This window comes from Agelaius tricolor, unplaced genomic scaffold, assembly GCF_023055355.1.
Source record: "Agelaius tricolor isolate 1412-34295 unplaced genomic scaffold, bAgeTri1.0.p SCAF_90, whole genome shotgun sequence".
Classification (NCBI taxonomy): Eukaryota; Metazoa; Chordata; class Aves; order Passeriformes; family Icteridae; genus Agelaius; species Agelaius tricolor.
In genome coordinates, this window is record NW_027269350.1 from 357,829 (window position 1) to 475,675 (window position 117,847).

At 61.5% G+C, this 117,847-nt stretch overlaps 5 protein-coding genes across 7 annotated transcripts in view; 3 read left to right on the forward strand and 2 right to left on the reverse strand.

Moving 5' to 3' along the window:
- AKT2 (AKT serine/threonine kinase 2) overlaps positions 1 to 12,950 on the reverse strand; it is a 16,151-nt gene extending 3,201 nt beyond the window's left edge. For all 3 annotated transcript variants that reach the window (XR_011677319.1, XM_071418751.1, XM_071418750.1), the window contains exons 1-11: positions 12,799 to 12,950; positions 11,903 to 11,950; positions 10,895 to 11,003; positions 10,010 to 10,138; positions 9,798 to 9,909; positions 8,507 to 8,645; positions 6,962 to 7,093; positions 5,557 to 5,622; positions 4,420 to 4,488; positions 2,762 to 2,884; positions 1,169 to 1,297 (exon numbers count right to left, since the gene is read on the reverse strand). Coding sequence is in view for 2 of the 3 variants with exons in the window: in XM_071418751.1 (XP_071274852.1) it covers positions 1,169 to 1,297; positions 2,762 to 2,884; positions 4,420 to 4,488; positions 5,557 to 5,622; positions 6,962 to 7,093; positions 8,507 to 8,645; positions 9,798 to 9,909; positions 10,010 to 10,138; positions 10,895 to 10,940 (945 nt within the window). In the remaining variant the exon portion in view is untranslated. The remainder of the gene's footprint in view (positions 1 to 1,168; positions 1,298 to 2,761; positions 2,885 to 4,419; positions 4,489 to 5,556; positions 5,623 to 6,961; positions 7,094 to 8,506; positions 8,646 to 9,797; positions 9,910 to 10,009; positions 10,139 to 10,894; positions 11,004 to 11,902; positions 11,951 to 12,798) is intronic.
- Positions 12,951 to 13,116: 166 nt separating this feature from the next.
- Positions 13,117 to 20,317, reverse strand: CUNH19orf47 (chromosome unknown C19orf47 homolog). Its single transcript, XM_071418763.1, has 8 exons — positions 20,245 to 20,317; positions 19,711 to 19,758; positions 18,780 to 18,867; positions 17,845 to 17,959; positions 17,480 to 17,741; positions 16,597 to 16,737; positions 15,772 to 15,842; positions 13,117 to 14,866 (listed from the first exon to the last, which is right to left on the reverse strand). Exons 2-8 carry the CDS (start codon positions 19,712 to 19,714, stop codon positions 14,597 to 14,599), a joined length of 951 nt encoding a protein of 316 aa, XP_071274864.1. The 5' UTR covers positions 19,715 to 19,758; positions 20,245 to 20,317; the 3' UTR covers positions 13,117 to 14,596.
- On the forward strand, positions 20,311 to 28,427 carry PLD3 (phospholipase D family member 3). The gene is made up of 11 exons (XM_071418753.1): positions 20,311 to 20,373; positions 21,307 to 21,345; positions 21,718 to 21,756; positions 21,858 to 21,982; positions 22,286 to 22,463; positions 23,543 to 23,663; positions 23,761 to 23,888; positions 24,717 to 24,917; positions 25,770 to 26,075; positions 27,347 to 27,446; positions 28,198 to 28,427. Exons 2-11 carry the CDS (start codon positions 21,319 to 21,321, stop codon positions 28,386 to 28,388), a joined length of 1,416 nt encoding a protein of 471 aa, XP_071274854.1. The 5' UTR covers positions 20,311 to 20,373; positions 21,307 to 21,318; the 3' UTR covers positions 28,389 to 28,427.
- An 8,195-nt stretch (positions 28,428 to 36,622) lies between these two features.
- On the forward strand, positions 36,623 to 112,433 carry LOC139585803 (ryanodine receptor 1-like). The gene is given in 106 exon segments (XM_071418766.1): positions 36,623 to 36,649; positions 37,132 to 37,251; positions 38,031 to 38,135; positions 40,728 to 40,802; positions 40,906 to 40,984; positions 41,323 to 41,435; positions 41,702 to 41,795; positions 41,900 to 41,993; positions 42,089 to 42,163; positions 42,714 to 42,870; positions 43,228 to 43,269; positions 43,271 to 43,393; positions 43,823 to 43,944; positions 44,226 to 44,412; positions 44,959 to 45,094; positions 45,597 to 45,692; positions 46,136 to 46,254; positions 46,833 to 46,966; positions 47,970 to 48,211; positions 48,872 to 49,064; positions 50,227 to 50,446; positions 51,347 to 51,451; positions 52,366 to 52,469; positions 53,020 to 53,103; positions 53,858 to 54,017; positions 54,617 to 54,764; positions 55,474 to 55,685; positions 56,507 to 56,681; positions 57,325 to 57,533; positions 58,206 to 58,594; positions 59,263 to 59,389; positions 60,285 to 60,445; positions 60,890 to 61,055; positions 61,150 to 61,236; positions 61,697 to 61,923; positions 62,688 to 63,513; positions 63,625 to 63,696; positions 64,119 to 64,319; positions 64,905 to 65,016; positions 65,244 to 65,387; positions 66,384 to 66,657; positions 67,109 to 67,223; positions 67,297 to 67,429; positions 67,798 to 67,892; positions 67,984 to 68,119; positions 68,652 to 68,832; positions 69,387 to 69,498; positions 69,590 to 69,710; positions 70,114 to 70,283; positions 70,931 to 71,151; positions 72,049 to 72,139; positions 72,236 to 72,376; positions 73,229 to 73,392; positions 74,235 to 74,313; positions 74,609 to 74,698; positions 74,955 to 75,095; positions 75,306 to 75,383; positions 76,102 to 76,177; positions 76,661 to 76,784; positions 77,594 to 77,709; positions 78,494 to 78,561; positions 79,474 to 79,595; positions 80,235 to 80,284; positions 80,800 to 80,860; positions 81,569 to 81,807; positions 82,342 to 82,423; positions 82,678 to 82,808; positions 83,566 to 83,880; positions 84,264 to 84,504; positions 85,625 to 85,712; positions 85,809 to 85,901; positions 86,741 to 86,755; positions 87,684 to 87,854; positions 88,386 to 88,445; positions 89,443 to 89,577; positions 89,656 to 89,768; positions 90,335 to 90,431; positions 90,952 to 91,058; positions 91,648 to 91,699; positions 92,262 to 92,345; positions 92,436 to 92,535; positions 92,624 to 92,703; positions 93,230 to 93,306; positions 93,938 to 94,011; positions 95,271 to 95,288; positions 96,451 to 96,531; positions 96,615 to 96,703; positions 97,227 to 97,355; positions 97,842 to 97,946; positions 98,057 to 98,138; positions 98,756 to 100,080; positions 100,890 to 100,960; positions 101,415 to 101,580; positions 101,891 to 101,977; positions 102,549 to 102,782; positions 103,972 to 104,102; positions 104,725 to 104,767; positions 104,868 to 104,998; positions 106,132 to 106,192; positions 106,279 to 106,425; positions 108,896 to 109,030; positions 109,260 to 109,416; positions 110,274 to 110,338; positions 110,445 to 110,545; positions 111,354 to 111,405; positions 112,096 to 112,433. Coding segments are annotated over 106 exon segments (15,081 nt in total). The 3' UTR covers positions 112,192 to 112,433.
- Positions 112,434 to 115,359: 2,926 nt separating this feature from the next.
- LOC139585812 (potassium channel subfamily K member 6-like) lies at positions 115,360 to 117,480 on the forward strand. The gene is made up of 3 exons (XM_071418775.1): positions 115,360 to 115,540; positions 116,232 to 116,627; positions 117,290 to 117,480. Exons 1-3 carry the CDS (start codon positions 115,360 to 115,362, stop codon positions 117,478 to 117,480), a joined length of 768 nt encoding a protein of 255 aa, XP_071274876.1.
- The last annotated feature ends 367 nt before the right edge of the window (positions 117,481 to 117,847 follow it).

Consider the following 117,847-nt stretch of genomic DNA (forward strand, 5'->3'; position numbering starts at 1 on the left):
GGACCTGAGGGGGTAAAGGTGAGGGGGTCACCTGCCAGGACCTAAAGGGACAAAGTCATGGGGTGTCATCTTCCAGGACCTGTGGGGACAGGGGGAATGGGGTCACCTGCAGGACCTGAGGGGGTAAAGGTGAGGGGGTCACCTGCAGGACCTGAGGGGAGAGGGAACGGGGTCACCTGCCAGGGACAGGGGACAGTCATGGGTGTGAGCTGCCAGGACCTGTGAGGAGAGGGAACGGGGTCACCTGCAGGACCTGAGGGGGTAAAGGTGAGGGGGTCACCTGCCAGGACCTGTGGGGAGAGCGAACGGGGTCACCTGCCAGGACCTGAGGGGAGAGGGAACAGGGTCACCTGCCAGGGACAGGGGACAAAGTCATGGGTGTGAGCTGCCAGGACCTGAGGGGAGAGGGAATGGGGTCACCTGCCAGGACCTGAGGGGGTAAAGGTGACGGGTGTGACCTGCCAGGACCTGTGGGGAGAGGGAACGGGGTCACCTGCAGGACCTAAAGGGGTAAAGGTGTGGGGGTCACCTGCAGGACCTGAGGGGAGAGGGGGAATGGGGTCACCTGCAGGACCTGAGGGGAGAGGGGGAATGGGGTCACCTGCAGGACCTAAAGGGGTAAAGGTGACGGGTGTGACCTGCCAGGGACAGGGGACAAAGTCATGGGTGTGACCTGCCAGGACCTAAAGGGGATAGAGGTCACCTGTAAGGACCTGTGGCAGTAAAGGTGAGGGCTGGGACCTGCCAGGACCTGCAGGGACAAAGTCATGGGTGTCACCTTCCAGGACCTAAAGCGGGGACAAGTAATGAGGAAGCCCCTCAGGATTTGGGGGGAATTCTCTGGGAATTTGGGGGGAATTTTCGGGAATTTTGGGATTTTTTGGGGGGAAATTTGAGATTTTTTCTGGAATTTTGCGATCTTTTTCAGGAATTTTGGGATTTTTTTGGGAATTTTTGGGAATTCCCAGCCTCACCTCGGGCGCCAGGTACTCGGGGGTGCCACAGAAGGTCCTTGCAGGATTTGGGGGGAATTCTCTGGGGATTTTGGGGGAATTTTCAGGGATTTTTTTATTTTTTTCTGGGATTTTGGGATTTTTTCTGGAATTTTGTGATTTTTTCTGGAATTTTGGGGATTTTTTGGGGGAATTTAGGGAATTCCCAGCCTCACCTCGGGCGCCAGGTACTCGGGGGTGCCACAGAAGGTTCTCATGGTGGTGCCGTCCGTCACCCCCTCCTTACAGAGCCCGAAATCCGTGATCTTGATGTGCCCGTCCTTGTCCAGCATCAGATTCTCCAGCTGGGAATTCAGGAATTTGCACCAAAATCCCACAAAATCAGCCCCAAAATCCCACAAAATCAGCCCCAAAATCAGCCCCAAAACCTCACAAAATCAGCCCCAAAATGCGGGAAATTCAGCCCAAAATCCCATGAAATCAGCCCCAAAATCCCCAGAATGGTCCCCAAAATACCAAGAATCAGCCCCAAATCCCACAAAATCAGCCCCAAAATCCCTGGTAATGGTCCCCAAAATCCCAGGAATTCAACCCCAAAATCAGCCTCAAAATCTCACAAAACCAGCCCCAAAACCTCACAAAATCAGCCCCAAAATGCTGGAAATTCAGCCCAAACCCCCACAAAATCCACCCCAAATCCCACAAAATGAGCCCCAAAATGCCTGAAATTCAGCCCAAAACCCCAGGAACCGGCTCCAAACCCCGGGAATTCAGCCCCAAAATCCCAGAAATTCAGCCCAAAACCCCAGGAACCGGCTCCAAACCCCAGGAATTCAGCCCCAAAATGCTGGAAATTCAGCCCAAACCCCCACAAAATCAGCCCCAAATCCCACAAAATCAGCCCCAAACCCCCACAAAATCCACCCCAAACCCCAGGAATTCAGCCCCAAAATGCTGGAAATTCAGCCCAAAATCCCACAAAATCCACCCCAAATCCCACAAAATCAGCCCCAAAATCCCAGAAATTCAGCCCAAACCCCCACAAAATCAGCCCCAAAATCCCGGGAATTCAGCCCAAAACCCCAGGAACCGGCTCCAAACCCCAGGAATTCAGCCCCAAAATCCCGGAAATTCAGCCCAAAACCCCAGGAATTGGCTCCAAACCCCGGGAATTCAGCCCCAAAATCCCAGGAATTCAGCCCCCAAATGCCGGAAATTCAGCCCCAAAATCCCAGAAATTCAGCCCAAAACCCCAGGAACTGGCTCCAAACCCCAGGAATTTGGCCCCAAAATCCCGGAAATTCAGCCCAAACCCCCACAAAATCAGCCCCCAAATGCCAGAAATTCAGCCCAAAACTCCAGGAACCGGCTCCAAACCCCAGGAATTCAGCCCAAAACCCCAGGAATTGGCTCCAAACCCCAGGAATTCAGCCCCAAAATCCCAGGAATTCAGCCCAAAACCCCAGGAACCAGCTCCAAACCCTGGGAATTCCGCCCCAAAATCCCAGAAATTCAGCCCAAAACCCCACAAAATCCACCCCAAACCCCAGAAATTCAGCCCAAAACCCCAGGAACTGGCTCCAAACCCCAGGAATTCAGCCCCAAAATCCCAGAAATTCAGCCCAAACCCCCACAAAATCCACCCCAAACCCCAGGAATTCAGCCCCAAAATCCCAGAAATTCAGCCCAAACCCCCACAAAATCCACCCCAAACCCCGGGCATTCAGCCCCAGCCCCCCCGGGACGCCCCCAAACCCCCAGAATTTCCCCAAACCCGCAGGAATCGGGCCCAGATCCCGGATCAGGACCTTGATGTCGCGATAGACGACGTCCCGCGAGTGCAGGTACTCCAGGGCCGAGACGATCTCGGCGCCGTAGAAGCGAGCGCGGGGCTCGGGGAACACCCGCTCCCGGGACAGGTGGAAAAACAGCTGGAGATTTGGGGGGAAAAGCACAGAAATTGGGAAAAATCGGGGGGAAGAGAAGGGAAATTCAGGGGGGAAATAAAAGGGAAATTAAGGGGGGAAATCGGGAAAAATCAGGGGGAATAAAAGGGAAATTCAGGGGGGAAATTGGGGAAATAAAAGGGAAATTGAGGGGGGAAATGGGGGAAAATATTGGGGGGAAAAACCAGGGAAATTGGGAAAAATCGGGGGGAAGAGAAGGGAAATTCAGGGGGGAAATGGGGGAAATAAAAGGGAAATTGAGGGGGGAAATGGGGGAAAATATTGGGGGGAAATGGGGGGGAAAAGCAGGGAAATCGGGGAAAATCGGGGGGAATAAAAGGGAAATTCGAGGGGGAAATTGGGGGAAAAGAGGGGAAATTGGGAAAAATCGGGGGGAAGAGAAGGGAAATTCAGGGGGGAAATTGGGGAAATAAAAGGGAGATTGAGGGGGGAAATTGGGAAAAATGGGGGGGAATAGAAGGGAAATTCAGGGGGGAAATGGGGGAAATAAAAGGGAAATTAAGGGGGGAAATCGGGAAAAATCGGGGGGAATAGAACGGAAATGGAGGGGGGAAATTGGGGAAAATATTGGGGGAAAATAAAATGGAAATTCAGGGGGGAAATTGGGGGAAATAAAAGGGAAATGGAGGGGGAAAATTGGGGGGAATAAAAGGGAAATGGAGGGGGAAAATTGGGGAAAATATTGGGGGGAAATTGGGGGGGAAATGGGGGAAATAAAACGGAAATTAAGGGGGGAAATCGGGAAAAATCGGGGGGAAGAGAAGGGAAATTCAGGGGGGAAATTGGGGAAAATATTGGGGGGAAATTGGGGGGGAAATAAAAGGGAAATGGAGGGGGAAAATTGGGGGGAAATGGGGGGGAAAACGGGGAATTGGGAAAAAATCAAGGGGAATAAAATGGAAATTGGGGGAGGAAATTGGGGGGAAATAAAATGAAAATTGGGTGGGGAAATTGGGTGGGGAAATTGGGGAAAATTGGGGGGGAAATTGGGGGAAAAACGGGGAAATTGGGAAAATATCGGTGGGGAAATTGGAGGGAAAATTGGGGAGAAATCGGGGGAAATTGGGGAGAAATCTGGGGAAACTTGGAAAATATTGGGGAAAAATGGGGAAGCATTGGGGGGAAAATTGGGGAAAAATGGAAGAAAAATGGGGAAATTGGGGAAAAATTGGGGGGGGAATGGGGGGGATGGAGAAAAAAGAGGAAAAAATGGGGGGAAATTGGGGAAATTTGGGGGGAATTGGGGAAAAATTGATGGAAAATACCTGGGAAAATGGGTAGGGGGAAATTTGGGGAGAGAATTTGGGGCCAAGGGGGGGAAAATTGGGGAAAAAAGTGAGGGGAAAATGGGGGGAAATTGGGGGAAAACGGGAGAAAAACGGGAAAAAATTGGGGAAAAACTCGGGGAAAATGGGGGTAGGATGGATAAACCCCCCCAGCCCCACGGAAAACTCAAATTTTGGGGTAAAAAAGGCCGAGTTTGGGGGCAGAGCCGGCACCTCGCCGCCGTTGGCGTATTCCATGACGAAGCACAGGCGGTCGCTGGTCTGGAAGGCGTATTTGAGAGCCTGGGGAAAAACAACGGGAATTTGGGAAAAATCCCAAAATTCGGGGGTTTGGGAGGAATTCTGGAAATTGGGGGATTGGGGGAGGGAATTGCTGGAAATTCGGGATTGAATTCCTGGAAATTCGGGGATTTTGGGGGAGGGAATTGCTGGAAATTCGGGATTTAGTTACTGGAAATTGGGGATTTAATTCCCAGAAATTTGGGATTTAATTCCCAGAATTTCAGGATTTTGGCCCGGAATTCCCAGAATTTGGGGATTTTGGCCCGGAATTCCCAGAATTTGGTTATTTTGGGCAAGAATTCCCAGAATTCCGGGATTTTGGCCAGTAACTCCCAGAATTTCAGGATTTTGGCCCAGAATTGCCAGAATTTGGTTATTTTGGGCAGGAATTCCCGGAATTTTAGTATTTCGGCCCAGAATTTCAGGATTTTGGCCAGGAATTCCCAGAATTTCAGGATTTTGGGGAGGAATTCCCGGAATTTCAGGATTTTGTCCCAGAATTTCAGGATTTTGGGGAGGAATTCCCGGAATTTCAGGATTTTGTCCCAGAATTTCAGGATTTTGGTCAGGAACTCCCAGAATTTCAGGATTTTGGGCAGGGATTCCCAGAATTTCAGGATTTTGTCCCAGAATTTCAGGATTTTGGCCCGGAATTCCCGGAATTTCAGGATTTTGGCCCGGATTTCCCAGAATTTCAGGATTTTGGGCAGGAACTCCCAGAATTTCAGTATTTTGGCCCAGAATTTCAGGATTTTGGGCAGGGATTCCCGTAATTCCTGGATTTTGGCCCGGGGTTCCCAGAATTTCAGGATTTTGTCCCAGGATTTCAGGATTTTTGGCCTGGAATTCCCGGACTTTCGGGATTTTGGGCAGGAATTCCCGGAATTTGGGGATTTTGGGCAGGAATTTCAGGATTTTGGGCAGGAACTCCCAGAATTTCAGGATTTTGTCCCAGAATTTCAGGATTTTGGTCAGGAACTCCCAGAATTTCAGGATTTTGTCCCAGGATTTCAGGATTTTGTCCCAGAATTCCCGTTATTTTGGCCCGGGTTCCCGGGCCCCACGCACGGTCAGGAAGGGGTGGCGGCTGCTCTGCAGGACGCGGCTCTCGGTCACCGTGTGAGCCACCTCGTCCTGTGGAGGGGGCAAACGCTCAGGTGCCGCCCAAACTCACCCAAAAATGCCATTTCTCACCCCAGAATATCCCAAAACCCCCACTTTTCGTTCCAAAGCGTCCCAAAAATGCTGGGTTTCGCCCCAGAATATCCCAAAAACGTCGTTTTTTTCACCTCTGAACGTCCCACAAAATCCCGTTTTTCATCCCAAAGCGCCCCAGAAATGCCCTTCTCCCCTCCTCCCCAAACTGCCCCAAATCACACCCCAAAATCCCCTTTTTCTTACCCAAAATCCCCTTCTTCTTCCCCAAAATCCCCTTTTTCTTCCCCAAAATCCCCTTTTTTTCCTCCAAACCCCCATTTTTTGCCCTGAATTTCACCTTGGCAACCTCCCCAAAACCCCCATTTTTCCCCCCAAAACCCCCAATTTTTTCCCCCAAAATCCCCATTTTTACCTCCTCAAAACCCCCATTTTTCCCCCAAACCCCCCATTTTTCCCCCAAACCCCCCATTTTTACCTCACAAACCCCAATCTTTTTGCCTCAAACCTCGACCACGATGACCTCCCCCAAACCCCCATTTTTACCTCCCCCAAACCCCCATTTTTCCCCCAAACCCCCCATTTTTTCCCCAAAACCCCCATTTTTACCTCCCCCAAACCCCCATTTTTCACCCTCCCAAAATCCCCCATTTTTCACCCCAAACCCCCATTTTTTCCCCCAAACCCCAATTTTTCCCCCCAAACCCCGACCACGATGACCTCCCCAAAACCCCCATTTTTACCTCCATTTTTCCCCCACTTTTTTCCCCCAAACCCCATTTCTACCTCCCAACCCCCATTTTTTCCCCCAAAACCCCCATTTTTTCCCCCAAAATCCCCATTTTCCCCCCAAACCCCGACCACGATGACCTCCCCAAAACCCCCATTTTTACCTCCATTTTTCCCCCACTTTTTTCCCCCAAACCCCATTTCTACCTCCCAACCCCCATTTTTTCCCCCAAAACCCCCATTTTTTCCCCCAAAATCCCCATTTTTCCCCCAAACCCCAATTTTCCCCCCCAAACCCCAATTTTTCCCCCAAAATCCCCATTTTTACCTCCCAAAATCCCCATTTTTCCCCCAAACCCCCATTTTTTTCCCCAAAACCCCCATTTTTACCCCCCAAACCCCAATTTTTCCCCCCAAACCCCGACCACCATGACCTCCCCAAAACCGCCCTTTATTTCCCCATAAATTCCCCTTTCCCACCCCCCAAACGCTGATTTTTGGCCCCAAAGCGCCCGGATCCGACTCCAATAATCCCCATTTTGCCCCCAGGCCCCGTTTTTGCCCGAAATCCCCGTTTTTCAGCCCAGACCTTGGCGATGATGACCTCCTTGCGCAGGATCTTCATGGCGTAGTAGCGCCCCGAGGCCTTTTCGCGCACCAGGATCACCTTCCCAAAGGTGCCCTTGCCCAGCAGCTTCAGGTAATCAAAGTCTGCCATGCTCTGCTGGGGCAAAAATAACAGATTTTGGGGGTTTTGGGAGTGGGGATTTTTGGGGGATTTTATGGGAATTTTATGGAAATTTTTGGGGATTTTTTTAGGGTTTATTTGGGATTTTTTGAGGTTTTTTTGTGATTTTTTGTGATTTTTTGGGATTTTTTGGGGATTTTATGGGAATTTTTTTGTGATTTTTTTAAGATTTATTGAGATTTTTGGGTGATTTTTTGGGGATTTTTTGGGAATTTTTTGGGAATTTTTTTGTGATTTTTAGAGGGTTTTTTGGGGATTTTTTCAGGTTTTTTGGGGATTTTTTGTGATTTTTTTGTGGATTTTTGGGGGATTTTTTGTGGATTTTTTGGGGATTTTTTAGGGTTTATTTGGGATTTTTTCAGATTTTTTTTGTGATTTTTTGGGATTTTTTTGGCGACTTTTTGGGGGATTTTTTGGGGGGATTTGTGGATTTTTTGGGAGGGATTTGGGAATTTTTTGGTAATTTTTTGGGATTTTTTGGGATTTCTTTTTTTTTTTTTTAATTTTTCAGGGGGTTCTTAGGGGGGATTTTTGGGGATCTTTTGGGGTTTTTTTTGGGGTGATTTTGGGGGGATTTGTTGAGGCACGTTTTCAGGTAATGAAAGTCTGCCATGCTCTGATGGGGCAAAAATAACAGATTTTGGGGGTTTTGGGAGTGGGGATTTTTGGGGGATTTTATGGGAATTTTATAGAAATTTTTGGGGATTTTTTTAGGGTTTATTTGGGATTTTTTGAGGTTTTTTTGTGATTTTTTGGGGTGGTTTTGGGGGGACATTTCAGGGATATTTTGGGTGGGTTTTGGGGGATATTTCAGAGATATTTTGGGTGGGTTTTGGGGGATATTTTGGGGATGTTTTGGGCGTTTTTGGTGGGATTTTTTGGGGTTATCTCAGGGCTATTTTGGGTCTATTTAGGGTGGTTTTGGGGGGATATTTCAGGGATATTTTGGGTTGGTTTTGGGGGATATTTCAGGGACATTTTAGGTGGGTTCTGGGGGATATTTTGGGTTGGTTTTGGGGATATTTTGGGTGGTTTTGGGGGGATATTTCAGGGATATTTTGGGTTGGTTTTGGGGGATATTTCAGGGACATTTTAGGTGGGTTCTGGGGGATATTTTGGGGATATTTCAGGGATATTTTGGGTGGTTTTGGGGGGATATTTCAGGGAAATTATGGGTGGTCTTTGGAGGATATTTCAGGGATATTTTGGGGATATTTTGGGGCTATTTAGGGTGGGTTTTGGGGGATATTTCAGGGATATTTCAAGGATATTTCGGGGATATTTTGGGTGTTTTTGGTGGGATTTTTTGGCATATTTTGGGGCTATTTTGGGTGTTTTTGGTGGGATTTTTTGGCATGTTTTGGGGCTATTTTGGGGCACACTCACGGCCTTGCTGCGGGCTTTCCCGGCGGCCTCTCCGTCCTCTCCATCCCCGGGGGCTCCCCCGAGCTCGGGCGGCTCCGGGGCCGGCGCGCGGCTCTTGAGCCCCGAGGCCACGGCCTGGATGGCCCTGAGCCACTGCTCCCTGTGAAAGGGATCCAGTGGGTCACAAACAGGGATCCCAAACAGGGATCCCCTGCCTGGATGGCCCTGAGCCACTGCTCCCTGTGAAATGGGATCCAGTGGATCACAAACAAACAGGGGTCACAAACAGGGATCCACTGCCCTGAGCCACTGCTCCCTGTGAAAGGGATCCAGTGGATCACAAACAGGGACAAAAACCAGGGATCACAAACGGGGATCCACGGCCTGGGTGGCCCTGAGCCACTGCTCCCTGTGGAAAGGGATCCAGTGGATCACAAACAGGGATCACAAACAGGGATCCACGGCCCTGAGCCACTGCTCCCTGTGAAAGGGATCCAGTGGATCCCAAACAGGGATCCACGGCCTGGATGGCCCTGAGCCACTGCTCCCTGTGAAATTGGATCCAGTGGATCACAAACAGGGATCCCAAACAGGGATCCACGGCCTGGATGGCCCTGAGCCACTGCTCCCTGTGAAATTGGATCCAGTGGATCACAAACAAACAGGGGTCACAAACAGGGATCACAAGCAGGGATCCACTCATCACTGTGGCAAAGGGATCGAATGGATCACAAACAGGGAGCCCAAATGGGGATCCCAAACTGGGATCCACCCCCAAACTGGGACCTCTCTCCCAAGGGCTTTGGGGTCTCTCTCCCAGAGAGATTTAGGATCCCTCCCATGGGATTTGGGGTGTCTCCCTTTGTGGTTTCTCCCAGCAGGATTTGGGGCCTCTCCCAGAGAGATTTAGGATCCCCCCCAGCAGGATTTGGGCTCTGTCCCAAGGGATTTAGGATCCCCCCAGCAGGATTTGAGGTCTCTCCCAGCAGGATTTGAGGTCCATCCCAAGGGATTTGGGATCCCCCCAGCAGGATCGGGGTCTCTCCCAGCAGGATTTGGGGTCTGTCCCAAGGGATGTGGGGGGGGTCCATCCCAAGGGATTTAGGATCCCCAGCAGGATCGGGGTCCATCCCAGCGGGATTTAGGATCCCCCCAGCATGATCGGGGTCTCTCCCAGAGGAATTTGGGGTCCATCCCAAGGGATTTAGGATCCCCCCAGCAGGATCGGGGTCTCTCCCAGAGGAATTTGGGGTCCATCCCAGCAGGATTTAGGATCCCCCCAGCAGGATTTGGGGTCCCCAGCCGCGCCCACCGCTCCTCGGCCGTGTCCACGTGGAAAGTCCTCTCGATGACCGTTGTCCACTGCAGGCAGCGGATGACGAAGGTGTTGGGGCGCGGCCGCTCCGTCCTCATCAGCTGGCACTCTGAGAAACGGGGCGAGAAACGGCGAAATCGGGCAAAACCCGGGCAAAGGGAGGGTGGGAGGGTTTGGGGTACGACCCCCGGCCCGCTCTGAGCCCCTACCGGCCACGGAGAAGTTGTTGAGGGGGGGGAGGCCGTGCTCGGGGCTCTCGGGCCGCTCCTTGTAGCCGATGAAGGAACCGTCGCTCTTGAGCAGGAAATAACGGGGCCGCCACGTCTTGATGTACTCGCCTGGCGCGGCGGGGAAAGGGTTAACGGGGCTGGGGTGAGGGGCGGAAAGGGTTAACGGGGGGAACTGGGGGGAAAGGGTTAACGGGGGAACTGGGGGGGAAAGGGTTAACGGGAGTGGGGGGGATGGGGGTGAAAGGGTTAATGGGGGTGAGGGGGGATCAGGGGTGAAAGGGTTAATGGGGACTGGGGGGGATGGGGGGAAGGGTTAATGGGGAGTGGGGGAATTAGGGGGTGAAAGGGTTAATGGGGGGAATTAGGGGTGAAAGGGTTAATGGGGGAAATAGGGGTGAAAGGGTTAATGGGGAGTGGGGGGGGGGATCAGGGGTGAAAGGGTTAATGGGGAGTGGGTGGGGGAGAATGGAAATGGGGCAAATCTCCCATGCTACACCCACGATCCCAAATCCCCAAAATCCCAAACCCTGACCCCAATCCCAAATTCCCCAAATCTCCCGTCCCAATGCCCAATCCTAAATCCCCAATCCCAAATCCCTCAAATCCCCCAAATCTCCCATCCCAAATCCCAAATCCCAAATCCCAAATCCCCAAGCCCCAATCCCAAATCCCTCAAATCCCCCAAATCTCCCATCCCCATCCCAATCCCAAATCCCCCATCCCAAATCCCCATTCTAATCTCAAATCCCCCAACCCAAATCCCCCAAGTCCTGCCCCCAAAGCCAAGTCCTGCCCCCAGAGCCCAAGCCCCGCCCCCAGGGCCCAAGCCCCGCCCCCAGAGCCCAGGCCCCGCCCCCGGCTCACCCCTCTTGTGCAGCCAGCCCTCCTTGACCACCAGCGCCTCACTCATGGTGGCCCCGCCCCCCCCGGGGACCCCCGGGGCCCCCCCGGGACCCTGAGGGGCCGGGAGCACCTGTGGGATCAATAACGGATCAATAACGGGATCGATAACGGATCAATAATGGATCAATAATGGGATCGATAATGGGATCGATAATGGATCAATGGGATCGATAATGTATCAATAATGGATCAATAATGGATCAATAATGGGATTGATAATGGGATCGATAACGGGGTCAATGGCATTAATAATGGGATCGATAACGGATCAATGGGGTCAATAATGGGATTGATAATGGGAACGATGAAATCAATAATGGGATTAATACCAGGACTGATAACGGGATCAGAGATGGGATCAGTGATGGGATCAATGGGATCAATAGTGGGATCAATAATGGGATCAATAATGGATCATTGGGATCAACAGTGGGATCGATAACGGGTTTGGGATGGATCTGTGGGATTTTGGGATCTGTGAGGGTTTGGGACCAATCCATGGGATTTCAAGACCAATCCATGGGATTTGAGGACCAGTCCATGGAATTTTGGGATTTTGGGACCAATCCATGGGATTTTTGACATGAATCCATGGGATTTTGGGCCCAGTCCATGGGATTTTGGGATTTTGGGCCCAATCTATGGGATTTTGGGCCCAGTCCATGGGATTTTGGGATTTTGGGCCCAATCTATGGGATTTGTGACATGAATCCATGGGATTTTGGGCCCAGTCCATGGAATTTTGGAATTTTGGGACCAATCTATGGGATTTTGGGCCCAATCTATGGGATTTTTGACATGAATCCATGGGATTTTGGGCCCAGTCCATGGTATTTTTGACATGAATCCATGGGATTTTGGGCCCAGTCCATGGGATTTTGGGACAGGACAAGGACAGGGGAGATGCGGGGCTCATTCCCCCCTCGTTAGCGACCCCAATTAAACGGGGACCCAGCCCCTGCCCCGTACCCGAGCGCCGGATCCGGATCCGAGGGCAGCTCCCGGCGCCGGCTCCTCCTGGGGCCAAAAAATGGGGAGAAAACGGCCAAAATTGGGATTGGGGGAAAGGAAAAGGGAAATTTGGGAATGAACAGCGGCTCTGTGGGGAAAATTGGGGGGAGAAAATGGGGAGGGGAAATTGGGGGGAGAAAATGGGGAGGGGAAATTGGGGGGGAAAATTGGGATTTTTTGGAGGAGGGAAAATTGGGGAGGGGAAATTGGGGGAGGGAAATTTGGGGCATTTTTTGGGCAGGGAAAATTGGGGGGATTTTATGGGGGACGGAAAACCGGGGGAATTTTTTTGGGGGGAGGGAAATGAGGGAAGGAATTTGGGGAAGGGAATTTTAGGAGGAATTTTGGGGAGGGGGGAAAATTGGGGAGCAAATATTAGGTGGGGGGGTCCCACGCCACTGCTGCTCCTCCCCGAGGAGGAAATTTGGGATTTTGGGGAGGAATTTCGTCCGGAATTTGGGGAGGGGTCCCATCCTGAGGGGGACACACAGTGAACGCCCCCAGTCCCCCCCCATTTCCCGAGTGGTTCGCTCCCCACAGAAGCGAACGGAACCGCAGCGGGCGCAACCACAGCGCGGTCCCGGGGGGGAAGGAGCTCCCGTTGTCCCCCCCGTGTCCCCCCCGTGTCCCCGCGTGTCCTCCCCCTCCCCCCACGCGTGGTGCGGCCCCCCCGACCCCCCCCTCAGGAACGGGACGAGCCCATTCTCTCCGCTAAAGGGGGGAAACGCAGCGCCCCCCTCCGGCAGCGCGCGGGTGGCGCGGCCCTCGCTGCCCCTCAGGGGAGCCGGGCGAGTCCATTGCGCGGGGCGGGGTGGGGAGGGGGGGGGAAGAACGGAACCATCCCAAGGTCTCACCTGTCATGGACGCCGCAGGCCCGGCCGGTTCCGGCCGCTCATCCCGGGACTCGCGGTTTTTTTTTTTTTTTATTTCCTCCCGGTTCCGGAAAGAGGAAAAATAAAAATAAAATTTAATTTAAAAAGCGGCGACGGAAGGAAACGGGAGCGAAAACAGCGCGGGGGGGGGGGGCGGGGGGGCCGTGAGGGGGAGACCCCGCGCGCGCGCCGGCCCCGGGGGCGTGGTTATGACGTCATAGAGGGCGACGTTACGCAGAGGGGGCGGGCGGAAGGGGCGGGGCTTCCCCTCCAGCGTTAATTAAAGCTCATTTACATAAATCTGCATAAATTAGCGTTTATTAACACTTTTTCCACTCGTTTATTGCCAAAAAAAGCTCCCGCGAGAAGCGGAAAAACCGCGAGAATTCACCCGAAGCGCAGTGAAAATCCTGGCCCTGGAATTTGGGGGGGAAAAAAATCCCAAATTCGGGGGAAAAACACAAAGTGAAGAGAGAAAAAATCCCAAATTTGGGGAAAAACCAAAAAGTGCAGGGGAAAAAATCCCAGATTTGGGGAAAAAGCCAAAAAGTGCAGGGGAAAAAGTCCCAAATTTCATTTTTTTCTTGATTAAAAACCTCGCCCACCTCGGAATTCTCTGCCCCGAACCCATTTTGGGGGAAAAAAGCAAATTTTGGGGGGTTTCTGGCCAGAAAGAGGAAGGAATTTGGGGGAAATGAGGAATTTTGGGAGTTCCGGGAAGCCCTGGGGGTGCTGGAGGCAAAATCCACAATTTAAGGCAATTTTGGGATGTTTTGAGCACCTGTTGTGGGGTTTGGGAAGGATTTGGGGATTTCTGGGAAGAATTTGGGTTTTTTTGGGAAAAATTTGGGGTTTTTTTGGGAAGTTGCTCCCAAAATTCCCCCCAGGGATCATTTTTGGAGTAAAATGTTTTTTGGGGGTAAAAAACTGGGAAAATGGGAATAAAATCCCAGGAAAATAGGAATAAAAATCCAGGAAAATGGGAATAAAAATTGAGGACAAACAGGAATAAAATCCAGGAAAAATGGGAATAAAAATCCACCTCTGGATGGAATTTTATCTGAACCCCCAAATCCCCAAAAAAAGATCTGGGAAAGGGAAAATTGGGGGGAAAAAAGGAGATTTTGGTGCTGGTTTGGCCTCGGGATCTGCAGCCGGGATTCCCACGGGATCCACCCTTTGCCAAGGGATCGGGGAGGGATTCCTGGGGGATCCCCTCTCAATTCCTGGGGGATCCCCCCATTTTCCAGCAGGATTCCCAAGGGATCGACCAGGGATTCCCGGCAGGATCTCCCCTTGATTCCCAAGGGATCCCTCAGGATCGATCCCAGCAGGATTCTCACTCCTGGGATCCCTGGGATCCCCATTCCTGCAGGATCCCCACTCCCAGGATCCTCGTTCCTGCTGTCAGTCCCAGCAGATTCCTGTGGATTCCCAGGGGGATCCCAGTGGATCCAGCGGGATCCCCACTCCTGGGATCCCCAAGATCAGACCCAGCAGGATCCCAGTTCTCGCTGTCAGTCCCAGCAGGATTCCCAGGATCCCCGTTCTCATTGACAGTCCCAGCAGATCCCAGGGCAGGATCCCAGTGGATCCAGCAGGATCAGTCCCAGCAGGATCAGTCCCAGCAGGATCCCCATTCCCAGGATCCCCGTTCTCGCTGTCAGTCCCAGCCGACTCCCACCAATCCTGGGGTTGGATGCCGGGGTTGGATCCCAGCAGATCCCGTGGGCGGATCCCCGGGGGCAGATCCCTCGGTCGGATCCCTCGGTCGGATCCCTCAGTCGGGTTTGCGGCCCAGCCTGCGGAAGACGCTGCGGGGGCCGCAGGAGGAGCTGCTGACCTGGCCGCAGCCCCAGGCGCCCCCCGAGCTGGACACGGCCCCGTCCTGCGCCGCCGTCGCCGCCGTTCCGGAACATTCCCGGCGCTTCTTCAGCACGCCGGCGTAGGGCAGCGCCTCGGGATCCGCCGGATCCCCCGCGCCGCCATCGGCCGCGGCCGGGTCGGGGCCCTCCGGGGCGGCGCCCAGGCGGCTGAACACCCCCGAGGGCTGAGGGAGAGACAAATGGCAGATCCCAGCGGATCCCGGGTCCTGTGCCACCACTGGATCCCCTGGATCCTCCCCCCATGGATCCCCAGGATCCCCTGGATCCTCCCCCCATGGATCCCGCCTGCTTTGGATCCTGCAGCACCCCTGGATCCCCTGGATCCTCCCCCCATGGATCCCATCTGCCTCAGATCCTTCTCTTCTCTCTGGATCCCATCCTACTCTGGATCCCCTGGATCCTTCCCCCCCCAGCTCACGCTTCCCCCAGACCCCACCTCCCCTGGGCCGTGCCCCTCTGGATCCTTCCCCCATGGATCCCACCTCCTCTGGATCCTGATCCTTAGACTCCAGATCCTTCTCCCCCTGGATCTCACCTCCCCTGGACCCCAACCCTCTGGATCCTGGATCCTTCCCTCCCTGGATTCTGGATCCTTCTCCCCCTGGATCCCGATCCCTGGATTTTGGATCCTTTTTCCCCTCGATCTTGTCCCCTCTGGATCCTGGATCCTTCCCTCCCTGGATCTTTCTCCTCTCTGGATCCCACCTCCCCTGGATCCTGGTGCTCTGGATTCTGGATCCTTCCCTCCCTTGGATCCTCCCCTCCCTGGATCCTTCCCTTCCCTGGATCCCAGATCCTTCCCTCCCTGGATCCCTTCCCTGCTGGCTCCTTTTCTCCCTGGATCCTGGATCCTTCCTTTCCCTGGATCCTTTTCCCCTCTGGATCCTTTCCCCACTGGATCCTCCCCCCCCCCCAGGATCCCAGCCCCCTCTCCTGCTCTCCCGTATTTCACCATCAGATCCCAGCTGGACCCAGCCCCTCCCCCACACCAGATCCCACCCCCCTGCTCCCCACCCCCACCCTGGATCCCCCCCAGATCCCTCAGGATCCCCTGGGATCCCCCCCTCACCTTGGCTCCGGCGGCTGCGGCCGCTTTGGCCTCGGCCCCGAGGCGCTCGAACACCGAGGGCCGGCCCAGACCTGCAGGGTTTGGGGGGAAATTCAGGGATTTTGGGAAAATTGGGGATTCTGGGGGGAAAAATGGGGGGCGTTTGGGATCCAGGAAGGGAAATTTGGGATCCTGGAGAAGAAATTGGGGATCCAGGGAGGGGAAATTTGGGATCTGGGAGGGGAATTTTGGGATCCAGGAGGGAAAAATTCAGGATCCAGGAGAAGAAATTGGGATCCTGGAGGAGAAATTCAGGATCCAGAAGAGGAAATTCAAGATCCAGGAGGGGAAATTGGGGATCCACCAGGGAACCTTGGATCCACGAGGAGAAACTCAGGATCCAGGAGGGGAAATTGGGGATCCAAGAAAGGAAATTGGGGATCCAGGAGAGGAAATTTGGGGATCCAGGAGGGGAAAACTCCAGCTCCAGGAGGGGAAATTTGGGATCCACCAGGGAGCCCCAGGATTCAAGAGGGGCACTTTGGGATCCAGGAAGGAAAATTCAGGATCCAGGAAAGGAAGGTGGGGGACCCAGGAGGGGAAATTCAGGATCCAAAAGGGGGAAATTTGGGATCCACCGGGGACGCCCCGGGACCCAGGAGGGGAAATCCAGGAGCGCAAACCCCGGGATCCCCCAGGAGGGGAAATCCAGGAGCGCAAACCCCGGGACCCAGGAGGGGAAATCCAGGAGCGCAAACCCCGGGACCCAGGAGGGGAAATCCAGGACCGCAAACCCCGGGATCCCCCAGGATCCCCCGGGATCCCCGGGATCCGCCGCGCACGCACCTCGTGCCGCCTGCAGGCGCAGGATGTGGCGGCTGCGGGCCGTGGTGCCCTTGGGCAGCCGGATCACGTACTTGCCCTCGGCCTCGGCCGTCACCCGGCGCCGCTTGGGCAGCGCCGACGGCGCCTCGGAGCCGGATCCGCCTGCGGGGAGGGGGGAAAAGGGATCCGGGGAGCGGGGATCCACTGGGATGGGTGCAGGGGGATCCGGGGGGATCTGCTCCTTCTGATTGGGCTGCGGTGATCCCAGGGCTCTCCAGCCCCCCTGGAGTGATCCCAGCTCCACCCTGATCACCCTGGATTGATCCCAGCCCCTCTGGATTGATCCCAGCTCCACCCTGATCCCTCTGGAGTGATCCCAGCTCCACCCTGATCACCCTGGATCAATCCCAGCTCCACCCTGATCACCCTGAATTGATCCCAGCTCCACCCTGATCACCCTGGATTGATCCCAGCCCCTCTGGATTGATCCCAGCTCCATCCCTGATCCCTTTGGATCAATCCCAGCCCCTCTGGATCGATCCCAGCTCTGCCCTGATCCCTCTGAATCAATCCCAGCCCCTCTGGATCGATCCCAGCTCCATCCCTGATGCCTTTGGATCAATCCCAGCCCCCCTGGATCAATCCCAGCTCTGTCCTGATCCCTTTGGATCAACCCCAGCCCCTCTGGATCAATCCCAGCCCCTCTGGATCGATCCCAGCTCTGCCCTGATCCCTTTGGATCAATCCCAGCTCCTCTGGATCAATCCCAGCCCCTTTGGATCAATCCCAGCCCCTCTGGATCCCTCGATCCCCATCTCCCTGCCCTCTCCCAGGCTCTCCAGCCCCACAGTGGATCCCCGAGGGATCTATTTTGGGTGGGAACAGCCCCCTTTGGGGTCCTTACCGGCCCCGTTGGGGACGGTGACGGAGATCCCGGTGCCGGGCGGGTTCCGGGGGGCGCGGGGCGGGCCGGGGTCACGGCTCAGGCTCTTGGTGATCATCCTGCCCGCGGCCCCGCACGGATCCCGGCCCTGATCCCGCTGCTGATCCCGCTGCTGATCCCGGGGCTGGTCCCGGGGCTGGTGATCTGGTGGATCCCGCTGATCCCGCCGGGATCCCCCCACAGCCTCGGGCTGCAGTGACTCCGAGGCCGCCCGGCACATTTCCTGCGGGGGATCCACAACACCGGGAAGGTTTGGGGGGTTCCCGGGTCCCAGCGGATCCCAGGGGATCCCAGCAGGTCCCAGGGGATCCCAGGGGATCCCGTACCTGCCTGTGGACCACCTTGGCGTGGCGCAGGATGGCGATGACGTCGCCCACCACGGTGATGCCCAGCTCCTTCATCAGCTCCTTGGTCAGGTCCAGCAGCATGTTCTTGTGGATCCTGCAGGGGGGGAGGATGGGATCCGCTGGGATCCGCTGGGATCCGCTCCAGAGATCCCCTCCCTCCTGCCCGGATCCACCGACACGTACCCACATTGCCCCGGGATCCACCCCCATTCCTGGGGGGCTCTCCTCTCCATTTCCGGGGGTCTCTCTCCCCATTTTCAGGGGTCTCTCCCTCCCTCCCTCCCTCCCCATTCCTGGGGGTCTCTGCCCCCCCATTTCCGGGGGTCTCTCCCAGGTGTCTCTCCCCCATTTTCAGGGATCTCTCTCCCCATTTTTGGGGGTCTCTCTCCCCATTTTTGAGGGTCTCTCCCCTCCATTTTTGGGATCTCTCCCCCCCCATTTTTGGGGGTCTCTCTCCCCATTTTTGGGATCTCTTTCTCCCCATTTTTGGGATGTCTCTCTCCCCATTTTTGGGGGTCTCTCCCCCCCATTTTTGGGGTCTCTCCCCCCATTTCTGGGGGTCTCTCCCCTCCATTTCTGGGGGTCTTTCTCCCCCATTTTTGGGGGTCTTTCTCCCCCATTTCTGGGGGTCTTTCTCCCCCATTTTTGGGATCACTCCCCCCCACTTTTGGGGGTCTCTCTCCCCCATTTTTGGGATCTCTCTCCCCATTTTTGGGGGTCTCTCTCCCCATTTTTGGGAGTCTCTCTCCCCATTTTCAGGGGTCTTTGCCCCCCCATTCTCGGGGGTCTCTCCCTCCCCATTTTTGGGGATCTCTCTCCCCATTTTTGGGATCTCTCTCTCCCCATTTTTGGGAGTCTTTCTCCCCATTTTGGGGGGTCCTCTCTCTCCCCATTTTGGGGTCTCTCTTCCCCACCTGTTGTCCACAAAGGCCACGGCGTAGCCCAGGGCAGGGCCCGGGGGGATCCCGGCGTCCTCAAAGAAACGGAGCCACTCCGAGGTGGCTGCGGAAAAATGGGGGGAAAATACGGGAAAAAATGAGAAAAAACGGGAAAAACGGGGAAAAAAACCCGAGAAAAATGAGAAAAAACAGGGAAAAAAAGGAAAAGTGGGAAAAAAAGGGAAAAATGGGGGGAAAATGGGAAAAAAACAGGAAAAATAGGAGAAAATGGGGAAAGATGAGGAAAAAAAAGAGAAAGTGGGGATAAATGAGGGGGGAATAGGGAAGAATTGGGAAAATTGGGGGAAAATGGGGACAAAATACTTTTGGGGGGAAAAATGTGATTGGGGATTAAGAAAATGGGATTTGGGGAGGGAAAAAATGTGATTTTAGGGGAGAAGATGGGATTTGGGGGCAAAAAAAGGGATTTAGGGGGAGGAAAGGGAATTTGGGGTGAAAAATTTGGATTGGGGGAGGGAGGGGAAATGGGACTGGGGGGGAGGGGAATGGGACCAGGAGGGGGAGGGGCAGCCCAGGGTGACTCCAGGGTCATTCCAGGCGTTCCCAGCTGTCCCTGGATTAACAGGAATGGGGGGGGACAGGGGAGGGGTTTGGGAAGGGATTTTGGGGATTTTCGGGGCCCAGCCCTCGCCAGGAGATTTTGAAAGGGATTTTTGGGAGGTTTTTTAAGGAATTTGGGGGATTTGGGGGTTGTTTGACAGAGAATTTTGGATTTATTTTTTTTTTAATTATGGGGTGTTTTACAGAAAATTTTAGAATTTTTGGGGTGGTTGTGGTGAATTTTGGGGTGTTTAGCGGTAGGGGGGAGGGGAATTTTGGGATGTTTCAGAGGGAACTTTGGGGGCGTTTGGGGGAATTTTGGGGTTTTTTTGGGTCCATCCCTCACCCATGGTGCCGAGCTGGATTTGGCAGCGCCGGATCAGGCAGGAGCAATCTGGGGGGGTGAGGGGAGAGGTCAGGGGGGGTTTTTGAGGGGCTGCCCCACATCCCCCCCACCCAGAGACCCCCAAAAACCTCTCCTGACCCCTCAGATCCCCCCAAACCCCTCCAGACCCTTCCTCAATGTCCCTTTCCCCTCAGACCCCCCCTTTTCCCTCCTCCTGACCCCCTCAAAACCCCCCAGACCCCCCAAACCCTCAGACCCATCCCCATTTTCCCTTTCCCCTCAGACCCCCCCTGACCCCTCAGACCCCCCGACCCCTCCTCAACTTCCCTTTCCCCTCACACCCCCCTCCCCATTTTCCCTCAGACCCCTCCTCAATCTCCCTTTCCCCTCAGACTCCTCCTTATTTTCTCTTTCCCCTCACGCTCCACCCTCACCCCTCGGACCCCCTCAGACCCTTCCTCAATCTCCTTTTCCCCTCAGACCCCTCCCCATTTTCCCTCAGACCCCCCCAGCCCCCCCCCATTCCCCCCTCACCTCCCCTCGCCCCATCCCGGGGCCCCTCACGGGACGCGCCGGAAGTGACGTCAGGCGCCGCCGGAGGGGGCGGGGCCTGGCCGAGGAGGGCGCCCCCCAGCGGACGGAGCGTGAGGGCGGCGCTGGACGGTACCAAGGGGAGACAGACGGGGGGACGGGGGGGAGCGACCGCGAAACGCCCCAAAAACTGCCCAGAAACCGCCTCGAAACTGCCGCGAAACCACCCCAAAAACTGTCCCGAAATCTGCCCTAAACCGCCCCAAAAACTGTCCCGAAATTGTCCCAAAATCGCCCCAAAACTGCCACGAAACCGCTCCAAAATCTGCCCCAAAAATTGCCCCCAAACTGCCCCAAAACCGCCCCAAAAACTGTCCTGAAACTGTCCGAAAATCCGCTCCAAAACTGCCCCCAAACAGCCCGAAAACTGCCACAAAACTGCCACGAACCCGCCCCAAAAACTCTCCCGAAACTGTCCCAAAACTGCCCCAAAAATGCCTCAAAACCTGCCCTAAATAAACCCAGCCTGAACCCAGCCCTAAATGTGTCTCTAAATTGGCCCTAAATGTGTCCTGAATGTGTCCCCAAATGGACCCTAAATGTGTCCCCAAATTGGTCCCAAATATGTCCCAAAATGGACCCAAATGTGTCCCCAGAACAGCCCTAAACGTGTCTCTAAACTGCTCCTAAATTTGTCCCAAAGCGGCTCCAAAACCAGACCCTAACTGGCCCTAAATGTGTCCCCAAACTGACCCTAAATTTGTCCCCAAACAGCCCTAAAATGGCCCTAAATGTGTCCCCAAACTGACCCCAAAAGTGGCCCCAAACATCCCTGAACCCGTCCTGGCCCTGCCCCAAATTTGGGGACCCCACCCTGCCCCGAGGGGGCCCAGCCCCAATTTTGGGGTGGGGGAGGTCCCTTCCCGTCCCCTCCCAGCGTTTGGATCCCGGGAATTCTTTGGGGTCTCCTCTGAACCCCGGGGATTTTTGGGGTCCCTCCCCTGCCCCTGCACCCCAGAAACCCCAAATTCCCCCAAGGGGTAAATCCGGATTTTCCTGTTCCAGCCTCGTGTCAGGATGGGGCTGAACGGAGCCTACAAGCAGGTAGGACCGGGGACACCCCAAAAATCTGAATTTGGGACTCCTGGGACGCCCCAAAATCCACATGGGGCGGATTCTCTGCCCCAAACCCCAAATTTGGGGATCCTGGGACACCCCAAAATCCAAACTGGGAGGATTCCCTGCCCCAAAACCCAAATCTGGGGGTGCCAAACCTCTAAATTTGTAATCACAGAGCCCCCAACTCCCCAAATTTTGGGGCTCCCCCAACCCCAAACTCCCACAGGAACCCCTGGGAATGGGGGTGGGGGGATCCTGGGAATTTTGGGGGATCCTGGGAATTTCAGGGTGTGCTTCAACCCCCTCCCCCTAAATTTGGGGTCTCCACCCCCCAAATTTGGGGTCGTTCCCCCCCAGCTGGAGCCTCCGGAGCCTCGTGAGACGCCGCCCCCCAAGGTACCCCCTGCCCAAGCCCTTCCCTGCATCGTGGATGGGATAAACCCCCCAAAATTAACCAAAAACCCCCAATTTTGGGGTCTGTCCCCCCCAAACCCCAGCGCCCCCACGGCGCCGCGCTCTTCGTCCTCCTCTCCATCCTCTTCCTCCTCACCTTCCTCCTCCTCCTCCTCCACCTGCGCGCCCATGGCGGCGACGCCGACGTCACCTGTGGGGACACCTGCAGGTAAGGCTGGGTGTGGGGGTGAGGGGACCCCAAAAACCCCCCAGGACCCCACAAAAACCCCACAGGACTCCTCAAACCCCCCCAGGACCCCCAAAACTCCCCTGGACCCCCCAAAACTCCCCCAGGACCCCACAAAAAACTTCCCAGGACCCCTCAAATCCCCCCCCCAGGATCCCCCAAAACCCCCCATGACCCCTCAAAACCCTCTAGGACTGCCCAAAAAAAACCCCCAGAATCCCCCCAAAAACCCCCCAGGATCCCCCAAACCCCCCAGGACCCCCCAAACCCCCCCAACTTGGGCAGGATCGTGCTGGTGGAGAGCATCCCCGAGGGCCTGGCCATGGGCACCGTGCCCGGCCCCTCCACCTTCGAGGCCTGGCAGGAGCTGCTGGCCAGGGCCACCCGCAGCGTGGACATCGCCTCCTTCTACTGGACACTGACCAACGCCGACACGCGGACGCACGAGCCCAGCGCGGAGCAGGTCTGCTGCCCCTTCCGACCTCCCTACGCATTTCTTGCCCTTTTTTCCTGTTTTTTCCCCCATTTTTTTGCCCCTCTTTTACCCATTTTTGCCCTTTTTTCCCCCTTTTTTTCCCCATTTTTTTCCCTTTTTATGTCCATTTTTGCTCCTTTTTTTTGCGTGGTTTTCCCTGTTTTTTACCTGGCTTTTGCCTGATTTTTGCCCATTTTTCCCCAATTTTGTCCATTTTTTCCCATTTTATTTTTGCTCATTTTTGCCCATTTCCCCCCAGTTTTGTCCATTTTTTCACTTGTTTTTTTGCCCGTTTTTATCCATTTTTCCTTGGTTTTTTCCTCCCATTTCCCCCCATTTTCCCCCCATTTCTCCCTGGTTTTTTCCCAATTTCCCCTGATCTGTCCCCATTTTCCCTGCCCTCAGGGTGAGCGGCTCTTGGCGGCGCTGCAGCAGCTGCTGACCCATGATTTCCCCATTTTCCCCCATTTTCCCATTTCCCCATTTCCCCCATTTCCCCATTTTTCCCAATTTCCCCTGATTTGTCCCCATTTTCCCCACCCTCAGGGTGAGCGGCTCCTGGCGGCGCTGCAGCAGCTGCTGACCCATGATTTCCCCATTTTTCCCATTTTCCCCTGATCTGTCCCCATTTTCCCCTGCCCTCTCAGGGTGAGCGGCTCCTGGCGGCGCTGCAGCAGCTGCTGACCCACGATTTCCCCATTTTTCCCATTTTCCCCTGATTTGTCCCCATTTTTCCCCCCCTCAGGATGAGCAGCTCCTGGCGGCGCTGCAGCAGCTGCTGACCCATGATTTCCCCATTTTCCCATTTTCCCCTGATTTGTCCCCATTTTCCCCTGCCCTCTCAGGGTGAGCGGCTCCTGGCAGTGCTGCAGCGGCTGCCGGCCCGTGATTTCCCCATTTCCCCATTTTCCCCCCAATTCCCCATTTTTCCCAATTTCCCCTGATCTGTCCCCATTTTCCCTCAGGGTGAGCAGCTCCTGGCGGCGCTGCAGCAGCTGCCGGCCCGCGATTTCCCCATTTTCCCCCATTTTCCCAATTTCCCCTGATTTGTCCCCATTTGCCCTCAGGGTGAGCAGCTCCTGGCGGCGCTGCAGCAGCTGCCGGCCCGTGGCGTGGCCGTGCGCGTTGCGGTCAGCGCGCCCTCGCCCTCCGCGCCCCTGGACGATCTCCGAGCCCTGGAGCGCAGCGGTGAGCGGGGACGGGGCCGCCCCCAATTTGGGGGTCCCGGTGGGATCCGGGGGGAGGGTCCAGGTTCGGGTGGGTGACGGCGGTGCCGGCGCCGCAGGTGCGGCCGTGCGCGCCGTGGACCTGCCGCGCCTGACGGGCGGCGTGCTGCACACCAAGTTCTGGCTGGTGGACGGCGCCCACCTCTACATCGGCAGCGCCAACATGGACTGGAGGGCCCTGACGCAGGTGGGTTGTGACAGGGGTGGGGACAAACCCGGTGGGATTGGTGCCGAACCCGATGGATGGTGCCGAACCCAGCATGGATGGTGCCAAACCCAATGGATGGTGCCAAACCCAGTGTGGATGGTGCCAAACCCAATGGGGTCAGTTTGGAACCCAATGGATGGTGCCAAACCCAACGTGGATGGTGCCAAACCCAATGGATGGTGCCAAACCCAACGTGGATGGTGCCAAACCCAGCATGGATGGTGCCAAACCCAGTGGGGTCAGTTTGGAACCCAATGGGGTTGACCCCAAACCAATGGATGGTGCCAAACCCGGTGGGGTTGGTGTGGAACCCAATGAGGTTGACCCCAAACCCAATGTGGATGGTGCCAAACCCGGCGGGATTGACCCCAAACCCAATAGGGTTCACCCCAAACCCAATGGATGGTGCCAAACCCAATGGGATTGGTGTGGAACCCAATGGGGTTGACCCCAAACCCAATGAGCTTGACCAAAACTCAATGGATGGTCCCAAACCCAATGACTTGACCCAAACCCAACACGGACGGTGCCAAACTCAATGGATGGTGCCAAACCCAACACAGATGACCCCAAACCCAACGAGCTTGACCCAAACCCAACATGGGCAGTGCCAAACCCAACACAGATGATCCCAAACCCAATGGATGGCACCAAACCCAACGAGCTTGACCCAAACCCAACACGGACGGTTCCAAACCCACCACTTGGCGCTCAACCCAACGGGATGGGCACCCCCACCCCCATCACCGGGGCCATCCCAACCCCGTCCATCGGGGAGGGACAACGACGCCGTCCCACGCGCCGCAGGTGAAGGAGCTCGGAGCCGCCATCTACAACTGCAGCTGTTTGGCCAAAGATTTGGGCAAAATCTTCGAGGCCTACTGGTCACTGGGCGTCCCCGACGCGTCCATCCCGGCGCCGTGGCCGGACAGCTTCTCCACCTCCATCAACCTGGAGACCCCGCTGGAGATGACGCTCAACGGCACGGAGGCCGCCGTCTTCTTCTCGGTAGGTGCCGCACCGGCGCTGGGGTCACCACAATGGGGTCACCACGATGGGGTCACCACACTGAGGTCACCATGATGGGGTCACCATGCTGGGGTCACCACGATGGGGTCACCATGCTGGGGGTCACCATACCGGGGTCACCACGATGGGGTCACCACGATGGGGTCACCATGCTGGGGGTTGCCATACTGAGGTCACACCCACTGTGGGTCACCACAATGGGGCCAAACCCACCCTGATGTCACCAAACCAGGGTCACCATGCTGGGGGTCACCACACCGGGGTCACCACACCAGGGTCAAACCCACCCTGATGTCACCATACCAGGGTCACCACACCAGGGTCACCACACCATGGGTCAAACCCACCCTGATGTCACCACACTGGGGTCACCATACTGGGGGTCACTATGCTGGGTGTCACCATGCCGGGGTCAAACCAACCCTGATGTCACCACACTGGGGGTCACCACACCGGGGGTCACCACACCATGGGTCAAACCCACCATGGGTCACCACACTGGGGGTCACCATACTGAGGGTCACCATGCTGGGGGTCACCATACCAGGGGTCACCATGCTGATGTCACCACACCGGGGGTCACCATACCGGGGGTCACCACACCGGGGGTCACCACCCTGATGTCACCACACCGGGGGTCACCACACCAGGGGTCACCATACCAGGGGTCACCACACCGGGGGTCACCACACCGGGGGTCACCATACCGGGGGTCACCACACCGGCGGTCACCACCCTGATGTCACCACACTGGGGTCACCATACCAGGGGTCACCACACCAGGGGTCACCACACCAAGGTCCAACCCCCCGTGTTCCCCCCTCCCCTCAGAGCTCCCCGCCCCCTCTGTGCGCCGCCGGCCGCACCCCGGACCTGGACGCTCTCCTGTCGGTGATCGACGGCGCCGAGTCCTTCGTGGACGTGGCGGTGATGAGCTACGTGGTGGGCACGGAGTTCTCGCGGCCGCGGCGCTTCTGGCCGGCCATCGACGAGCGGCTGCGGCGCGCCGTGGTGGAGCGCGGGGCCGCGCTGCGGCTGCTGGCCGGCTGCTGGCCCCACAGCCGCGCCGCCATGTTCCCCTTCCTGCGCTCCCTGGCCGCCCTGGCCGACAACGGAACCCGCTACGGCGTCCAGGTGGTGCGTGACAACAGGGGGTGACATCAGGGGGTGACAACAGGGGGTGACAACGGGGGGTGACATCGGGGGGTGACATCAGGGGGTGACATTGAGGGGGGTGACATCAGGGAGTGACATTGGGGAGGGGAGTGACATTGGGGGGGTGGCAGTGACATCGGGGGGTGGCAGTGACATCAGGGGGGTGACAGTCCCCTGGGGAGGTGACAGTGCCCTCAGGGGGTGTGACAGTCCCTTGGCAGGTGACAGTCCTTTTTGGGGGAGTCCTTTCGAGGTGTGACAATCCCCTCAGAGGGGTGACAATCCCCTCAAGGGTGGGTGGTGACAATCTCCTTTGGGCAGGGGGTGACAGTCCCCTCAGGGTGGGTGACAGTCCCCTTGGGGTGTAGACAATCATGGTGACAATCCTCTCAGGGGGATATGATAATCCCCTCAGGGGTGTGACAGTCTCTTGGGGAGATGGTGACAGTCCCTTTGGGGAGGTGCCAGTCCCTCAGAGGTGACAGTCCTTTGTAGGGGTGTGACAGTCCCCCAGAGGTGTCAGTCCCTCAGGGTGGGTGCCAGTCCCTTTGGGAGGTGACAGTCCCTTTGGGGAGATGGTGCCAGTCCCCCAGAGGTGACAGTCCCTTGTAGGGGTGTGACAGTCCCTGTCCCCACGGCAGCGCCTGTTCCTGGTGCCAGTGCCCCAGAGGTGACAGTCCCTCAGGGTGGGTGCCAGTCCCTCAGGGAGATGGTGCCAGTCCCTTGGGGAGGTGACAGTCCCTTGTAGGGGTGTGACAGTCCCTCAGAGGTGACAGTCCCTTTGGGGAGATGGTGACAGTCCCTCAGGGTGGGTGCCAGTCCCTCAGGGAGATGGTGACAGTCCCTTGGGGAGGTGACAGTCCCTTGTAGGGGTGTGACAGTCCCTTTGGGGACATGCCAGTCCCTGAGAGGTGACAGTCCCTGTCCCCACGGCAGCGCCTGTTCCTGGTGCCAGTCCCCCAGAGGTGACAGTCCCTCAGGGGAGATGGTGACAGTCCCTCAGGGTGGGTGACAGTCCCTTGTAGGGGTGTGACAGTCCCTCAGGGTGGGTGACAATCCCCCCAGAGGTGACAGTCCTTTGTAGGGGTGTGACAGTCCCTTTGGGGAGGTGACAGTCCCTCAGGGGAGATGGTGACAGTCCCTTTGGGAGGTGACAATCCCCCCAGAGGTGACAGTCCCTTTGGGGAGATGGTGACAGTCCCTTTGGGAGGTGCCAATCCCCCCAGAGGTGACAGTCCCTGTCCCCACGGCAGCGCCTGTTCCTGGTGCCGTCCAGCGCGGCCCAGAGCCGCATCCCCTTCGCCCGCGTCAGCCACACCAAGTACATGGTGACCGACAAGGCCGCCTACGTGGGTCAGCGCGGGCGTGGGGGCGCTCTGGGCTGCTTTGGGGGGTTTGGGGGCGTTTGGGGACGCTTTGGGGTGATTTGGGGTGTTTGGGGGCATTTGGGGTGCTTTGGGGTGTGATTTGGGGTGTGATTTGGGGCATTTTGGGGTGTTATAGGGTGTTTTGGGGTGATTTGGGGTGTTGTGGGGCATCTTGGGGCATTACGGGGGCGTTTTGGGGTGTTGTAGGGTGTTTTGGGGCGATTTGTGCTGTTTTGGGGGCACTTCGAGGGTGTTTGGGGGTATTTCCAGGGCGTGTGGGGGGAGTTTTGGGGTGTTTGGGGGCGTTTTGGAGGTGTTTTGGGGTGGTTTAGGGCCTTTGGGGGTATTTTGGTGCATTTAGGGGAGTTGGGGGTATTTTGGGGTGATTTGGGGTGTTATAGGGCGTGTTGGAGTGTTTGGGAGCATTTTGGTGGTGTTTGGGGGCGTTTTGGTGTCATTTTTGGGTGGTTTTGGGTACTTAGGGGCATTTTGGGAGTGGTTTGGTGCGTGTGGAGCTGTTTTGGGATGTTTTGGGATATTTGGGGGAGTTTCGTCGTCTTTTGGGGTGGTTTTGGATACTTAGGAGCATTTTGGGTTGTTTTGAGGCACTTTGGGTTGGTTTTGTGGTACTTTGGGGGGGTTTTGTGGTATTTGGGTGCGTTTTGGTGGCGTTTTGGGGCGTTCTGACGCATTTTGAGCTGGTTTTGCAGCGCGTCCCCCCCGTTTTCCCCCCCCAGGCACATCCAACTGGTCCGGGGATTACTTCGAGCGCACGGCGGGCTCGGCGCTGGTGGTGGCGCAGCCCGGGCCGGGCGCGGGGACGTTCCGGGAGCGGCTCCGGGCCGTGTTCGAGCGCGATTGGAGCTCCCGCTACAGCGTCGACATCGGCGACACCCGGAGCTGGGCCGGCCGCTGCGGGCCCCGGTAGCGCCGGGGGGACCCCGCGGGGGGCGCCGGGTTTGGGGGGCGGAAATAAAAGAAATGGGTTCGGTGGAGGTGGCGATGGTGCGGTGTGTGATTGTTGGGTCCTCAAACCCTTCCTGGAGCCCCAAACCCATCCCTGGACCCCCAAACCCCTTCCTGGAACCCCAAACCCTTCCCTAGACCCCCAAATCCCATCCCTGGACCCCCAAACCCCTTCCTGGAACCCCAAACCCTTCCCTAGACCCCCAAATCCCATCCCTGGACCCCCAAACCCATCCCTGGACCCCTAAATCCCATCCCTGGACCCCCAAACCCATCCCTGGACCCCCAAATCCCATCCCTGGACCCCCAAACATTCCCCTGGTTCCCCAAACCCCTTTCTAGACCCCCAAACCCCTTCCTGGACACCCAAACCTTCCCCTGGTTCCCCAAACCCCTTTCTAGACCCCCAAACCCATCCCTGGACCCCCAAACCTCTTCCTAGATCCCCCAAATTCCTCCCTGGACCCCCCCAGCCTCATCACACTCCAGTTTTTTTTGGGATTAACATTTATTCTGGCCAAAACAAGCGTGAAGGGCCGGGCTGGGGGGCAGCAGCCTTGTGCCCCCCCTTCCCTGGTTAATAGAAACACCCCAAAAATGGGCCCAAAAGCCTCAAATCCCCCCGGAAAAAAAAAAAAAAAAGAAAAAGCTGGATTAGGAATTTGGGAAGGATGGAGGGAGTTAGAGAGGGTCTGGGGGAGCTCAGTCACCGCTTTTGGGGGGTCCCCAAAGCCCCGCCAGGCTGGAACGGGGGCTCACGGCTCTCCACAGATTTGGGGGCTCAGCACCAGCTGCGGCAGCTGGAATTTGGGGGTCCCCTCAGCCCGGAGCCCCCCGGGATCGCAGCGGGAGGAGACGCCCCCGAGCCCGGGGCTTTGGGGGTCCCCGGGGCACAGCTCCACATCGGGGAACCGCATCCTCCCCACTTTGGGGGGCTCCGGAGAGGCCCCCCCGGGGCTGAAACCCACCCTGGGCACCCATCGGCGCCGCCGGGGGTTCCCATCGCGGGCGGCTCCGCCTTCCTCGGGCGCCGCCTTGGAGCCGCCCCTCCTCATCCTCCCGGAGGGTCCCGCGCCGCCCGCGGAGGAGCCAGCCCCGAATTTGGGCAGTTTCACCCCAAAGCGGCGCCCGGGGGGCTCCGCGGTGCCGTCCAAGCCCGGCGGCGCCAGCTCCAGAACCGGAACCTTCAGCACCGGCGGTTCCGGAGCCCGGCGGGCCTCGGGGCGCTCCGGTGCCGGTGCCGGTGCCGGTTCCGGTCCCGGCAGGGCGAACCCCACGGCGGGGATGGGGATCCGGGGCGGCCACGGCGGCGCCGAAGCGCCCCGAGATTTGGGTCTGGAGCGGAGCGTCCCGGGGGGCTCCGGTGCCGTCCAGCCCAGGCTCAGGCTCTCGGCGCTGCCCCCCCGCTTCGGGGGCGCTTTGGGGACCCCCCCGGGGCGGAGGTCGGGGCTGGAGCCCCCGAATTTGGGCAGCGCCGCCGCCGCGATGCCGAAGCGCGGGGCGCGGAGCCGGGGGGACCCCGGAGCGGCCCCGACCCCGAAGCGGGGACCATCCTCGATGTCACCGAACGGCGCCAGCGACAATTTGGGGACCTTCAGCTTGGCCCCGGCGTCTCCCACGGCGCCCAGATCCAGCTCCACGCTGGGAATGGCGATCCCGGGGGGCGACGGCGGAGGGGGGGTCCCGCCGCCCTCCCGCAGCTTGGCCAGCGCCCACCCGAGACGGGGCAGGCGGAATTTGGGGGGCTTGGGGGCGATTTCCACCGCCGGAGCCTCCAGCTCCCGGCCGAGCTTCCGCAGCCCCTCGGCAAACCTGGAGCCCGAGTCCGGGGGGCTGCCGGGGGGCTCCGGGCCGGCGCGGCCGAGCTCCGGCACCAGCTCCACGGCGGCTTTGGGCACGTCGATGGGCACGGAGGGGACGCGGAGCGCCGGGAATGCGCCCCGAGCCCCCTCCTCATCTCCTCCGGCGCCGGCGGGGGTCGTGGCCGGGCCCCCCTTTGCCCACGGGGGTGGGCTCAGCCCCAGGGGGGCCTTGGGAGCCGCCAGCTCCACGGCCGGGATGCGGGAGCCGGGCTCGGGCGGCTCCGGGGGCGGCGGCCGGGCCGCGGCCGCTTCCCGCACGGTCAGGCGGGGCCGCGGCGGCTCCGGGGGCACCGCGGGCACCGCGCCGGGGGCGCCGCGCGGCTTCGGAAGCTTCGGGAGCTTGGGAAGGGCCAATTCCACCGAGACCGGGGCGGCGGCGGCGGCGGCGGGAGGGACGGGCGGCGCTGCGGGCGGCTTCTTGGGGGCCGTGGGCATCGCCATGGGCTGGGGGGACAGGGCGGTGTGGGGAGACCCGACAGCCCAGAAACCATCCCCAAACCCATCCACAGGGAGCCCCGACACCCCAAAAACCATTCTGCACCCACAGGGAGCCCCAAACACCCCAAAACCCCACCCCACATCCATAGGGACCCTCCACACGCCATTCTGCATCTGCAGGGACCCCCAAACACCCCCAAACCCATCCACAGGGACCCCCAAACACCCCAAAACCTCACCCTCTATCCATAGGGACCACCCCCCATCCATAGGGACCCACAAACACCCCCTCATCTATAGGGACTCACATCTATAGGGATCCCCCCTTCCACAGGGACCCCCCATCCACAGGGACCCCCCCATCCACAGGGACCCCCCCATCCATAGGGACCCCCCCCCCCACAGGGACCCCCAAACCCGTGGGGGTCTCTCACCATTCTGGCGGTGCCGTCCCGCTGTCCCTCGGGGGTGCCGGGGGTGCCCCGGCGCAGGTGCAGGGACACGCGGCAGCCCCCGGCCCCCTCCAGCAGCCGCCCCACGGCCTCGGGGGACGCGCCCTCGAAGGAGACCCTCACCCCCAGGACACGGTCACCTGCGGGGACACGGGTGGGACGGCCCGGGGGGCGCCGTGTCACCCCCAGTGTCACCCCAGAGTCACCCCCAATGTCACCAGTGCCACCCCCAGTGCCACCAGTGCCACCCCCGGTGCCACCAGTGCCACCCCCGGTGTCACCTTGTCACCCCCAGTGTCACCCCAGCGTCACCTTGTCACCCCCAGTGCCACATTGTCACCCCCAGAGTCACCCCCAGTGCCACCTCATCACCCCCAGTGTCACCTTGTCACCCCCAGCGCCACCCACAGTGTCCCCCCAGTATTCCCAATGTCCCCCAGTGTCCCCAATGTCCCCTCAGTGCCTCCCAGTGTCCCCCCCCAGTCCCCCCAGTGCCTCCCAATGTCCCCCCCCATGTCCCCCCAGTGCCCCCAGTGTCCCCCCCAGTGTCCCCCCAGTGTCCCCAGTGCGCTCACCCTGGCGCAGCCGCAGGGATTTGGGGGCCTCGGCCACGTAGACCCCGTGGCTGTCGCGGGCCAGGCGGAGCCCCCTCCCCAATTCAGCGCCCGGGCCCAGCTCCAGCACCTCCTGCATGGGAGGGGGCACAGGGGGACATTGAGGGGGAGGGGATCTCCCTCGGTGACCCCTCCCCAGCCCCGGGTCCCCCCCCTGCAGACCCCTCCTCACCTCCATGGTGGGGGGTCCCTCTTTTGGGGGGGTCTCGGGGGGAACGAGCAGAGGTCGGTGGTGATGGGTCCTGGAAAAGGGGCGCAGAGACCCCAAAATGCTCATTGCAGCCCCCAAACTCCATTACAGCCCCCCAAATCCCCCCATTGCACCCCAAACCCCACTACAGTCTCCCAAATCCCCCCAAAATCCCCCCCAACCTCCATCAGAGCCCCCCAAATCCTCACCAAACCCAATCACAGCCACCGAAATCTCTCCCACTGCACCCCCAAACTTCATTAAAGCCCCCCAAACCAAACCACAGCCCCCAAATCCCATCGAATCCCCCCAAATCCCCTCTAAACCCCATCAAATCCCCCCAAACCCCATCAAATCCCCCCCAAACCCCACCAAAGTCCCCCAAGCCCCATCCAATCCCCCCCAAACCCCACCAAGCCCCACCAAATCCCCCCAAATCCCCCCTAAGCCCCATCCCAGCCCCTTTTTCGCAGCCCTCACCCCAAGTTCCCCTCCTCACCTTCCCGCTGCGTTGCTGCTCTGCCGCTGGCTCCGCGTCCCCCCCACCCCCAGCTCGGGGACCCCCCCCTTTTTTTGGAATCCCCCCCTCCCCCCCACGCAGCCGCCGGACAAGGGGGGTCCTTGTCCTGCCCCCCCCCCGGGGAATTCCGGGAATTTGGGGCAATCAGCAGAAATTCCCGTGGGATGGAGCCGGGCTGAGACCGGGATGGGGGGGAGAGACCTCGGGGACCCCCCAAAACTTGCTCCAAACCACCCCCGGGACCCCCAAAACCTCCCCATAACCCCCTAAATCACTCCGGGAACCCCTAAATCCCCCACATTGCCCCCTAAACCACCCCCGGGACTCCCAAAATCACCCCTGGGACCTCCCAAACTTCCCCATAACCCCCTAAACCACCCCTGGGATCCCCTAACCCCCTCCCGGGACCCCCAAAACCTCCACATAACCCCCTAAATCACCTCTGGGACCTCCCAAACCTTTCCATAACCCCCTAAACCACCCCTGGGACCCCCTAACCCCCTCCCCAAACCCCAAAATCACCCCTAGGACCCCCCAAATATCTCCTGTGATCCCCAAATCACCCCTGTGACTCCCTAAACGACCCCTGGGACCCCCTAAACAACCCCTGGGTCCCCCTAAACCTCGAGGGATTCCCATAACATCCCTGGGACCCCCTGAACCACTCCCCTTTTTCACCAGTTTTAGGGTCAAGATTGAGGGAAGACCTTCTTTACGCATTATTTTATTTAGGGCTCTAAATTGAGAGGGAATCTCCTTATGCCGTCATTCTAAGGTTTAAATCGAGGAGAGAAAATGGTGGGGAAACGCGAGGGGAGAAAAGGGCGGGAAACGAGAGGGGAGAAAAGGATGGAAAACGTGAAGGGAGAAACGGACAGGGAAATGTGAAGGGGAAAATGGCGGGGACACGTGAGGGGGAAAATGGCGGGGAAACATGAGGGGAGAAAAGGGGGGGGAAATGTGAGAGGAAAAGAGAGGGAAATGTGAGGGGAGAAGAGAGAGAAACGTGAGGGGAAAAGAAAGGGAATCGTGAGGGGAAAAAAGCGGGAAACGTGAGGGGAGAAATGGGCGGGGAAACGTGAGGGGGAAAATGGCGGCGAAACACGAGGGGGAAAGGGCGGGAATCGTGAGGGGAGAAGAGAGAGAAATGTGAGGGGAGGAGAGAGAGAAATGGGAGGGAGAAAGAGAGGGAAATGTGAGGGGAGAAAAGGGCGGGGAAAGGTGAGGGGGAAAGGGCGGGGAAACGTGAGGGGAGAAAAGGGGGGAATCGTGAGGGAGGGGAGAAGGGGGGAAAATGTGAGGGGAAAAGAAAGGGAAACGTGAGGGGAGAAAAGGATGGAAAATGTGAGGGGAAAAGGAGAGGTTTGGGTCACCTGAGGGGTTTTGGAGGGTCACTAAGGGGCCTCAGGGGATGCTGAGGGATTCAGGGGTGCTCTGAGGGGTTTGGGGTCTTCACACCAAGGAGCTCTGGAGAGCCTGTGGAGAACTTTGGGGGATGCTGCTCTGAGATCTCCTCTGCCTGGATTTTCACGGTGAGCCGCCCTCAAATTCCACCCGGAGGAGGGTCAGGGAGGTGGAATGGCTCCTAAAATCCCTCCTCCGAAAACATCGGGCTGTGTTGGGCTGAAATGTGGGGACCCCTCCTCTTAAAAGGCCAGAGGCCTCATCCCCCAGTGTTGGGGACGATTGGAATGGTCCTTGCCTCCAGTTTCCACCTCTGGGTGACATTGGGAGGGGTCCGTGCCTCAGTTTCCCCCTGCAGGTGACATGAGGAGGGGTCCGTGCCTCAGTTTCCCCCTCCAGGTGACATTGGGAGGGGTCCGTGCCTCAGTTTCCCCCTGCAGGTGACATGAGGAGGGGTCTGTGCCTCAGTTTCCCCCTCCAGGTGACATTGGGAGGGGTCCGTGCCTCAGTTTCCCCCCCCAGGTGACAAAGGGGGGATCCCGTGCCTCAGTTTCCCCCTGCAGGTGACAAGAGGGGGATTCCGTGCCTCAGTTTCCCCCTGCAGGTGACATGAGGAGGGGTCCGTGCCTCAGTTTCCCCCTGCAGGTGACAAAAGGGGGGGGTCCGTGCCTCAGTTTCCCGCTCTGGGTGACAAAGGGGGGGTCCGTGCCTCAGTTTCCTCCTCCAGGTGACAAAAGGGGGGGGTCCGTGCCTCAGTTTCCCCCTCCAGGTGACAAAAGGGGGGTCCGTGCCTCAGTTTCCCCCTCCAGGTGACAAAAGGGGGGGGTCCGTGCCTCAGTTTCCCCCTCCAGGTGACAAAAGGGGGGTCCGTGCCTCAGTTTCCCGCCCCCTCCCCCCCCCCCGGACCCTCCCCCCTCACGTCACGGGTGGGGGAGGGGCCGCAGGTGTCACCGCCAGCCCTCGCGACACCGGGGGGGACACGATCGGTGACACCCGCGGGGGGGGGGCGGGACGGGACCCCCTGAGACCACCCGGGAATCCCCAAACTTCACCCGGGACCCCCTGAACTGGGCTCGGGACCCCCCAAACTTCAGCCGGGACCCCCAAAACCCCCGCGGCCATGGCTGAGGGGGAAGGAGAGGACGATGTGCAGTTCCTGCGGACGGTGAGGAACTGGGAGATACTGGGAAAAACTGGGGGATACTGGGAGATACTGGGAGAAATTGGGGGGGATACTGGGAGGAAACTGGGAGAAATTCGGGGGGAATATTGGCAACAAACCGAGAAATTGGGGGGGGATACTGGGAGAGAACTGGGAGAAATTGGGGGGAATACTGGGAGATACTGGGAGGGGAAACTGAGAGGACTGGGAGGAAACTGGGGAAAATTCAGGGGGATACTGGGAGATACTGGGGGAAACTGGGAAAGGGGAAACTGGGAGAAATTGGGGGAGATACTGGGAGGAAACTGGGAGGAATTCGGGGGGGATACTGGGAGATATTGTGAGGGGAAACTGAGTGGAAACTGGGAGGACTGGGAGAAATTGGGGGGGATACTGGGAGGAAACTGGGAGAAATTGGGAGGGATACTGGGAGAGGAAACTGGGGGGATTTGGGGAGCGGAACTGGGGATACTGGGAGAGGAAACTGGGGGGACTGGGAGAGGAAACTGGGGGGACTGGGAGAGGAAACTGGGAGATACTGGGATAAACTTGGAGGGGGACTGGGAATACAAAGAGCTATTGGGTGATACTGGGAGATACTGGGATCAACTGGGGAGGAAAACTGGGGATACTGGGAGATACTGGGGAGGGAAACGGGATACTGGGATCAACTGGGGATGGAAACTGGGGATACTGGGAGATACTGGGGAGGAAAACTGGGGATACTGGGAGATGTTGGGGAGGGAAACTTGGGATACTGGGAGATATTGGGGAGGGAAACTGGGGATACTGGGATGAACTGGGGAGGGAAACTGGGGATACTGGGATGAACTGGGATGAACTGGGAGGAGCCCTGGGAAGGGGGGGGTCACCCCACCCCTCCCCCCACCTGTTCCGGGCTCCCAAAAAAGCAACACGGGGGGGGGGGAGGGGGGAGGGGGAGCAGCTGCTGGGGGGGGGAGGGGCGACACCAGATCCCCCCCAGGGGGGTCGGGAAGGGGGGGGGGATGGGGGAGGGGCGTCCCAGTTGTTCTGTCCCAGTTTCTCCCAGTTTGGCCTCAAAATGAGACTGGGGGGGGGGGGGGGGAGGGGGCGAAGGGGTGACCTTGGGCATGGGGGGGGGGGGGAAATGCTGAGCTCAGCAGATTTTGGGGGATTTTTGGGGAGGGGGAAACTGAGTCACGGAGCCGCCCCTCCCCCCCCAGTCCCCTCCCATGGCATCCCCGGCCCGCGGGTGGAATCTGCCCCTCCCCCACCCCCAATTTCGGGGGGGGGGCCCTGAGTGATGGGAGCAGGTGGGGGAGGGGGAGCCCAACTCCTTGGGGGGGGGGAGGAAAGGGGGGTCCTAAACCTCCAAAAAAGGGTTTGGGGTACCCAGGGGGTCCTGACCCCCCCCTATAAAATTTGGGGGTACCCAAGGGGTCGTGACCCCCCCCCCCCCAAAATAGGGTTTTGGGGTACTCAGAGGGTGTCCTGACCCCCCAAAAAATGATTTGGGGGACACCCAGGGGTTCCTGACCCCCCCCCATAAAATCTGGGGGCACCCAAGGGGTCATGACCGCCCCCAAAAAGGGTTTGGGGGTACCCAGGGGGTCCTGATACCCCCAAAAAAGGGTTTGGGGGTATCCAAGGCATCCTGATTTTGGGGGATATTTTGGGGTTCTGAGGATATTTTGGGGGGATATTTTGGCATCCTGGGAGTATTTTGGGATTCTGTGGATATTTTGGGGGGGTTTTGGGGGGATATTTTGAGATTCTGGGGATATTTTGGGGTACTGAACCCCCAGTCTGCCTCCCGGAGGATGAGCTGCTCCTGCAGTGATTTTGGGGTTTCATTTTGGGGTATTTTGGGCATATTTTGGGGTGCTGAACCCTGGTTTTCCCCCAGGATGATGAGGTGGTCCTGCAGTGCCACCCCACCCCATAGGGACATAATGGGGTTTTTGGGGTGTTCTGAGGGGTGGTTCAGGGTGCTGGTTTCTAGTGGATATTTTGGGTTTCTGGTGGGTATTTTGGGGTGTTCTGGGGATATTTTGGGGTGCTGAAGCCCAGTTTTCCCCCAGGATGATGAGGTGGTCCTGCAGTGCACCACGACGCTGCTGAAGGAGCAGCTCAAGCTCTGCCTGTCGGTCGAGGGCTTTGGGAACCGCCTGTGCTCCCTGGAGCCCACCTCTAATGCACAGGTCAGACCCCTCCCCGCCTCTGGGGAGACCCCCAAAATTCGGGGAGACCCCCAGAATTCCTGGGAGGCTGGGGGGACCCCGGGAGACCCCAAGTTTGGGGGATTTGGGGGGATTTTGGGGGGGATTTGGGGGGATTTTGGGCATCTGAGGGAGGATTTAGGGGCTGGGATATCTGAACGCAAAACACCGCCTCAAACACTTCTAAGAGAAACCAAACCCCAAAATTTAGGGGTCCCCCATGACCCCTGACCCCCTTTTCTTTGTCCCCAGAATGTCCCCTGACCCCCCTTTCTGTGTCCCCACAATGTCCCCCTGACCCCCTTTGTCCCCACAATGTCCCCCTGACCCTGTCCCCCTTTCTGTGTCCCCAGAATGTCCCCCTGACCCCTCTCTGTCCCCACAATGTCCCCCTTTTTCTGTGTCCCCAGAATGTCCCCCCTGACCCCTTTCTGTGTCCCCAGAATGTCCCGCTGACCTTGTCCCCCTCTGTCCCCAGAATGTCCCCCCTGACCCTGTCCCCCTCTGTCCCCAGAATGTCCCCCTGACCCTGTCCCCCTTTCTGTGTCCCCAGAATGTCCCCCTGACCCCTCTCTGTCCCCACAATGTCCCCCTTTTTCTGTGTCCCCAGAATGTCCCCCTGACCCTGTCCCCCTTTCTGTGTCCCCAGAATGTCCCGCTGACCTTGTCCCCCTCTGTCCCCAGAATGTCCCCCTGACCCTGTCCCCCTTTCTGTGTCCCCAGAATGTCCCCTGACCCTGTCCCCCTTTCTGTGTCCCCAGAATGTCCCCCCTGACCTGGCCGTGTGCTGCTTCGTGCTGGAGCAGTCGCTGTCGGTGCGGGCGCTGCAGGAGATGCTGGCCAACAGCTCCGACATCGGCAGCGAGGTGGGTCTGGGCTCCCACTGGGGGTTTGGGGGGCACTGGAGGTGGGTCTGGGGTCCCACAGGGGATTTGGGGGGCACTAGAGGTGGATCTGGGCTCCCACTGGGGGTTTGGGGGGCACTGGAGGTGGGTCTGGGGTCCCACAGGGCATCTGGGGGGCACTGGAGGGGATTTGGGGGGCCCTGGAGGTGGGTCTGGGCTCCCACTGGGCGTTTGGGGGGCACTAGAGGGGATTTGGGGGGCCCTCAAGGTGGGTCTGGGCTCCCACAGGGGATTTGGGGGGCACTAGAGGGGATTTGGGGGACACTAGAGGGGATTTATGGGGCACTAGAGGGGATCTGGGGGGCACTAGAAAGGATTTGGAGGGCACTAGAAGGGATTTGGGGGGCACTGGAGGTGGGTCTGGGCTCCCACAGGGGATTTGGGGACCCCCCGAGGGGATTTGGGGGGCACCGGAGGTGGTTTGGGGTCTTTAAGAGAGGATTTGGGGGTCCCATGGGGCACTGGAGGTGGTTTGGGGTCCTTAAGAGGGGATTTGGGGGGCACTAGAGGGGATTTGGGGGGACCTCGAGGTGGGTCTGGGTCTCAAAGGGAATTTGAGGGGCACTAGAGGTGACTCTGGGGTCCCAAAGGGGATTTGGGGAGCACTAGAGAGGATTTGGGGTCCTTAAGAGGAGATTTGGGGACCCCACAAGGGGTTTTAGGATCCTTGGGGGTTCATGGGTGGGGTTTGGGGGTCTTGGAGGGGTTTTTGGGGTCATTTTTGGGGGGTTTAGGATCCTGTGGGGTTCCTGGAGGAGATTTTGGGGTCATTTTTGGGGGGGTTTAGGATCCTGCAGAGACCTGGAGATTCTGGGGTTCCTTTAGGAGTTTTTGGGGTAATTCTGGGGTTCCTTGAGCAGTTTTTGGGGTCCTTTTTGGGGTGGGGGGTTTTGGGGGGTCCCTGGTGTTTTTGGGGGGGGGTCCCAGCCCCCCCCGTGACCCCCCCTCTTCTCTCCCCCCGCCCACCCAGGGGGTCGATCTGGATAAGTGGGTAGGTGCCACTGTGGTGTGGTGACCCCAAATCCTCATCCTCACCTTCATCACGCCCTTCCTCCTCCTCCTCCTCCTCCTCCTCTTCCTCCTCACCCCCCAAATTTTGGGGGGGCTCTGCTCATCCCGCATGGACCCAGGGGTCCGGGTGTGCCCCTTCCCCCCCAGTCCCATCCATCCACAGCCCCCCAAATTCCGCATGGACCCCAAAGTGTGAGCGCGGGGGGGAGGAGCATGGGGGGACCCCAAAAAGGGGATCCAAAATCCCCTCCATGAGCATGGAGAGACCCCAAAAAGGGGAGACCCCAAAAGGGGATCCCAAATCCACCAGGGATCCCAAAAAATTGGGGAGCCAGATGTGGGGTGATCCCTAAATTTGGGATCCCAATTTGGGAGAACCCCAAAAGGGGGATCCCAAATCTACTGGGAGGGACCCCAAAAAGGGGGATCCCAAATCCGCTGGGGATCCCAAAAAATCGGGGAGCTGGACGTGGGGTGACCCTGAAATTTGGGATCCCAGTTTGGGGAAAACCTCAATATGGGGGTGACCCTGAAATTTGGGATCCCAGTTTGGGGGGACCCCTAAATTTGAGATCCCAGTTTTGGGGGACCCTGAAATTTGGGATCCCAACTTGAGGGAAACCTCAATATGGGAGGGGGCCCCCAAAAAGGCAGAGCCTCAATATTAAAGGGATCCCAAAAGTGGGATCCCCAAATTTGTGGGGATTTCAATGGGGTGACCCCAAAATTGGGGATCTTGATAAGGGGTGACCCCAATGGGGAGTGGGATCCTGAAATTGGGGACCCCAATATCAGGGGAATCCTCAATTTGGGGGGCATCCCACCATGAGGGGGACCCTGACATGAGGGGGGGTCCAAGGCACGGTGCACCCCAAAACAAGGGGGGTGCAATGCACAGGAGACCCCAACATGGGGAGACCCCAAAACAAGGGGGAGACCCCAAAACAATGGAGGAGACCCCAAAACAAAGGGGAGACCCCAAAACAAGAGGGAGACCCAAAAACAAGGGGGAGATCCCAAAACAAGAGGGAGACCCAAAATAAGGGGAGACCCCAAAACAAGAGGGAGACCCAAAAACAAGAGGGGACTCCAAAACAAGAGGGAGACCCCAAAATAATGGGAGGGCCCCAAAACAATGGGGGAGACCCCAAAACAAGGGGGAGACCCAAAAACAAGAGGGGACTCCAAAACAAGGGGGGACTCTAAAATAAGGGGGAGACCCCAAAATACAGGAGGGCCCCAAAACAATGGGGGAGACCCCGAATCAAGGGGGAGACCCCAAAATAAGGGGAGACCCCAAAACAAGAGGGAGACCCCCAAACAAGGGGGGGACTCCAAAACAAGGGGGATACCCCAAAAAAGGGGAGACCCCAAAACAAGAGGGAGACCCCAAAACCATGGGGCAGCGATGCACAAGGAGCTGTGTCTGAAACACAGAACCCACAGGGGTTTTTTCGGGGGGTTCAAGGTGTTTTTTTGGGGGGTCCAGGAGGCCTCAGGGGATTTTGGGGTCCCCTCCTTGACCCCCCTGTGCCCCCCAAGTCCTCTCAGGGTGGGGGACACCGGACGCTGCTCTACGGCCACGCCATCCTGCTGAGACACTCCCACAGCGGCATGGTGAGTCTGGGGGGCTCTGGGGGGCTCTGGGGGGGCTGGGAGGGTTTTGGGGGGCTCCGGGGATTTTGGGGACCCCCAATCACCGCGTGTCCCCCCCTCGCAGTACCTGAGCTGCCTGACCACGTCCCGCTCGGTCACCGACAAGCTGGCCTTCGACGTGGGGCTGCAGAGGGACGCAGCAGGTACGGGGGGGACCCCGAGGGTTGCTGGGCTCCCGCCAGGTGCGGGGAATGGTTTGGGGGTGCTGATTTGGGGTGTTTTGGGGTGTTTTGGGGTGCTGATTTGGGGTGCTGATTTGGGGTGCTTTGCGGTGCTGATTTGGGGTGTTTTGGGGTGTTTCGGGGTGCTGTTTTGGCGTGTTTTGGGGTGCTGCTTTGGGGTGTTTTGGGGTGCTGATTTGGGGTGTTTTGGGGTGCTGATTTGGGGTGTTTTGGGGTGCTGTTTTGGCGTGTTTCGGGGTGCTGATTTGGGGTGTTTTGGGGTGTTTTGGGGTGCTGATTTGGGGTGCCCCCCACCCCAGGTGAGGCGTGCTGGTGGACGATGCACCCGGCGTCCAAACAGCGCTCGGAGGGGGAGAAGGTTCGGGTGGGAGACGACCTGATCCTGGTCAGCGTGTCCTCGGAGAGATACCTGGTGAGAGGGGACACCTGGGGACACCTGGGGACACCTGGGGACATGGGTGGACACCTGGGACACCTGGGGACACAGGGGGACACAGAGGGACAGGGGGGACATGGGGACACAGGAACCTGACCTGATCCTGGTCAGCATGTCCTCAGAGAGATACCTGGGGACACTGGGGACACCTGGGGACACCTGGGGCTACGTGTCCCACCTGTGTCCCACCTGTGTCCCACCCGTGTCCCACCCGTGTCACACCCGTGTCCCACCTGTCCCAGCACCTCTCCACGGCCTCGGGGGAGCTCCAGGTGGACGCCTCCTTCATGCAGACCCTGTGGAACATGAACCCCATCTGCTCGGGCTCCGAGGAAGGTGACACCCGGGACACCCCAAATTTGGCTGGGTGGGGAGAGGGGGGCTCCTTTGGGGTGTCCCCAACTCCCTGACCCCGCCCCGTCCCCAAAATGTCCCCTCAGGGTTTGTCACCGGCGGCCACGTCCTGCGCCTGTTCCACGGCCACATGGACGAGTGCCTGACCCCCACGGCGCCTGAGCAGGGCGAGGAGCGCAGGTGGGGCTGTCCCCAGTTTGTCCCCAGATTTGGGGTGCGGAGGGGTCCCCAACTGGCTGTGTGACCCCCCCCCCCCCTTTGTCACCTCCCAGCAGCGTTGTCAACTACGAGGGTGGCGCCGTGTGCGCCCACGCCAGGTCCCTGTGGCGCCTGGAGCCCCTGCGCATCAGGTAGGGGGGACATCAAAGGGACAGGGGGTGACACGGGCGTCACCACCCCCAGGGACACCGGGGACACTCTCTGGGGTCCCAGGGGGGGTCTGGGGTCATGGCGTGTCCCCCCCCAAGATGTGTTCCTGTGTCTGGTGTCCCCATGTCCCTGTGCCACATCCTGTGCCACCCCATGTCCTGGTGTCCCCATCCCTGTGTCCCCTGTGTCACCCCCATGTCCCTGTGACACATCTGGATGGCCTCAGCCTGTGTCCCCGGTGTCACTTCATGGTCCCATGACCCATCCCAGTGTCCCCATGACCCATCCCCATATCTCCTGTGTCCCCCCCATGTCCTCATGTCCCTGTGTCCCCATGACCCATCCCTATGTCCCCTGTGTCATCCCATGTCCCTGTGCCACATCTGTGCCACCCCATGTCCTCATGTCCCCATTCCCATGTCCCCATGACCCATCCCGTGTCCCCTGTGTCCCCCCCCATGTCCCCACGACCCATCCCCGTGTCCCAACCCCCCCCGGGTGACATCAGTGTCCCCTCCCTGTGTCCCTCAGCTGGAGCGGGAGCCACCTGCGTTGGGGACAGCCCTTCCGCCTGCGCCACGTCACCACCGGCCGCTACCTGGCGCTGACCGAGGCCACCGGGCTGGCCATGGTGGAGGCCACGGCGGCCAACACGCGCGTGGCCACCTTCTGCTTCCGGGCCTCCAAGGTGGGGCTGTCACCCGAATGTCCCCAACCCCTCCTGGTCCCTGTCCCCATCCCTGTCCCTGTCCCCACTGTGAGCATGGCCACCTTCTGCTTCCGGGCCTCCAAGGTGGGAGAGACACCCGAGTGTCCCCAACCCTCTCCTGGTCCCTGTCCCCATCCCTGTCCCCATCCCTGTCCCTGTCCTTGTCCCCACCGTGAGCGTGGCCACCTTCTGCTTCCGTATTTCCAACATCTCTGGGATGTCCCCATGATGTCCCCAACCCTCTCCTGGTCCCCACCCTGACCCCATCCCACCCCACCCCACTCCGTGTCCCCATCCAGACCCTCCTGACCCCCCCTGTGCCCCCCGACCCCACAGGAGAAGCTGGAGACGACCCCAAAAAGGGACATCGAGGGCATGGGGCCCCCCCGAGATCAAATATGGGGAGTCCTTGTGCTTCCTGCAGCACAGCAACAGCGGCCTCTGGGTCACCTACGCCGCCCCCGACCCCAAGGCCCTGCGCCTCGGGCTGCTCAAGAGGAAGGTGGGACCCCAAAATCACCGGGGGACACCCCAAAATCACCCCCGGGGGGATTGGAGGGGGCTTCGAGGGGAGTTTTTTGGGGGGTTTTAGGAGGTTTCGAGAGCTCCAGGAGACACTTAGATGGGTCTTTGGGGGAGTGTTTGGGATCTTTGGGGTTTAGGAGGATCTTTGGGGTCTTTTAGGGTCCCTAAAATGTGCTGGGGGGGCTTTGGGGGGGAGTTTTTGGGGGGTTTTAGGGGGTTTTGAGAGCTCCAGCGGCCTCTGGGTCACCAACGCCGCCCCCGACCCCAAGGCCCTGCGCCTCGGGCTGCTCAAGAGGAAGGTGGGTTCCTGGGGGGGGGGTCTCTGTGGGTTCCTGGGGGGTCTCTGGGGTTCAGGGGGGTCTCTGGGGTTTGAGGGACCCCTGTGACCCCCCCTTTGCCCCCCCAGGCCATCCTGCACCAGGAGGGGCACATGGACGACGCGCTGACCCTGAGCCGCTCCCAGCGCCAGGAGTCGCAGGCGGCTCGCATGGTCTTCAGCACCACGGGGCTCTACGGGGCCTTCATCAGGTCTGGGGGGCCTGGGGGGTTCCTGGGGGGCGTCAGAAACACCTGGGGGGGGTCAGAAACACCTGGGGGTCAGAAATACCTGGGGGGGGTCAGAAACACCTGGGGGGGTCAGAAACACCTGGGGATCCTGGGGGTTTGGGGATGATCTTCAGCACCACGGGGCTCTATGGGGCCTCCATCTGCTCTGGGGGTCCCAGTGTGGTCCGGGGGAGTCCTGGGGAGTTTTGGGGGTGGTTTTAGGGTGGTCCCGATGGTCTGACCCCCCCCCTTGTCGTCCCCAGGAGCCTGGACAGCCTCCAGGGCCGGCCCCGGGGGTCTCCGCCGCCCCCCCTGCCCATCGCGGGGGTGATCCTGAGCCTGCGGGACCTGATCGGGTACCTGGAGCCGCCGCCCGCCGAGCTGCGGCACGAGCAGCGCCAGGGCCGCCTGAGGGCGCTGCGGGCCCGCCAGAGCCTCTTCCAGCAGGAGGTGCGACCCCCGGGACCGCCCCCAAACCCGGGAGGGGCTGAACTCGGGGCTAGAGGGGTTAAACTTGGGGCTAGAGGGGCTAAACTTGGGGCTAGAGGGGTTAAACTTGGGGCTAGAGGGGCTAAACTTGGGGCTAGAGGGGTTAAACTTGGGGTTAGAGGGGTTAAACCTGAGCCCCAGGGGGAGTTTAGGGGCATTTTGGGGCTGCCAGAGCCTCTTCCAGCAGGAGGTGCAACCCCCAGGACCCCTCCCCAAATCCGGGAGGTTGCAGTGGGGTTGTGGAGGTCCTCGGAGGTGTCACAGAATGGGGGGGGGGGTCCCCAGTTTGGGGGTCCTGGGGGGTCTCACAGCCCCCCTGGCCCGCAGGGGATGCTGACCCTGGTGCCAGTTTGGGGGTCCCAGTTTGGGGGTCCCAGTTTGGGGGTCCCAGGGTGGGTGTCCCAGTTTGGGGGTCTCTCCCCAGCCCGCAGGGGATGCTGACCCTGGTGCCAGTGTGGGGGTCCCAGTTTGGGGGTCCCAGTTTGGGGGTCTCTCCCCGGCCCGCAGGGGATGCTGACCCTGGTGCTGAGCTGCATCGACCGCCTGAGCGCCTACAGCACCGCGGCGCAGTTCGGGGAGGCCGCGGGCGAGGAGGCGGCGGCGGCCTGGAAGGAGATCGTGAACCTGCTCTACGAGCTGCTGGGTGGGGCTGGGGGCAGATGTGGGGGTTATGGGGTAGATATGGGGGCTGGGGGGCAGATATGGGGGTTATGGGGCAGATATGGGGGGTTATGGGGCAGATATGGGGGGCTATGGGGCAGATATGGGGGGTTATGGGGCAGGTATGGGAGGCTGGGGGGCAGATGTCAATGCTGTGGCAGATGTGGGTTCCATGGGGCAGATGTCAGTGCTGTGGGGCAGATGTGGGTTCCATGGGGCAGATGTCAATGCTGTGGGGCAGATGTGGGTGCTGTGGGGTAGATGTGGGTGCTGTGGGGAAGATGTCAATGCTGTGGGGCAGATGTGGGTGCCATGGGGCAGATGTGGGTTCTGTGGGGCAGATGTGGGTTCCATGGGGCAGATGTCAATGCCATGGGGCAGATGTCAATGCCATGGGGCAGATGTGGGTTCCATGGGGCAGATGTGGGTTCTGTGGGGCAGATGTGGGTGCCATGGGGCAGACCTGACCCCTCGGTGCCCCCCAGCCTCGCTGATCCGGGGGAACCGAGCCAACTGCGCGCTCTTCTCCACCAACCTGGACTGGCTGGTCAGCAAACTGGACAGGCTGGAGGCCTCCTCGGGTCAGTGGGGCAGCCCTGGGGGGCTTCTGTGGGGCTGGGGGGGGCTCCTCTGGGGCTGAGAACCCTCCTGTGGGGCTGAGAACCCTCCTGTGGGGCCTGTGAGGATTGTGGGGGGCTGGGGTCTCTCCATGAGTCTGGGGTCCCTCCCATGGGTCTGGGGTCTCTCCTATGGGTCTGGGGTCTCTCCTATGGGTCTGGGGTCCCTCCCGTGGGTCTGGGGTCCCTCCCATGGGTCTGGGGTCTCTCTGGTGGGTCTGGGGTCCCTGTGGTGGCTGTGACCCCCCTATCTGTGGTGCCCAGGTATCCTGGAGGTGCTGTACTGGGGTCCCTCCTGTGGGTCTGGGGTACCTCCCCCTGTGGGTCTGACCCCTCTGTGGGTCTGGGGTCCCTCCCATGGGTCTGGGGTCCCTCCCAAGGCTGTGACCCCTGTCTGTGGTGCCCAGGTATCCTGGAGGTGCTGTACTGCGTGCTGATCGAGAGCCCCGAGGTGCTGAACATCATCCAGGAGAACCACATCAAATCCATCATCAGCCTGCTCGACAAGCACGGCCGCAACCACAAGGTGCGTGTGCCCTCAGGGGTGTGCCCAGGTGCGCTCAGGTGTGCCCAGGGGTGTGCCCAGGTGTGTGCCCAGGTGTGTGCTCAGGTGTGCCCAGGGGTGTGCCCAGGTGTATGCTCAGGTGTGTGCCCAGGTGTGCCCTCAGGGGTGTGCCCAGGTGTGCTCAGGGGTGTGCCCAGGTGTGTGCGCAGGTGTGCTCAGGTGTACCCAGGTGTGTGCTCTGGTGTGTGCCCACGTGTGTGCCCACGTGTGTGCCCAGGTGTCCCCAGGTGTGTCCCCAGCTATCCCCAGATGTCCCCAGGTGCGCTCAGGTGTGTCCCCAGCTGTCTCCAGCTGTCCCCAGGTGTGCCCAGGGTTGCTCAGGTGTGTCCCCAGCTGTCCCCAGGTGCACTCAGGTGTGTCCCCAGCTGTCCCCCAGGTGTGCCCAGCTGTGCTCAGGTGTGCCCAGGTGTGCTCAGGTGCGCTCAGGTGTGTCCCCAGCTGTGCCCAGGTGCACTCAGGTGTGTCCCCAGCTGTCCCCGGCTGTCCCCCAGCTGTCCCCAGCTGTGCCCAGGTGCGCTCAGGTGTCCCCTCCCGTGCAGGTGCTGGACGTGCTGTGCTCGCTGTGTGTCTGCAATGCCGTGGCCGTGCGCTCCAACCAGAACCTGATCACCGAGAACCTCCTGCCCCGCCGCGACCTGCTGCTGCAGACCGGCATGGTCAACTACGTCACCAGGTGGGACCTGGGGGGTCCTGGGGGTCCTGGGGGGTCCTGGGGGTCCGGGGGAGGGAAGTTATGGGGGTTTTGGGGGGTTTTTGGGAGGTCTTGGGGGGTTTTCGGGGGTTTTCGGGGAGCCTGGAGGTGGTTGAGGTGCACTTGGAAGATCTTGAGATGTTTCTAGAAGAACTTGGGGACTCCTGGAAGTTGTTGAGGTATTTCTAGAAGAACTTGGGGACTCCTGGAAGTTCTTGAGATGTTTCTAGAAGAACTTGGGGACTCCTGGAAGTTCTTGAGATGTTTCTAGAAGAACTTGGGGACTTTGGGGGGTCCTGGGGATGCTTCAGATGATGGGGGGATCCTGGGGAGGGGGGTTATGGGGGTTTTAGGGGGTTTTGGGTGGTCTGGAGGTGGTTGAGGTGCACCTGGAAGTTGTTGAGATGTTTCTAGAAGAACTTGGGGATGTCTGAGGAGGTCCTAGGGGGGCTTTGGGTGGTAGTGGGGTCCTAGGGAGGGGAGTTATGGGAGTTATGGGGGTTTTGGGGGAGCCTGGAGGTGCTTGAGGTGCTTTTGGAAGCTCCTGAGCTGCTCCTGGAGGCCTCTGGGCTCATCCCGAGGGTCCCTGCGTGGCTTTGGGGTGGGATTTGGTGCTCTCGAGGTGAGGTTTGTGTTCTTGGGGTGGAATTGGGATCTCCCGGTGTGGAATTCGGGGGTTCTGGGGATGGAATTGGGATCTCCCGGTGTGGAATTGGGATCTCCCGGTGTGGAATTTGGGGGTTCTTGGGGTGGAATTGGGATCTCCCCGTGTGGAATTGGGATCTCCCGGCATGGAATTCGGGGGTTCTTGGGGTGGAATTGGGATCTCCCGGTGTGGAATTCGGGGGTTCTTGGGATGGAATTGGGATCTCCCTGTGTGGAATTGGGATCTCCCTGTGTGGAATTTGGGGGTTCTTGGGGTGGAATTGGGATCTCCCGGCGTGGCACGCGGCCTTCCCATCACGGTGTCCCCCTTTCCCCGCAGCGTGCGCCCCAACCTGTTTGTGGGCACGGCGCCGGGCTCCACGCAGTTCCGCTGCTGGTACTTTGAGGTGGCCGTGGAGCGGGCCCAGCCCTTCGTGACGGCCGTGCCCACCCACCTGCGCGTGGGCTGGGGGGCGGCCGGGGGCTTCCGGCCCGCCCCGGGCGGGGGCGCGGGCTGGGGGGGCAACGGCGCCGGAGACGACCTCAACTCCTTCGCCTTCGACGGCCTCCACCTGTGGACAGGTGAGGGAGGAGGGGGCACCGGGACCGCCCTGGGACCACCCTGGCACCCACTTGGGACTATGGGAACCCCCCTGGCATCACCCGGGCACCACCCTGGGAACCCCTCTGGGATCACCCAGGGACCACCCCGGGACCACCCTGGGAACGCCCTGGGACCACCCTGGATCCACTTGGGACTATGGGAACCCCCCTGGGATCACCCAGGGACCACCCTGGGACCCCTCTGGGACCACCCTGGATCCACTCAGACCACCCTAGGACCACCCTGGGACCACCCTGGATCCACTTGGGACTATGGGAACCCCCCTGGGATCACCCAGGGACCACCTTGGGACCACCCTGGGACCCCTCTGGGACCACCTGGGAACCCCCTGGGTCCATTTGGGCCACCCCGGGACCCCCCCGGGTCCACCCTGGATCCACTCTGGGACCCCCTGGGAACCCCCTGGGTCTGTTTGGACCACCCCGAGACCACCCTGGGAACGCCCTGGGACCCCTCTGGGACCACTCTGAGACCCCTCTGGGAATGCCCTGGGACCATGCCAGGACCACTCTGGGACCCCCTGTGACCCCCCTGTGACCCCCCTGTGACCCCTCTGTCCCTCTGTGACCCCCCTGTGACCCCCCTGTGACCCCCCTGTGACCCCCCTGTCCCCCCAGGGGGTGTCCCCAAGGCCGTGGGGTCACCCCAGCGCCGGGCTCTGGCCGAAGGGGACGTGGTCAGCTGCTGCCTGGACCTGGGGGTCCCCAGCGCCTCCTTCCGCCTCAACGGGGCCCCGGTCCAGGGGGTCCTCGAGGGCTTCAACCTGGACACCCTGTTCAGCCCCGTGGCCAGCTTCTCGGCGGGGGTCCGGTGAGAGGGGGGGGACACCCCCAAACTGGGGGGTGGGAGCCCTAAAAGGGACTGGGACCCCTAAAGGAGAGTCTGGGATTCCTGAAGTGGGGCAGGGATCCCTAAAAGGGACTGGGACCCCTAAAGGGGAGTCAGGGATCCCTGAAGTGGGGCAGGGACCCCTAAAGTGGGGCTGGGACCCCTAAAGTGGGGCTGGGATTCCTATAGAAGGGACTGGGATTCCTGAAGTGGGGCGGGCATCCTAAAGTGGGGCTGGGATCCATAAAGAAGGGACTGGGACCCCTAAAGTGGGGCTGGGACCCCTATAGAAGGGACTGGGACCCTTAAAGTGGGGCTGGGACCCCTAAAGAAGGGACTGGGACCCCTAAAGTGGTTCTGTGGGGTCTGTGGGGTTTCTATGGGGTCTGTGGGGTTTCTATGGGGTCTGTGAGGTTTCTATGGGTCCGGCTCTCACTGTGGGGTTTCTATGGGGTTTCTATGGGGTTTCTATGGGCCCATCTCTCACTCTGTCCCCCCATTTCCCCCCAGGCTCCGGTTCCTGCTGGGGGGTTTCTATGGGGTTTCTATGGGGTCTATGGAGTTTCTATGGGCCCGGCTCTCACTCTGTCCCCCCTTTCCCCCCCAGGCTCCGGTTCCTGCTGGGGGGGTTCTGTGGGGTTTCTATGGGGTCTGTGAGGTTTCTATGGGTCCAGCTCTCACTGTGGGGTCTCTATGGGGTTTCTATGGAGTTTCTATGGGCCCATCTCTCACTCTCTCCCCCTTTTCCCCCCCCAGGCTCCGGTTCCTGCTGGGGGGTTTCTGTGGGGTTTCTATGGGGTTTCTATGGGGTCTATGGGGTCTGTGGGGTTTCTATGGGGTTTCTATGGGCCCATCTCTCACTCTCTCCCCCTTTTCCCCCCGCCAGGCTCCGGTTCCTGCTGGGGGGGTTCTGTGGGGTTTCTATGGGGTCTGTGAGGTTTCTATGGGTCCGGCTCTCACTGTGGGGTTTCTATGGGGTCTGTGGGGTTTCTATGGGCCCATCTCTCACTCTCTCCCCCATTCCCCCCTGCCAGGCTCCGGTTCCTGCTGGGGGGTTTCTGTGGGGTTTCTATGGGGTTTCTATGGGGTCTATGGGGTTTCTATGGGCCCATCTCTCACTCTCTCCCCCATTCCCCCCTGCCAGGCTCCGGTTCCTGCTGGGGGGCCGGCACGGCGAGTTCCGTTTCGTGCCCCCTCCGGGCTACGCTCCCTGTGCCGAGGCGCTGCTGCCCCGCGAGCGGCTGCGCCTGGAGCCTCTGACCGCCTACCGCGGCTCGGCCCCGCCCGGCGCCCGCAGCCTCCTGGGGCCCAGCCGGGCCCTGCCCCACACGGCCTTCACCCCCTGCCCCGTGGACACCTGCCAGGTGTGAGGGGGGGGGCGGAGAGGGGCTTTGGGGGCGTCTGGGGGCATTGCGATGGGGTTTCGGTGGGATGGGGGGGGGATTTGGGGGGATGGAGGGGGGATTTGGGGGATTTGGGGCTGTGGAGGGGGGATTTGGGGGCATTTGGGGGGGATTTGGGGATGTGGAGGGGAGATTTGGGGGGATGGAGGTGAGATTTGGGGGGATTTGGGGGGATGGAGGGGGAATTTGGGGGGATGGAGGTGGGATTTGGGGCAATTTGGGAGTGTGGAGGGGGGATTTGGGGGTGTGGAGCAGGGATTTGGGAGTGTGGAGGGGGGATTTGGGGGGATGGAGATGAGATTTGGGGGGATGGAGGTGAGATTTGGGGGGATTTGGGGGGATGGAGGTGGGATTTGGGGGGATGGAGATGAGATCTGGGGGGATGGAGATGAGATTTGAGGGTATTTGGGGGTGTGGATTTGGGGGGATTTGGGGGTGTGGAGGGGGGATTTGGAGGGATTTGGGGGGATTTGGGGGTGTAGAGGGGGGATTTGGGGCTGTGGAGGGGGAGTTTGGGGGTATTGGGATAGGATTTAGGGGCGATGGAAGGGTTTGGGGGGATGGAGGTGGGATTTGGGGGTGTGGAGGTGGGATTGGGACAGGGTTTATGTGGGATGGAGGTGGGATTTGGGGGGATTTGGGGGTGTGGAGGGGGGGTTTGGGGGGATTGGGATAGGATTTAGGGGAGTTTGGGGGGTGGAGGTGGGATTGGGACAGGGTTTAGGAGAGTTTAGGGGGGTTTTGGGGATTTTGTAGGGCTTGAAGGGGAATTTGGAGGTGCTTTGAAGAAACTGGGAAAGGATTTTGGGGGATTTTGGGGAGTTTTGGGGTCCAACGCCCCCATTTTTGCCCCCGCCCCAGATCGTGCTGCCCCCGCACCTGGAGCGCATCCGGGAGAAGCTGGCGGAGAACATCCACGAGCTCTGGGCCCTGACCCGCATCGAGCAGGGCTGGACCTACGGGCCTGTGCGTGGGGCACCCCAAAATCCCCCCTGGGAACCCCAGAATCCCCCCTGGGCGCCCCCAAAATCCCCCCAGGGAACCCCAGAATCCCCCCTGGGCACCCCCAAATCCCCCGGAAACCCCAAACCCCACAAAACCCCACAAAAACCCCATAGAAACCCCAAACCCACCCTGAGCTCTGGGCCCTGACCCGCATCGAGCAGGGCTGGACCTACGGGCCTGTGAGTGGGGCACCCCAAAATCCCCCCTGGGCACCCCAAAATCCCCTTGGAACTCCAAAATCTCTCAGGAAACCCCAAAATCTCTCAGGGAACCCCAAAATCCCCCCAGGGAACCCCAAAATCCCCCCAGGGAACCCCCAAAATCCCCTATTGGAGGTTCCTTGAAGGGCTCCCCTAATTGAGCTCCCTTTTTGGGGTTCCCTAAATTGAAGTTACCCCTTTCTGGGATCCCTTTTTTGGGGTTCCCCAAGGTTTGGGTCCTTTTCAAGGTGATCCCATGGGGCGCCTTTGGGATTCTCCATTTTGGGGGGTCCCTGGCTGGATTTGGGGGGTCCCAGTGGCCAGGAGGTGTTTTTGAGGTGCCCTAAATTGGAGTTACCCCTTTCTGGGATCCCTTTTTTGGGGTTCCCTAAGGTTTGGATCCTTTTCTAAGTGATCCCATGGGGCGCCTTTGGGATTCTCCATTTTTGGGGGGTCCCTGGCTGGATTTTGGGGGTCCCAGTGGCCAGGAGGTGTTTTTGAGGTGCCCTAAATTGGAGTTACCCCTTTCTGGGATCCCTTTTTTGGGGTTCCCCAAGGTTTGGGTCCTTTTCAAGGTGATCCCATGGGGCGCCTTTGGGATTCTCCATTTTTGGGGGGTCCCTGGCTGGATTTGGGGGGTCCCAGTGGCCAGCAGGTGTTTTTGGGGTGCCCCAGGTCCGGGATGACGTGCAGCGCCTGCACCCCTGTTTGCTGAGCTTCCACAGCCTCCCCGAGCCCGAGCGTGGCTACAACCTCCAGATGTCGGGGGAGACCCTCAAGTAAGGGGGGCACCGGGAATTTGGGGGTCCCCCCCTCTTTGGGGGGACTTGGGGGGGTTCTGGGGTCACCCTTCACCTCAGACTGGGGGGGCTTTGGAGCATGTTGGGGTCCAGATCGTTTTGGGATCCCCCCTCACCTCAGATTGGGGAGATTTGGGGGTTTTGGGGTCACCCCTCACCTCAGATTGGGGGGATTTTGGGGGGGTTTTGGGGTCACCCCTCACCTCAGATTGGGGGGATTTTGGGGGGGTTTTGGGGTCACCCCTCACCTCAGATTATGGGGATTTTGGGGGGGTTTTGGGGTCACCCCTCACCTCAGATTGGGGGGATTTTGGGGGGGTTTTGGGGTCACCCCTCACCTCAGACTTGGGGGAACTTGGGGGGGTTTTGGGGTCCCCCATTTTGGGCCGTGTCCCCAATACAGGCTGGGGGTTTTTGGGGTCCCCCCTCATCCTGAGCCCCCTGGAGTTGGGGGTGCTGGATTTGTGGGTAGGGGGGCTTTGAGGAGGGGTCAGAGATTTGGGGGTGCTGATTTTTGGGGTGTCCCCAGGACGCTGCTGGCCCTGGGCTGCCACGTGGGGATGGCGGATGAGAAGGCCGAGGAGAACCTGAAGAAGATCAAACTGCCCAAAACGTGGGTTTGGGGGGGCTGGGAGGGGCTGGGGGTCCCAATTTGGGGGGGCTGGGGGGTCCCAGTTTGGGGGGGGTCTCTGTACTGGATCCCAGTTTGAGGTCCCAGTTTGGGATCCTTCAAAGAAAGTCCCAGTTTGGGGGTGTCCCAGTTTGGGGGTGTCCCAGTTTGGGTGTCCCAGTTTGAGGGTGTCCCAGTCTGGGAGTCTCAGTTTTGGGGTCCTGGAGGAGCTTCTGGGGGGGTCCTTACAGGAGTTGGGGGGGTCCCTCAGGTGTGTCTGCCTCATTCCCACCATGTCCAACAGGTAAAGATTGAGTTGGGACGTCCCAGTTGGGTTGGGATGTCCCAGTTGAGTTGGGGATGTCCCAGTTGGGTTGGGGATGTCCCAGTTGGGTTGGGGATGTCCCAGTTGGGTTGGGATGTCCCAGTTGGGTTGGGATGTCCCAGTAGGGTTGGGGATGTCCCAGTTGGGTTGGGATGTCCCAGTTTGGAGACCATGGAGGAGGTTTGGGGTCCCCACAGGTGAGGGCAGTTCTGGGGGTCCCGGGGTGCCCTGGGGGTGGTCCCACAGGTGTGTGCCCCCTGCCCAGGTACACCATGACCAACAGGTCAAGGTTGGGTTGGGATGTCTCAGTTTGGAGACCGTGGAGGACGTTTGGGGTCCCCATGGATGAGGGCAGTTCTGGGGGTCCTGGGGTGCCCCGTGGGGGTCCCGGGGTGTCCTGGGGGTGGTCCCACAGGTGTGCCCCCTGCCCAGGTACACCATGTCCAACGGGTACAAGCCAGCACCGCTGGACCTGTCCCACGTGCGGCTGACGCCGGCCCAGCTGACCCTGGTCGATCGCCTGGCCGAGAACGGCCACAACGTCTGGGCTCGGGACAGGGTCCAGCAGGGCTGGACCTACAGCACCACCCAGGTGGGGACCTCCTGGGGACCTTCTGGGGACCTTCTGGGGACAGCACCGAGGGACCCCCACCCGCCCCTGACATCCCCAAACCCTCCTGTGGACGCTCCAAAATCCACCCTTGTCCCCGTGGTGTCGCCGCCCTGTGTCCCCATGGGGACACCTCTGGGGCTGTCCCCATGTCCTCATGGCCCTGAGCTGGTGTCCCCATGTCCCCATGGCCGTGTTCTCATGTCCCCACACCTGTGGGGGTGTCCCCATGCCTCTGGGGGTGTCCCCATTCCCCTGAGCTCGCTGTCCCCATGGCCCCAGGCCTGGTGTCCCCACGTCCCCACACCTCTGGGGGTGTCCCCATGCCCCTGAGCCTGGTGTCCCCATGTCCCCACTCCCCTGAGCTTGGTGTCCCCATGTCCTCATAGCTCCAAGCCTGGTGTCGCCATGTCCCCACATCTCTGGGGGTGTCTCTACTCCCCTGAGCTTGGTGTCCCTGTGTCCCCGTGTCCCCACACCCCAAGCCCAGTGTCCCTGTGTCCCCATGGCTGTGTCCCCGTGTCCCCACACCCCAAGCCCGCTGTCCCCGTGTCCCCATGGCCGTGTCCCCGTGTCCCCAGGACATCAAGAACAAGCGGAACCCTCGGCTGGTCCCTTACAACCTGCTGGACGAGGGGACAAAGGCCACCAACCGCGAGAGCCTGTGCCAGGCCGTGCGGACCCTGCTGGGCTACGGCTACAACATCGAGCCCCCCGACCAGGAGACGCGTGAGTGGGGGGCTCGGGGACATTCGGGGACATCTGGGGACATCTGGGGACATTTGGCAGCTGGTGGGACCGTTTGGGTGCCATTTCTGGGGCTTTCTGGGTGCCATTTCTGGGGCTCTCTGGGTGCTGGTTTTGGGGTTCTGTATCCCATTTCTGGGGCTCTCTGGGTGCCGTTTCTGGGGCTCTCTGGGCGCTGTTTTTGGGGTTCTGTATCCCATTTCTGGGGCTCTCTGGGTGCTGTTTTTGGGCTCTCTGGGTGCTGTTTCCGGGGTGCTGACCCCCATGTCCCCCCAGCCTCGCAGGATGCGGTTCCCAGGGGTCCCCGTGCCCCCCGGCCGCGGCTGTTCCGCGCAGAGCGGGGCTCTGTGGGTGCTGTTTTTGGGCTCTCTGTATCCCATTTCTGGGGCTCTCTGGGTGCTGTTTTTGGGCTCTATGGGTGCTGTTTTTGGGCTCTCTGTATCCCATTTCTGGGGCTCTCTGGGTGCTGTTTTTGGGCTCTCTGGGTGCTGTTTCTGGGCTCTCTGGGTGCTGTTTGGGTGCCGTTTCCGGGGTGCTGACCCCCGTGTCCCCCCAGCCTCGCAGGATGCGGTTCCCCGGGGTCCCCGTGCCCCCCGGCCGCGGCTGTTCCGCGCAGAGCGGGGCTCTATGGGTGCTGTTTTGGGGCTCTCTGGGTGCTGTTTTTGGGGTGCTGACCCCCGTGTCCCCCCAGCCTCACAGGATGCGGTTCCCCGGGGTCCCCGCGCCCCCCGGCCGCGGCTGTTCCGCGCAGAGCGGGGCTCGGCCGTGCGCAGCGGCCGCTGGTATTTCGAGTTCCAGGCGGTGACGGCCGGGGAGATGCGCGTGGGCTGGGCCCGGCCCGGGCTGAGACCCGACACCGAGCTGGGCGCCGATGACATGGCCTTCGTCTTCAACGGGCACCGGGTGAGCGTGGGGACACGCCCAGGGGACACATGGGGACAGGCGGGGACATGCAGAACCTGCTGGGGACACACGGGGACAGGTGGGGACATGGGGAACACACCGAGGGGACACACGGGGACACACGGGGGACATGCAGAGCCTGCTGGGGACACACGGGGACACACAGAGCCTGTTTGGGACACACAGAGACACTCAGGGACACACAGAACCTACTTGGGACACACAGGGACAGGCAGGGACATGCAGAACCTGCTGGGGACACGTGGGGACATGTGGGGACACACAGAGCCTGTTTGGGACACAGAACCTACTTGGGACACACAGGGACAGGCAGGGACATGGGGGACACATGGGGACAGGCAGGGACATGGGCGACATGCAGAACGTGCTGGGGACACGTGGGGACATGTGGGGACAGGTGGGGACACACAGAACCTACTTGGGACACACAGGGACAGGTGGAGGACACTGGGGACATGTAGGGACACATGGGGACATTCAGGGACACACAGGGACACACAGAGCCTATTTGGCACATGTGGGGACATTCAGGGATGCACAGGGACACTCAAGGACACACAGAGACACACAGAACCTGTTTGGGACACATGGGGACACACAGGGACAGGTGGGGACACGTGGGGACACTCAGGGACACACAGAACCTTCTGGGGACACTCAGGGACACATGGGGACACGCAGAACCAGCATGGGACGCTTGGGGACACTCGGGGACCCCCAGAGTCCCCCTGGATCCCACTGTCACCTTCTGTGACCCCCTTGGTGTCCCCTGTGACCCCTGGTGTCCCCGGTGTCCCCAGGGCCAGCGGTGGCACGTGGGCGGGGAGTCCTTTGGGCGCCCCTGGCAGGCTGGGGACGTCGTGGGCTGCCTCATCGACCTGGGCGAGTGCCACATGAGCTTCACCCTCAATGGGGAGGTGCTGATGGGGGACGCTGGCTCTGAGGTGGCCTTCAGGGACTTCGAGGTGGCCGACGGTGAGAGGGGGTCCGGACTGGGCTTGGTGACACCTCCCTGGTGTCACCTGGGGCTGGGGGAGGAGGGGGACGGATCTGGGGGTGGTTCTGGGGGGGTTCAGGGATGGGTCTGGCACCAGGGATGGGTCTGGGGGTACCAGGGATGGGTCTGGGGACTCTGGGGTGGATCTGGGGGTTCCAGGGGTGGGTCTGGGGGATCCAGGAATGAGTCTGAGGGATCCAGTGATGGGTCTGGGGGCTCTGGAATGGGTCTGGGTGCTCCAGGGATGGGTCTGGGGGTACCAGGGATGGGTCTGGGGGCACCAGGAATGGGTCTGGGGGTTCAGGGATGGGTCTGGAGCACCAGGAATGGGTCTGGGGCACCATGGGTGGGTCTGGGGGCACCAGGAATGGGTCTGGGGGATCCAAGGATGGATCTGGGTGCTCCAGGAATGGGTTTGGGGACTCTAGGGTGGATCTGGGGGCTCTGGGGTGGATCTGGGGGCTCTGGGGTGGGTCTGGGGGCTCTGGGGTGGATCTGGGGGCTCTGGGGTGGGTCTGGGGGCTCTGGAATGGGTCTGGGGGCTCTGGGGTGGATCTGGGGGCTCTGGGGTGGGTCTGGGGTCTCTGGGGGTCTCAGTGCTGTCCCCCCCGTGCCCCCCAGGCTTTGTCCCCGTGTGCAGCCTGGGGCTGGGCCAGGAGGGCCACCTGAACCTGGGCCAGGACGTGGGCACCCTGCGCTACTTCGGCATCTGCGGCCTCCAGGAGGGCTACGAGCCCTTCGCCATCAACATGAAACGGCCAATCGCCCTCTGGTTCAGCCACAGCCTGCCCCAGTTCATCCCAGTGCCCCCCGAGCACCCCCAGCTCGAGGTGAGGGGGCTTTGGGGGGCTTTGGGGGGGTTTGGGGTCCCCATCACCCTCTGGTTCAGCCACAGCCTGCCCCAGTTCATCCCAGTGCCCCCCGAGCACCCCCAGCTCGAGGTGAGGGGGGGTTTGGGGTCTCTGAGAGGGGTTTGGGGTGTCAAAGAGTCCCTAAAATTCTCCAAGGGTCCCCAAAACGGGGTGACACCCCCATCTCTGGGGGTTCCCTGTCCCTGAGTGTCCCCAAAATGCGGTGAAGTGTCCCCAAAATGAGATGAAGTGTCCCCAAAATGCAGTGAAGTGTCCCCAAAATGAGATGAAGTGTCCCCAAAATGAGGGGAAGCATCCCCAAAGTGAGATGAAGTGTCCCCAAAATGAGATGAAGTGTCCCCAAAATGAGGTGAAGTGTCCCAAAATGAGGTGAAACATCCCCCACCACCGTGTCCCACCATCCCCGGGGTCCCCCCCTCCCTGTCCCCTCCCTGTCCCCCCAGTGCCACCCCCGGTCCCCTCCCTGTCCCCTTCCCTGTCCCCCTCCCTGTCCCCCCCAGTGCCACCCCCGGTGCCACCCCCGGTCCCCTCCCTGTCCCCTTCCCTGTCCTCTCCCTGTCCCCCTCCCTGTCCCCCCGGTGCCACCCCCGCTGTCCCCCCGGTGCCACCCCCGCTGTCCCCCCATCGCAGGTGACCCGCCTGGACGGCACCGTGGATTCCCCGCCGTGCCTGCGGCTGTCGCACCGCAGCTCCGGGACGCCCGCGGCTCCGCCGGAGCTGCTGTTCCTGCGGCTCAGCCTCCCGGTGCAGTTCCACGCCACGTTCCGCTGCACGCCCGGCGCCACGCCCCTGCCCCAGGCGCCCCCTCCGGAGCCCCCCGAGGATGCGGCCGCCGAGCCCCTGTCCGAGTTCGAGCGGCTGCGGCGCTCGGCCGGGCCCCGCAGCGCCGAGGGCGACGAGGGGACCGAGAAGGGACCGGCGGGGGCGGCCCCCGGTGCTGCCGGCGCCGCCTCCCGGGAGCCGCCGCGGGGAGAGAACGAGAAGGACGCGACCACCGAGAAGAGCAAGACCAGGAGGGGGTGCGTGGGGCGGGGGGCAGCGAAAGGGGGGTCCCCAATATTGGCTGGGGGGCAGCAAAAGGGGGCACCCCAATATTGGCTGGGGGGCGGCGAAAAGGGGTGGGGAGCAGTGAAAGGGGTACCCCAATATTGGCTGGGGGGCGGCAAAAGGGGGCACCCCAATATTGGCTGGGGGGCAGCGAAAGGGGGTGGGGGGCAGTGAAAGGGGGGGGTACCCCAATATTGGCTGGGGGGGGCAGCAAAAGGGGGGTCCCCAATATTGGCTGGGGGACAGCAAAAGGGGGTGGCAACCATGGCTGGGGGGTCCCCAATAACACTGGGGGGCAGCGAAAGGGGGTACCCCAATATTGGCTGGGGGGCAGCGAAAGGGGGAGGTACCCCAATATTAGCTGGGGGGGGCAGCAAAAGGGGGTACCCCAATATTGGCTGGGGGGCAGCGAAAATGGGGTCCCCAATATTCCTGGGGGAGCAGCAAAAGGGGGTGACACCCATCCCTGGGGGCTCCCCAATAACCTGGAGGGTCCCCAAAAGGGGGTGACACCCATCCCTGGGGGTGTCCCTGAGCGTCCCCAGTCTGGCCCTCAAGGGGTGTTGCTGGGGGGATTCCCTAGGTGTTGGGGGGTCCCTGGGGGTCCCCAGAGCGGGGTGACCCCCCCTGTGCCCCCCAGGTTCCTGTTCAAGGGCCGGAAGACGCCGTTTGCGCCCCCCCCCGCGCCCCCTCCCGTGCCCAGGCTGGAGGAGGACGTGGTGCCCGACGAGCGCGACGACCCCGAGGTCATCATGAACACCACCACGGTATGGACCCCCAGAAACCCCAAAATCCCCCAAAATCCCCCCAAATCCCCAAGCCCTGAGGTCATCATGAACACCACCACGGTATGGACCCCCAGAAACCCCAAAACCCCCCAAAAATCCCCAAGCCCTGAGGTCATCATGAACACCACCACGGTATGGACCCCCAGAAACCCCAAAAACCCCCAAAATCCCCCCAAAACCCCAAGTCCTGAGGTCATCATGAACACCACCACGGTATGGACCCCCAGAAACCCCAAAACCCCCCAAAACCCCAAAATCCCCAACCCCCGAGGTCATCATGAACACCACCACGGTATGGACCCCCAAAATCCCCCAAAATCCCCCAAAATCCCCCAAAATCCCCCAAAATCCCCAAGCCCTGAGGTCATCATGAACACCACCACAGTATGGGACCCTTGAGATCCCCCCAAAACACCCTGTCCCCATGTCCCCTGTCCCTGTGTCCCTGTCCCCATGTCCCTGTCCCCATATCCCTGTCCCTGTGGCTGTCCCTGTGGCTGTCCCTGTGTCCCTGTCCCCGTGGCTGTCCCTGCCGCTGTCCCCATGTCCCTGACGCTGTCCCTTGTCCCCAGTACTATTACTCGGTGCGGCTGTTTGTGGGGCAGTGCCTGGGTGGGCTGGGTCACCTGTCCCTGTGTTCCCTGTCCCTGTGGCTGTCCCTGACACTGTCCCATGTCCCTGTCCCTGTCCCCGTGTCCCCGTGTCCCTGTCCCTGTCCCCATGTCCCTGACACTGTCCCTTGTCCCCAGTACTATTACTCGGTGCGGCTGTTTGCGGGGCAGTGCCTGGGTGGGCTGGGTCACCTGTCCCCATATCCCTGTCCCTGTGTCCCTGACCCTGTCCCCATGTCCCTGACGCTGTCCCTTGTCCCCAGTACTATTACTCGGTGCGGCTGTTTGCGGGGCAGGAGCCGGGCAGTGCCTGGGTGGGCTGGGTCACCCCCCACTTCCACCAGCACGACCCCGACTTTGAGCTGAGCCGTGTGCGCAGCGTCACCGTCACCATGGGCGACGACCGCGGCAACGTGCACGACAGGTACCCCACGGGCACCCCAAAAGGGACCCCAAAGGGACCCCAAAAGGGACCCCAAAGAGACCCCAAAGAAACCCCAAATGAGATCCCAAAGGGACCCCAAAGAAACCCCAAATGAGATCCCAAAGAGACTCCAAAAGGGACCCCTAGACGGGATCCCTAAATGGGACCCCAAATTGGATCCCAACCAAATAGGACCCAAACAGGACCCCAAAGGCACCCCAAACAGGATCCCAGATGGACCCCAAACAGGATCCCAAATGGGACCCCAAAATGGGACCCCTAACAGGTCAACTGCCCCATGGTCTGGGATATTTTTGGGGGTGTCTCACCCCTTTTTCCCCCCCAGCATCAAGCGCAGCAACTGCTACATGGTGTGGGGGTATTTTGGGGGTTTTGGGGTATTTTGGTGGGGTTTTGGGGGTCTGACCCCCTTTTTCCCCCCAGCATCAAGCGCAGCAACTGCTACATGGTGTGGGGGGGGGAGTTTGCGACCCCCACCCAGCAGGCCAGGGTGTCCCACACCGACCTGGTCATCGGCTGCCTGGTGGACCTGGCCACGGGGCTCATGACCTTCACAGCCAACGGCAAGGAGATCAACACCTTCTTCCAGGTGAGCTGGAACCCCTGCCCTGACCCCCCCCCCCAGGTGAGTTTTGGGGGTCCCAGCCCACCCCGGGGCTCTCACAGCAGCGCTGTCCCCGCAGGTGGAGCCCAACACCAAACTGTTCCCGGCGGTGTTCGTGCAGCCCACCACCCAAAACGTGCTCCAGTTTGAGCTGGGCAAGCTCAAGGTGAGGACTGGGACCCCCACCAGGTGGGTGGTGGGGGAATGAGACCCCCAAAACCTCCTGGGACCACCCCTGCACTCCAAAACCCCCAAACCCCAAGGTCATCATGAACACCACCATGGGATGAGACCCCCCCCCAAAACCTCTTGAGACCACCCCTGCACTCCAAAACCCCCAAACCCCAAGGTCATCATGAACACCACCATGGTACAGGACCCCTGACACCCCCCCAAAACCCAAATTCCCCCTAACCCCGAGGTCATTGTTGTGGGGGGGATGTATTGAAGGTGGGGAGGGACTGGGGCACAACTGGGAGCACTGGTGAGGTGATTCAGGAGCTGCCAGGTGGAACAAGGAGAGCTCTGGGGCAGATCTTTGGGGTCTGCAGGGCGACCCAAGAGGAACTCAATGCCGGGGGTCTCTGGGGGTCCCCCTGACACCCCCGTGTGTCCCCCCTCCCCAGAACATCATGCCCATCTCGGCGGCCATGTTCAGCAGCGAGAGGCAGAACCCGGCGCCGCAGTGCCCGCCCAGGCTGGTGATCCAGCACCTGACGCCGGTCACCTGGAGCCGCATGCCCACCGAGTACCTGGCCGTGGAGAGCGCCCGGCTGGGCGAGCGCCAGGGCTGGGCCGTGGAGTGCTCCGAGCCCCTGCAGATGATGGCCCTGCACATCCCCGAGGAGGACAGGTGCGTGGGGACACCCCCAGGGACACCAAATGGGACCCCTAAATGGGGTCCCAGACAAATCCCAAATGGCGCCCCTAATTGGACCCCAAACAGGGCAACTGTCCCATGGTCTGGGGGATTTTGGGGGGGGTTTGGGGGTCTCATCTCCTTTTTCCCCCCAAGATCAAGCGCAGCAACTGCACCATGGTGTGGGGGTTAAATAGGGGAGGGGTCCATGGTCTGGGGGGGGTTTTGCACATCCCCGAGGAGGACAGGTGGGGACACCCCTCAGGGACACCCCCAGGGACATCCCCAGGGACATCCCCAGTCTCGTGGGGTTCTGTCCCACAGGGTCTCATCCCAGAGATGCCATCCCCAGGGTGCTCACCCTAAAAGTCCCATCCCTAGGAGACCCTGGGGTCCCACCCCAAAAGTCCCAGCCCCAGAAGACCTTGGGGGTCCCCATCCCAGGGGTCTCAACCCCAGGAGAGCTTGAGGTGTTACCCAGGGGGACATGGGGCCCTGTCCCCTTGAGGTCTCACCTCCAGGGGTCCCATCCCCAGGAGACTTTGGGGTCTCACCCAAAAGTCCCATCCCCAGGAGAGCTTGGGGTTTTATCCCCAGGAGACCTTGTGCTCCCATCCCAGGGGTCCCACCCCATGTCCCCCTCCCCTGACCCCCATTCCCTGTCCCCCCAGAGCTCCCACCCCATATCCCCCCCATTCTCCACCCCCCAGGGCTCCCACCCCACGTGCCCCCCAGCCCGACTCCCCTTTCCCCCTCAGGTGCATCGACATCCTGGAGCTGTGGGAGCGCGAGGAGCTGCTGCAGTTCCAGTGCCACACCCTGCGCCTCTACTGCGCCGTGTGCGCGCTGGGCAACAACCGCGTGGCGCACGCCCTGTGCAGCCACGTGGACCAGGCCCAGCTGCTCTTTGCCATCGAGAGCCCCGAGCTGCCGGGACCCCTGCGGGCCGGCTACTACGACCTGCTGCTGGCCATGCACCTGGACGCGGCGCAGCGCGCCCGCTCCTCCATGAGCGCCGAGTTCATCGTGCCCATCACCGAGGCCACGCGCGCCATCGCGCTCTTCCCCGGCGGCGGACGCTGCCCGGGACCCCCGGGCGTGGGGCCCAGCGCCTGCCTGAGACCCCAGCCCCATTTTTCAGAGCCTTGCTTCATCCGGGCGGGGGGCGGCGGGGGGCGGGCGCCGCTCAGCCCGGCCATCCCGCTGGACGAGCTGGGAGCCAAGGCCATGCGCATGCTGGCCGAGGCGGTGGCCGGAGGGGGTCCCCACGCCCGGGACCCCGTGGGGGGCAGCGTGGAGTTCCAGCTGGTGCCGGTGCTCAAGCTGGTGTCGGCGCTGCTGGCGGTGGGAGCGCTGGGGGACGGCGACGTGCGGCGCGTGCTGCGCATGATCGAGCCCCGCGTCTTCGGAGAGGGACGGCGGGAGGAAGGTGAGGAGGAGGAGGAGGAGGAGGAGGTGAAGGCCATCGAAGCTGGCGAGGAGGAGAAGGAGGAGGATGAGGAGGCGAGGAGGAAAAAGGCTGTGGAGGCTGGAGAACTGGAGGAGGAGGAGGAGGAGGAGGAGGAGGAGGAAGAGGAGGAGGAAGTGAGGAGGAGAAAGGCCATCGAGGCTGGAGAGCTGCAGGCGGAGGAGGAGGATGAGGAGGAGGCCAGGAGGACGAAGGCCATTGAGGCCGGGGAGGTGCAGGAGGAGGAGGAGAAGGAGGAAGAGGAAGAGCTGGAGGAGGGGCTGCTGCAGATGAAGCTGCCAGAGTCGGTCAAGCTGCAGGTGAGGGAGGGCACGGGGGTGGCAGTTTGTGTCCCCTCTCCGTGTCCACCTCATGTCCCCTCCCTGGGATCATGTCCCTGATGTCCCCGATGTCCCTGACATCCCCAATGTCCCTGACATCCCCTTGTCCCTGATGTCCCCAATGTCCCTGACATCCCCGATGTCCCTGACATCCCCCTGTCCCTGACATCCCCATGTCCCTGATGTCCCCAATGTCCCTGACATCCCCCTGTCCCTGACATCCCATTGTCCCTGACATCCCAATGTCCCTGACATCCCCCTGTCCCTGACATCCCCCTGTCCCTGACGTCCCCAATGTCCCTGACATCCCCCTGTCCCTGACATCCCCCTGTCCCTGACGTCCCCAGTGTCCCTGACATCCCCCTGTCCCTGACGTCCCCCATGTCCCCGTGTCCCCGCAGATGTGCCACCTGCTGCAGCACCTGTGCGAGCGGGAGCTGCAGCACCGCGTCGAGGCCATCGTGGCGTTCTCGGAGCGCCACGTGCAGCGGCTGCAGCGGGACCAGCGGCGGCGCTACGGGCGCCTGATGCGCGCTCTGACCATGTCGGCAGCCGAGACCGCCCGGCGCACGCGCGAGTTCCGCTCGCCCCCGCAGGAGCAGGTGGGGACAGAGCGGGGACAGGGTGGGGACAGAGCGGGGACAGGGTGGGGACAGAGCGGGGACAGAGCAGGGACAGAGCGGGGACAGAGTGAGGGCAGAGCGGGGACAGAGCAAGGACAGAGTGAGGGCAGAGCGGGGACAGAATGAGGACAGAGTAGGGACAGAGCGGGGACAGAGTGAGGGCAGAGTGGGGACAGAGCAGGGACAGAGTGAGAGCAGAGTGGGGACAGGGTGGGGACAGAGTGGGGACAGCACAGGGACAGAATGAGGACAGGGTGGGGACAGAATGGGGGCAGAGTGAGGGCAGAGCGGGGACAGCACGGGGACAGAGTGGGGACACTGCAGGGACACCTTAGGGACACCCCTGAGGATGTGGCTTTGGATGAGAGAATGGGGATGTGCCTGGAGACACCTTGGGGACACTGCTGGGGACACGGCCTTGGCTGGGATGTGCCTGGGGACACGTGAGGGAACTGTGGGAATGGGGGAATCTGGGGGCAGGGTGTGGGGACAAGGGACATGTGGGGCACACAGGGAGGGATGGTCCCGTGACCTGGTGTCCCCCCCGTGTCCCCGTGTCCCCAGATCAACATGCTGATGCAGTACAAGGGAGGGGCTGAGGATGAGGAGTGTCCCGTGCCTGGGGACATCCGGGACGAGCTGCTGGACTTCCACAATGACCTGCTGGCCCACTGTGGTGAGGGGGGGACAGGGACACCCCTGGGCTTGGGGACACCACCCTGGGTGTGGGGACACCCCTGGGCTTGGGGACACCCCCAGTGGAACTGGGATCTCCCCATTGGAACTGGGACCCCCACTGTGGGACCCCAGAGACCCCCAGGAGCACAGGGACTCCATCCAGGGCCCCTGAGGCCCCCCCTTGGGGACACGGGGACACCTCTATGACCCCCCCTTGTCCCGCAGGCGTCGAGCTGACGGAGGAGGAAGAGGAGGAGGAGGAGGAGACGTCGCTGCGGCAGCGGCTGCTGGGGCTGGTGCAGAAGGTGGTGGGGGTCCGGGGCCCCCCCAAGGAGGAGGAGACCCCCCCCGAGGAGCCCCCGGTGCCCAGTGAGGAGGGGACAGGGGGGTGGGGACAGGGACACTCAGCCGTGTCCGGGACATGGCTGAGGTGGCATCAGGGGGACACACGAGGTGTCCCCAAGGAGTTGGCCAAGGTGGCATCAGGGTGACGCACAAAGTGTCCCCAGGGAGTTGGCCAAGGTGTCCCCAAGGTGCCAACCAAGATGTCCCCAAGGTGGCAGCACTGCAGGAGCTGATCTGGCAGACCATGGGCACAGGAGTCACTGTGCCCAATGTCCCCAATGTCCCCGATATCCCCATTGTCCCCAATGTCCCCAATGTCCCCATTGTCCCCAATGCCAGGCACACTGCAGGAGCTGATCTCGCAGACCATGATGCACTGGGCGCAGGAGTCACTGTGTCCCCAATGTCCCCATTATCCCCAATGTCCCCAATGTCCCCATCCCCAGGCACACTGCAGGAGCTGATCTCGCAGACCATGGTGCACTGGGCGCAGGAATCACTGTGTCCCCAATGTCCCCATTATCCCAAATGTCCCCAATGTCCCCAATGTCCCCGATATCCCCAATGTTCCCAATGTCCCCAATGTCCCCATTGTCCCTGCTGTCCCCAGGCACGCTGCAGGAGCTGATCTCACAGACCATGGTGCACTGGGCACAGGAGTCACTGTGTCCCCACTGTCCCTGATACCCCAATGTCCCCAATGTCCCCATTGTCCCCAATGTCCCCAATGTCCCCATTGTCCCCAATGCCAGGCACGCTGCAGGAGCTGATCTCGCAGACCATGGTGCACTGGGCACAGGAGTCACTGTGTCCCCAATGTCCCCATTGTCCCCACTGTCCCCAATGTCCCCATTGTCCCCAATGCCAGGCACACTGCAGGAGCTGATCTCGCAGACCATGGTGCACTGGGCGCAGGAATCACTGTGTCCCCAATGTCCCCAATGTCCCCGATATCCCCAATGTCCCCAATGTCCCCAATGTCCCCATTGTCCCCAATGTCCCCAATGTCCCCATCCCCAGGCACGCTGCAGGAGCTGATCTCGCAGACCATGGTGCACTGGGCGCAGGAGTCGTTCATCCAGAGCCCGGCGCTGGTGCGGGCCATGTTCAGCCTGCTGCACCGCCAGTACGACGCGCTGGGCGAGCTGGGCCGCGCCCTGCCCAAGGCCTACGCCATCAGCGCCACCTCCGTGCCCGACACCACAGCCCTGCTCGAGTGCCTGGGCCAGATCCGCTCGCTGCTCATCGTGCAGATGGGCCCCGAGGAGGAGAACCTCATGATCCAGAGCATCGGGTGCGTGGCAGTTCCAGGGTCACCCTGTGTCCTCCCTGTGTCCTCCCTGTGTCCTCCTTGTGTCCTCCTTGTGTCCTCCTTGTGTCCTCCTTGTGTCCCCCTGTGTCCTTCTTGTATCCCCCTGTGTCCTCTCTGGGTCACCCTGCATCCTCCCTGTGTCCTCCTTGTGTCCCCCTATGTCCTGTCTGGGTCACCCTGGGTCACCCTGTGTCCTCCTTGTGTCCTCCTTTTGTCCCCTGTGTCCTCTCTGGGTCACCCTGGGTCCTCTCTGGGTCCCCCTGTGTCCCTATCCAGACACCCCCTGTGTCCCCATCCAGCACCCTGAGAACCCCCCAAACTCCCCAGATCTGCCCCTGAGCACCCCATATCCCACCCTGAACACCCCATAACCCCCTCCCAGCCCCCCAAATCTGTGACCCCCCCAAATCTGTGACCCCCCGTGCCCCCCCAGGAACATCATGAACAACAAGGTGTTCTACCAGCACCCCAACCTGATGCGGGCGCTGGGCATGCACGAGACCGTGATGCAGGTGATGGTCAGCGTGCTGGGCGGTGGCGAGTCCAAGGTGAGCCCCCACCCCTCTGGGTGCCCCCCTCGGGACCCTCCCGGAGCTGCCCTGACCCCCCGGTGCCCCCCAGGAGATCCGGTTCCCCAAGATGGTGACCAACTGCTGCCGCTTCCTCTGCTACTTCTGCCGCATCAGCCGCCAGAACCAGCGCTCCATGTTCGACCACCTGGGCTACCTGCTGGAGAACAGCGGCATTGGTCTAGGTGAGACCCCTGGGACCCCCCCCGTGTCCCCAGTGCCACCCCTGTCCCCTCCCTGCCATCCCTTGGCCCCTCTGTGTCACCCCCACTTGGGCTCTCACCCCCCCCCCCCCCATCACCCCTCCTTGTCACCTCTGTCCCCTCCAGTCACCTTGGGGGTCCTTTAGGACACCTTGAGGGGGGGTTTGTGTCCCCCGGTGTCCCCTGACCTCTGTGTCCCTGTTGTCCCCAAGGACACCTTGAGGGGGGGTGGTCTCTGTCCCCTGGTGTCCCCTGACCTCTGTGTCCCTGTTGTCCCCAAGGACACCTTGAGGGGGGGTGGTCTCTGTCCCCTGGTGTCCCCTGACCTCTGTGTCCCTGTTGTCCCCAAGGCATGCAGGGCTCCACCCCCCTGGACGTGGCAGCCGCCTCCGTCATCGACAACAACGAGCTGGCGCTGGCCCTCAAGGAGCAGGACCTGGAGAAGGTGGGGACAGCCCCGTGTCCCTCCCATGTCCCCCTGTGTCCCTCCATGTCCCCTGGTGTCCCCTGATGTCCCCTGGTGTCCCCTGGGGCAGGTGGTGACGTACCTGGCGAGCTGTGGGCTGCAGAGCTGCCCCATGCTGCTGGCCAAGGGCTACCCCGACATCGGCTGGAACCCCTGTGGGGGTGAGAAGTACCTGGACTTCCTGCGCTTCGCCGTCTTCGTCAACGGTGAGACACCCCAGGTGTCCCTCAGGTGTCCCTCGGGTGTCCCCAAGTCCCCTTGAGGGGGTCCCTGTGTCCTCCCCATACCCCTCATGGCAGCACCACGTGGACTTTCTGTGCTTTGCCATCTTTGGGGGCTTTGGGATTCCCTGTTTTAGGGGTTTTTGGGGTTCCCTGTTTTAGGGGATTTTTGGGTTTGTGTTTTGGGAATTCTGGGATGTCCCTGTGACCTTTGGGGTCCCGTTCCCCAGGAGAGAGCATGGAGAACGCCAGCGTGGTGGTGTGGCTGCTGATCTGGGTCTCCTTATTCTAGTGGTTTTAGGGGATTTTTGGGTGTGCGTTTTGGGAATTGTGGGGTGTCCCTGTGACCTTTAGGGTCCCGTTCCCCAGGAGACAGTGTGGAGGAGAACACCAGCGTGGTGGTGCGGCTGCTGATCCGGGACTCTGTGTGCTGGGGTTTTTGGGATTCCCTGTTTTAGGGGTTTTTGTTTTGGAAGTTCTGGGGTGTCCCTGTGACCTTTGGGGTCCCGATCCCCAGGGGAGAGCGTGGAGGAGAACGCCAACGTGGTGGTGCGGCTGCTGATCCGGCGCCCCGAGTGCTTCGGGCCGGCGCTGCGGGGCGAGGGGGGCTCGGGGCTGCTGGCGGCCATCCAGGACGCCCTGAGCATCGCCCAGGACCCCGCACGGGACGGGCCCAGCGGCCGCAGGGAGAGGAGGCCGTGAGCACCGGGAGTGGGATTGGGATGGGATTGGGATTGGGATGGGGACCCTGCCCGGGATGGGCCCAGCGGCTGCAGGGAGAGGAGGCCGTGAGCACCGGGAGTGGGATTGGGAATGGGATTGGGATTGGGATGGGGACCCTGCCCGGGACGGGCCCAGCGGCTGCAGGGAGAGGAGGCCGTGAGCACCGGGAGTGGGATTGGGAATGGGATTGGGGCTGGGAATGGGAATGGAAATGGGAATGGGAATGGGAATGGAAATGGGAATGAGACTGGAAATGGGAATGAGACTGGAAATGGGATTGGATGGGGTTGAGAATGGGACTGGGATTGGGATTGGGAATGGGGTTGGGGTGAGGGTGAGGATGAGGATGAGACATCCATGATGAGACGTGCAAGTGAGGACGAAGACAGAACAGAGTGGGCATCAAGCCGTGAGCAGGAGGAGGATGAAGATGGGCTGGGATGGGGTGGGGTGAAGATGACAATGCTGGGATGGCCTGGGAGGACCCCAGGGTGACCCCCTGACCCCTCAGAGCCCCCGTTCCCCCCAGGTTTGGACCCGAGGAGCCCCCCGAGGAGAACCGGGTGCACCTGGGCCACGCCATCATGTCCTTCTACGCCGCCCTCATCGACCTGCTGGGCCGCTGTGCCCCCGAGATGCACGTACGGACCTGGGGGTTTGGGGGGGCTCAGGGGGGTCCTGGGGGGGTCAGGACTCGGGGTGTGACCCCCCCCCCCCGTGTGACCCCCACAGCTGATCCAGGCGGGGAAGGGGGAGGCCCTGCGGATCCGGGCCATCCTGCGCTCGCTCGTCCCGCTCGAGGACCTGGTGGGGATCATCAGCCTCCCCCTGCAGATCCCGGCGCTGGGAAAAGGTGGGGAGGGGTCCCCAAACCTGGGGAGGGGTCACTGGGATGGGGGACACCCCAAAATCTGGGAACCTGGATCAGGGACACCCCAAAATGTGAGGAGCTGGTGGGGATCATCAACCTCCCCCTGCAGATTCCAGCACTGGGAAAAGGTGGGGAGGGGTCCCCAAACCTGGGGAAAGGGACACCCCAAGATGTGGGGACTGGCATGGGGGTCATCAGCCTTGGCAGCTATTTGGAGAGTTTTGGGGTGCCCTGAATTCTGGGGTCCCACAGATGGGAACGTGGTGGAGCCCCCCATGACCACCAGCAGGGCCGGGGGTCTCTGGGGATGCCAGGATTTGGGGAATTCCTGGCTGTTTTAGGGTTTGGGGAGTTTTGGGGTGCCCTGAGCTTTGGGGTCCCGCAGATGGGAACGTGGTGGAGCCCCGCATGGCCGCCAGCTTCGTCCCCGAGCACAAGGCGCCCATGGTGCTGTTCCTGGACCGCGTTTATGGGGTGCAGAACCAGGAGTTCCTGCTCCACGTGCTGGAAGTGGGGTTCCTGCCCGACATGCGCGCGGCCGCCTCGCTGGACACGGTGAGGGGCCCCCCAAAACCCCCCGGGGCTCCCCAGAACTCCCTACAGGGCTCGTTGGGCCTGCAGCAGGGGCCTCGGGTCTGCCCTGTTCCCTCCTGTGGGTCTGGGATCCCCCAAATCTTCCCTATGGGATGGGTGTGGGGTCACCCCAAATCTCCCTCATGACATGGATTGGGTGTCACCCCAATCTTCCCTACTTGATCCCCCAAATCTCCCCCTATGGGATGGATTTGGTGTCACCCCAATCTTCCCTCTTTGACCCCCCCAAATCTCCCCCATGGAATGGATTTTGGGGTCATCCCAATCTTCCCTATTTGATCCCCCAAGTCTCCCCCATGGGTTCCCTGTTTGACCTCCCCAAATCTCCCCTATGGGATGGATTTGGGGTCACCCCAATCTTCCCTCTTTGATCCCCCAAATCTCCCCCATGGGATGGATTTGGGGTCACTCCAATCTTCCCTCTTTGATCCCCTAAATCTCCCCTATGGGATGGATTTTGGGGTCACCCCAGTCTTCCCTCTTTGACCCCCCAAATCTCCTCTATGGAACACATCCCCAGACTCCCGCCATGGGACACCTGTGCCCCCTGTCCCCACGTCCCCTCAGGGTGTGTCCCCTCCCCCTGTGACCCCCCATGTCCCCCCCAGGCGACGTTCAGCACAACGGAGATGGCGCTGGCACTGAACCGGTACCTGTGCCTGGCGGTGATGCCGCTCATCACCAAGTGCGCGCCGCTCTTCGCGGGCACCGAGCACCGCGCCATCATGGTGGACTCCATGCTGCACACCATCTACCGCCTGTCGCGCGGCCGCGCCCTCACCAAGGCCCAGCGCGACGCCATCGAGGAGTGCCTCATGGCCCTCTGCAGGTGGGACCCCGAACCGGGCCCCAAAACGGCACCGTGCCCCCCATGGGTTGGCATCTGGACCCAAAATGAACCCGACTCTTGTGGGGAACCCGACTGCCATGGTCAACCCACCCAACCCAACCGCCATGGCCAACTCAACTCCCCTGGTCAACCCAAATCTCATGGGGAACCCAACTGCCATGGTCAACCCAACCCAACTGCCATGGTCAGCCCAACCCAACCACCATGGCCAACTCAACTCCCCTGGTCAACCCAACTCTCGTGGGGAACCCAACTGCTATGGTCAACCCAACCGCCATGGTCAACCCAACTCTCGTGGGGAACCCAACTTCCCTGGTCAACCCAACTCTTGTGGGGAACCCAACTCCCCTGGTCAACCCAACTCTCGTGGGGAACCCGACTGCCATGGTCAACCCAACCCAACCACCATGGTCAACCCAATCGTCATGGTCAAGCCAACTCTCATGGCCAACCCAACCACCATGGTCAACCCAACCACCATGGTCAACCCAACCGCCATGGTCAACTCAACTCTTACAGCTAACCCAACTGCCATGACCAACTCAACCACCGTGGTCCACCCATGGTCAGCTCAACTGCCATGGTCCACCCAATCCCCATGGTCAACTCAACCACCATGGTCAACCCAACCCAACCGCCATGGCCAACTCAACCCCCATGGTCAACTCAACCTTCAAGGCCAACCCAACTGCCATGGTCAACTCAACTGCCATGGTCAACCCAACCCTCTTGGTCAACCCAACCGCCATGGCCAACCCAATCCTACAGCCAACCAATGCCCGTGTCCCTGCCCAAGGCCCAGCATGACCCCACCGAGTGTCTCACGGCGCTCTCAGGTGAACCCCCAGACCCCCCTGACCCCCCATTCCCCCCCAGGTACATCCGCCCCTCGATGCTGCAGCACCTCCTGCGCCGCCTCGTCTTTGACGTGCCCATCCTCAATGAGTTCGCCAAGATGCCCCTCAAGGTGAGCCCCGGGGGTGTCCCCGTGCTTGTCCCCATGCCCTGACCCCCCCCACCCCCCCAGAGTGACCACCAGAGTGACCACCCTGTGTGCCCCCAGCTGCTGACCAACCACTACGAGCGCTGCTGGAGGTACTACTGCCTGCCCAGCGGGTGGCCCAACATGGGCGTCAGCTCCGAGGAGGAGCTGCACCTCACCAGGAAGCTCTTCTGGGGCATCTTCGACTCCCTGGCGCACAAGGTGGGCTCACACCTGGCGGGGACACACCTGGGGGGGACACACCTGGGGGGGACACATCTGGAGGGGACACACCTGAGGGACACACCTGGGGACGGGGTGGTGATGGGAACGTGGGAATGGGGTGAGGGGGATGTGGAGAGGTTGGGGTGGGGGTGATGAGGATGTGGGGACTGTGGGGACATTGGGACACAGAGCTGGGGGTGATAGGGACAAGGGCGTGATGGGGACATGGGAATGGAGATGGTGGGGACGTGGGGGTGGTGGCACTGGGGACATGGGGGTGGTGGCACTGGGGATTTGGGGTGGTGACACTGGGGATATGGGGATGGTGGCACTGGGGACATGGGGGTGGTGACACTGGGGACATGGGGATGGTGGCACTGGGGACATGCGGGTGGTGACACTGGGGACATGGGGATGGTTGCACTGGGGATATGGAGATGGTGACACTGGGGACATGGGGATGGTGGCACTGGGGATATGGGGATGGTGACACTGGGGACATGGGGATGGTGGCACTGGGGACATGGGGATGGTGATACTGGGGACATGGGGGTGGTGGCACTGGGGACATGGGGGTGGTGGCACTTGGGGACGAGGATGGTGGCACTGGGGACATGGGGATGGTGACACTGGGGACATGAGGATGGTGGCACTGAGGGAACACGGCGCTGGTGCCTGTGGTGGCCCTGGTGTCCCCGGTGCCACAGGGATGATGACATTGAGGGAACACGGCGCTGGTGCCTGGGGTGGCCCTGGTGTCACCGGTGCCACAGGGATGATGACACTGGGGGAACACAGCGCTGGTGCCTGTGGTGGCCCTGGTGTCACCGGTGTCCCCTGTCCCCGCAGAAGTTCGAGGCCGAGCTCTACAAGCTGGCCATGCCGTGTCTCTGCGCCATCGCCGGCGCGCTCCCGCCCGACTACGTGGACGCCAGCTACTCGTCCCGCACCGAGAAGAAGGCCTCGGTGGATGCCGAGGGCAACTTCGACCCCAAACCCGTCGAGACCCTCAAGTAGGGCTCCCGCAGCCCCCTCCCCGTGCCAGCATGAGCCCCCCACCCTGCCTGTGCTCATGGAGACCCCCTGACCCCACCTGTCCTCATCCAGATCCTCATGGAGAGCCCTGACCCCACCCATCCTCATCCAGATCCTCATGGAGAGCCCTGACCCCACCCATCCTCATCCAGATCCTCATGGAGACCCCCTGACCCCATCTGTCCTCATCCAGATCCTCATGGAGAGCCCTGACCCCACCCATCCTCATCCAGATCCTCATGGAGACCCCCTGACCCCATCTGTCCTCATCCAGATCCTCATGGAGAGCCCCTGACCCCACCCACCCTCATCCAGATCCTCATGGAGACCCCCAACCCCACCCATCCTCTTCCAGATCCTCATGGAGAGCCCTGACCCCACCCATCCTCATCCAGATCCTCATGGAGAGCCCTGACCCCATCTGTCCTCATCCAGATCCTCATGGAGACCCCCTGACCCCACCCACCCTCATCCAGATCCTCATGGAGACCCCCAGCCCCATCCAGATCCTCATAGAGACCCCCAATCCCACCCATCCTCATCCAGATCCTCATGGAGACCCCCAGCCCCACCCAGATCCTCATGGAGACCCCCGCCACCCCATCCCTCCTCATCCAGAAACCCCCAACTTGTCCATCCTCATCCTCACCCTCATGGAGACCCCTCCCCAATCCATCCTCACCCTCATGGAGACCCCCACCCTCTCCCAGACCCCCCAGCCCCATCCAGGCCCCCATGGGGTTCATCCATCCTCATCCTCGTGTGTCCCCTGACCCCATTGTCCCCCCCTGACCCCGCTGTCCCCCCGTGTCCCCCCCAGTGTCATCATCCCCGAGAAGCTCGATGGTTTCATCAACAAATACGCCGAGTACACGCATGAGAAGTGGGCCTTCGACAAGGTGGGGACCCCCCCAGGACCCCCCAAACCCCTGGGACACCCCCAGAACCCCCTGGGATCCCCCAAACCCCTGGGACACCCCCAGGGTCCCCTCTGAGCCCCCCCAGATCTGCACAACCCCGGAGCTGCTCCAGCTCCACGGAGCACCCGGGACCCTCAACCGTTGGTGACCCCCCCAATCTTTGTTGTCCCCCTCAAATTTCCTCTGTCCTCCCAAATCTCTGTTGTCCCCTCAAATCTCCTCTGTCCCCCCCGATGTCCCCAAGCCCCCCTGACTTGCGTCCCCGTCCCCCCAGATCCAGAACAATTGGACTTTTGGGGAGACCGTGGATGAAGAAGCCAAAACCCACCCGATGCTGAGACCCTACAAAACTTTTTCTGAGAAGGTACCACGGGACCCCCGGGACCCCCCCCAGACCCAGGGGGACACCCCCAGACCCAGAGGGACCCCCCCCAGACCCAGGGGGACACCCCAAACCCAGGAGGACACCCCCAGACCCAGGGGGACACCCCCAAGATCAGGTCTCCTGGTGGCCACCAAGGCCACTCTGGGAGCCCCCAACCCCTTCCCTCCTCCTCCTCATGGACCCCCCCCAAACCCCCCGATTTTGGGGTGCCCCCTGACCCCCCCTGACCCCCCAGGACAAGGAGATTTACCGGTGGCCCATCAAGGAGTCCCTCAAGGCCATGCTGGCCTGGGAGTGGACGGTGGAGAAGGCGCGCGAGGGCGAGGACGAGCGCACGGAGAAGAAGAAAACCCGAAAAATCTCCCAGAACGCTCAGGTGGGACCCCAAAAACGCCTCGGGAGGGGGTGTGGGGCACCCCAAAATCATCTGGGGGGGGTCAGGGGTGTGTGGAGCACCCCAAAATCATCTGGGGGGAGGTCAGGGGTGTGGAGAGCCCCAAAATCACCTCAGTGGAGGTGGGGATGGGGGGAAAAGGGAGACCCCAAAATATTGGGGACCCCCTGACCCCCCCGTGTCACCCCCCAGGCCACCTACGACCCCTCCCACGGGTACAGCCCCCAGCCCGTGGATCTGAGTGGGGTCACTCTGTCCAGGGAGCTGCAGGTGAGGGTCCCAATGTCACCCTAGTGTCACCCAGGGTCACCCCAGTGTCCCCCCAGTGTCACCCCAGTGTCACCCAGTGTCCCCCCAGTGTCACCCAGGGTCACCCCAGGGTCACCCCAGTGTCCCCCCAGTGTCACCCAGTGTCCCCCCATTGTCACCCAGTGTCCCCCCAGTGTCCCCCCACTGTCACCCCAGGGTCACCCAGTGTCCCCCCAGTGTCACCCAGTGTCCCCCCAGGGTCCCCCAGTGTCACCCAGTGTCCCCCCAGTGTCCCCCAGGGTCACCCCAGTGTCCCCCAATGTCCTTGTATGTCCCTCCTGTCCTCCTGAGACCCCCAAATGTCCCCCCCATGTCCCCCCCATGTCCTCCTTGTGTATCCCCAACGCTCCCCCCGTGTTCCCTGGGGTCCCCCCGGGGGTAGCCCCCTAAAACCACCCCAAAACCCCTTGAAATCCCCCCAAGTTCCCCCTAAAACCACCCCAAATCCCCCCTAAAACCACCCCAAATCCCCCCAAATCCCTCCTAGAACCACCCCAAATCCCTCCTAAAACCACCCCAAATTGCCTCAAATCCCCCTAAAACCACCCCAAATCCCTCCTAAAACCACCCCAAATTGCCTCAAATCCCCCCAAAACCACCCCAAATCCCTCCTAAAACCACCCCAAATTGCCTCAAATCCCCCCAAAACCACCCCAAATCCCCCCAAACCCTGGCCCAGGCCATGGCAGAGCAGTTGGCTGAGAACTACCACAACACCTGGGGCCGCAAGAAGAAGCTGGAGCTGGAGGCCAAGGGTGAGACCCCTCCCCAAATTGGGGGGGACCCCCTGGGACACCCCTGGGACACCCCTGGGACACCCCCAAGCCCAGGGCGAGACCCCAGCCCCAAACTGGGGGGTCCTGGGTGTAATTTGGGGGTTCCAAGGAGGGCATTTGGGGGATCCAAGGGGTCGATTTGGGGGTTCCAAGGGGTGGATTTGGGGGGGTTCCAAGGAGGGGATTTGGGGGTTCCAAGGAGGGGATTTGGGGGTTCCAAGGAGGGGATTTGGGGGTTCCAAGGGGTCGATTTGGGGGTTCCAAGGGGTGGATTTGGGGGTTCCAAGGGGTTGATTTGGGGGGGTTCCAAGGGGTGGATTTGGGAGTTCCAAGGAGTTGATTTGGGGGGGTTCCAAGGGGTTGATCTGGGGGTTCCAAGGGGTTGATCTGGGGGTCCCAAGGGGTGGATTCGGGGGCTCCAGGGAGGGGATTCGGGGTCTCCAATGCTGCTTTGGGGTGCAGGAGGGGGCTCCCACCCGCTGCTGGTGCCCTACGACACGCTGACGGCCAAGGAGAAGGCGCGGGACCGCGAGAAGGCCCAGGAGCTGCTCAAGTTCCTGCAGCTGCACGGATACGCCGTGACCCGGTCAGGGGACACCCCAAAACCCCCCCGGGGCACCCCAAAATACCCTCCGGGAACAGCTGGAATCCCAGTGGGAGTGTGGGGGGGGAATTGGGAGTACTGGGAGGGTCTAAAAACCCCAGAATCACCAGGGAGAGAAACCCCAAATTCAGGGGGGTCAGGGAGTGGGGGAGTGCCAGGGGTCCAGGAGGGATCCGGGTATTGGGGGGACTCCAAAATCCCCCCAGAATTGCCCTAAAATCCCTTCAAAATCCCCCCAAAATCCCCAGAGAAACCCCAAATTCAGGGGGATCAGGGAGTGGGGGAGTGCCAGGGGTCCGGGAGGGATCCAGATATTGGTGGGGCTCCAAAATCCCCCAAAAATTCCCCTAAAATCTCTTCAAAATCCCCAGAGAAACCCCAAATTCAGGGGGCGTGCCAGGGATCTGGGAGGGATCCGGGTATTGGTGGGACTCCAAAATCCCCCCAAAATTCCCCTAAAATCCCTTCAAAATCCCCGAAGAGAAACCCCAAATTCAGGGGGGGTCAGGGAGTGGGGGGAGTGCCAGGGGTCTGGGAGGGATCCAGGTATTGGGGGGACTCCAAAATCCCCCTAAAATCCCCCCAAAATCCCCCTAAAACCCCTGAAAATTCCCCCAAAATCCCCCTAAAACCCCTGAAAATTCCCCCAAAATCCCCCCAAACCCCCCCAAAACCTGGGGATGACCCCAAGATTTGCAGCGCTCGGGGCTGGTGGGAATGCAGGGAGTGCAGGGTGGGGGTGATTTGGGGCGGGGGTTCTGAGTTTTGGGGTCCCCCCCGTGCTGTGGCAGGGGGCTCAAGGACATGGAGCTGGACACGTCGTCCATCGAGAAACGCTTCGCCTTCGGCTTCCTGCAGCAGCTGCTGCGCTGGATGGACATCGCCCAGGAGTTCATTGCACACCTGGGTGAGACCCCAGAATCCCGGGGGGCTCCCCCAGACTCCCCCCAAACCCCCCAAATTCTCCCTGACCCCCTGGGAGTCCCCCAAATCCTCTGGGAGTTCCCCAAATCCCCTGGGTGTTCCCCCAGCCCTTGGATGGGCATCGCCCAGGAGTTCATTGCACACCTGGGCGAGACCCCAAAATCCTGAGGGGCACCCCCAAATCCCGGGGGGCTCCCCCAGACTCCCCCCAAACCCCCCAAATTCTCCCTGACCCCCTGGGAGTCCCCCAAATCCTCTGGGAGTCCCCCAAATCCCCTGGGTGTTCCCCCAGCCCTTGGATGGGCATCGCCCAGGAGTTCATTGCACACCTGGGTGAGACCCCAAAATCCTGAAGGGCACCCCCAAAATCCTGGGGGGCACCTTCAGATCCCCCAAATCCCCTGGGAGCTCCCCCAGCCCTTGGGTGGACATTGCCCAGGAGCCCATGGCACACCTGGGTGAGACCCCAAAATCCTGAAGGGCACCCCCAAAATCCTGGGGGGCACCTTCAGAACCCCCCCAAACCCCTGGGAGTCCCCCAAATCCTCTGTGAGTCCCCCAAATCCTCTGTGAGTCCCCCAAATCTTCTGTGAGTCCCCCAAATCCTCTGGGAGCTCCCCCAAATCCTCTGTGAGTTCCCCCATCCCTTGGCTGGACACTGCCCAGGAGCTCATTTTTGGTGAGACCCCAAATCCTGGGGGACACCCCAAAATCCTGGGGTCACCCCAATCCCATGGGACCCCCCCTGACCCCCATTGTTCCCCCAGAGGCCGTGGTCAGCAGCGGGAGGGTGGAGAAATCCCCCCACGAGCAGGAGATCAAGTTCTTCGCCAAGGTCGGGGGCACCCCAAAAATGGGGAGGGGACACCCCAGAAATGGGGAGGGGACACCCCAGAAATGGGGAGGGGACACCCCAAAAATCAGAGATGGGACACCCTGAAAACGGGGAGGGGAAACCCCAAAATCAGGGAGGGGAAACCCCAAAAACGGGGAGGGGACACCTCAAAAATGGGGAGGGGAGACCCCAAAAATGGGGAGGGGAGACCCCAAAAATGGGGGAGACACCCCAAAACCTCTCAAAATGGGGGACGCCAGGGGGGCAGGGTGGTTTTGGGGTCTCCATGGGGTATTTGGGGTCTTTATGGGTTCTTTGGGGTTTCTAAGGGGTATTTGGAGTCTCTGTGGGGTATTTGGGGTCTCTGTGGGGTATTTGGGATCCCTAAGGGGTATTTGGGGTTCTTAGAAGTTTTGGGAGGTGTTTATGGGTTATTTGGGGTCTCTGTGGGGTATTTGGGGTCTTTATGGGTTCTTTGGGGTCTCTGTAGGGTATTTGGGGTTTTTTTATGGGGTATTTGGGGTCTTTATGGGTTCTTTGGGGTCTCTGTGGGGTATTTGGGGTCTCTATGGGTTATTTGGGGTCTCTGTGGGTTATCTGGGGTCTCTGTGGGTTATTTGGGGTCTCTGTGGGATATTTGGGGTTCTCTAAGGGGTATTTGGGGTCTCTGTGGGGTATTTGAGGTCCCTATGGGTTATTTGGGGTCTCTGTGGGGTATTTGAGGTCCCTATGGGTTATTTGGGGTCTCTAAGGGGTATTTGGGGTCCCTATGGGTTATTTGGAGTCTCTAAGGGGTATTTGGGGTCTCTGTGGGTTCTTTGGTGTCTCTGTGGGGTACCCAGGGCCCCCTGTGCATTTTTTGGGGTTCCCTGTGGGCTCTGGGGCCCCGCTGACGCCCCTGGTGCCCCCCAGATCCTGCTGCCCCTCATCAACCAGTACTTCCACAACCACTGCCTGTATTTCCTGTCCACCCCGGCCCAGGTGCTGGGCAGCGGCGGCCACGCCTCCAACAAGGAGAAGGAGATGATCACCAGGTGGGACCCGAAATCACCACAAAATGCCCCAAAAATCCCCCCAAAACCCTACCCCGAAATCCCGCCCCAAAATCCCGCCCCAAAATCCCCACAAAATCCCCCAAAAATCCCCCCAAAACCCTACCCCGAAATCCCGCCCCAAAATCCCCCTGAGCCCCAAATCCCACCCCGAAATCCCACCAAGCCCCCAAAACCCACCCCGAAATCCCACCCCAAACCCCCTTCCAAGCCCCAAATCCCATCCCAAAAACCCCACCCAGCCCCAAATCCCCCCCGAGCCCCAAAATCCCACCCCAAAACCTCCCCGAGCCCCAAATCCCAACCCCAAAATCCCCCTAAAATCCCTACCAAGCCCCACATCCCCCCTGAGCCCCAAATCCCAACCCCAAAACCTCCCCATAGCCCCAAAATCCCACCCCAAAATCCCCCCTGAGCCCCAAATCCCACCCCCAGTATCCCTAAAACTCCCAAATTCCCAGTTTGGGGGTCCCTGGGGTTTGGGGACCCCCCTGACCCCTTTGTGTCCCCTCCAGGGGGGATTTGGTGTTTTGGGGACCCCCTGACCCCTTTGTGTCCCCTCCTGAGGGGATTTGGGGTTTTGGGGACCCCCCTGACCCCCATATTTGTGTCCCCCCCCAGCCTGTTCTGCAAACTGGCCGCGCTCGTCCGGCACCGCGTGTCCCTGTTCGGTAACTGGGGACACTGGGGGGACACTGGAGGGACACTGGGGGGACACTGGGGACACTGGAGGGACACTGGGGTCACTGAGGGGACACTGGGGTCACTGTGGGGACACTGGGGACACTGGGAGGGACACTGGGGACACTGGGATGGACTGGGGACACTGGGGGGGACACTGGGGACACTGGGAGGGACACTGGGGTCACTGTGGGGGACACTGGGGACACTGGGATGGACTGGGGACACTGGGGGGGACACTGGGGTCACTGTGGGGACACTGAGGGGGCACTGGGGGGAACTGGGGTCACTGGGATGGACTGGGGACACTGGGGGGGACACTGGGGTCACTGTGGGGACACTGAGGGGGCACTGGGGGGAACTGGGGTCACTGGGATGGATTGGGGACACTGGGGTGACACTGGAAGGACACTGGGCGGGCACCGAGGGGACACTGGGACATCCAGGGACACACTGGGGCCAGCGGTGGCACTGTCCCCCCAGCTGATGTCCCTGTCCCCCCCAGGGACAGATGCCCCGGCCGTGGTGAACTGCCTGCTCATCCTGGCACGGTCCCTGGACGCCAGGTGGGGACAGCGGGGACACTGCGGCCGTGTGTCCATCCGTGCTGTGTCTGTCACTGCGTCCTCCGTGTCCCCAATGTCCCCAATGTCCCCAGGACAGTGATGAAGTCTGGCCCTGAGATCATCAAGGCCGGGCTGTGTCCCTGATACCCCCAATGTCCCCAGTGTCCCCAATGTCCCTAATGTCCTGGATGTCCTGGATGTCCCCAATGTCCCCGGGACAGTGATGAAGTCTGGCCCTGAGATCGTCAAGGCTGGGCTGTGTCCCTGTGCCCCTGATACCCCCAATAACCCCAATGTCCCCAATGTCCCTGCTGTCCCCAATGTCCCCGATGTCCCCAATGTCCCTGCTGTCCCCAATGTCCCCGATGTCCCCAATGTCCCCAGTGTCCCCAATGTCCCCAGGACGGTGATGAAGTCGGGCCCTGAGATCGTCAAGGCCGGGCTGTGTCCCTGATACCCCTGATACCCCCAATGTCCTGGATGTCCCCAATGTCCTGGATATCCCCAATGTCCCCAGTGTCCCCAATGTCCCCAGTGTCCCCAATGTCCCCAATGTCCCCAGGACGGTGATGAAGTCAGGCCCTGAGATCGTTCAAGGCCAGGCTGTGTCCCTGTGTCTATGCCCATGTCCCCCCATACCCCCAATGTCCTGGATGTCCCCAATGTCCCTGCTGTCCCCAATGTCCCTGCTGTCCCCAATGTCCCCAGGACGGTGATGAAGTCTGGCCCCGAGATCGTCAAGGCCGGGCTGCGCTCGTTCTTCGAGTCGGCGGCCGAGGACATGGAGAAGTTGGGGGAGCAGCTGCGGCTGGGCCGGGGGACCCCGACCCGCGCCCCCACCAAGGGCGTGGCCCAGAATGTCACCTACACCTCGGTGGCCCTGCTGCCCGTCCTCACCGCCCTCTTCGAGCACCTGGCACAGCACCAGTTCGGGGATGACGTCATCTGTGAGTGACAGCGGGGACAGGGGACAGAGGGACAGGGGGACAGAGGGACAGGGGGACAATGGGATGGACGTGGGGACAGCAGGGACAGGGGGACAGCAGGGACAGGGGGACAATGGGATGTTAGAGGGGCTACAGGGGGACAACAGGGGGACGGACACGTTGAGGTTGACAACGGGGGGGACAGGGGGACACGTTGGAGTCTGGGGACGTGGTGGGGGCAGGGGCTTGGGGACACAGGGACGTGTTGGGGACAGGGTGTGGATGGGGAGGACATGGTGGGGACAGGTTGGGGACACGGTGGGGACAGGTTGGGGACGTGTTGGGGTGTGGGTGGGGAGGACACAGCGGGGATGTGGTGGGGACAGGAGGACATGAAAGGGAGGTGGGGACAGAGGACGCGTTTGGGAGGGTCAGGGGCGTGGGGACACAGTGTGGGGGGGACATGGGGACAGCTGGGGACATGGTGGGGACATGGGGACAGCTGGGGACACCATGGGGACATGGGGACAGCTGGTGACACCGCTGTCCCCGCAGTGGACGACGTGCAGGTGTCCTGTTACCGCATCCTGTGCAGCATCTACAGCCTGGGCACCGCCCGCGGGCCCCTCGTGGACAGGTGGGGACCCCAAAAACCCCAGCAGGGACTCCAAAAACCCCAGCAGGGACCCCAAAACCTCAGTGGGGACCCCAAAAACCCCCGGATGTCCCCAGTGTCCCCTGGTGTCCCCACAGGCAGAGGCCGGCCCTGGGCGAGTGCCTGGCCATGGCCATGGGGTGTCCATGGGGTGTCCATGGGGTGCCATGGGGCGTCCATGGGGTGTCACAGGGTGACCCCTGGATGTCCCCTGATGTCCCCTGCTGTCCCCACAGGCAGAGGCCGGCCCTGGGCGAGTGCCTGGCCCGCCTGGCCGCCGCCATGCCCGTGGCCTTCCTGGAGCCGCAGCTGAACCACCTGAACCCCAGCTCCGTGTACAGCACCAAGAGCGCCCGCGAGCGCGCCCGTGGGTGTCACCTCCCTGTCACCTGTGTCACCTGTGTGTCACCTCCGTGTCACCTGTGTGTCACCTCCGTGTCACCCGTGTGTCACCTCTGTCCCCCCAGTGTCCTCCCACAGCTGCCTGCATCTCCCCACATCCCTCTGTGAGCGTACCTATGGGTGTCCCCATGTCACCTCTGGGTGTCCCCAACCCCTGTCCCTGTGTCCCCATCTCCCCTCGGGGTGTCCCCTGCTCCCCTTAACGTGTCCCCAGCCCCTCTCCCATGTCCCCAACCCTGCTGTCCCCGTGTCCCCAGTGCTGGGTCTCCCCTCGTGGGTTGAGGAGCTGTGTCCCCTTGGGGTGTCCCCAGCGCCTGTCCCTGTGTTCCTAACCCTGCTGTCCCCATGTCCCCAACCCTGTCCCCGTGTCCCCAACCCTGTCCCCATGTCCCCAGTGCTGGGTCTCCCCTCCTGGGTCGCGGAGCTGTGTCCTGTCCCCTCAGGGTGTGCCCTGCTCCCCTCAGGGTGTCCCCAACCCTGTCCCCAACCATTTGTGTCCCCAGTGCTGGGTCTCCCCTCGCGGGTTGAGGAGCTGTGTCCCCTCGGGATGTCCCCAACGCCTGTCCCTGTGTCCCCAACCCTGTCCCCATGTCCCCAACCCCTTGTGTCCCCAGTGCTGGGTCTCCCCTCCCGAGTCGCGGAGCTGTGTCCTGTCCCCTCGGGGTGTCCCCTGCTCCCCTCAGCATGTCCCCAACCCTGTCCCCAACCCCTTGTGTCCCCAGTGCTGGGTCTCCCCTCGCGGGTGGAGGAGCTGTGCCCGGACCTGCCGGACCTGGAGCGCCTCATGGGCGACATCGGCGGCCTGGCGGACTCGGGCGCGCGCTACACGGAGATGCCGCACGTCATCGAGGTGACGCTGCCCATGCTGTGCCATTACCTGCCCCGCTGGTGGGAGCGCGGCCCCGACGCCGCCCCCCAGGGCCCCTGGGCCACCGAGGTCACCGCCCACCACCTCAACGCGCTGCTGGGCCACATCCTGCACATCGTGGTCAACAACCTGGGCATCGACGAGGCCTCCTGGATGAAGAGGCTGGCGGGTGAGGGCGCCCGGCATGGGGCTGGTGGCCCTGGTGGCTCCTGCAGGTCATTCTGGTGGCCCTGGTGGCTCCTGCGGGTCATTCTGGTGGCTCTGGGGGTGTTTAGGTGGCCCTGGGGCTCACGGTGGCCATGGTTGCCCACAGTGTTCACCCAGCCCATTGTGAGCGAGGCGCAGCCAGAGCTGGCCCAGGGTGGTTCCAGGGATGTTCTGGTGGCCCTGGGGGTATTTTGGTGGCCCTGGGGTGGTCCCAGGTGTGTTCTGGTGGTCCTGGGAGTGTTTTGGTGGCCCTGGGGTGGTTCCAGGAGTGTTTTGGTGGTCCCAGGGTGGTCTCAGATGTGTTTTGGTGGCCCTGGGGCTCACGGTGGCCACGTTTACCCACAGTTTTCGCCCAGCCCATCGTGAGCAAGGCGCGGCCGGAGCTGCTGCGCTCGCATTTCATCCCCACGCTGGGGCGGCTGCGGAAGCGCGCGGGGAAGGTGGTGGCCGAGGAGGAGCAGCTGCGGCTCGAGGGCAAGGCCGAGGGCGAGGACGCCGAGCTGCTGATCCGGGACGAGTTCTCGGTGCTCTGCCGGGACCTCTACGCGCTCTACCCGCTGCTCATCCGCTACGTGGACAACAGCCGGTGAGCACAGGCTGGGGACAGTGCCAGGGGACACTGCCATGGGGCTGGGGACATGGCTGTGGGGCTGGGGACGTGGCCATGGGGTGCTGCTCTACCCGCTGCTCATCCGCTACGTGGACAACAGCCGGTCAGCACGGGCTGGGGACGGGGTCACAGGGGGCTGGGGACATGGCCGTGGGGCTGGGGACACTGCCATGGGGCTGGGGACATGGCTGTGGGGCTGGGGACACTGCCAGGAGCTGGGGACGTGGCCATGGGGTGCTGCTCTACCCGCTGCTCATCCGCTACGTGGACAACAGCCGGTCAGCATGGGCTGGGGACACTGCCAGGGGACAGTGCCAGGGGGCTGGGGACATGGCTGTGGGGCTGGGGACGTGGCCATGGGGGGCTGCTCTACCCGCTGCTCATCCGCTACGTGGACAACAGCCGGTCAGCACGGGCTGGGGACGGGGTCACAGGGGGCTGGGGACAGTGCCAGGGGAGCCTGGGGACATGGCCAGGGTCAACTATCCATGGTGGGGCTGGGGACAGTGCCAGGGGAGCCTGGGGACATGCCCAGGGTGAGCCAACTTGGGGCCCTTGGGGACACGACTGTGGTGACCCAACCATGGTGGCCTTGGGGACACAGCTGTGGTGACCCAACCATGGTGGCCTTGGGGACACAGCTGTGGTGACCCCAGCCGTGGTGGCCTTGGGGACACGACTGTGGTGACCCAACCATGGTGGCCTTGGGGACACAGCTGTGGTGACCCCAGCCATGGTGGCCTTGGGGACACAGCTGTGGTGACCCAACCATGGTGGCCTTAGGGACACAGCTGTGGTGACCCCAGCCATGGTGGCCTTGGGAACCCAACCACAGTGGCCACAGGGACCCAACACTGGGGGAATCATTAATGGTGGCCATGGGCACCCAATGGTGGTGGCCATGGGGACATGGCCACGATGGCCTTGGGAACCCAACCCCAGTGGCCATGGACACTCATTAATGGTGGCCATGGGGACCCAACGGTGGTGGCCACGGGGGTGGTGACCCTGCTGACCAACAGCGGTGACCCACTGACGGTGTCCCCCCGGTGGTGACCCCCCGGTGACGTCCCTGTGACCCCTGGTGTCCCCTCAGGGCCAAGTGGCTGACGGAGCCCAACGAGGACGCGGAGGAGCTGTTCCGCATGGTGGGCGAGGTCTTCATCTACTGGTCCAAGTCTCACGTGAGTGGGGGTCCGGGGCTGGGGGGCACTGAGGGGTCCCGGGTGGCCTTCCGGGGGTCCCTGACCCCCCCTGATCTCTGGGTCCCCCCACCCCAGAACTTCAAGCGTGAGGAGCAGAACTTTGTGGTGCAGAACGAGATCAACAACATGTCCTTCCTGACGGCCGACAGCAAGAGCAAGATGGCCAAGGTGGGGCTGGGGGGACCCCAAACTGCCCCTGCCAGGACCCCCTGCCCACCTGCCCTGCCCTGGGCCCCATCCCCCCCAACGCCCCCCAGAGCCCTGGAACCATCCCAAACACACCTGGGAGCCCTAATTCACCCCAAAACCCCACCTGGAACCCATAATTCATCCCAAATCCCATCTCAAACCCCTAATTCACCCCAAAACCCCACCTGGAACCCATAACTCACCCCAAAACCCCACCTGGAACCCATAATTCACCCCAAAACCCCACCTGGAACCCATAATTCACCCCAAATCCCATCTCAAACCCCTACTTCACCCCAAAATCCCACCTGGAACCCATAATTCACCCAAAAAACCATTTTGGAACCCATAATTCACCCCAAATCCTGCCTTGGAGCCCTAATTCACCCCAAAATCCCACCTCAAACCCATAATTCACCCCAAAATCCCCACCTGAAACCCTGAATTGACCCCAAACCCACCTGAGACTCCTAATTCACCGCAAAATCCCTGTCCCTATGTCCCTAACGATGTCCCAGTGTCCCCAACGCTGTCCCCATGTCCCCAACGCTGTCCCACTGTCCCTAACGGTGTCCCCAGCGCTGTCCCCATGTCCCTAACGGTGTCCCACTGTCCCTAACGGTGTCCCCAATGCTGTCCCCATGTCCCCAACGCTGTCCCCATGTCCCTAACGGTGTCCCCAGCGCTGTCCCCATGTCCCTAACGGTGTCCCCAATGCTGTCCCCATGTCCCCAATGCTGTCCCCATGTCCCTAACGGTGTCCCACTGTCCCTAACTCTGTCTCTTCTCTCCCCCTCGGCTGCGGGTGCTGCTCCCAGTCTGGAGATGGACAGGTTAGCGGGGAGGGGCTGGGGGGGGACAGGGGTCCCACAGGGGTCCCTCAGGACCCCTCGGTGGGGTCACCATGCTTGGGACCCCCAAAACTCCTGCAGGGTCCTGTTCTGTGGGGTCACCACAGCTGAGACCCCCAAAACCCCTGTTCTGTGGGGTCACCACGCTTGGGACCCCCCAAACTCCTGCAGGGTCCTGTTCTATGGGGTCACCACAGCTGGGACCCCCCAGGACCCCTCTGTGGGGTGACATTGGCTGGGGCCCCGATGTCCTTATGGGGTTACTCCTGTCCCTGTGGTTATGGGGTCCCTGCTGACCCCACGTCCCCATCCCTGTCCCCACCCGGTCCCCGTGCCAGGGTGGTGGCTCGGAGCAGGAGCTGACACCGTGGTTATGATGTCCCTGTCCCTGTCCCTGTCCCTGTCCCTGTCCCCACGCTGTCCCTGTCCCTGCAGGGTGGTGGCTCGGAGCAGGAGCTGACACCGTGGTTATGGTGTCCCTGTCTCTGTCCCTGTCCCCACCCTGTCCCTGTCCCCACCCTGTCCCTGTCCCTGCAGGGTGGTGGCTCTAGGCAGGAGCTGACACCGTGGTTATGGTGTCCCTGTCCCTGTCCCTGTCCCCACACTGTCCCTGTCCCCACACTGTCCCTGTCCCTGTGCAGGGTGGTGGCTCGGAGCAGGAGCTGACACCATGGTTATGGTGTCCCTGTCCCTGTCCCTGTCCCCACGCTGTCCCTGTCCCTGTGCAGGGTGGTGGCTCGGAGCAGGAGCTGACACCGTGGTTATGGTGTCCCTGTCCCCACACTGTCCCTGTCCCCACGCTGTCCCTGTCCCTGCAGGGTGGTGGCTCAGAGCAGGAGCTGACACCGTGGTTATGGTGTCCCTGTCCCCACACTGTCCCTGTCCCCACGCTGTCCCTGTCCCTGTGCAGGGTGGTGGCTCGGAGCAGGAGCGCTCCAAGAAGCGCCGCCGCGGGGACAGGTACTCGGTGCACACCTCGCTCATCGTGGCCACGCTCAAGAAGATGCTGCCCATCGGCCTCAACATGTGCTCACCTGCTGACCAGGAGCTGATCACGCTGGCCAAGGGCCGCTACGCCCTGGTGGGTGCCCGGGACACCTGGGGACACCTGGGGACACCTGGGACCCCCCAGAAACCCCCCTGGAACCCGCAAATGTCCCCTGGGTTTGGGGACAGAGCCCTGGGTTGGCCTCTGCGCCCTGGTGGGTGCCCAAGGACACCTGGGCACACCTGGGGACACCTGGGACCCACAAATGTCCCCTGGGTTTAGGGACAGAGCCCTGGGTTGGCCTCTGTGCCCTGGTGGGTGCCCAAGGACACCTGGGGACACCTGGGACCCACAGGTGTCGCCTGGGTTTAGGGACAAACCCAGACAAAGCCCTGGGGTTGGGGACATGACCCACGCTGGCCAAAGGTGGCCTCTGTGCCCTGGTGGGTGACCAGGGACACCTTAAGGACAAGCCCAGGGTTTGGGGACACCCCCATGGGTTTGGGGACACCTCCAAGGGTTTGGGGATACCTCCATGGGTTTGGGGACACTCCCAAGGGTTTGGGGACACCCCCAAGGGTTTGGGGACCCTTGCTGAGGTGTCCCCTGTGTCCCCCCCTGCAGAAGGACACGGACGAGGAGGTTCGGGAGTTCCTGCACAACAACCTGCACCTGCAGGACAAGGTGAGCTGGCATGGCCCTGTGTCACCTGTGTCACTGTGTCACCTGTGTCATTGTATCCTCAGTGTCCCTGTGTCCCCAGGAGCCCCTTGTGCCCCCCATTTCCCCAGTGATGTCCCCAATGTCCCCAGGTGGAGAACACGGGCTCAGCTCGCTGGCAGATGGCCCTGGTGCTGCTGTCCCCAATGTCCCCAATGCTGTCCCCAATGTCCCCAGGTGGAGAACACGGGCTCAGCTCGCTGGCAGATGGCCCTGGTGCTGCTGTCCCCAATGTCCCCAATGCTGTCCCCAATGTCCCCAGGTGGAGAACACGGGCTCAGCTCGCTGGCAGACGGCCCTGGTGCTGCTGTCCCCAATGTCCCCAATGTCCCCAATGTCCCCAATGTCCCCAGGTGGAGAACACAGGCTCAGCTCGCTGGCAGATGGCCCTGGTGCTGCTGTCCCCAATGTCCCCAATGTCCCCAGGTGGAGAACACGGGCTCAGCTCGCTGGCAGACGGCCCTGGTGCTGCTGTCCCCAATGTCCCCAATGTCCCCAATGTCCCCAGGTGGAGAACACGGGCTCAGCTCGCTGGCAGATGGCCCTGGTGCTGCTGTCCCCAATGTCCCCAATGTCCCCAGGTGGAGAACACGGGCTCAGCTCGCTGGCAGACGGCCCTGGTGCTGCTGTCCCCAATGTCCCCAATGTCCCCAATGTCCCCAGGTGGAGAACACGGGCTCAGCTCGCTGGCAGACGGCCCTGGTGCTGCTGTCCCCAATGTCCCCAATGTCCCCAGGTGGAGAACACGGGCTCAGCTCGCTGGCAGATGGCCCTGGTGCTGCTGTCCCCAATGTCCCCAATGTCCCCAGGTGGAGAACACGGGCTCAGCTCGCTGGCAGATGGCCCTGGTGCTGCTGTCCCCAATGCTGTCCCCAATGTCCCCAGGTGGAGAACACGGGCTCAGCTCGCTGGCAGACGGCCCTGGTGCTGCTGTCCCCAATGCTGTCCCCAATGTCCCCAGGTGGAGAACACGGGCTCAGCTCGCTGGCAGATGGCCCTGGTGCGCCAGGCCGGGCGGGACGAGGACCCCGACAGCCCCGAGCAGGTCGTGCGCAGGGTGCAGGAGGTGTCGGCCGTGCTTTACCACCTGGAGCAGGTCAGGGGGCTTGGGGGGCATTTGGGGGTGCCCAGGGGGGTTGGGGAACCTCAGGTGACCCCGGTGCCCCCCCTGCAGACAGAGCACCCCTACAAGTCCAAGAAGGCCGTGTGGCACAAGCTCCTGTCCAAGCAGCGCCGCCGCGCCGTCGTCGCCTGCTTCCGCATGACCCCCCTGTACAACCTGCCCAGGTGGGCACTGGGTGGGCACTGGGGGCACGGGGGGCACTGGGGGGCACTGGGGGACATGGAGGGGGCACTGGGAGGGCACTGGGGGACATGGAGGGGGCACTGGGAGGGCACTGGGAGGGCACTGGGGGACATGGAGGGGGCACTGGGAGGGCACTAGGGGGACACTGGCAGGCACTGAGTGACACCTGGCACTCCCTGTGTGACACCTGGCACCCTTTGGGTAACACCTGGGAGCCCTGGGTGGCATCTGGCACCCTCCAGGTGACACCTGGCACTCCTTGGGTGACACCAGCACCTGCTGGGTGACACCTGGGAGCCCTGGGTGATACCTGTAACCCCCTGGGTGGCACCTGGGACCCTCTGCATGGCACCTGGCACCCTTTGGGTGACACCTGGGAGCCCTGGCTGACACCTGGGACCCATGGGGTGATACCTGTAACCCCCTGGGTGACACCTGGGTGCCAACGGGGAGCCCTGGGTGCCACCTGGCACCCTCCAGGTGGGGATGGGTGGGCCCCCAGGCTGGCACACAGGTGGTGCCAGGCAGGTGACAGCCGTGTCCCCAGGCACCGGGCCTGTAACATGTTCCTCGAGTCCTACCGGCTCTCGTGGCTGGCCCGGGAGCAGCCGCCCTTCGAGGACCGAATGATCGACGACCTCTCGGTGACAGGGGACACCCCAGGGGTCTGGGGACACCCCAGGGGTTTGGGGACATCCCCGGGGGGGGGTTGGGGACATTCTTGGGGTTTGGGGACATTCCCAGGGGGTTGGGGACATCCCTGGGGTTGGGGACAGGGACATCCCTGGGGTTAGGGACATTCCCAGGGGTTTGGGGACATCCCTGGGGGGTTTGGGGACATCCCTGGGGTTTGGGGACATTCCCCAGGGGGGTTTGGGGACACCCTGAGACCCCCCTGACCTGGGGTTTGGGGACATCCCCAAGGTGGTTGGGGACACCTCCAGGGAGTTTGGGGACATCCATTGGGGTTGGGGACACCTCCAGGGAGTTTGGGGACATCCATTGGGGTCTGGGGACATCCCTGGGGTTTGGGGACACCCTCGGGGGGTTTGGGGACACTCCCATGGGTTTTAGGGACATCCCAGTGGGTCTGGGGACATTCCCAGGGAGTTTGGGGACACCCTGAGGCCCCCCTGACGCGGGGTTTGGGGTTTGTGGGGACAGAAGTCGGGGCGGGAGGAGGAGGAGGAGGAGGAAGAGGCGGAGGCGCGGCCGGACCCGCTGCACCAGCTGATCCTGCACTTCAGCCGCACCGCCCTGACCGAGCAGAGGTGACCCCAAATCCCGGGGGGACCCCAGAACCCTGAGAGGGACCCCAAATCCCTGAGGGGACCCCAAAACCTGGGGGGGATCCCAAATCCCTGAGGGGACCCTAAATCACACTGGGGCTGGGATCCAGAAACCCCAAATCCCCGCAGGGACCCCAAATCCCTGAGGGGAAACCAAATCCCAGGGGGACCCGAAATCCCTAAGGGGACCCCAAAACCTGGGGGGATCCCAAATCCCAAATCCTGCAGGGATCCCAAATCCCTGAGGGGACCCTAAGTCACACTGGAGCTGGGGTCCAGAAATCCCAAATCCCGGGGGGACCCCAAATGCCACCGTGGGCACCCCAAAACCCCACAGAGGAGACCCCAAATCCCCACCCCAAATCCCACCGTGGGCACCCCAAAATCCCACAGAGGAAACCCCAAATCCCACCATGAGCACCCCAAAATCCCACAGAGGAAACCCCAAATCCCACCCTGGGCACCCCAAATCCCAGTTTGGGTGTGGGGAGCTCAAAGCCCCCCTTGGGGCCACCTGGGTCCCCTTTTGGGGTGTCCCCCCGGTCCCCAACCCGTGTCCCCGTCCCCGCAGCCACCTGGAGCAGGATCACCTGTACATGGCCTACGCCGGGATCATGGCCAAGGTGAGCACCCCAAAAACGGGGGCACCCCAAAATTGGGGCACCCCAAAAACGGGGGCACCCCAAAATTGGGGCACCACAAAACCTGGGCACTCCAAAAACGGGAGGACCCCAAAACCAGGGGGACCTTTAAACTGGGGGACCCCAAAAACGGGGGCACCCCAAAAGGGCTGAGGGGTTGGGGGACCCCTGTGTCAATTTTGGGGGTGAAGGGGCCGGGATTGGGGTGGGGTCCCCAGGGATTTTGGGGGTAACTGGACATGGAGGGGTCCCCAAAGATTGAGAGGGGGGTCCCCAAAGTTTGGGGGGTCCCCAGGGGGCTGAGGGAGTTTGGGGTCTCCAAAATTTGGGGGGGTCCCAGAGGGATTTTGGGGGGGGTGGGTTCAGGGATGGGAAGGAGTTTTGGTGGTCCCCAGGAATTTTGGGGGGTTCCCAGGGGTTTTTGGGGGGGTTCAGGGATGGGGGGGGGTTTCTGGGGTTCCCCAGGGATTTTGGGGGGTTCCCAGGTTGGTTTTGGGGGGGCATTCCTAATTTGAGGACCCCCCCCCCTCCCCAATTCCCCCAGAGCTGCCACATCGAGGAGGAGGGGGAAGAGGAAGAGAAGGAGAAAGAGGAGAAGGAAGAGGAAGAAGCCGAGGATTCGTTTGAGGTGGGGAGGGGGGACCCCAAAAACCCCTGACCCCCCCTTGTGACACCCCCTGACCCCTCCTGACCCCCCCACTGTCCCCGATGTCCCCAGGAGAAGGAGATGGAGAAGCAGAAGCTGCTGTCGCAGCAGGCCCGGCTGCACACGCGGGGCGCGGCCGAGATGGTGCTGCAGATGATCAGCGCCTGCAAGGGTGAGTGACCCTGAGTGACCCCCGAGTGACCCCCGAGTGACCCCTGAGTGACCCCTGAGTGACCCCGAGTGACCTTTGCTGTCCCCAGGTGAGCGGGGGGCCATGGTCTCCTCCACCCTCAAGTTGGGCATCTCCATCCTCAACGGGGGCAACGCTGACGTGCAGCAGGTCGGTCACCCCACCTGTGTCCCACCTGTGTCACCCATGTCCCCACCTGTGTCCCCACCTGTCCCCAGGGTCCCCTCCTGTGTCCCACCTGTGTCACCTGTGTCCCCTCCTGTGTCCCCACCTGTGTCAGCTGTGTGTCCTCACTTGTCCCCTGTGTCCCCTGTGTCCCCACCTGTCCCCAGTGTCCTTACCTGTCCAACCGATCCCCAATGTCCCCTGTGTCCCCCCATGTTCACACCTGTCCCCTGTGTCCCTGTGTGTCACCCCTGTGTCCCCACAGTGTCCCCTCCTGTGTCCCCTCCTGTCCGTCATGTGTCCCCAGTGTCCCTGTGTGTCCCTCAGTGTCCCTCAGTGTCCCCAGTGTCCCGCTGTGTCCCCTTCTGTCCCTGTGTGTCCCCAGTGTCCCCAGTGTCCCTGTGTGTCCCCTTCTGTCCCTGTGTGTCCCCAGTGTCCCCAGTGTCCCTGTGTGTCCCCAGTGTCCCCAGTGTCCCTCACGTGTCCCCCGCTGTCCCCGGTGTCCCCACAGAAGATGCTGGAGTACCTCAAGTCCAAGCGTGAGGTCGGCTTCTTCCAGAGCGTGCAGGCGCTGATGCAAACCTGCAGGTGTGGGCAGCTGGGGGAACTGGGGGAACTGGGAGAACTGGGGGAACTGGGGCAGCTGGGGAACTGGGGGAACTGGGAGAACTGGGGCAGCTGGGGGAACTGGGGCAGCTGGGGAACTGGGGCAGCTGGGGAACTGGGAGAACTGGGGCAGCTGGGGCAGCTGGGGAACTGGGGCAGCTGGGGGAACTGGGGCAGCTGGGGAACTGGGGCAGCTGGGGGAACTGGGGCAGCTGGGGAATTGGGGGAACTGAGGCAACTGGGGAATTGGGGCAACTGGGGTAACTGGGGAACTGGGGGAACTGGGGCAACTGGGGGACCCCCGGGAGAATTGGGGTCCTCCCCGGGATATTGGGATCCCCCTGTGGGAATTGAGGTCCCCCCCTGGGCTATTGGGGTCCCCGTAGAGCAGCAGCCTCCCCGGGCAGGGCTGTGCTGGTTTTGGGGTCCCCCTGACCCCCAGTTTTGGGGTCCCCCCCTGGGCTATTGGGGTCCCCCTAGAGCAGCAGGACCCCACCAGGTAGGGCTGTGCTGGTTTTGGGGTCCCCCAGATCAGCAGCGTCCCTGGGCAGGGCTGTGCTGGTTTTGGGGTCCCCCTGACCCCCATTTTTCTGGGGTGCCCCTGTTCCTGCAGTGTCCTGGACCTGAACGCCTTTGAGCGGCAGAACAAGGCCGAGGGGCTGGGCATGGTCACCGAGGAGGGCACCAGTGAGTGGGGGGCCGGGACCCCCCAAAGGGACCCCGACCCCCCCAAAGGGACCCCCAGAGGGGTGGGATTGAGGGAGGGGGGGCTCCCCCCATTCTGCACCCCAAAACCCCCACGCTGCTGTGCCCCCAACACCTGCTGAGATGTGGCTCCCTGACCCTGAAACACCCCAAAACCCAATGCCCCCCCACGCCTAATGCCCCCCAATTCCTACCCTGAAACACCCCAAAACCCAATGCCCCCCCACGCCTAATGCCCCCCAATTCCACCCCTAAAACCACCCCAAAACCCAATGCCCCCCCACCCCTAATGCCCCCCAATTCCTACCCTGAAACTCCCCAAAATTTAATGCAACCCCACCCCAAATTCCACCCCTAAAACCACCCCAAAACCCAATGCCCCCCCACACCTAATGCCCCCCATTTCCTACCCTAATTCCCCCCAAAACTCAATGCCCTCCCACCCCCAATTCCCCCCAATTTCTACCCTAAATCCCCCCAAAATCTAATGCCCCCCCAACCCCTAATGCCCTTTAATTCTTCCCCTAAATCCCCCCAAAATCTAATGCCCTCCCACCCCTAATGCCCCCCAATTTCTCCCTGAAATCCCCCAAAATCTAATGCCCTCCCACCCCGAATTCCCCCCCCCAATTCCACCCCTAATTCTCCCCAATTCCACCCCTAATGCCCCCCAAAATCCTCCCCTAATTCCCCCAAACCCCAATGCTCCCCCCACCCCCAATTCCCCCCTTTGTCGTCTCCCCAAACCCTAAATTCCCCCTGGATCCCTAAATCCCCCAACCCCTAATTCCCCCCACCCCAATTCCCCCCCTTGGATCCCAAATTTCACCCTGGATCCCCTAAATCCCCTCTGGATCCCCTAAATCCCCCCTGGACCCCTAAATCCCCTCCTAATTCCCCTCACCCCAATTTCATCCCCTGGATTCCAAATTCCCCTCATTCTCCTAATTCCCCCCACCCCAAATCTTTCCCTGGACCCCCAATTTCCCCCCTGGATCCCAAATTTCCATCCTGGATCCCCTAAACCCCCCCTGGACCCCTAAATCCCCTCCTAATTCCCCCCACCCCAATTTCCCCCCATGGATCCCAAATTCTCCCCACCCTCCTAATTTCCCCCACCCTAAATCTTTCCCTGGACCCCCAATTTCCCCCCTGGACCCCCGAATTCCCCCCGGTCCCCCCCAAAACCCCAAATCCCCCCCCGCTCACTGTCTCTTCTCTCCCCCCGGCTCCGCTGGCAGTCATCAGCCGGGAGAACGGTAAATATGGGGTGGGACAGGGGGGCTATAGGGCCAGGGGGGTTATAGGGCTGGGGGGGCTATTATGGGGTTTAGGGGGCTGTAAGGGCGCTGTAGGGGACTGTGGCGGATTTGGGGCTGGGGGCTATAGGGGATTATTGGGGGATTTGGGGGCTATAGGGAATTACTGGGGCCATAGGGGATTTGGGGCTGGGGGCTATAGGGGATTATTGGGGGATTTGGGGCTGGGGGCTATAGGGGATTATTGGGGGATTATTTGGGCCATAGGGGATTTGGGGCTGGGGGCTATAGGGGATTATTGAGGGATTTGGGGTCTATAGGAGATTATTGGGGGATTTGGGGGCTATAGGGGATTACTGGGGCCATAGGGGATTTGGGGCTGGGGTCTCCAGGTGGTCTCAGGGCCATAGTGGGGACAGGGTTGGGGTCCCCCAGGGGTCCCTAAAGGCTCCATGGGGCTGGGGGGGGGCAGGAGGAGGGTGGCCCTGTCACCGTGTCCCTGTCCCATGTCCCTGCTTGTCCCCTGCGTGTCCCCTCCCTGCTAACCCCCTGCCATCCCAATGTCCCCACTGTCACCCTGCCTGTCCCCGTGCCACCCCAGCATGTCCCTGTGCCACCCTGCTTGTCCCTGTGCCACCCCAGCATGTCCCCGTGCCACTCTATGGTGTCCCTGTGCCACCTTGGGGTGTCCCTGTGCCACCTTGGTGTGTCCCCGTGTGATCTCAGACTGTCCCCGTGCCACTCTCTGGTGTCCCTGTGCCATCTTGGGGTGTCCCTGTCATGCCAGAGCGTCCCTGTGCCACCTCAGATTGTCCCTGTGCCACTCTATGGTCTGTCCCTGTCACGCCAGAGTGTCCCCGTGCCACTCTCTGGTGTCCCCGTGCCACCTCAGATTGTCCCCGTGCCACTCTCTGGTGTGTCCCTGTCATACCAGAGTGTCCCTGTGCCACTCTCTGGTGTCCCCGTGCCACCTCAGATTGTCCCCGTGCCACTCTCTGGTGTGTCCCTGTCATACCAGAGTGTCCCTGTGCCACTCTCTGGTGTCCCCGTGCGATCTCAGACTGTCCCTGTGCCACTCTCTGGTGTCCCCGTGCCACCGGGGTGTGTCCCCGTGCCCCCAGGTGACCTCGCTGTCCCCGTGTCCCCCCTCGTGTCCCCCCAGGGGAGAAGGTGATGTCGGACGATGAATTCACCCAGGACCTGTTCCGGCTGCTGCAGCTGCTCTGCGAGGGCCACAACAATGGTGGGGACACCTGGGGACACGAGGGGACCCGGGTGACACTGAGGTGACACCGAGGTGACCCCAGCGTGTCCCTGTCCCCCCAGACTTCCAGAACTACCTGCGGACACAGACGGGGAACACGACCACCATCAACATCATCATCTGCACCGTGGATTACCTGCTGCGCCTGCAGGTGACACAAACACACCTGGCCCCGTGTCCCCAGTGTCCCCAGAGCCACCGGGGACTGCCCCCAGTGTCCCCTCACTGTCCCCAGTGTCCCCAGAGCCACCGGGGACTGCCCCCAGCCCCGTGTCCCCTCACTGTCCCCAGTGTCCCCTCACTGTCCCCAGTGTCCCCAGAGCCACCGGGGACTGCCCCCAGCCCCGTGTCCCCTCACTGCCCCCAGTGTCCCCTCACTGTCCCCAGTGTCCTCAGAGCCACCGGGGACTGCCCCCAGCCCCGTGTCCCCTCACCGTCCCCAGTGTCCCCTCACTGTCCCCAGTGTCCCCTCACTGTCCCCAGTGTCCCCAGGAGTCCATCAGTGACTGCCCCCAGTGTCCCCTCACTGTCCCCAGTGTCCCCAGAGCCACCGGGGACTGCCCCCAGCCCCGTGTCCCCTCACTGTCCCCGATGTCCCCAGGAGTCCATCAGTGATTGTCCCCAGTGTTCCCTCACTGTCCCCTGTGTCCCCTCACTGTCCCCGATGTCCCCAGGAGTCCATCAGTGATTTCTACTGGTACTACTCGGGCAAGGACGTCATCGACGAGCAGGGCAAGAGGAACTTCTCCAAGGCCATGGCCGTGGCCAAGCAGGTGTTCAACAGCCTCACCGAGTACATCCAGGTGAGAGCCCTGGGACCCCTAAACCCACCTGAGACCCCCAAACACACCTGGGACCCCCAAACCCACCTGGAGCCCCCAAACACACCTGGAACCCCCAAATCCCCCATGGCCGTGGCCAAGCAGGTGTTCAACAGCCTCACCGAGTACATCCAGGTGAGTGTGGGCAGGTGAGACCCCCTGGACACACCTGGGAACCCCCCAAATGCACCTGGAACCTCCCAAACCCACCTGGGACCCCCCAAACACACCTGGGACCCCCAAATCCCCCATGGCCGTGGCCAAGCAGGTGCTCAACAGCCTCACCGAGTACATCCAGGTGAGACCCCTGGGACCCCTAAACCCACCTGGGACCCCCAAACCCACCTGGGTCCCCCAAATCCCCCATGGCTGTGACCTGGGGGCTCTCAGGGGTCCCTCCCAGTGTCCCCCAGGGGTCCCTCCCAGTGTCCCCCAGGGGTCCCTCCCAGTGTCCCCCTGTCCCCCCAGGGCCCCTGTACTGGGAACCAGCAGAGCCTGGCCCACAGCCGCCTCTGGGACGCCGTCGTCGGCTTCCTGCACGTCTTCGCACACATGATGAAGAAGCTGGCCCAGGTGGGCACTGGGAGGGCACTGGGAGGGCACTGGGGTGTACTGGGATGTACTGGGAGGTAACTGGGAGCTCTGGGAGTTACTGGGAGGTAACTGCGAGCTCTGGTGCGCAGGACTCGTCCCAGCTGGGGCTGCTGAAGGAGCTGCTGGACCTGCAGAAGGACATGGTGGTGATGCTGCTGTCCCTGCTTGAAGGTGCCTGGGGACGCTCACCTGGGGAGCCGCGTGCCACCCGGGCTGTCCCCAAGGTCCTCAGGGTGTCCCCTGAGCACCCAAGGTGTCCCTTGGCCACCCAAAGGGTCCCTTGACCACCCAAGCTGTCCCCTGACCACCCAGGTGTCCCTTGACCACCCAAGGTGTCCCTTGACCACCCAAAGGGTCCCTTGACCATCCAAGCTGTCCCTTGACCACCCAAGCTGTCCCTTGACCACCCAAAGGGTCCATTGACCACCCAAGCTGTCCCTTGACCACCCAAGGTATCCCTTGACCACCCAAGCTGTCCATTGACCACCCAAGATGTCCCTGACCACCCCTGGTGTCCATTGACCACCCAAGCTGTCCCCTGACCACCCAAGCTGTCCCCTGACCACCCAGGTGTCCCTTGACCATCCAAGGTGTCTCCTGACCACCTAAAGTGTCCCTTGACCATCCAAGCTGTCCCCTGACCACCCAAAGGGTCCCTTGACCACCCAAGCTGTCCCTTGACCGCCCAAGCTGTCCCTTGACCACCCAGGTGTCCCCCCACCCTCCAGGGTGTCCCCACATCTCCGGGGGCCATCCCCCAGAGCTGTGACAGCTCCGTGTCCCCCCAGGGAACGTGGTGAACGGCACCATCGCCCGTCAGATGGTGGACATGCTGGTGGAGTCCTCCAGCAACGTCACCATGATCCTCAAGTTCTTCGACATGTTCCTGAAGCTGCGCGACATCGTCTCGTCCGACGCCTTCCGCCACTTCGTCACCGACCCGCGCGGCCTCATCTCCAAGAAGGACTTCCAGAAGGCCATGGACAGCCAGAAGCAGTACGAGCCCGACGAGATCCAGTTCCTGCTCTCCTGCTCCGAGGCCGACGAGAACGAGATGATCGACGTCGAGAGCTTCGCCCAGCGCTTCCAGGAGCCGGCGCGCGACATCGGCTTCAACGTGGCCGTGCTGCTGACCAACCTGTCGGAGCACGTGCCCCACGACCAGCGCCTCAAGACCTTCCTGGAGCAGGCCGAGAGCATCCTGGACTATTTCCGCCCCTTCCTGGGGCGCATCGAGATCATGGGGGCGGCACGGCGCATCGAGCGCATCTACTTCGAGATCAGCGGCGCCAACAAGGCGCAGTGGGAGATGCCGCAGGTCAAGGAGTCCAAGCGCCAGTTCATCTTCGACGTGGTCAACGAGGGCGGCGAGGCCGAGAAGATGGAGCTCTTCGTCAACTTCTGCGAGGACACCATCTTCGAGATGCAGATCGCCTCGCGCATCTCCGAGGAGGAGGCGCCGCGCGACGAGGAGGAGGAGGAGGACGAGGACAGGGAGGAAGAGGAGCCCGGCGAGGCTCCGGCGCCGGCGCTGCCGGGCCTGGGGGCGCTCCGGCGGCTCCTGGGGTCCCCCCAGACGTGGCGCCGCAGGATCAGGAGGCTGCGCAAGAAGTCGGGGCGGGAGCTGGCGTGGGAGGCGGGCGTGGGCGTGGGGCGCGTGGCCATGGGCGGCGTCCTGGGCGGCCTGGGGGTGCTGGGGGCCGTGGGGCGCCTGGCCTGGAGCTCCCTCTTCGGAGGGGGCCTGGTGGAGGGGGCGCAGCGCCTGGGGGTCATCGAGGTGCTGGGCTCCATGCCCGACCCCACCCAGGACGCCGTGGGCGGAGCCGAGGGTGGCGCGGGCGATGAGGGGGGACCCCCGGAGCCGCCCCCCGAGGCTCAGCTGGAGGCGGCCCCGGCCCAGGAGGGCGAGGAGGAGGAGGAGGGGGAGGAGGAGGAGGAGCAGCGGCGGCGGCGGGAGATGAAGGCGGTGCCGGCGGGGCCGGGGGCGCGCAAGGACCCTCACTTCAGGCTGGCGGCTCCCGACGCCCCCGGGGGGCTCGGGGATATCGGGGAGCCCCCCGGGGCTGAGCCCCCCACGCCTGAGGGGACCCCGATCCTGCGCAGGAAGATTGGGGTAAAGGGGGCAGAGGGGATTTGGGGGGGTTCCTGTGGTGTGGGAGGGATTTTGGGGGTCCCTAGGGGGGATTTTGGGGGTCCCTGGGAGGGATCTTGGGGGTCCCTAGGGGGGATTTGGGGGGTCTCTGGGAGGGATTTTGGGGGTCCCTGGGAGGGATCTTGGGGGTTCCTTTGGTGCTTCCGGGGGTCCCTGAGGCACTTTGGGGGTTCCTTTGGTGCTTCGGGGGTCTCTGAGGGGGATTTTGGGGGTGTCCTCTGGCATTTTCGGGGTCTCTGGGAGGGATTTTGGGAGTCCTTAGGGGGGACTTTAGGGGTTCCTGTAGGGATTTTGGGGGTCCCTGGGGGGGGATTTTTGGGGTTCCTGTGGCACTCTGGGGGTTCCTGGGTGGGGATTTGGGGGTTTTTAGTGGGGGATTTTGGGGGTTTCTATGGCGGTTCCTGCTGGGGGGGTTTTGGGGGTCCCTGGGGGGCATTTTGGGGGCTCCTGTGGTGCTTTGGGCGTTCCTGGGTGGGGATTTGGGGGTTTTTAGTGGGGGATTTTGGGGGTCTCAATGGCGGTTCCTGCTGGGGGGATTTTGGGGGTCCCTGGGGGGCATTTTGGGGGTCCCTGGGGGGGATTTGGGGGTTTTTAGTGGGGGATTTTGGGGGTCCCTATGGCAATTCCAGCTTGGGGGCGTTTTGGGGGACTTGGTGGGGGGGAAATTCCAGGGGGGGTCCCCGACCTCAGGGGGACTTTGGGGGGTCCCGGGGGGGGGGGATGCCCCCCCCACTCCCCCCCCCCCCTCCGACCCCCCCTGTCCCCCCCAGGAGATGGCGGAGCAGGTGGGGGAGGGGCAGAAGGAGGAGGAGCCCCCCCCGGCCGAGACCGAGAAAGCCGAGTAAGGATGGGGGGGGGGGAATTTGGGGAGGGGTCCCTGAGCCCCCCACCCACAACGGGGGGGAATTTGTGGAATTTGGGGAGGGGTCCCTGAGCCCCCCACCCTCAACTGGAGGGAATTTGGGGAATTTGGGGAGGGGTCCCTGATGCCCCCCCACCCACAACGGGGGGGAATTTGGGGAGGGGTCCCTGAGCCCCCCACCCACAACTGGAGGGAATTTGGGGAGGGGTCCCTGAGCCCCAGCCACAACTGGGGGGGAATTTGGGGAATTTGGGGAGGGGTCCCTGAGCCCCCACCCACAACTGGAGGGAATTTGGGGAGGGGTCCCTGAGCCCCCCACCCACAGCCAGGGGGGGAATTTGGGGAATTTGGGGAGGGGTCCCTGAGCCCCCCACCCACAGCCAGGGGGGGCATTTGGGGAGGGGTCCCTGAGCCCCCCACCCTTCTCCCCCAGCACAGAGAACGGCGAGAAGGGCGGGGAGGGGCCCGAGGAGGGGCCGGAGCCCCAAGCCCCCTCCCCAAAAAGGCGCAAATCGGTGCCCGGGGGGCGGCGGGAGCCCCCGAGCGAGGGCGGCTTCGACTTCTGGGGGGAGCTGGAGGTGCAGAGGGTGAAATTCCTGGTAAGGGGCACCGGGGGGCCCGGGGAGGGGTTTGGGGGGCTCTGGGTGGGGTTTGGGGGTCTCTGGGTGGGGTTTGCGGGTTCAGAGGTCTCTGGGTGGGGGTTTGGGGGTCTCTGGGGGTCTCTGGGTGGGGTTTGGGGGTCTCTGGGTGGGGTTTGGGGGGATCGGGGCTGTCTGGGGGTCTCTGGGTGGGGTTTGGGGGTTCAGGGGTCTCTGGGCGGGGTTTGGGGTCTCTGGGTGGGGTTTGGGGTCTCTGGGGGGGTGCCTGGAGGGGGTTTGATGGGGGCATTGATCGCTGACCCTCCCCCAGAATTACCTGTCGAGGAATTTCTACAACCTGCGCTTCCTGGCGCTGTTCCTGGCCTTCGCCATCAACTTCATCCTCCTCTTCTACAAGGTGGGGGGGTTTGGGGGGGTTTGGGGGGGTTTAGGGGGTCCTGGGGATTGGGGGGGGGGGTTTGATGTCCCTGAGTGTCCCTCACCTGTACCTGTCCCTGTCCCTATCCCCATTGGGGTGTCCCTCACCTGTCCCTGTCCCCATCCCTGTCCCTGTCCCTTACCTGTCCCCATCTCCGTCCCTGTCTCTGTCCCTCACCTGTCCCTGTCCCCATCCCTGTCCCTGTCCCCATCCCTGTCCCTGTCCCTCACCTGTCCCTGTCCCTGTCCCTGTCCCCATCTCCGTCCCTGTCCCTGTCCCTCACCTGTCCCTGTCCCTGTCCCTCACCTGTCCCCATCCCTGTCCCCCCAGGTGTCCCTGTCCCTGTCCCTGTCCCCATTGGGGTGTCCCTCACCTGTCCCTGTCCCTCACCTGTCCCTGTCCCTGTCCCTGTCCCTGTCCCTGTCCCTCACCTGTCCCTGTCCCTCACCTGTCCCTGTCCCTGTCCCTGTCCCTGTCCCTGTCCCTGTCCCTCACCTGTTCCCATCCCTGTCCCCATTGGGGTGTCCCTCACCTGTCCCCGTCCCCGCAGGTGTCCGAGCACCCCCCTGGCGCCCCGGAGGAGCCCGAGGGTTCGGGGGTGGCCCCCGAGGAGGACGGGGGTGTCCCGGGGGGTGCGGAGCCGCCCGGGGGTGTCCCCGAGGAGCCCGAGGTTTATTATTTCCTGGAGGAGAGCACGGGGTACATGGGCCCAGCACTGCGGGGGCTGGCGCTGGCGCACACCCTGGTGGCCTTCCTGTGCATCATCGGCTACAACTGCCTCAAGGTGAGCCCCCCGTGTCCCTAAATCCCTTTGTGTGTGTCCCCAAAACCCACTGTGTGTGTCCCCAAATCCCTGTGTGTGTGTCCCCAAACCCCTGTGTGTGTGTGTCCCCAAACCCCTGTGTGTGTGTGTCCCCAAATCCCTGTGTGTGTGTGTGTCCCCAAACCCCTGTGTGTGTGTGTCCCCAAATCCCTGTGTGTGTGTGTCCCCAAACCCCTGTGTGTGTGTGTCCCCAAATCCCTGTGTGTCCCCAAACCCCCCTGTGTGTGTCCCCAACACTGCGGGGGCTGGCGCTGGCGCACACCCTGGTGGCCTTCCTGTGCATCATCGGCTACAACTGCCTCAAGGTGACCCCCCCGTGTCCCCAAACCTCCCTGGGGATGTCCCCAAATCCCTTTGTGTGTCCCCATACCCCTGTGTCCAAAATCCCTGGGTGTGTCCCCAAATCTGTGTTCCTCCAAACCTCTGTGTGTGTCCCCAAACCCCTGTGCGTTCCCAAATCTGTGTCCAAAATTCCCGTATGTTCCCAAACCACTGTGTGTCTGTGTCCCCAAACCCCTATGTGTGTGTCCCCAAATCTGTGTCCAAAGTTCCTGTGCGTTCCCAAACCCCTGGGTGTCCCCAAATCCCTGTGTGTGTCCCCAAATCCCTGTGTCCCCCCAAACCCCTGTGTGTGTGTCCCCAAATCCCTACGTCCAAAATCTCTATGTGTGTCCCCAAATCACTGTGTGTGTCCCCAAATCCCTGTGTGTGTGTCCCTAAATCCCTGGGAGTGTCCCCAAACCCCTGGGTGTGTGTGTGTCCCCAAATCCCTGTGTGTCCCCAAATTCATGTGTCCAAAATCCCAGTGTGTTTGTCCCCAAACCCTGTGTGTGTGTGTGTCCCCAAATCTGTGTCCCCAAACCCCTGTGTGTGTCCCTGATCTGTGTCCCTCCATTACCCCAGTGTCCCCGTGTGTCCCCCAATGTCCCCTGTGACCCCCCTGGTGTCCCCAATGTCCCCCTGGTGTCCCCAGATCCCCCTGGTGATCTTCAAGAGGGAGAAGGAGGTGGTGCGGCTCCTCGAGTTCTGGGGGCTCTGCTGTGACACCCCCCGTGTCCCTGCTGTCCCCAATGTCCCCTGTGACCCCCCTGGTGTCCCCAATGTCCCCAATGTCCCCCTGGTGTCCCCAATGTCCCCCTGGTGTCCCCAGATCCCCCTGGTGATCTTCAAGAGGGAGAAGGAGGTGGCGCGGCGCCTCGAGTTCTCGGGGCTCTACATCACCGAGCAGCCCGACGACGACGACGTCAAGGGACAGTGGGACCGCCTGGTGCTCAACGCCCAGTACGGCCCTGGGAGCACTGGGGGGCACTGGGAGGGACTGGGAGGGCACTGGGAGGGACTGGGAGGCACTGGGAGGGACTGGGAGAGCACTGGGAGCCACTGGGGGGCACTGGGAAGGCAAAGAGAGAGCATTGGGATGGCGATGGGGAGCACTGGGAGGGCACTGGGAGGCGCTGGGGAGCACTGGGAGGGACTGGGAGGGCAGTGGAGGGCACTGGGGGGGACTGGGAGGGACTGGGAGGGCACTGGGAAGGTACTAGGAGAGCACTGGGAGGGCATTAGGGGGCACTGGGATGGACTGGAGAGCACTGGGAGGGCACTGGAGGGCACTGGGAGGGACTGGAGGGGCAACTGGGAGCACTGGGAGGGCACTAGGGGGCACTGAGGGACAGTGGGGGGCATTGGGAGGTACTGGGAGGACACTGGGAACCACTGGGGGGTCACTGGGGGGTTGGTTCCAGGGGGTCTGGAGGGGCTGGAAGGGAGGTTTGGGGGGTTTTGGGGTCCCCTGGGGGTCCAATGGGACCAATTGGGGTCCCCCCACCCCAGCTGGGGCTGTGGGCAGGGGGTGCCATCCCCACTGACCCCCCCCTCTCCTCTTTTCTCCCCTGGACCCCCCCAGATCCTTCCCCAGCAATTACTGGGACAAGTTCATCAAGAGGAAGGTGAGGAGGGGTCCTGGGCAGCCCCTACCCACATTCCAGAGGTGTCCCCCCCCAACATTTGGGGGGTTTTTAACTCCATTTTTGGGGTCCCCCCCCCCAGGTGATGGAGAAGTACGGGGACATCTACGGGCGCGAGAGAATCGCGGAGCTGCTGGGGCTGGACCTGGCCAGCCTGGAAATGGGGGCGCAGGGCGAGCGCAGGGCGCCCCCCGACAGCTCCCTGCTCACCTGGTGCGCTGGGGGGGCTCGCTGGGGGTCCCAGGGGGGAAATGGGGGGGTTGGGGGGTCCTAGGGGGGGGAAATGGGGGAGTTTGGGGATCCCACGGGGGGGAAATGGGGTGCCCGGGGGGTCCCAGGGGGGAAATGGGGGGCCAGGGGGGTCCTAGGGGGAATCCTAGGGGAGTTTTGGGGTCCTAGGGGGGGATCTGGGGGAGTTTTGGGGGTCCTAAGGGGGGGATTTGGGGGAGTTTGGGGATCCCACGGGGGGGAAATGGGGTGCCCGGGGGTCCTAGGGGGGAATTTGGGGGAGTTTGGGGGTCCCAGGGGGGAAATGGGGGGGTTGGGGGGTCCTAGGGGGGGATCTGGGGGAGTTTGGGGGTCCTATGGGGGGATTTGGGGGAGTTTTGGGGTCCTAGGGGGGTATTGGGGGGCTGGGGGGTCCTAGGGGGGATCTGGGGGAGTTTGGGGGTCCTGGGGGGGATTTGGGGCTCTTTGGGGGTCCCACGGGGGGTATTGGGGGGCCTGGGTGTGTCCGATGGGGGAATTTGGGGCTCTTTGGGGGTCCTGTGGGGGGGTTTGGGGTCCTAGGGGGGGAATTGAGGGGCCGGGGCAGGTCCTATGGGGGGATTTGGAGCAGTTTTGGGGTCCTACAGGGGTCTCAGGGGCAGGTTAGGGGTCCTGGGTGGTCCTAGGGGGGATTTGGGGTCCTATGGGGGTCTAAGGGGGGGATTTGGGGTCCTGTGGGGGTCTAAGGGGGGGATTTGGGGGTCCTGGGTGGTCCTAGGGGGGACTTGGGGTCCTATAGGGGTCTAGGGGGGGATTTAGGGGTCCTGGCTCATCCTAGGGATGGGTCTGGTACCTCGTGGGTCTGGGGTCTCCCCTGGGGGATCCTGGGGTGGTCCTGGGGGGTATTCAGACCCCTCATGGGTCTGGGGTCTCCCCTGGGTGGTCCTGGGGGTTATTTAGACCCCTCATGGGTCTGGGGTCTCCCTTGGCAGGGTCCTGGGATGGTCCTGGGGGGTATTCAGACCCCTCATGGGTCTGGGGTCTCCCCTGGGTGGTCCTGGGGGGTATTCGGACCCCTCATGGGTCTGGGGTCTCCCCTGGGGGTGTCCCCACTTTCTGACCCCCCCGTGTCCCCCCAGGATCACCTCCATCGACCTCCGCTACCAGATCTGGAAATTCGGGGTGATCTTCACCGACAACGTGAGCGCTGCGAGGAGGGAAATGGGTCTGGGGTCTCACTGGGGCCTTTGGGGTGACCCCAGCTGTGTGTCCCCCCTCGTTTCCAGTCCTTCCTGTACCTCACCTGGTACATGGCCATGTCCCTGCTGGGCCACTACAACAATTTCTTCTTCGCCTCGCACCTGCTGGACATCGCCATGGGCGTGAAGACGCTGCGCACCATCCTGTCCTCGGTCACCCACAACGGCAAGCAGGTGGGGCTGGGGCACCCTCCCTGTCCCCACAGGTCCCTGCAGGACCCCAAAATTCCCTACAGGACCCTACAGGTCCCTGCAGGACCCCAAAATTCCCTGCGGGACCCAAAATTCCCTGCAGGACCCCAAAACGCCCCCAGACCCCAAAATTCCCTGCTGAGGAAGGCAGGGCCTGTCCTGAAATGCAGAATGTGAACCCTCAGGACTCTACATGTCCCTACAGGACCCCAAAATTCCCACCAGGACCCCAAAACGCCCCCAGACCCCAAAATTCCCTCCAGGACCCCAAAATTCCCTGCAGAGGAAGGCAGGAGCTTCCCCTGAAATGCAGCATGAAAAACCCTCAGGACCCTACAGGTCCCTACAGGACCACAAAATTCCCTGCGGGACCCCAAAATTCCCTGCAGGACCCCAAAATTCCCTGCAGGACCCAAAATTCCCTGCAGGACCCCAAAATTCTCTGCGGGACGCCAAAATTCCCACCAGGACCCCAAAATTCCCTGCAGGACCCCAAAACGCCCCCAGACCCCAAAATTCCCTCCAGGACCCCAAAAATCCCTGCTAAGGAAGGCAGGAGCCTGCCCTGAAATGGAGAGAGTGAACCCTCAGGACCCTGCAGGACCCCAAAATTCCCTGCAGGACCCCAAAATTCCCACCAGGACTCCAAAACTCCCCCAGACCCCAAAATTCCCTGCAGAGGAAGGCAGGGCCTGCCCTGAAATGGAAAATGTGAACCCTCCCCATCCCTGCGGGACCCCAAAATTCCCACCAGGACCCCAAAACGCCCTCAGACCCCAAAACTCCCTGCTGAGGAAGGCAGGAGCTTCCCCTGAAATGCAGAATGAAAAACCCTCAGGACCCTACAGGTCCCTACAGGACCACAAAATTCCCTACAGGACCCCAAAATGCCCCCAGACCCCAAAATTCCCACCAGGACCCCAAAATTCCCTGCTAAGGAAGGCAGGAGCCTGCCCTGAAATGGAGAGAGTGAACCCTCAGGACCCTGCAGGACCCCAAAATTCCCTGCAGGACCCCAAAATTCCCTGTGGGACCCCAAAATTCCCTGCTAAGGAAGGCAGGAGCCTGCCCTGAAAGGGAGGGGGTGAGCCCTCAGGACCCTGCAGGACCCCAAAATTCCCTGCAGGACCCCAAAATTCCCACCAGGACCCCAAAACGCCCTCAGACCCCAAAACTCCCTGCAGAGGAAGGCAGGGCCTGCCCTGAAATGCAGAATGTGAACCCTCAGGACTCTACAGGTCCCTACAGGACCACAAAATTCCCTCCAGGACCCCAAAACTCCCTACAGGACCACAAAATTCCCTGCAGGACCCCAAAACTCCCTGCAGAGGAAGGCAGGGCCTGCCCTGAAAGGGAGAATGGGAACCCTCAGGACCCTGCAGGACCCCAAAATTCCCACCAGGACCCCAAAACGCCCTCAGACCCCAAAACTCACTGCAGAGGAAGGCAGGAGCCTGCCCTGAAATGCAGAATGTAAAACTCTCCCCACCCCTACAACTGCTATGAATTTGAAATTAAGGGGCTCTCAGGCAAAAAAAAAAAAATGGGGATCCCCAAAACCAACTGGGGATCCCCAAGATCCTCTGGGGACCCCCAAAACCAACTGGGGACCCCGAAAACCAACTGGGGACCCCTGTTTTGTGCCCAGCTGGTGATGACGGTGGGGCTCCTGGCCATGGTGGTCCCTGTGCCCATTCTGTGCCCATTCTGTGCCCACCCTGTGCCCATTTTGTGCCCGTTTTGTGCCCATTCTGTGCCCATTTTGTGCCTGTTCTGTGCCCATTTTGTGCCCGTTTTGTGCTCGTTCTGTGCCCGTTCTGTGCCCGTTCTGTGCCCATTTTGTGCCCATTTTGTGCCCATTCTGTGCCCGTTCTGTGCCCGTTCTGTGCCCATTCTGTGCCCATTCTGTGCCCACTCTGTCCCCAGCTGGTGATGACGGTGGGGCTCCTGGCCGTGGTGGTCCCTGTGCCCACCCTGTGCCCATTCTGTGCCCATTTTGTGCCCATTTTGTGCCCACCCTGTCCCCAGCTGGTGATGACGGTGGGGCTCCTGGCCGTGGTGGTCCCTGTGCCCACCCTGTGCCCATTCTGTGCCCATTTTGTGCCCATTTTGTGCCTGTTTTGTGCCCATTCTGTGCCCACCCTGTGCCCATTCTGTGCCCGTTCTGTGCCCATTTTGTGCCCATTTTGTGCCCATTCTGTGCCCACCCTGTGCCCATTCTGTGCCCATTCTGTGCCCGTTTTGTGCCCATTTTGTGCCCATTCTGTGCCCATTCTGTCCCCAGCTGGTGATGACGGTGGGGCTCCTGGCCGTGGTTGTCCCTGTGCCCATTTTGTGCCCATTTTGTGCCCATTTTGTGCCCGTTTTGTGCCCATTCTGTGCCCATTCTGTGCCCATTCTGTGCCCATTTTGTGCCCATTCTGTGCCCACCCTGTGCCCGTTCTGTCCCCAGCTGGTGATGACGGTGGGGCTGCTGGCCGTGGTTGTTTACCTGTACACCGTGGTCGCCTTCAACTTCTTCCGCAAGTTCTACAACAAGAGCGAGGATGAGGACGAGCCTGACATGAAGTGCGACGACATGATGACGGTGAGGAAGGCTCCTGGGGGATCTGGGGGTCCCCAGGTGGATTTTGGGGGTTCCCAGGTGGATTTTGGGGATCCCTGACCCCCTTTGTCCCCCCCTCCCCAGTGCTACCTGTTCCACATGTACGTGGGGGTCTGGGCTGGGGGGGGATCTGGGGGGTCCCCAGGTGGATTTGGGGGGTCCCCAGGTGGATTTTGGGGGTCCCTGACCCCCCCTTTGTCCCCCTCCCCAGTGTTACCTGTTCCACATGTACGTGGGGGTCCGGGCTGGGGGCGGCATTGGGGATGAGATCGAGGACCCCGCGGGCGATGACTACGAGCTCTACCGGGTGGTGTTCGACATCACCTTCTTCTTCTTCGTCATCGTCATCCTCCTGGCCATCATCCAGGGTGGGCACCTCGTGGGGAGGGGGATCTGGGGGGGCTTTGGGGCTCTGGGGGGGTTTTGGGGGGTCTGGGGGTCATCATTGTCCTCCTGGCCTTCATCCAGGGTGGGCACCTCGTGGGGAGGGGGATCTGGGGGGGTCTGGGGAGTCTGGGGGTCATCATTGTCCTCATGGCCTTCATCCAGGGTGGGCACCTCGTGGGGAGAGAGTGGGGAGGGGGCTGGGGGTCCTGGAAGGGCCCTGGGGGAGATCTGGAGGCCCTGGAAGGGCCCTGGGGTGGATCTGGGGGTCCTGGAAGGATCTGGGGGGGATCTGGGAGTCCTGGGGGAGATCTGGAGGTCCTGGAAGGGCCCTGGGGTGGATCTGGGGGTCCTGGATGGGTCTGGGGGAGATCTGGGGCAATCTGGGGGTCCTGGAAGGCCTGGGGGGGACTTGGGGGGGGGATCTGAGGGTCCTGGAAAGGGCCTGGGGGGAATCTGTGGGTCCTGTAAGGGCCTTTGGGTGAGATCTGGGGGTCCTGGAAGTGTCTGGGGATCCTGGAAAGGTCTGGGGCGATCTGGGGGTCCTGGAAAGGTCTGGGGAGGATCTGGGGCTCCTGGGGTGGATCTGGGGGTCCTGGAAAGGCCTTGGGGGGGATCTGGGGGTGGATCTGGGGGTCCTGGAAAGGCCTGGAGGGGTCCTGGAAGGGTCTGGGGGGGATCTGGGGGTCCTGGAAGGGTCTGGGAGTCCTGGGGGAGACCTGGGGGTCCTGGAAAGGCCTGGGGGGGTCCTGGGATGTATCTGGGGAGGGTCTGGGGATCCTGGGGGTGCATCTGGGTGGTCCCACCCCCCTGACCCCCCCCATTTTGTGCCCCCGCCCAGGTCTGATCATCGACGCCTTCGGGGAGCTGCGGGACCAGCAGGAGCAGGTGAAGGAGGACATGGAGGTGAGTCCGGAGGGGAGGGGGGGCACAGGAGGGTGAGGACCCCCCCCCACCCCCGGGTGTGATGATGGAGGGGTACAGAGACCCCTCTGTGACCCCCCCTGCCCAGACAAAGTGTTTCATTTGTGGCATCGGGAGCGACTACTTCGACACCACCCCGCACGGCTTCGAGACGCACACGCTGGAGGAGCACAACCTGGCCAACTACATGTGAGATCTGAAATTTGGGGGGTCTGGGGGGGTCCCAGGGGGGTCTGGGGGTCCCAGGGTGGGTGGGAGCACAACCTGGCCAACTGCATGTGAGATCTGGGATTTGGGGGGGTCTGGGGGGGTCCCAGGGGGTCCTGCAGGGGGTGGGAGCACAACCTGGCCAACTGCATGTGAGACCCGGGATTTGGGGGGTCTGGGGGGGTCCCAGGGGGGTCTGGGGGGTCCCAGGGGAGATAGGAGCACAACCTGGCCAACTGCATGTGAGACCTGAAATTTGGGGGGTCTGGGGGGGGTAGGAGCACAACCTGGCCAACTGCATGTGAGATCTGAAATTTGGGGGGTCTGGGGGGTCCCAGGGGAAGTAGGAGCACAACCTGGCCAACTGCATGTGAGACCCGGGATTTGGGGGGTCTGGGGGTCCCGGGGGGGTCTGGGGGGGGTGGGAGCACAACCTGGCCAACTACATGTGAGATCTGGGATTTGGGGGGGTCTGGGGGGGTCCCAGGGGGTCCTGCAGGGGGTGGGAGCACAACCTGGCCAACTGCATGTGAGATCTGCAATTTGGGGGGCTCTGGGGGGGTCTGGGGGGGTCCCAGGGGGGTGGGAGCACAACCTGGCCAACTGCATGTGAGACCCGGGATTTGGGGGGTCTGGGGGGGTCCCAGGGGGTCCTGCAGGGGGTGGGAGCACAACCTGGCCAACTGCATGTGAGATCTGCAATTTGGGGAGGGGGTCCCGGGGGGGGGGTTTTGGGGGGTCCCTGCTGAGCTCTGACACCCCCAGATCCCATCATCCCCCCCCACCCCAGGTTCTTCCTGATGTATTTGATCAACAAGGACGAGACGGAGCACACGGGGCAGGTGGGGACCAGGGCAGGGGGTTTGAGGGGGTTCTGGGGGGCTTGAGGGGGTCTGAGAGGGGTCTGGGGGGTCCCAGAGTGGTCTGGGGGGGCTTGAGGGGGTCTGGGGGGTTCCAGGGTCTACTGGGAGGGCTTGGGGGGGTCCCAGATTGTTCTGGGGGGGCTTGAGGGGGTCCTTGGGGGGTTCTGGGGGGTCACTGGGGGTGTTGAGAGGGGTCCCAGGGTGGTCTGGGAGGGCTTGGGGGGTCCCAGGGTGGTCTGGAGGGGCTTGAGGGGGTCTGGGGGGTTCCAGGGTGGTCTGGGAGGGGGAGAGGGGAGGGGGAGTCCCATGAGGGGGCTCTACAGGAGGGGTCTCTGTGGGATTTTGGGGGGGTCTCTAAGGGATTTGGGGGGGTTTCTATGGGATTTGGGGGTCTCTAAGGGATTTGGGGGTCTCTAAGGGATTTGGGGGGGTTTCTATGGGATTTGGGGGGGTCTCTAAGGGATTTGGGGGGTCTCTATGGGATTTGGGGGGGTCTCTATGGGATTTGCAGGAATCTTTATGGGATTTGGGGCGGTTTCTATGGGATTTGGGGGGGGTCTCTAAGAGATTTGGGGGTGTCTCTGGAATTCCCAGGGTGTGTGAGGTTGCTGTGGGGGGGGGGGTCCCCCATGCCCCGACACCCCCCCGGTCCCCAAATTCCTCCCCCAGGAATCTTACGTGTGGAAGATGTACCAGGAGCGCTGCTGGGATTTCTTCCCGGCTGGGGACTGCTTCAGAAAGCAGTACGAGGATCAGCTGGGATGATGACCCCAAAATCCCCCTCCCCAAAATCCCCCTCCTCAAAATCCCCCTCCTCAAAAATCCCCCTCCCCAAAATCCCCTTCCCCAAAATCCCCTTCAAGTGCCTTTGACGCCCCCTCCCCAATAAACGCTGCTGAGTGTCACTGGCTCATCACTGACCTCCCCCAAAACGCCCCACAAAGACCCCAGACCCTTTTCAAGTGCCTTCCCCCCTCCCCAAATAAACGCTGCCAAGTGTCGCTGCCCCCCCGGCTCGTTACTGACACCCTGGGACCCCCAAACCAACTGGGGACCCCCAAAACCCCAGGGAACTGAGGGAAAAAGGGGTGGGAAAAGAGAGGGAAATGTGAGGGGAAAATGGGGGAAAAGGGACAGAAATGTGAGGGCAAAAAGAAAGGGAAAGGTGAGGGGAAAATGGGGGGAAAATGGGGGGAAATGTGAGGGAAAAAGGGGGAAATGTGAGGGGAGACAAAGGCGGGAAACGTGAAGGGGAATGGGAGGGAGATGTGAGGGGGAAATGGGGAGAAATGTGAGGGGAAAAGGGCGGGAAATGTGAGGGGAAAAGAGGGGAAACGTGAGGGGAGACAAAGGTGGGAAACGTGAGGGAGAACGGGAGGGAAATGTGAGGGGAAAAGGGGGGGAAAAGGGACGGAAATGGGAGGGCAAAAAGAGAGGGAAAGGTGAGGGGAAAAGAGGGGGAAAGGTGAGGGGAAAATGGGGGGAAATGTGAGGGGAAAATGGGGGGGAAAGGGACGGAAATGCGAGGGCAAAAAGAGAGGGGAAAAGAGGGGGAATGTGAGTGGAAAAGGGCGGGAAACGTGAGTGGAAAATGGGGGTAAAGGGAGGGAAATGTGAAGGGAAAATGGGGGGGAAATGTGAGGGGAGACAAAGGCGGGAAACGTGAGGGGAACGGGAGGGAAATGTGAGGGGGAAATGGGGGGAAATGTGATAGGAAAATGGGGGGGGAAGAGACGGAAATGCGAGGGCAAAAAGAGAGGAAAAGGTGAGGGGAAAAGAGGGGGAATGTGAGTGGAAAAGGGTGGGAAATGTGAGGGGAAAATGGGGGAAAGGGAGGGAAATGTGAGGGGAAAATGGGGGGGAAATGTGAGGGGAAAAAGGGGGGGAAATGTGAGGGGAAATGTGAGGGGAAAAGGGCGGGAAATGTGAGGGGAAAAGAGGGGAAACGTGAGGGGAGACAAAGGCGGGAAACGTGAGGGGAAACGAGAGGGAAATGTGAGGGGGAAAAGGGGGAAACGTGAGGGAGAAGGAGAGGAAAATGTGAGGGGGGAAATGGGGGAAACCTGAGGGGAAATGTGAGGGGAAAAGAGAGGGGAAAATGGGAGGAAAATGGACGGAAATGTGAGGGCAAAAAGAGGGAAATGGGAGGGGAAAAGAGAGGGGAAGGTGAGGGGAAAAGGGCGGAAAATGTGAGGGGAATGTGAGGGGAAAATGGGGGAAATACGAAGGTGAAAAGGGGGGAATGTGAGGGGAAATATGAGGGGAAAAGACAGGGAAATGTGAGGGGAAAAGAGAGGAGAGGAAGGGGGAAAATATGAGGGGGGAAAAGGGGAAAAATTGAGGGGAAAAGAGCAGGAATGTGAGGGGAAAATGGGGGGGGGAAAGGGTGGGAAATGTGAGGGGAAATGTGAGGGGAAATGTGAGGGAGAAAGAAAGGGAAATGTGGGGGGAAAGAGAGAAATGTGAGGGGAGAAAAGGGCGGGAAATGTGAGCGGAAAGGGGGGAACAGGAGGGAAATGTGAGGGGGAAAAGAGAGGAAAATGTGAGGGGAAAAGGGAAAATGGATGGAAATGTGAGGGCGAAAAGAGAGGGAAAGGTGAGGGGGAAAGGGCAGGAAAGGTGAGGGGGAAAGGGGGAAACATGAGCGGTAAAGGGCTGGAAAATTAACCCAGTATGGACCAGTTAACACCAGTTAACGCAGTTACCCCAGTATCAACCTTCCCAGTTACCCCAGTATCAACCCTCCCAGTTACCCCAGTATCAACCCTCCCAGTTACCCCAGTATCAACCTTCCCAGTTATCCCAGTATCAGCTGTCCCTGTCGTGCCCCTTACTGGTCATCCCAGCCCCTCCCAGTACTCCCAGTTCCCCCCATTTCCCTCCTCACTGCTCAGCCCAGTCCCTGTGTCATCCCCACAGTGTCCCCAGGGTGTCCCCGTGGTGTCCCCGTGGTGTCCCCATGTCCCCCAGCCCCTCCTCCATGTCCCGTGTCCATCTGTGTCCATCCGTGTCCGGTGTCCGTCCATGTCCGGCCGGTTTGGCCCCGGGGCAGCTCCGGCCTCCTCGGGACGCTCCCGTGGGAGCCTCGTGATGGCCCCGTGACCCCGGTGGGAGGGGAGGGCACCAGTGCACCCAGTACAGACCAGTTATCCCAGTATGGACCAGCTCACCAGTTCACCCAGTTAACCCAGTATGGGCCAGTTAATCCAATACAGACCAGTTAACCCAGTATGAGCCAGTTAACCCAGTACAGACCAGTTAACCCAGTATGGGCCAGTTCACCCAGTACAGACCAGTTATCCCAGTATGGATGGCCCCAGTTATCCCAGTATCAACCATCCCAGTTACCCCAGTATCAACTGTCCCAGTGCTGCCCCTTCCTGGTCATCCCAGCCCCCCCTCCAGTCCCTCCCAGTTCCCCCCAGTCCCCTCCTTACTGCTCATCCCAGTTCCCTCCCAGTTCCCTCCCAGTCCTTCCCAGTTCCCCCCAGTCCCGAGGTTTCGGCTGGGGGGAGGGGGAAAAGACCACGGCCCTGCCCTCACCCCGCAGCCGCCGCCACTGGGAGGGAACTGGGAGGGAACTGGGAGGGACTGGGAGGGACTGGGAGGGACTGGGATGAGCAGAGGCAGCGTCAGGCGGGGATCGGAGCGGGACTGGCGCCAGTGAGGGGCGGGCGGGGGTCCCGGGGGTCTTTTGGGGGTCCTGGGGATCTTTGAGGGGATTTCGGGGGTCTTTGAGAGGATCCCGGGGGTCTTCTGGGGGTCCCGAGGGTCTTTAAGGGGATCCCGGGGGTCTTTGAGGGGATCCCAGGAGTCTCTGAGGGGTCCTGGGGGTCTTTAAGGGAGTCCCGGGGGTCCTTAAGGGGGTCCTGGGGGTCTTTTGGGGGGTCCCGGGGTTGATTTGGGGTCACAGCGTCGGTGGGTGGGGGGGCCATGGGGCGGGGGGCGCTGGTTTTGGGGGTCGCCTATGCGGGGTTGGTTTTTTTGGGGGTCCTGGGGCTTTGGGTGCTCGAGGGGTCCCCCAGGACCCCCGCGACCTCCGGGACCCCCAACGGCGGCGAGTGGGACCTGCCCAGCGCCCTCCTGTTCATCGTCACCCTGCTGACCACCGTGGGTGAGACCCCCGCGACCCCCGAGACCCCCCTGAGACCCCCCCAGAACCCCAGAACCCCCCTGAGACCCCTCCGGGACCCCCAGGGACCCCCCCAGACCCCCAGAACCCCGCCCTAAGATTTGGAACTCCCAGAACCCCCAAGACCCCTCCAGCCACCCCAAGACCCCCATCACCTTCAAGTCCCCCAGGATCTCCAGGAGCCCCAAGACCCCCCAGGACCCCCCCAGAACCCACCAGCCACCCCAAGTCCCCCAGGACCCTCGAGACCCTCAGGACTCTGAAGACCCCAAGACTCCCAGGACATCCAAGATCCCCAAAACCCCAAGATCCCCAATCCACCCCAAGACCCCCAAAACCCCCAAGACCCTCGAGACCCCCAGGACTCTGAAGACCCCCAAAGACTCCCAGGACATCTAAGACCCCCAAAACCCCAAGACCCCCAATCCACCCCAAGACCCCCAAAACCCCCAAGACCCTCGAGACCCCCAGGACTCTGAAGACCCCCAAGACTCCCAGGACATCCAAGATCCCAAATCCACCCCAAGATCTCAGGACCTCCAAGACCCTCAAGACCTCCAAGACCCCAACTCCACCCCAAGACCCTCAAGACCCCCAATCCACCCCAAGACCCCCCCAAACCCCCCCATAGTGACCCAGGTGTCCCCCTTGACCCTCCCGCTGTCCCCCCAAGGCTACGGCTCGGTGACGCCGCTCTCGGCCGCCGGCAGAGCCTTCTGCGCCGCCTACGCCGCCGCGGGCGTCCCGGCCACCATGTTCCTGCTGGCCGCCACCGCCCGCCACCTGGCCGGGCCCCTGGCCCGGCGTCCCCGCGCCCACCTGCAGGCCCGGTGGGGCTACAGCCGGCGCGGCGCCGCCCGCGCGCACCTGCTGGGCCTCCTGGCCCTCACCCTGCTGCTCCTGGTGCTCCTCCCGGCCACCGCCTTCTACCTGCTGGAGGCCACCTGGAGCTACCTGGACGCCGTCTACTTCTGCGTCATCTCGCTCTGCACCGTCGGCTTTGGTGACCTGGTGCCGGCCCAGCAGGCGCAGCAGCCCCTGAGGCAGCTCTACCAAGTGGCGGTGGCCGGTGAGTCGAGGGGTTGGGCGGGTGCTGGGTTGGAAGGGTTGAGGGGTTGGGTTGGGTCCTTGGGGTTTTGGTGGGGTTTGGGAAGGTTGGGTTGGGTTTTGTTGGGTTTGGGATGGGTTGGGTTGGGTTCTTGGGGTTTTGGAAGGGTTGGGTTGGGTTTTGAAAGGGTTGGGTTGGGTTTTGAAAGGGTTGGGTTGGGTTTTTGATGGCTCATTGGGACCTGTTGTGTTCCATTGGGTTCCGTTGGGTTCTGTTGGGTCCCATCAGGTTCCGTTGGGTTCCATTGGGTTCTCTTGGTTTCCATTGGGTTCCATTGAGTTCTGTTGGGTTCTGTCAGGTCCCGTTGGGACCCATTGGGTTCTGTTGGGTTCCATCACGTCCTGTTGGGTTCCGTTGGGTTCTCTTGGTTTCCATTGTGTCCTGTCAGGTTCCGTTGAGTTCCATTGGGTTCCATTGGGTCCTGTCAGGTTCCGTTGGATTCTGTTGGCTCCCATTGAGTTCCATTGGGTCCTGTCAGGTTCCGTTGGGTTCCTTTGGGTTCCACTGGGTTCTGTCAGGTCCTGTTGCCTTCCATTGAGTTCCGTTGGGTTCCATTGGGTCCCGTTGGGCTCCGCTGGGTCCCGTTGTGCCCCCACCGTGCCGCTCACCTCCTTGCCCCACAGCGTACCTGCTGCTGGGGGTCACGGGCGTCCTGCTGCTGGCCCAGACCTTGCGCCACGTGGCCGAGCTCCACGGCGTCCCCGGCGCGGCGCCGGCACCGGACGGCGACGCCGAGGGCGAGGAAGGGGCCGGATTGTTGGAGGGGACGAGGGACGGGGCCAAAACAGCCCGGGGGGGGCACGACAGCGGGTAGCGCCGGTGGGGGGGGCACTGGGGATACTGGGAGATACTGGGAGGGGACACCCCACAATAAAGGGTCCCCAAAGGGGGTTGGGGGTCAACGGCTTCATTCCGTGGGTTGGGGGGATTCCAATTTTTGGGGGGATTCCAATGCTGGAAGGTCCCAATTTTGGGGGGGGGGTTCCCAGTTCTGGGGGGGGTCCCAATTTTGTGGGGGGGTCCCAGTGTCAGGAAGGTGCCAATTTTGGGGGGGAGGTCCCAATTTCAGGGTCCAAATTTTGGGAGGGTCCTAATTCCATGGTGGGTTCCAATTTTGAGGGGGGGGGTCCCAGTTTTGAGGGGGTTTTAGTTCTGGGGGGGTTCCCACTTCCTTGATAAGG

What these genes read in the sequence shown, in the direction of transcription:
- CUNH19orf47 (XM_071418763.1), bottom strand. An exon ending in CCAAGGTGGTCCACAGGCAG is followed by an intron (nt 17,742 to 17,844) that starts GTACGGGATCCC and finishes GATCCCCCGCAG; the next exon opens with GAAATGTGCCGGGCGGCCTC. An exon ending in CACCGTCCCCAACGGGGCCG is followed by an intron (nt 16,738 to 17,479) that starts GTAAGGACCCCA and finishes CCCTCCCCGCAG; the next exon opens with GCGGATCCGGCTCCGAGGCG.
- PLD3 (XM_071418753.1), top strand. Translation starts at nt 21,319, where the DNA reads ATGGGGCTGAACGGAGCCTACAAGCAG. An exon ending in TGAACGGAGCCTACAAGCAG is followed by an intron (nt 21,346 to 21,717) that starts GTAGGACCGGGG and finishes GTTCCCCCCCAG; the next exon opens with CTGGAGCCTCCGGAGCCTCG. An exon ending in GTGAGACGCCGCCCCCCAAG is followed by an intron (nt 21,757 to 21,857) that starts GTACCCCCTGCC and finishes CCCAAACCCCAG; the next exon opens with CGCCCCCACGGCGCCGCGCT.
- LOC139585812 (XM_071418775.1), top strand. Translation starts at nt 115,360, where the DNA reads ATGGGGCGGGGGGCGCTGGTTTTGGGGGTCGCCTATGCGGGGTTGGTT. An exon ending in CACCCTGCTGACCACCGTGG is followed by an intron (nt 115,541 to 116,231) that starts GTGAGACCCCCG and finishes TGTCCCCCCAAG; the next exon opens with GCTACGGCTCGGTGACGCCG. An exon ending in CTACCAAGTGGCGGTGGCCG is followed by an intron (nt 116,628 to 117,289) that starts GTGAGTCGAGGG and finishes CTTGCCCCACAG; the next exon opens with CGTACCTGCTGCTGGGGGTC.